The following is a 144179-nucleotide window of genomic DNA, read 5'->3' as shown; positions in this document are numbered from 1 at the left end:
ATATAAGACGAACATCAACAAAAGCAAAGCGAGGATAATGGAATGAAGTCGAATTTAATCGGGTGATGCCGAGGGAATTAGATCAGGAAATGAGACGCTTAAAGTAGTAAATGTGTGTGCGTGTGTGTGTGTGTGTGTGTGTGGTGTGTGTAGTGTACATACAATATTTCACCACCACTTCTTGGTTATGTATGTGAATGGAACTCATCAAGACATCAATGCATAAAAAGCACATATAACATTACACCAATAGGTAATGTTGTTCCTTTCCTTCAGTTGTAAGGGTGTATGGATTTCGCGCAGCTGTGCGGTACGTTAACATGCGCTCGCCAGCCGACCTGTCTAGAATGCTGGCGATTTGCTCGGTCAGTAGACGCGCGTCCGGCCGCACTGCGACGGAGAGTACGCCACTGGTCGCCGTCCGCAGCGGGCAGTATTAACTAGGGCAGCCTCGGGCGCGAATATGTCTCTTTTCTTAGCTCACCATATAGCCTTTCGATAAAACCTTAATTAGCCGGTGTTAGGATGTCAGACACAGTGATGATCGGTGCGTGTAGTGTGAGTGTTTTATAACCCGCCTTTGTTAATGAAACTGTTTAAATTTACTTCTCGTGTTCGTGTATTGCCGTACCTCAAGGACACACCGCTAACAAGTCCTGACAAAATATTCGTGTAATCATCATCTGGGGCAACAACACACACTAACCGCCTTATACAGTGTATGAAAAATATATAACAATCCACCACCACTTGGTTGTATGTGTGAATGGAAGTTTTAGAGACATCAACTTGTAATAAGCATATATAACATTATACCAATAGATAAGCATTTTTTTACGTGGGAACAATAGTGTATTGTCAGCAAACTGCCAGAGCATGTCGTGTGCCATTTTCTGATATCTGACACTACCACTTGCACCCATTGCTGATGTGATATTTATATGCTGGGCCTATTCAACTGCAACAGTTTGCAAGATAGCTCTCTGCAGTGAGGCATGTGCCAAATCGGTTTGTAGTAATATATACACACATAAAAAAAATTCTGCATCACCCTGGTTCCCAGAACTCCTGAAGATAGACATTGACTGTGGGTATTGTATCACAGACACAGTCCCTTTGACTCTTCAGAGATGTCACTAAGCCCGCCCAAAGATGTAAACAACCCTGCATGAGCAGCGCCTATTAGACGGAGCGGGTCTGACAGCCAATCAGTTTCAGTCATTCCACCACGAAGGAGATACATGGCTCGTGTTGCCTGTAGCTCAACTATGCCTAGGCGGTCAATACCGCGATTCGATTATGTGTCCGCATTTTTTCTTTGTGCCAGGAAGGGCACTTAACAAAGGAAGTGTCCAAGCTCAGAGTGAACCAATGCGAAGTTGTTCAGACATGGAGGAGATACAGAGAGACAGGAATTGTCAATGACATGCCTCGCTCAAGCCGACCACAGGCTACAACTGCAGTGGATGACCACTACCTATGGATAGTGGCTCGGAGGAACACTGACAGCAACACCATCATGTTGAATAATGCTTTTCGTGCAGCTACAGGACGTCGTGTTACGACTCAAACTGTGCGCAATAGGCTGTATGATGCACAACTTCACTCCCGACATGCATGAGGAGGTCCATCTTTGCAACCATGGCACCATGCAGCACGGTACAGATGGGCCCAACAACGTGCCAAATGGACCACTCAGGATTGGAATCACGTTCTCTTCACCGATGAGTGTCCCATATGCCTTCAACCAGACAATTGTCAGAGACGTGTTTAGAGGCAACCCGGTCAAGTTGAATGTCTTAGACACATTGTCCAGCGAGTGCAGCAAAGTGGAGGTTCCCTGCTGTTTTGGAGTGGCATTATGTGAGGCCAATGTATACCGCTGGTGGTCATGGAAGGCCATCTGAATGCCATCTTCCGACTGAAAGTGCAACCGTATTGGCAGCATATTACTGAGGCATTCGTCTTCATGGACGACAATTCACGACTCCATAGTGCACATCTTGTTAATGAGTTCCTTCAGGATAACGACATCGCTCGACTAGAGTAGCCAGCATGTTCTCCAGACGTGAACCCTATTGATCATGCCTGGGATCTACATCGAATCACCATTCAGGAGTGGGTCAATCTGGACCATCAGTGCCTTGATGAATTTGTGGATCGTATGCCTCGACGAATACAGGCATGCATTGATGCAAGAGGATGTGCTACTGGGTATTAGAGGTACCGGTGTGTACAGCAATCGGGACCACCACCACTGAAGGTCTCGCTATATCTTGGTACAACATTCAATGTGTAGTCTTCATGAGCAATAAAAAGGGCGGAAATGATGTTTATGTTGATCTTTATTCTAATTTTCTGTACAGGTTCCGGGACTCTCGGAACTGAGGTGATGCAAGACTTTTTTGATGTGTGTATCATTCGTTGAATTAGGTTTTTTAGATATGAAAAAACATGTGAGGAGGAGCCAAATAAATAAATACTCAGTTTTAATAGACAATATTATTTATTGGTAATCCAACTTATAAGTAGCTGTACATTATCTGAAGCATGCATATAACTACTGCCATTGTCACTTTGCATTTGACTGAGTCTTCGAATTGATGGGCAGTTGTACTCCTCATGATATTGAATTACTATGCTCTTGAATATTTTATGCAACTACAATACTTTTTCACAGCGTTTAACATAAACTATGCTTTCTGCATGACCACAGTTTCTGAGCAGTGCTTCGATATTTTCGTACATAATTCCTTCAGCATCCCAGCACTTCCCATAATAAAATCAAAGTAGCCCTGAAGCAGACATCAAGTTTTAGCACACTGTGAATGTACTTAACGGTCTGGGAAAACTACGATTGTGGAATATCTTAATACTCGTCCAGCACTGCAGAATGCAATGAATGCAGTAACCTTAATCACGAAATGTCTGCACTCACTGTAAAATACTCGTGTATCCACTGTCATGTTTGAACTCAGAGGCATCATTGTGATATACTTCGCACTTGAGACAATTCCTCTACATTCATACTACACATTGTATGTTTCCTATGAAAGGTGTGTAGTTTACAAGACAGTCATGTACAATAATACATACACAGTGGTGCCTGTAGGGAAGTTTTGTGATTATTCAAATTCAATACATACATCAACAGTTACAGTTGTGATTGTCTCATTTTGCTTTGAACAGTCTGTCACCACTGTAGGTGACAATTCCTTAAACTTCTGTGGATTGAGCATGTATCTAAATTCATCAATCTCACTGTAAGAAGAGTGAAACTTAGCATACTTAACATACAGTAGACAAACATTATTACTGGTCCAGCCAAACTGTAAGTTATCGTATGGAAAGGACTTGGGATTTAGGTACACTCTGCATTTTGTTAGTTTATAGTTATCCTATATACTCGGGCCCTTCTTCAAATTTCCCTCCTTGTCTCTTTGCAGCACCAGAATAATAAATCAAGGCAATTCTAGTTGAACTGATGGCTTAATCGTCCATGTTTGTTTGGATGTCTCTGGAAAGTTAATGATAGCTGAACACCTGTATTCAATACATGTGAAAGTTTCAGGTGCTCTTTATCTGATTAAGATATGTGGGGCAGTTTCCACTCCAGTTTATTCGAGATGATATTATTTTCTTCTTCTTGCATTCCTTTAGTGATTATTGAATTATTATCTGTAGCACTCAGAACCAGAATTGGTTCCTTTTTAGCGTTCATAATGATGAACTTACTGTCCTAAAAAAAACCATTAACAATTTGAGTGGAACACCTGAACTAAAGTGTCTACTTATCTATCCATTTATGAACCATACCGCATCTTGTATAGCAGTCATGTCAGAAATTGATGTGGGGATACATGTTTTGATGGTCGATGATACCAACATTTCTTGTGTTATCGATCTCGATGCCATTAAGTTCAGACATTATCTGATGGAACTGATAGGCAAATGCATTATTAGTAAGTTGTGATGTCACTGCTGGAGGGCTTCCATCCTTCTTCTTCACAAATCATCCTTCCAAACATAGGAAGCTCTTGCTTGGAAGTATTAAATGATCTTGATATAGAAGGAGAATTCTTGTATCATTGTTATTATTAAATACAGTCAAAGAGAAAAGTCTGTGGGAGAAACATTCCTGGAGCTGTTATATTGAGTGATGTCATTGAGAGGTTTCTGTGTTACTGATTTAAGGAACGTATAATTCACACCTGTTATAAGATTCTGCTTCTGCTGCAAAGTGGTGTTCTGATGGGTGTCTGCATCGATTTTATACTTTGTACCCTTACTGCTTCCAGTGAAGGCATACTACAATTTCCTCACAGCAAAAATCGACTAAGTCACCATTCTCATCTATAATATGATCTATGTCTGAGGAATCAATGACATTGCTAGGCAACTCAACTATTTTATAACCTATGCTCACTTGCGGAAAGTATCCATATACAGTACGAATTACTCTATCATTAAGATGTGAATTCACTGCGATATTATACTCCACATGAGTTGTACTGAATGGCAGTTTATCCTCTTGTTGATTCAGCTTATAAATTTTATCAGTATTGTTCTCCTAAGCTTGGCTCCTAGAGAAACCTAATAGTGGTTCTACTGAACCTTTGTAGATCAAGTCTACTGCCTCATCCATATTTTTATCTCTATTTTAAATGTATTAACATTTGCACATAACGCAAAGCCTTTCACACACTGTTTTATACACGCATTCAAACCATCAGTATTGTATCAGTCAGGGTATATTTCCACAATTTTACCACTTCCTTGATGCAGTTCATTGTTCGCTTCAGTGATACTAGGTCTGCTGTTGTATGTTTCCAAATAGATCAATGTAGTACTCAACTTCTCCTTGCTTGGGTCTATTGGGGGAAGGTAGTTCGCTCTCAGTACTGACAAAATTTCTTTTAAAAGTGGAGTGAAAGAAATCACACGTAAATCTCAGCTAATGTAGTGATGTATATTCTCCTATTTTTTATGCGATCATCAAGAGAAAGATTAAACTGATTTGTCCATAGAGCTATAAATCGAAGTCTTGGTAGCGACAAAAATTTTAGAACACCTTGTTCTTGTTGGTAAAGTAATGGTGTGTAATAGAGCTCCAAAAAGTCATAAGCTGATATAATATCATCAGAAAAAAATTATCTTCTAACTTGTTTCTCAGACATTCATCTGTGATAACTACATCCATGTATTATGTACTTATGATTTTTATTATAAAAGAGCAGAATGCACAGACCAATACTACTTGAACTCTTAACAAATTAATATGCTACAATGATCATGTTTCGATTAACTAATGATATAACTGTTATTGTTTTATACAGAAATTAATCCCATCATAAGGTGAAAAGCTTTTGCTCTCCAGAAATCTGCAAGAGACTATTTTAGGAAATGTAACTTGTATTCTCTGATATCCTAAAGTATCAAGTGTTATTGCACCTTTATCATTAAATGTGTTTTTAATTCAACTCTGACCTGCTTTTATTTAGTGATGTTGTCTGTGTAATCAGTCTATGCCAATAAATTATAATTATTTACATAAACAAATGTTTGCTCTATTAACACTCTTAGCCAATGGAAGCAAGCTATAAATAAAGTGATTGGAAAATAATTTCTACATTGCTTGTAAGTCATTTTCATTTGCAAGGAGTCTAGTGCGCCCTTATTGCGACAAATTCAGTGCTGAGAGAAAAGCTTTTTCCTTGTAATGAAACGTAAATTCATAACCTGAGACTTAATTACAAAAAATAGAGAGAACAATTATTGATCTTAGGGATACTTCAGTAAGTCGACTGTTCAGTGGCAGATTCAAAATTTTTAAAATATAACAAGTAACTTGTGACACATTAACATTTCTTGTAATTACAAATCTTGTATGTTTTATTTTTCACTTATGAAAAGTTCACTAGAAATACAATGTGAATGACTCTGATTGGAAAGCTTCAGTTGGTATAGTGGGACCCTGCAAAACTCAAGACACCATTGCTTATTTTAGAGTTACCTTTATTGCCACCAAACCACAATTCTGGGTTTTTATGGGGTTGTAACTAGATTTATCTGAGTCGTAAGTAGCAAAATTAATTGTGATTCCTTTACAAACATTGCAAACAAAGTGGATGATCAAGTGTGTTAGGTGGTCAGGATAGTCAAGAGCCACCAAACTGTTTCTTATTATGAATGTAACTGTAATTATTTCTGACCTCCAACTGGTAATTTATTACAATGGAAACATTAGTAATTATTTATTCTACAGTGATGTATCTGATACTGTGAGGATGTTTCATATTTAGTCGGATAATGGTTATTATTGCGGAACAGCAATCCAGTATGGAATATAAATGCTTACTGATGATGAATCTCGACTTGATGTTGCTCCATCAACTGAACAAGCTACGCCAGTTGATCCACAAACAGAACTGTTCCATAGATTAGGAATAATGGCTATGACCATGAATGCTATTCTGGACGGACTGAGTGAAATTTTGTCAGCGCAGAACATTTTGTCGACAGAATTAAGCGAACTTTCGTGGCACAGTCGCAATTTCACCGACACAAAATACGTTGTCGACTGAACTGAGCACAATTTCATCGGCATAAGCGATGTTGTCGTCTTGACTAGTGGATCTCAATGAATAGCAGGAGCATACTGCGAAAGTATTTAAATACGGAACTTCGGAATTAAGATCACCACAGGAAGGCATACCTGAGGCCATAAACAAACTGACTGATTAAGTTTTTTCTATCAGTAAATCGCAAGAAACATTGTCAGACACTGTTCAGCTGTTACCTATAAAGCCAGATAACATTACCGTTGAACGTGATAGTAAACAGCAAGATAAATTTGAGTGGGAAAGCCAACGATTTTCGAATGCGTTTTTAGACTGGTCTATAGCAGGAGGAGATCAAAATAACAAAAGAAGATCGAACCTCAAGTAAACAGTGCTATAACAAAATTCAGCGCAACCTGCAGGAATTAATTCGGATAAAAATAATCGACGGGAAACTGTCGATAATCGAGAATGAATTACAAAGAGACTAAAGTAACTGGGATGGTCTGTTATTGCCCAAGTAAAAGACGTGAAATGTGAACTAATGGAAATGAAAAGCATGGTTCATGATATTCCATCAGTCGTGCATCACATTGATTGTGTGCAACATCCTCCAGCCTAATGAAATAGGTTGTGGCAAGATTAGTTTGAGCTGATAGGCCCAGTGCTTACTGAGTAGTGCTGTGCCTGCTCTAACATCAGCTATTCTTGAGGAAAGTTAACTGACACATAGGTGGTTTTAGGTGTTCTTGCCTGATAAAACACTATTCACTCTGTTAATTTTGTGAAATCCTTTCATGGTGTATTACCTTACACTTGATAGATATGCACAAAATACTATTTATAACAAGTTTTATACAGGGTAAAATCACCCTGGTGTCGAAGTAAACTGCTCAATATTGTCAAATTTATAAACAATTTACGACAGAATTTCTCTCAATGTACTGGTTCGCAGAGATTCAAGAAAGATTGTGTAATACCTTTTTATTTTTTCTCGCAATATGAATGTTTTCTTTTCCTTATTAGTAATAAGAATTTGGTACATCGCCGCAGAACAAAAGAGAAATGTCAGGACAATATTCAACTTCTTAACAATTTTTGTTTCAGTCTCGCTTGAGAATACTTGTGTTTTAGGACACAAGGAGGACGTGTAATTTTTACTCCTGTTTGAACAATGAGTGTTGTAAGTGCTATGTGTTATAAAAATGCAAAAGGAAAAATATACATTGCGAGTTATAAAAGACGCAAGAATATTTTTTATTTCTACGTATGATTTTACCCTGCAATTGTAAGAAGAGGCAGTAATTTCTCCCATCCGGCAGAACGTCGCTCATCATCAAGATTTAATGGATGGACTGTATGATCGGCAACCACAGAAGATTAGAGGTACCATCAGCGTAACGTAATAGTGACTTCTATTAAAAATATGTATGTATAATAATCAGAACAATTTACTTTCTGTTAATCACCAAGTTGCTACAAAATACAGTTTGTGTGTCTGGTACGTTTCATTGTATTTTTCTGACGCGAGGAAGACTGTTCATGGCACCAAATTTAGTTTCAACAGGATTTCATGCTTTAATTCCATACTGAAAGTATTAGTTATCTCTCATTACGTAAATTTCATGCAGATTCCTACACTTTGTGTTAAATGTTGGGCAGCCTGTAATCACGGTTATTCCAAAATCGACCAACAAGAGCTAACACAAACTAGCAACCGATTTTCCAGGACCAAGTCATGGCTAAACATGAACAAACTTTTTCTAGCGAATATAAGAAAACGATTTGTCATTATTGTGTAAAAGAAAACTGATTTTTGTCTATTTTCTTATTGCATGAATACGAGTGCAACAAATGGCATATGATACGAAAACGACGAATGTTCAAATGGTTCAAATGGCTCTAAGCACAATGGGACCTAACATTTGAGGTCATCAGTCCCCTGGACTTAAAACTACTTAAACCTAACCAACCTAAGGACATCACACACATCCATGCCCGAGGCAGGATTCGAACCTGCGACCGTAGCAGCATCGTGGTTACGGACTGAAGCGCCTAGAACCGCTCGGCCACAGCGGCAGGCTGAAAACGAACAGCATAATATAAAAAACGAGGAGTAAAGAATTATAAATACCAATTCATCACCAACGAGAAACGTAAGTGAACTGCTTGACTACGCAGAGGATGTAGGAAATTTGCGCAATACCTTGCATGTTTGTACTTGGTAGTGCCTCGCTTGTCGTATTTAGCTTTCTTTCCTTTTTCCTCGCCATTTATGTAGTAGAATATTTATTACTCGGAAAGACTCAAAAATCATACGAAACTGTGACTCATCTGTATAGTGTAAATTATTACGAAAATTCCAATCATTTGTGTCGTAACACTTTTCGACAAATTGACAGGAATTTATAGAAACCCGATTTCACAGGAAATTGCAGGTTTCAGGTACAAGATTTACCTGCATAAAAATTTTTCTACTGGCTTTTATTAAAATTTTTGTTAATTGCTAGCACGATCAAAATGGCTGACCAAAAATTACCCATTGTTGATCGTAATACAGAAGGTGCATTTGGACGAACAGATAAATGAAAACGAAGCACCAACCATGCGGTTACCAGAAAGCCGACATACTTCAGAGATAGGTATCACATATGTAACAAACGTCGACCATAAATATAATAGACTGGCCCTGACGTCATTTTCGTGGGTCCAACATCTCAGGGCTAAAGTCACGTGAATGTTGGCAAAACATGGTTGTTTCATGTTGCGCTTACGGCTGTACTAAGCGTTTTGTCGGGGGAAATGACATTACATTTCACGTGTAAGTGTTCCTATAATGGTGCAGATGCTTTTATGGAAATCTGCTGAAGTGACATTTATGTTTTTTACACTTGAAATAGAGTATCACGTAAATTAAAGTATTGAAAGTGATGCCTGTAAAGTCAGACTCATATTCCATTTTCGAAAGTATCTGTGATAATTCGGTTACAGAAGTAAGTATAATTGTTTCTCGTTCCTACTCATAGGTTCCCTAAGGATGAAAACCAAAGGCAGCTTTGGATACAGGCCCTGAAATGGAAAAACTTTAAGCCATCTGCACATACGCGCATTTTTGTATATACAAGTGAGATTATAATAACGTAAGAGCACCTATAGTCGACACATGAAGAGAATTTTTTTCTACCTTCTGATACTATTAAATAAATGTAGGCTCCAAAATTATTTTCTGAAACTTCAAAGTCTCACCTTTCATCGAAAATATCATTTTTTTAAACTGATAGTTTAAACTTTTGTAAAAATAATAGGAACTGAACCTTTAGAGTGCATCTAAAATTGATACTCTAAAATGGACCTGCTCCTAAAGTCGACAATTTTGGCACCTATAGTTGACGTAATTCCCATATCCCATTTTCTTTTATAAGTGACTAGAGCTCAAAACGCGGCGAATCCAATGTTAGAAGTTTTGACACAAGCCCACTCTTACCGTTTAAAAGAATTTTAACGACATTTTACTTTAATTGATAGTTTATAGTAATTTCGTCCCGCTGGCCACGAGAGGGGCGTTCGATGTATTTGTTAGATTTTATAAATGGTACTGTGAACAAATCCAGGTCAAATGTAGTTCTGACATAATTTTTCGCAAATAAAAAAGTAATTTTTGTTGGAAGCGTTTGGCAGTCAACTGAGAAATGTGGGTAAAATACGATAAAACATAGGATGGCAGACCGCTGATTTGAAATCCCGCCACGTTTTGCCAACAGTCACGTGGTTTATGTTGGAGCCACACCAGCCCTATAGTTTCTGCACAGCAAGGCCAGTCTACTAGTATCTATGGTCGAAGGTAACAAACGACAGCACAGATACACGGACAAACTACGACGATATTATGATGACTATCGATGAGACTGTTTCACACATCTTCCGAAGCGATATATCGCTGCTAAACGAAATAGAAGAACGTGAAACAGCAGTGTATTTTGACAAAATAGGACGGACACCGATTATCGGTAATCCGAATATTAATATGCAAAGTACAGCTTATAACAACGATAATAGTACCACCAATGCGCTGTTACAGCAGTTATTGACAATTATGAGCACGAATTCCAATACAGTTACACAACAGCTTAGCAAAGAAACTTCCTGGAAGATTAAAACTGTGCGCCGGACCGAGACTCGAACTCGGGACCTTTGCCTTTCGCGGGCAAGTGCTCTACCAACATTTTTTTTTAATCACGTTTTGTTCGTTTTCGTACGTTGTATCCGCTCGGCGCGGATGTCGCAAGACACTCGTTTCACTTCGTCGTTGATCCATTAACTTCGTTTTTTTTATTACAGAGGGTAACTAACACTCTGACCCAACACGTTGAGTTACCATGCCAGCTAGTAAAGAAACTTCACCAACTGAGCTACCCAAGCACGACTCACGCCCCGTCCTCACAGCTTTACTTCAGCCAGTACCTCGTCTCCTACCTTCCAAACTTTACAGAAGCTCTCCTGCGAATTTAGCAGAACTAGCACTCCTGAAAGAAAGGATATTGCGGAGATATGGCTTAGCCATAGCCTGGAGGATGTTTCCAGGTTGAGATTTTCCCTCTGCAGCGGAGTGTACGCTGATGTGAAACTACCTGGCAGATTAAAACTGTGTGCCGGACCAAGACTCGAACTCGGGACCTTTGCCTTTCGCGGACAAGTGCTCTACCAGCTGAGCAACCCAAGCACAACTCACGTGGCGCCCGATCCTCACAGCTTTACTTCTGCCACCTCGTCTCCTACCTTCCAAATTATACAGAAGCTCTCCTGCGAAGGTAGGAGACGAGGTACTGGCAGAAATAAAGCTATGAGGACGGGGCGTGAGTCGTGCTTGGGTAGCTCAGTTGGTAGAGCACTTGCCCGTGAAAGGCAAATGTCCCGAGTTCGAGTCTCGGCCCAGCACACAGTTTTAATCTGCCAGGAAGTTTCCTATCAGCGCACACTCCGCTGCAGAGTGAAGATCTCATTCTGGAAACAGATTAGTAACTTGAACACAAAATGTAGCGATTTGTCATAAGGTTTTTCAGATTTCAAAACAGAACAAAAACAGATGTTTGAAGATTTTCAGAACAGGGTCACACAAGAATTCAATGATCTGACAGAAAATCTACAGACAGAGATGGCTGAAAATTTAAAAGAAATGAAAAAACAATTAACCCTTAACTCGCGAGGTGACTTTTCTGTAACATATACCACGAGGTGGGTCCCTAGGACCCCTATGTTTAAACCGAGATTTAAGGCAAAAACTCATTTGAAATTTCTAACTTATGCTATTTAACTTTTTTTACAATTATTTAAGTGTTGCTTTAATGCATCTAGTTTGTTTTATTGCACTAAATAAAGACTGCAACATTTTATTATTTATCACACAAAAGCACATAATTTTGTATGGTTCTTTTAAATAATACACATAAATAGACTGTTAGAGTACTGAATTTTACATCCTGAAAAATTATACAATCTCTGTAGCAAAGAAATTTCCAAATAAAACTAAATTCCAGGGTTTAAATTTGCGCGTAAAAGTTCCACCCGATAGGTACAAAAAGAAAGTCTGTGAAATTGACATTCATTGCTGGGAATTACATTTTTATCACCAATCAGAACACATTCGATTTTAGCAGACACATTAAGTATTTCATTGAAGAAACAGACATCCCCATCGCAGCTTTCCTGAAGTTCTTCCTCTGAATGATATTCTTGTTCGATAGCAGAACTGTAATCACTGACTAATGTAAAATCGTCGTCTTTTTCGTTTATTTCTTGATCTATATCACTGACACCTTCTTCCAGAGACCGACTAACAATTTCATCAAACTCGGGAAAATTAAAAATGACATATTCGTGCCAACACTTTTTGAGCTATACGGTACCGTACTGAAGGAAACAGGTACGTACTTCACGAGGCGCGGTCTAGGAGACTCCCAACACCTATCAGTAACACGTGTCAACAATAAACACAGAAGGCGATAACGCAACCGACAACAAAACATCTTAGACTTGTCAGTTTAAGGATGGTAGGGAGAGTATAGAAGCATTCCATCACAAGTGGCCTTCGAGAGCGAGTTCGAAAATTTTCGCACGGTCTGAGAGACCACACCTCGTGAATTAAGGGTTAAAACGGCGGTTATTTCTGACGTTAAATGAAGTATTGATGTTTTGAACGAAAAGGTAGGTTCAATTAGTGACAATCAAGAACACGTAGAAAGTGAATTAATGAAAATCACGGACACGAACAATAGTATAAGATCAATTCAAAACCAAATGTGTAATACTATAAAGTAAGTGACCACTGCTGTCAAGAAGTTACACAAGGACTACGAAGGTTTACCATTGACAGTAAAGGAGCTTCTACTCTTAATGAGTAGAAGGCTTGGAATTAGAGTCTGAATGTGCCAAAAGAGAAAGAACTTAGATAGGGAAAACTTAGATGACATAACCGAAAGAGCAGAAGCAGGCACCTTGGATCAAAGTAGTACATTAGCGCAGAAGGTAGTATCTGAATGCAAAGCATATGTACACGCGGTAGACGAGGCCACGAAGAAAAGGGAAGCGAATCATCAAATGAAGTAGGTCCGGTTGCTAATATTCAACTACCTGTGCCCACGACGGATGCGTGTAATAGTTATCCACATCTTGTCATAAGCCCAATAGCGAGTGCAAGTGAAGATCGTAAAATTCGTAGTTTACCTACAGCAGCACTTCTAACACATGCGCAATTGCCACACAAAATGGGTAGAATATGTCACACCGTTCATAAAGGTCATTAACAATCTTACAAATTCTCCACTGGTTTCACACCAAATGAGTTAATGTTTTACACTAGGCAAAAGGACGAATGGGAGTCACCCGTACCAAAAATACCAGCAGTGGAAATGACACTGGAGGGAAAACTTAAACAAACAGTAATCACACTGGAAAACAGGGCTGAATATAGGAAGAAAATCTATGATCAGAAAACGAAGCGTTTTACACAGTTTACTGAAGACCAACGAGTTCTGTTACGTACACATCCTAAGTCAACAAAAATAGGAAAGCTATAGCTACAAGAAGTGGCAATTACTTTATGCAGGACCATATATAATTTCCAAAATCCCATATCCTTGACCTTATCGATTGAGTTACGAGAGGACTGGTCGACACAGAGGTCTCTATCCCCACAAGGATTTATAGGCATTTGTGGAATAAACATTTTTGACACAAGTATTTTTACTGAATTTCTGTTTTCTCTGAATACTAGTGTCAAGGAAACACACACACACACACACACACACACACACACATATATATATATATATAAGAGATTTGATATATAAAGTAGCAGGTAAGTAAAACTGAGAGGGATATTAAACAATACAGCGCATCGCCTGACGCGAAGAGCGACGGAGCAGAGAAGAACTGACGATGCACACTGTAGTGTAATCGTAACGGTGAGGTGAAAGCAACAACTCGCGCACATGCGCATATAAACACGGCCGCAGGAGATTTGTTAGACAGCTGACGTGATAAACGACCGCCAGCTAACGCAATTGAACACAACTCGCCCACACACATATTTATAAGAATTATACACATATAGGAGGAAAGAAGGAATAACGATATTATAACTATAAACATAAGGTGAACTACATCTAATATACATATACAACGTTGAACTGCGGAAACGTACAAGAGACTACGAGTAATATCTGCATAAAATGATAATATTAACCTATTGTATACAGATATGTACTGAGGTTTACAGAAAGAGAACTATAGGACGTGTGACATACATTTAAGGATATGAACGATGACAGCTAAGATGAAAGCAGGATACAGAGATGAGGAGCATAAGTACCTCGCGCTTCACGAGATTTTGTAGATACTTTTCTTTACAGATTAAAGGTAAGTGAAGCTGGTGACGTACAGGGCACAACAGGCGAATAAAACGGCTGCATATTGATGTAAAAGAATGACTGAATCAATGGCCACCGAGCTACTACACATTTAGTTTTAAGTTAGTTTTAAGTTTTGTCTTTTCAGCGACCAGTCCATCGACACAGCGTGAAAGAAGAGATGATAAGCTTCGAGAGTGGCATGGTACCATACAAGTTTAACGGGCCGCACCTTCAACGCATAAAATTTAGTTGTAAGAAATATTATATAAATAAGTGATATGAATGCACGATTTAAAGTATAGCAGTAGTAGTCCGGTGACGTCGTAATGACATAGGTTCGATCCTACCGAACAAGTAAAGGGCCGACCTACACACAGGGTAGAGTCACACCCATTTTTCTCTTTATAATATGTATATGTACGTGATCTTTATAAACAGGATTATTATTTCTACACGTCGAATGACAACATTTATGGCAATTAAACACTGTCATGAGACTTACATTACACATCGTCTGAAGTAAACAATGTCTATTTCATGTAGTAGGAAAATAACAAGAATGAACAATGAACAATGCTGATTGAGAGTCTTCTTGCAACAGGATATATGAGTTATACGCCCTTTCCTTAGTAATCCAATGGGCCTGTAGTCAAATAGATTCCTTCCTTCATTCCTAGAGACGATGCTTAGCGTGGTTAGGCAAGCAACGCGTAGTGTATTTGAAGTAGATGCCGATGCTTTCCCACCTGCTCCATAAATAAATAACAAGCTCCCATGAATAATGTGAAAGGAATTATGTATAATGTTTTTTATGTAAGGATTTGTGATACACAAACATACTGATGTATATAGGATGATCGATGTAACTGAGGTTACGCACATTTAAAATATGAATGTCAATGAATCTGCTCTTTACAAACTAAAGTGATACGACTGTTTATGAAGTAAGTGTGAGAGGCATGTCAGCAATAATATGTAATATGAGAATGTATTAAAATTGTAACTATGTACATAACGGTTTATTTAAAGAGTAACAGCATACGAAAGCAGGCACTTCATGCAAAATAAGTGATCAGTAGTGTTGGACGGCAATTCGGCAAGGAACCTGTATAAAACTGACTTTTTTTTCAAAATTGATGTGTGTTGACGCTTTGTACACGTGTGTAAACCTACAAAAATTTTTACTAAACTACATTCAGCTCTGAATAGATGGAGAAGTGTTTTAAAAGGAACTTACGTTATCGTCTGGTGCTGATCGTCGGATTTCCTCTCCGCTGAATAAGAGCGTTATGACGGGTAAACAATGGGTCCTGAGCCGTAAAATTGGAGGTCTTCTGTCACAGCATCGAAATTACCATAAGCACGCCACACCGTTTCCCAGAACTAAACAAATATTCCTGGAGGAATCCACGGTGCAACATACGACGACTTCTCTGTTTCACTCTGCGTGATGAGAACACGCACGAATTAAAAGTATTCAGCGAGGAGGCAACCGTTAAAGTGCCAGTGCAGGACGCCGAATACTTGCCACGTGCGTGGGCGCAATAATGAAGGAGACTTGACCAAGCGTTGTTGAATACGCACAGTATTGTGCCCATTTTTTATGACTTGTTTTCCTTTTAATTGTTTGTATTAGTATATGTAGATATAATAAGGTAAAGCTGACATCTCCATTTAACATTAGTCCATCTTAAAGACCGAGAAATAAAGGGCTTTGACCCCCCCCCCCCCCACACACACACACATCGGTAACAGTAACAGATTAATCATATGGTACTGCCTAACACTGTACACCTCCATACAATGTCAGTGTACAGTGGGGGTCAACTGAGTAATAACTTTTTATTTTTCTCGCAATATGAATGTTTTCTTTTCCTCATTAGCAAAGATACGATTTTAAAATACTCTTTGTAACAAAAAAGAAACATCAGGACAGTATTCAACTTTTTAACAACTTTTGTTTCAGTCTCGCTTGAGAGGACTTACGTTTTAGATCTCACACAAGAAGGACGTGTAATTTTCCTCCTGTGTCAACAATGAGTGTTGTTAAGTTCTATGTGTGATAAAAATGCAAAAGGATAAGCGTACATTGCTAGTTATAAAAGACGCAAGAATATTTTCTATTTCTACATATGACTTTAGCCTGAAATTGTATATAGAGGCAGTAATTTTTCCCATCCGGTGTGTGTGTGTAATACTCATAACAATTGACTTTCTGTTAAGCACCAAGTTGCTCCAAAATACGGTTGTGTGACTTTGGTACATTGCATTGTATTTTTCTTACGTTGCGAGGAAGAATGTTCATGGTACCAAATTTAGTTTCAACAAGAATGCATGCTTTAATTCCAGTGCTGCAAATATTAATTATCTCTCATTACGTAAATTTCAAGCCGATTCACACACATTGTATTAGATGTTGGGCTGCCTCCAAGCACGGTTATTCCAAAATCAACCAACAGGACTAACACGAAATGTGAGAAAGTACTCAGTTCGGAGGCTTTTAATGCACGGCAAAGAAACCTTCACAAGTACTTTGAGAAGTACATAAATAGAAGAAGATATCTGGATGAGCCCATATCACAAAGAGACGTCTTGCAAATGTTAAAGGCAAAGTTGCCTATAGACATTCACAAAAAAAATCAAGTTCACATACTGCAGACAAACCGGGATGACTTTATGTCACTCCTTCATTCAACTGACCTCACACATGAGGGTACAAAAGCAAGAGCTGTTAGTGTGGTAGGTCCATCACTGCGTGCTTAAAGTAAAAACCATAACACCAATGGAAGGAATGAATCCCATGTAAATTTTGTGTCCACTTAGAGAAGCAAATCATGTGGACACAATGAAAAGAACTCTGTAGCCCGAAATAAAAGGAAGAGGCTAGGTACAAGATTCAATCCCAGAAACCAAAATAATAAACCGGGAAACCACTAAAAAACAACCATGGTAACCAGTGGCACAATGGTATGGGTAACCAGTGGGCAAATAATCATGGTAACCACATGAACATTGGTCCAGAGAACCAGTTGCATGCAAATAGAATCCACTACTAGCAAACCCAGAACCAGGAAAAATGAGACAGAATAATCAGAACTGGCGAGAACAACATCCGTTAATAAACATGGTTGAAGTGGCTGATGAAAGCTACTCAGCTCGGGAAATTAAAAGTGGTCACATCTTGATGGTGATGGCAGCAGAATGGCGATCACTGTAATTCACCAACGCATTTATTAAGATTTGGAACCAAACTTGTGTGCTGAAAACCACAACGCTGTGTCCCAGTCATCTATATATGCAAAGATAACGAATATGTTACACGCGGGTAAGTCAATTATTATCCGCAAAGTAGTTATAAAATTTTATTGTAATCAAATAGGAGACATACAAGAACATCCTTTTTCTACATAGTCTGCTTGCGTTTCAACGCACTTGGTCCATCGTTGTACAAGCTTCCAGATGCCCTCATAAAAGAAGGTTTTCGGTTGAGCTGCGAGCCAGGACTGCACCACTTCTGTCACTGCTTCGTCCGAGGCAAATCGACGGTCCCTTAATGCCTGTTTGAGTGGACCAAACAAGTGATAGTCAGAAAGGGCAAGATCGGGACTATATGGAGGATGATCCAGTATTTCAAATTTGAGTTTCTGGAGCGCTTCAGCAGTGTGGGCAGCAGTATGCGGACGGGCATTGTCGTGCAACAACACAACAACTTTTGACAGCAATCTTCGGCGTTTGCTTCGAATTTCAGGCTTTAGCCTGGCAGTAAGCATCTCACTGTAACGTATACTTTTTATTATTGTGCCCCTTTCCCCATAATGTTCCAGCACTGGACCTTGTTCGTCCCAAAAGAACCGTAAGCATCAGTTTACCTGCGGACGGTTGGGTCTTGAACTTTTCCTTGCACGGCGAATTTGAATGTTTCCATTCCATACTCTGCCGTTTACTCTCCGGCTCGTAATGATGGATCCATGTTTCGTCACCAGTAATGATCCTGTTTAAGAAGTTGTCCCCTTCATTACCATAGCGATCCAAATGTTTTTTTGCAGATGTACAAACGCGTTTGTTTATGCAACTGTGTGAGTTGTTTTGGGACCCATCTTGTACAAACTTTATGAAATCCAAGTCTGTTGTTTATGACTTCGTATGCAGAACCATGACTAATTTGCGGACGATGTGCCACTTTGTCGATAGTTAATCGTCTAAGAGAATCGTTTCACATGAACTCTCAATGGTTTCTTCATTTGTGGCGGTAAACGTTCGTCCGGTTCCTTCATCGTGCGTAACACTTGTGCGACGATTTCGGAGCTTTTCAATCCATTCGTAGACACTCCATTGTGGCAAAACACGGTTTCCGTACTGTACCGAAAGTCTTCTATAAACGTCGGCCCCTGATACACCTTCCGACCGCAAAAAACGGATCACTGAACGTTGCTCTTCTTTGGTGCAAATAGACAGCGGAGCAGCCATGATTAACAGCACGGCAGCGATAACGAAACTAACCTAGCAGCTGGAAAATTGCAAAGATATAACAACAAATAAACTAAGCATGCGTCATCAACGTAAAACGACAGTACTACTAAAACAAACAAAATAATAACTAAATTGCGGATAATAATTGACTTACCCTCGTAGTTAAACTGAAATGCTGACATCGCTGTAAAGAACTGTAGAATACTGAGAGCCATTGGGCATACATCTCGAAATATTAAAATTCTGCCTTCCAGTCGCACTAGGAAATGTAGCGACTAAAGGTGCCTTTTTAGTGTTGCATAATTGGTACTGAGTTCCTTAGGGAGAGAAAGACGAAAAAAGTCCTGTCCGCAGGCTAATGAAACATGAAAATAGAAGAGATGAGCATCACAGTAGACATAATAAAATCAAAGATAAACTACACTGAAGCCCCAAAGAATCTAGTATAGGCATGGGTATTCAAATACAGAGATATGTAAAAACGCAGAATACGGCGCTGAGGTCGGCAACGCCTACATAAGACAAGTGTTTGGCGCAGTTGTTAGATCGGTTACTGCTGCTACAATGGCAGGTTATCAAGATTTAAGTGAGTGTCACGAGCGATGGGACACAGCATCTCCGAGGAAGTGATGAAGTAGGGATTTTTTCGTAAGACCATTTCACGAGTGTACTATGAATATCAGGAATTCGGTAAAGCATCAAAATAATGGCTCTGAGCACTATGCGACTTAACTTCTGAGGTCATCAGTCGCCTAGAACTTAGGACTAATTAAACCTAACTAACCTAAGGACATCACACACATCCATGCCCGAGGCAGGATTCGAACCTGCGACCGTAGCAGTCGCCCGGTTCCAGACTGTAGCGCCTAGAACCGCACGGACACTCCGGCTGGCTGGTAAAACATCAAATTTCCTACATCGCTGCAGCTGGAAAGAGGCCCTGCAAGAACGGGACCAACGTCGACTGAAGAGAATCGTTCAGCGTGACAGAAGTGCAACACTTGTGCAAATTGCTGCAGATTTCAATGCTATCAACAAGTGCCAGCGTGCGAACCATTCAACAGAACATCATCGATATGGACCTTCAGAGCCGAAGGCCCGCTCGTGTATCCTAGGTGGCTGCACAACACAAACCTTTACGCCTCATCTAGGCCCGTCGACGCCGACATTGCACTGTTGATGACTGAAAACATTTTGTCTGGTCGGACGAGTCTCGTTTCAAATCGTATCCAGAGGATGGGTATGAAGATAACCTCATGAAACCATGAACCCTGCATGTCAGCATGGGACTGTTCGAGCTGGTGTAGGCTCTGTAATGGTGTGCGGTGTATGCATTTGGAGTGATATGAGCCCCGCGATACATCTAGACACGTCTCTGACAGGTGACACATACGTCACCTGCATCCATTCGTGTCCATTGTGTTTTCCGAGGACTTGGGCAGTTCCAGCAGGACACTGTGACATTCCGCACGTTCAGAATTGCTACAGCGTGGCTTCAGAAACACTATTCTGAGCTTGAACACTTCCGCTGGCCACCAAAGTCCCCAGATATGAACATTATTGAGCATACCTGGTATGCCTTGCACGTACTGTTTAGGAGAGATCTCCAGCGCCTCGTACTCTTTGCGGATTTATGGACAGCCCTGCAGGATTCGTGATGTCAGTTCCCTCCAGCACTACTTCAGACACTTGTCGAGTCCATGCCACGTCGTGTTGCGGCACTTCTGCGTGCTCGCGGGGGCCCTACCCGACATTAGGTAGGTGTAGCAATTTCTTCGGATCGTCAGTGTATGACAAATGCTGCCAAGGCTACAAAATTAAATTAATTGATAAACGGACTCACAGTTCAGACAAACTGCAACATGATACTAAGGAGATATATTGAGCTGAAGGAATTACTAAACTCAAGATTTCTGAGTTGACGTAGCTAAGTCCAGGTCAAGAAACTACTTTAATAAATATTTTGGTCCATCTGTGATTATCAGTATCATATTGACATCTTTCTGCATGAAACGTTCTGTGCCTCACACTCCTTTCCGATCTGAAGTTGGAAGTGAAATTCGGAAAATGTCATTAACATAAAAGACCACTGAGTATCACCATATTGTAGTCCCATGACAGTGATCACTAAGCCAGGGGTTCTGGACTCAAGAAATGTCAATAAAATTATTGTTCTGGTTTGAACAAGGCTTGCATCCCTCATACTGGCAAACAGCCTTGACAGAGGAGTTGCACAAGTATACTGCATTTGTCTATGCTGACCACAGTTATCAAATTAAGGTTTTACTGTTTGGCTTAATCATTAGTTCTAGTGTATTTGTTGCAGCCTTAGCAATACTTGGGCTTGAGTTGCTTGATAAGATCACCACATTTCTGGATAACCTTTTCTTTGCAACATGAAGATGGGAGGAATATGTCGAGCTTATGGAGAGAGTACTATGGACATCCATGCAGACACTGCATGAATTCCTGCCAACTTGTATGGGAAAAATAAAATTTCTTGGACGTATTGTAACACGTCATAGAATATTACCGGATAAAGAAAAACTCAGTGCCATAGAGAATGTAAGTGCTGTGTGAATGACGAAACAGCTTGAAACTTTGCAGATCAGTCTCATTTTATAGGCTTTTCTACTAGATCAGTCGCTGAGTTGTGAGGTGTTACTCAATCTATTAAGAAAACATATAAACTGGTTTTGGTCTAGTGAATGTCAGATTGAGTTTGAAAAATAATCAAGGACCTTTTAATTTCGAAGTTATTACACGATCCTGACATATCAACAGATTTCTGTTTATCCACTGATGTATGCTGCGCTGATTAGATGCCTGTCTCTTTCAACTCAAAGAGACCGAGGCCAAAACTACCATTTGCACCATCGACTTTGCCAGTTGGGCTTTACTTGACTGCAAAAGGGCAGATACCATAGCAGAGCTAGAAGCACTGGCAGTTGTGAGCGCTTTCAAAAAGTTTCAATTTTACCTCTTTGTTGACCACACAAATGTCTACTGTGACCAACCAGCATTTTCTGACCACTAAGCTGTAAGCTGCTACCATATTCCATCAGGAATATGACTCCGAGTTCATGCATGTCACGGGAGACAGTGATAATTTGGTTGAAGCACTGACCTCTGCAAGTCTTTCAGATTAAGCAGAAATTAAAGAAAATTTGCAGATTTTTCGGTTTTGCTCATGAAACACACTGCTCGTTGGAAGTGTTGCTTAGATTTGAGAAAACACATGGATATATTGCAGGATGCTGAGTCCACATGGACCATTGTCAAACAGCAATTATTGCACAACCCTTCACACAACCAGGCGCAACGTTGCAAAATTCACAACAATGTTTTATTTTACGGATATACGCCTTATCATATCACTAGTGTGCTTCTATTCCAGATAATTATGAGCTGAATTTAATATGGTGTACCCGTCTTCATTGGGGGTCACTTTGGAGTTTCAAAATGTATTCATATCATCAGTCAACATTGCTATTTTGCCACCATAAGACGAAAGTTACTGCACGTAAAAACTTGTACTATTTGTCAGAAGGCTAAATCACTAAACAGATGCTGTCACATCGTATTGCATCCAATTCTGCCTATTGAAACTTTACAGAGTGTGTCAGTTGACGTCACAGGACCATTAGCATGCGCTTATGGGAGGATGAAGTATCTAGCAGCACTATATGATCTGTTTTCTGAATATATTGAATTGTGTATCCTGAAAAGTGCTAACAGTGCTTTGTCATCCAAAGACTGTAGAAGATTACACAGCGAGGTTTGGCAAACCTAAGTCCATATTTTCTGATAATGTAACCATTTCCACAAGTAGGCACAGATGAACCTTCTTACAGAACGAAAGTATTAAACATATTCTTATATCACAGTACCACTGTAAAGTAACACACTTCAGAGAACTTTCAGGAAGTTCAAAAGGTTTATACAAACTTATTGCCCACATAAACAAATCAGCTGGACTACTTTTCTGACACTGTTCAAAGAGGTGGTTAATAAGTTACCCCATACTTGGACAAATTACACTGTCAATGAGTTAACGTTCAGGAGATTAGAAAGGAACGATTGGATGAATTCATTACCTCAGATTTCAGGGCATGATATTGCAAGGGATGAGAAAGTCAGACAGGCACTTATCACATTAATGGAGAGAGCTAACCAGAGGAAGAAGAACTATGACAAAAGGCAGTCTGCTGTATAAAGATTTTGAGTTGGAGAAATGTACTTCTGAGAAGTCGCCTTAAGTCATCTATTCTTTCAATGAGAAAGAAAAAGTAGCAAATTACGTATTAGAGGCCGTTTGGAATAGTCAGAGTTTACATCCAGGAACCTGTTTGTTGGTTTATCCAACAACAAACAAAATCCAAGGGCTGTACCCTCACAAAGACATAACAAAACATTCTCAGTGAAATTGTACGTCCATGTTAAGATAACAGGGATTCCTATGTTCTATTAAGGTATATGTTGTATGAACTAACCATTATTTTTTCTTTGAGTAAAAGCTAGTATGTAAGAATGTATACAGACATTAATTTTAGTAAATGTGTTTAACTGAATGACTTTAGACCATGTATCTGATGCATTGAAACATGTTGACTAAAACTTTGGGTACAACTGATGGTCAAATATATATGTGATGGGTAACAGTGACTATGCACTTTTATTGTGCTGGTAGACATTTCATACGTGTTCTTGTTGACCAAGAATGAAAACAGGAAGAAGGAATACTGAACTGTGAAAAAAGGAAGATGTGCATCATCAATAGAATTTGAACAGCCACAGTGTCAGGGTTATGTGATCATGGTGTTGGCCTGCAAAGGGGGAAATCAGTATTCAGATATCCCTTATGCCCCATTTTTTTCATAAAATTAAGAACTGTCCATCTGGTCATTGATGTGTGTGTTCACAGTAATCAGATTTATGTCTGTGTCGATGATGTAACGTCCGTTTGCAACAGTGGGGTGTAAGAAAGGGACTTCCAGATTGATAGACTAAAAAAGAAGATAAGAATGAAAAAGATATGTCTAAGAGGAAAAGAAAAAAGAAATAGTGTTAAATTTAGTGAAATAGAGATCTTAGTTAAGTGAACTAATACAGAGTATGGGTATGTTGCAAGTGTCACCATAATCTACATAGCTCTCTACCACATGTTATGACTCTAGCATTCCATTTTTGTGACATGGTTCACACCCATTTATTTGTTTTTTTCATCTCTGTGAGAGGTCTATGCAACGACTGCTCTCACTTTTCAGCACATTTACTTGCGATGGTAATTATTCTTACCATATGACTTGTATTCTATAGTCAATGTATAGTATAACAATTGCCAAAACTACAGAAGGCAGAATCTCCCGCTTTACAGTCGAACACCATGACCACACAATCACGATGTGATTCTGGCAGTTTGGAATGCAAGAGTCATAACATGTGGCAGAGAACGATGTAGATTATATTAACACTTGCAATATACCCATACTCTATATTAGTTCACTTAACTAAGTTCTCTATTTCACTAAATTAAACACTATTTCTTTTTTCACAAAGGAGATTCGAACACAGATCTCCTGCTTTTGCAATCCAACATCATGACCACACAATCACGATGCTGTGGTTCTGGCAGTTTTCTTGATGTAGCATATCTTGAACTTCGACCTTTTCCTGATTCTATTTTGCTTAACTTGTCACAGTTGGGTACACCTTCTTCCTGTTCCCATATTTGATATGGGCTTTCGGCGGGCTATCCACTGGGCCATTTTACCGCTAAATCTGAAGAGGGTGTGATGGGGAGCTTCCCTCGTTAATACGTGTTGTAAGCATTATTTTCACTTCTGGGATTGTTATGATATATCCATATTAATCGCGCCTAGACCCTCTGTGTAGGATCATCATTATCATTTCTTTAAACTACCAGCCTTGACCCACCTGCCAAATTACATATCATGGTAATGGTCACCGTGGAATATGCTTTGATGCATTCTGAGAACTGTGCCATACCAAACAGGGAACTGCACTAGTAGAGATTAATAATAGTCCTAATTTCGACCATCTGTCTATATGAAATATTGTACATAATACTTTCGTTTGTGAATAACTACATTTGCCTCATAACATTTTATGTTAACTATCCACCATCTAGGTCCTAAAATTCTCATATTTTTCGCAGTGTGACACTTACAATATATCTACTCCTTATCACACTATATATGTCCACTTAACCAACTGATCTATTTTCACAAAATTAAATACAATTTTTTTTCTTTTCCTGTCAGGCATATCTTTTTCATTGTTATTTTCTCGTCTAGCCTATCAATCTCAATTTAACGTTATGTTTCTGCTAACCTTCTAGATGACACATTAAATTATTACCTCACCTGCTACCTGCATAAAGTCAGTGACAGATTTTGCGAGACCCTTCGCCTGTTCGTTGTGTTCAATTTCAAAGCTTTACTGTCCAGTTCATAGCATAATGAGCTAGTAGACACAACGCTGCCAACATTGTCGATAACGTGTGTACCTTGTGTATCTACCGCAAAACAAAAGCTGGAAGGAAAACAGTTATCTTCGAGTGTCACTGCCAGTAGTAATAATATGCGTACTTTTTACTGAGACAGGTGATAGGTCTCGTAACGGATTTTAAAAACTGCACTGAATTCTTTTTCCCGAAATGTTTTAAGCTATTCATAAATGACACATTCGTTTATCCATTCCTTTTATCATAGCTTCAGTGAACGAAGGCAGCAATAAGAAGTGAGATGTTACCATTTGCAACACATTATTCAGAAACATCTTACAAATTAGAATGGAAGAGTTGCTTACAGAACTTGGTGCTTACATAATACGGATGGCGGCGATATATGTTGCAAAGTCGCAATGACGACATGGTGGGAAGTACAAATTTTGGCAGGAAAATAGGTCAATTTGGCTATCTTCACTAACCTAAGTCATCCAACCACCACCTCTTCCACGGGATTGGCAGGAAAAGGACTCAGCCTGTGCTGGGCTGCTGGATATCATAGACGTAAGTCTTTAATTTGCATGCATTGTTTATATAAACAATTTGAATTGTCATAGGCAATCGCTCCATCCAGTGTGTTCGCCATGAGGTCCGGAGTCTAACTGACCTAGTACACAATATCACCACCAGAGGGTGCTGTCGTCCCTCCCGTCAAGTAACCAAAGAAGGCAGTCTGGGGGAAAGTGGCGGGAAAATGACTCAGTCGGTGTCCAGCTGCTGCAGAGAGGAAGGAGTGTGCTTCATTTATTTCCAGTGGGATGTTGGAACAATTTATTTAGGGATGGATTTCACACAGTTTACTTATTAAGCTGATACAAAACACCATGACGTGCTTGGGGACATAGCCTACAGACTCGCAAACTACTCGTAAATTACCAAAATAATGCAGTACGCTGATGTACATCACGCTAACAACTCGAAAATTGTCAAAATAACGCATGTAAAACGCTCTCCAGTCACGCTTGCTAATTGTAAACTATCGAAATAATGCATTGCAGAGCTGTAAACTGCTCGTAAATTACCGAAATAATGCAGTACACTGATCTATACACACGTTCACTATGAATAAAATTATCAAAATAATGCATGCATAACACAATGCAAACACGCTCACAGCGCTTAGACAGCCGAAAATAATGCATTGCACAAACACTCATTCCATATAAGAAAAGCTTTCAAACTATCATTAAGAAATTCGACTGCAACTTATCAGCAATCTGTTCTCTACAGAGGTCCAACGTGCACACGCCGGGTGGCGTGATCATGCTGGTCTCACATGTGAGATGCGTCTGGCTGTGCACGTGTTTATCTTTGGTGATGCACAGTTTATGTACCTGGGGGTCCAGTGCAAGCCTAATTGCTGAGCGAGAGATGTTCGTCTAGTGACTCACCATCGCAAGCGCAGCTAAATGGTTGTCAGTGTCATACTGACGTCACATCTCTATGTAAATAAGAGCCAAGTCTCTAGTTAACGGTCGCTTTTAATGTCGTAGGAACTTTCGTGATGTCTCAGCTTCTGTGCTTGGAAATACTTGTCCTAATGGACCTGTTTACGAAAATAGTCCAGAATAACACCGAACAGGCTACTTTCTTCCTGGTGGTACTAACGAGGCACTCCATCCTTCACGTGTTACACTTCCTGGAAATCGTAATGTCCTGCTTTCAACATATGTCTCAGAAGTGGTAAATGTTTTCACCACTAAAAGCCATCATCGTGTTTATGAATGCTTGTGTAAACACCGTTGATCTCAAAAGCATTCTTGTTGTTTAGAATGACAGCACTGTCGAAGCACAGATGGGAAAATCAGAACAATTACAAACAGAATTCGAAGCACTATCCTACAGAAGAGAGAAATGGCTGGAATTTTCGGTTTCCTACAGCTGCTGGTCTGGAGATGTCCTAATGCCACAATGACAGATGAGGGACAGCATCCCGCCTTGCCTTTGAACACTTGAACAAAGACGACATTACGTTACTCTCAGAACTTTCTGTAGATACCTTGCTCCCATCTTGTTTGAACCAGTCGGTAGAGGGTCCTATGTCCCTGCACAAAGGATGTCTTGTGAATGAATGGAGCATTCTCATTGGCTCCTACTGAATTTACCTGGGAAATAACTGATGCTGACAGTATGGGAGCACTGTCTGCCACTTTTTTCTGCAGACGGGACTTTCAGTGGCGAAACTATTTTGTACAGATTGCCATATTGCACTGACAGTTAAACCCTGAAAAAGTGGTCTACAGATCATGAAACACGGAAAGACACTTCCTCAATACACTGATCTGCCTCTGACGACGCAAGCTTGAATATTCCAGCGTGAAACTGATTTTCAACCCAGCTGTTTATCACCACATACTGTGTCGATATAGTAAACATTCAATTCGCATCCTGCACCAAACAAAATCATCACTTCAGCATCTTGCATATAGCTATCGACCACCAGACACTCGTGCATATAGCGCGAAGACAGACACCATCAGGACATGGACCATATCTAGCCCTCACAGCACTAGATATTATTAGGGGGACAAGGAGGCATGGCCCCACTCTCTATTGTTGCCAAATTTATTCAAGATGGCGGATCCAAGATGGCGGCGATAGAAGTGGCCCTGTCACAATGATGTCATGGCGGAAGTTCAAACTTTGACGGGAAAATAGAACAATTGGGCTACCTCCCCTAACCTAACTCCCTCCCTTCCCCCACCCCTCCCCCCACCACTCCCCCTCCCCTGCTCCCGTCCCCCCCAGAAAATGGCAGAAGTTCAAATTTTAGTTCGGAACAAAGGTAAATTGGCCTACCTCCATTATCCTAAGAAAATGGCGGGAAAAAAACGTCACTTGGGCTACCTCCACTAATGTAAGTCATCTGACCGCCACCTCTTCCTTGGAATTGGCGGGAAAAGGTCTCAGCCTGTGCTGGGTTGCTGCATAGGATGGACATAAGTTTTTATTTTGCATGCAGTGTTTATTTAAACAATTTGACTTGTCATAGGCAGTAGCTCCATCCAGTATGCTCAGTGTCGCCGTCACTGCCGCCACCACCGCAGAACCCACAACCACCAAGGTGGTATATGCTCCCTGAGGAGTGTGTAGATGATGAAGGCCATGATGATTGTTATAGTCTTGTATGAAATACATTGTACAGCCGACAGACCGCAAACTACTCGCAAATTAGCGACAAAACGCTGTATGCATGTAAAGACATGCAAACAACTCGTAACTGTCAAAATAATGCAAGTAAAACGCTCTGCAGACACGCTCACTAGTTATAAACTGTTGAAATAATGCATTGCACAGCCCACAGACCTGTTCACAAACTAATGCAACAGACACATTCACTACACGTAAAACTGGCAACATAGTCAACCGCAACATATCAGTGAACTGTTCGCTACAGAGGCTCCAGGGTGTTCACGTGTGTTCTCCATTGCTGGAATGATGATGCATTGCCTTTGTATCTGCAGACCAGTGCTAAAAGGTTGTGAGTGTTATACTGACGTCACATGTCTATGTAAATAAGAGCCATGTCTACCTCTCGGAAATCACAAAGTCTTACAGAAATAGTTAACGGTCGTTTTTGTTGTTGTACGAGCTTTCGTGACATCTCAGCTTGTCTGCACGTAAATGAATGGAGCATTCTGATTGGCTCTTATTGAATTTAGCCGCCATTTTACTGGTGCTCCCTGTGTGACAGTAGTGTCCGCCTTTTCTTCTGCAGACGAGACTTTCAGCGGTAAAACTATTTTGTACAGATCGCCATACTGCACTGACAGTTAAACCCCACAAAAGTGGCCTACAGATCGTCAAATAAGGAAAGACACTTCCTCAATTACACTGCTCTGCCACTGATGATGGAAGCTTGAATATTTCAGCGTGAAACCAATCTCCACGTACCACATCGACATAGTAAACAAACAATTCGTATCCTGCGCCATACAAAATCACCACTTCTGCAGCCTGCATATAGCTGTCGACTATCACACACTCGTACATTCAGCGCAAAGACTGTTGTACAAAGGCTGGGTCGGTTCCCCCCAGCACAACGGCGTTACTGTTTCTGGTCCCTACCTCCCTACCTGCTTGCTTGCTACATCCATCTCCAGACCCTGGAATTGGAAGAACATATGACGCGGTTTACCAGAATGTCATACCATTTTCGCGATACTTTTCGATATCAAGCAAACAGCAGTATGCTACCGATCGCTTGCACAGTATAACTCCGAAGATACAGACTGGAAATTATTTCTCTAGAAACCCAAGACTTAAGCGAGGTGCAGCATGCTGTAAACCACTGAGTAACTAGAAACTTATCCTGTCTGCGAAGATCTTTATGTGAAAACTCGGAAAAAATAGAGGAAACTGATATTACCATTCGCGAATACCGATGTCGGTGACATAATAGATTACAAATCACCCTTATAATTTACGAAGTCAACTAAAGTGTTTCCCATGTCTAGAGAACCAGCAAACGTGTCTTCCACACGTCTTCCACAATCGATGTCTCTCAAACAAATAAAGATGGGAAATGCGCACAAGCAGTGAAATGGATAATTTACATGGGAGGGAATAAAATCGCCGAATTTAGAAAATGATTCGGCTAAGGAACACGGTATGAAGCCGGTGTTTGTAACTGCCTCATTCCGATGCTAGATATTTCTCCAGTATTTGTAATGTATTCTGTCTCAATGCCATGTCAGAGGTTCTGCGATATATCCACTGGGTTATAGATGATGGTTGATTGAGAAGGAACACAGACAGTAGATGGTGTGCTGATTGAGGTCATAAGAAATGTACACTAGCTTTTCCGATCTCTAGTGCTATGCTTTCCAATAGAAATAATGTCTGTGATTTGGAACCAAGTCTTTCCATTCAACCATATACCTGTGTTGGATCCTATGGAGAAGTCTTTTAATGATTACAGTCACTAGTGCATCATATTTCGGACACTCTCATATCTCGAAACGAGTCAGCTTATTCGAACCTACCTGCTACAGTAAAATTTTAGATAGTTCCTATGCATCTTGCAACTGCCACCCTGCAGCTTTGCACACGTGATCGTTCAAATTTAATACGGAACTGAGCAGAAGTAGGAGAGTGCTAAATCTGCCACATTCTACAGCCCATGTACAAACAGGCTAAGCTGAGTTTGTGCAACAGGACCATGTTTTGACCACTCAATGGAAATGGGAACATGTTGTCGTAGCTCCATCAACATTGTACGATATGTAAGGCCAGCGCCAAAGGAAACCTGCTCCTGCAACATGAGGTAGTATACAGACAGTACGAACAGCTATGGTGGTGTTTCTTATTGGCAAAATTAGGAAGATACTGCAGTCTGAAGCAGATCTGCATCCTTCACGGTCCATCCACATCTATCACCCAACATTGTATCATCGTTATTCCGTACCATCCAACAGAGAAAAATTACGAACTATAAAAGCTCTGCTATCTTTATCCAGTGGAGAGCTCGACAATATTTTTACCGCATCTCTCTCTTCCCATATATCGAAAACAAATCCTATTAAATATACAGGTATTGAGTCATTGGAGCAGGCAGCCAGTGAGCGACGTTGCTTGCACAGACCAGTGTAAAGTGCCAACACCTGTACTGTAGGAGAACGATAGTATCCCACAGACTATACTATAAGTCGTTGTTTGGAACATTGTTCTTTTTTCTACTGAACACCTGTTGTACAATACCATACATTTTGTTCTTTCCACCACGATTTCGAGGTCTGTATTGGGTTCTAAACTGACATTAACATGTTCTGGTCCATTGCCTCTCACGTATCTCGTGTTGCTGGTGCTACCATAACACACTCACACATCGGATGATATTAAATAAAATACAGTCACAAGATAAGGAAACTGGAAAAGTTTTGCGGCGTTGTGGAGCGTTCCCAAACTGCTCTCCGAAGGTGATTGATGACCTCTACATTTAAACTCATCTGTCACACTGACGGGATAGCTGATGACTCCGTGTTCCGTTTCGATTCCTCATATTGCAGTCATGTACGTGATCACAGTTTTGGTGCTAGCCGCCCCCAGAAGGTGTTGCCCCTCCACCAAGACTCTTTCTCCATCTCAAACAAGCGATGTCATTCAATCATTATTTGGTAATCGACAGCATGCTAGTGGACAGGTGGGATGGAAAGGACACCGTCGATGTACTGTAATAATAAGCATCACAGTTGATAGTGTGAATAATTTTAGCAATTTTACAGTAATTTCAACATTGACAAATGATGCGACAGAATGCTTCCCAATTACAATATCATCACTAAACCGCCCCTCCTCTACTTTGCGAGTACCATTGCAAATGTAGGTAGCTCGCTGTGCGGTATATCCATTCATTGTTAATCCTCGAACATATTATACATCATCAAAGTATACCAGGCAGCAATCTACATATTTCCAACTCCTCAAGCATAGTGCATAATTTATGATCTGTCTGTATGTGGATGGGAGTCACAGGGCATTCTCACAGTCTTAGAATAAAGTTAGAGACTGAAAGATCCCCTCGCTCTGTCTTTGACCAACCCAGCCTGCAGCTCCATTACCAATTTAATCTGCAGCCTATAAAATAAATAAAATAAATAAAATATTATTTAAATATTAATTTTTCTATCTGTATGATGGTGATTGTGATTGTAATTGTAATAAATATTTGCTTATCTGGAACGTGGACGTTTAATTATTCGGTATCAGACGCTTGACAATGGCTTTCTCGTAAAGGCAATGTTACTCGTAGTTGACCGTGAAATAAAACTGAAATAATCGGACTTCGTAAATAAATCGTTTCCAAAGACTGCTGCGGTAGGTGCGGACTCATAATCTAAATCTCAATATTTCAATAATTTGCCAGCCATGCCAATACGTCGTACAGAGGTGATTGTCTACTAAACATAAAAAAGTTACACAGTTAGTTAAATCAGATATATTCAATGAATAAGCCTACAGTTCATAATCCTACTTACTTTTATAAATATAAATTCTTTACAGAATCGAGTGCCTAGTCTGGTTGCAACTCGCAGTATTCTTCTATAACATGAAATATGGCGGTGTGCCAGACAATAGAATAAAATACGTGCCTCTCGCCCACTTCTACCAGAGCTCTCTCTTTTCTAATCAAACATAAGAGTAACGTAATTGTGCTTTTGTTTTATCAGCGACACAGCGCTGCAGTTGTGTGCCATAGGCTTTATTTATTTGTCACTGATTATTTATTTAATTAATATTTCGCGTTTCCGAGGAAACCCACGCTCGGCATGCAAATGTGCCTTTATAAGCCGACCAGGAGTAGATTGCTACATTCCATATCTCGTAAATAAATGGAGCTTGCCAACTACGCTCCCATCCAAGTGCACAAGATTTCTCAAGATGCACCTATGTCGAGGAGGTTAGCACATCTTATCGGTGAATAGTAGTAGATTTGAAAGTGTTGTGATGTAATAGCAGATGGTTAAGAAGAACAACAAACGGTTGGTTTTTATGCATGATCCAGACGGATGGAACTCGAATTATTTTATGTAAATCAACTACACTATCGATTCTAAAGTATTGTGCTAGTGTCTGGGATCAGTACCAGGTGGGTACTGGCAATAGAGAACATAAACACACGCACTCCTAAGGCTACACGTGTTTGCACTTAAAACAGGCTACAATGTTAGATCACTTCAGTTTCCAATCTATTAGTCGTGTGGAATGCAACGCTGTTAATATTGCAATATAAGAAATATATTTCCAGCGCATGACAAACATCCTTCTTGCAGGTTTCTCTACGATAAACTATTCCCTTAATACATCGGTTCTGCGTGATACATGCACAATATAATTTTCCATAGATGTATAGCGTCCACTGTTCATATCAGATCATGATTCAGAAATTATACTATGCAAGTATCAGTCCTGTATAAAATAATCGTTAGAAATGAAGAAGAAAACAGATAAAGGCACAGTAGCGGCGCTTGACATGTGAAATTACACGTTCTGCCGCCACTACCTCTGTAAACAGGACATCTGTCAAGCAAATGTATACACGGATATTGCAGTGCCTCAGAAACACCTATCACTAACTTAGAGTCGTCTTAGTCATGAAACTGAAGTCTCGATTTTATACCCAGATACGACAGGGGAATGGAGTATGTCGCATAAATCTTCGTTCGTTTAGAGGAATGTGTCGGAACAGGGTGGTTACTTTTCATCACACATGAGATGGAAGTCCTCTGATGACTGAGAGATTTGCTGTTAACAATCGCAAGTATACAGAGTTGTAAATCACGTACAGAACACAGGTTGTATAAAAGTCGAACGCAGGCTGTCACACAACTGATGCATCCTGACAAAACATCGGAAAAAATGGTCAAATGACCTGCAGCAACATTCCCTCCTCCTCTAGAATGCATCATCAGTCTATCACTAAATTGTACCAACACTTAGTGTAAATGCACTATTTTTCTGGTTGGGTGGCATAGTACAGCACTGTACTCGAATGCATCCAGTCACCTCCACCCACATACGTAACAGTTGCAGTGCACTTGCTCTGTTTTCTGTATGTTTGTGTATGTGTCGACCCAACTTTAAACATAGAACACATCTTCGGATGTAATGTGGTTGGCCCACCTGCGTGCCCTATCCCAGATGCGACGTGTGGTCGATCTGCCTCTGAACACTGCTCTGGATATATAATGCTCAACAGATCCACACTCGAATGCTAACTTGGATGTGGCATATTGTGGATCTGCATTCCAATATCGCTCTGGACACTGTGCATCTCGAATCCACCTTCAGATTCATTTCCTGGATGTGGCATATTGTGGATCCACATCCCAACATCGTTCCGCATTTCACATGTCGAATGCACACTCGAACGCTAACTCGGGTCTGTTGTGGTCCCAGGAGTCATCCGTGACACATGCACAGACACAGACATACAGGAAACAGAGCATGTGCACACAACTGTAAAGTATGTGTGTGGAGGTGATTGGATGCAATCGAGTAGAGTGCTGTACTATACCGCCCGACCAGAAAAATAGTGAATTTACACTAGGTGTTGGTATATGTACTACATTTACAAGCAATTTTAGAACGTTGAATGATACGTGATGTCATTATCACTTGGATAGAAGTGACATAAAATCGTTAAATTTACGAAAAATGACGGAAAATACGCATAAATTGAGCGAAAATACACCGAATTGTGGGGAAATTAAGGATGTTATTGCATGTCTTCTGGTTGGTGCAGAAAAATTCTTGTACTTGGGAACGAATATGTGACAGCAAGAGGAAAACGAGAAAACAGTGACATGGAAGCATCAGGAACCAGGGAAACAGTCACTTTTTTTCCATCGAGGCAGCATTCTACTGCATGTCTATTGAAGTAATAGTGATACACCTGTGTTGACTGCCGTCTTTGATGCTTTCCTGGAAAAACAGGGAACCACATGCCTTGTACCTGCTAGATGTTCTCTCAACCAAATAAAGATGGGAAATGTGCAGAAGCAGTCAACCGGATAATTTACATGGGAGGGAATAATGGTCCAGCACAAACACAAGTCCATATTGAATCTTCTCAAGTTTTCACGTGATCACGAAGGCAGACGGCAACGGTAGCAGCATCGAGCGATACGCTCAGTTGTGCGAACGACTATCTCCCGCTTCAAGATGGCTATTAGAGGTGACGAGCTGTTTCTGTAAAATGGCGCCCGTCAGTCGTAGAATACCGTACCTCAACAATAAGGCAGCAAAAATAGCCTTAGTTACGAAAGCAAGGCGATAAAGGGGTGCTGTGAATGAAGTTTACAAAGGGAGGTATCTTCATGAAGAATTTCATAATTATTTGGATCATCAGCTACGAAGGTCACCAGACAAATTATTCGAATACACGTGGATGACCAGAGATACGTTCGATTATCTCATCAATAAATTAAAGACGAGTGTTTCTTATGTAACCAAGAATCTTGAATAGCCGATAAGAGCGAAATAATGGCGGACTAATAGCAAGCAATTTGCGACATTTTACAGGAGGTATCTGTGGTGCAGTGGTAATGTATGAGATAAGTAATCTTGTTAGCTGAGGTTTCTGGGTTCGGTCCCCACTGCTTTCTTATATATATATATATCATCTGTTCTGTGAACTAAGTTTTTTCTACGCTCTTTATACTGCAGCTCAAGGCATTTTTAAGGTCTTACCAAAGTACTTGATCGTTAAGTGTATACACACCAATCTCAGTAACGAAATTCCCAATGAAGTATACATAATTGTGATTCGGTTATTGTAAATAGTCATTCTGTGTTTACAATATTCACATACAATATTTATTTTTCTGGACATATGATGCTATTATGCTTCTATGGAGAAGGTGTTGACATCTGCTAAACCGATACTAAGCTTCTGAAGATGACTAATTTGTGAAATGATTTGCCTAAACGTAAGAAATAAAACAGATTACAGAAATATCTGATGCGAGTCCAGTGTGCTAACCAATGTGCCACCTCGCTCGGTCACTGATAGAATCGACTGGTTGCCAAAAGATTTTATAATAACACACTAATGCTTAGCTTACTCCATTTTTGTGATGGAAAAACACTCATCTTAGAGACTGCTCCATATCACAAGCATGAAAATAAACTCTCCTCATCTACGTCAATAAAATGGGAAATGCAACTATGGCTTTAAAAAATGGTATAAATTATAAATCTGATATCTACATCCACATCTGTACTCTGCAAACCACCGTGAGGTGAGTGACCGAGGATACGTCCCATTATACCAGTTATTAGAGTTTTTCCCTCTTCCATTCACGTATGGAGCGCCGGAAGAACGATTGTTTGAATGCTTCTGTGCTTGCACCAATTATTCAAATTTTGTCCTCACGATCCCTATGTAAGTGATACGTAAGGGGGGGGGGGGGGGGTAATATATTCCTAGAGTCATCATTTAAAGCCGGTTCTTGAAGCACTGTTAATAGACTTTTTCAGGATAGTTTACATTTATCTTCAGGAGTCTTCCAGTTCAGTTTCTCCTGTATATCTGTGACACTCTCCCTTGGATTAAACAAACCTGTGAACATTAGTGGTGCCCCTCTCTGCACCTGTTAAATATCACCTGTTAGTACTATTGCTACAGGTCCCACAAACTTGAGCAATATTCTAGAACCAGATGCACGAGAGATTTGTAAGCAATTTCCTTAGTAGATTGATTGCACTTCCCCAGGATTCTGCCATCTGCTTTACGCACGGCAGAACCTATGTGATCATTCCGTTTCATATCCCTAGAGAGTGTTACACCAAGGTATTTGTATGAGTAGGCCGATTCCAACAGTGACTCGTTGATAGTATAGTCACAGGATACTAGGTTTTTCGTTTTGTGAAATGCAAAATTTTACATTTATGAACATTTAGAGCAAGTTGCCAATCTCTGCACCACGTTGAGATCTTATCAAGATCTGAATGAATATTTATGCAGCTTCTCTCAGATAGCACTTCTTTATAGTTAAATGCGTAATCTGCAAAAAGCCTGATTTTATTATTAATATTGTCTGCAAAGTCATTATTAATACACAACATGAATAGCAAGGGTCCCAACACACTTCTCTGGGTCATACCCGAAGTTAATTCTACATCTGACGATCACTCTCCATCCAAGATAACACTCTGTGTCGTCCCCACCAAAAGGTCCTCAATCCAGCCTCAAATTTCTTTTGATACCTCACATCATCGTACTGTTGACAATAGGCAAGCATAGGTGCAGTACCGAGTCAAATGCTTTTCGGAAATCAAGAACCGCTGCATCTACCTGATTGCCTTGATACAAAGCTTTCAGCATGTCATGCGAAAAACGTGCGAGATGGGTTTCACATGATCGATGTTTTCGAAATCCATGATGGTCAGCATTGATGGGAACGTTCTGTTCAAGATACCTCATAATGTTTACGCTCAGAATATGTTCTAAGATTCTACAGCAAATTGATGTGAATGATACTGGATAGTAGTTTTGTGGATCACTTTTACTACCCTTCTTGTAGACGGGTGTCACGTGTGCCTTTTTCCAAGAACTAGGCGTGGTTTTTTGTTTGAGGGATATGCAACAGATTATAGTTATAAGAGCGACTAACTCAGCCACAAATTCAGTACAGAATCTGACAGGGAGGTTCAATTTTAACGATTTCTGCTGTTTCTCAACACCACTGACATTAATACTTCTTTCATTTGTTTTTACGGTGCTACGAGAATTAAATTTGGGGCAATTCTCCTGGGTTTTGCTTTGCAAAGGAACATTTGAAAACAGAGTTAAGCATTTCAGCCTTTTCTTTGCTACCCTCGATTCCAGTTCCTGTCTCATTTGTTAGTGACTGGAGATGATGATGTTTGGTTTGTGGGGCGCTCAACTGCGTGGTTATCAGCGCCCGTTGTTAGTGACTGGCCTCTAATTTTGGTGCTACTAACAGTCTTTACATACGACCAGAATTTCTTTTGGTTCTGTGAAAGATCACTTGCCAATATTCTGCTACAGTAATCATTGAACGCATCACGCATTGCTCTTTTGACAATTAGACGCGTTTCATTCAGCATCTGTCTTCCTATAACCCCATGCTTTCTTTTACTCCTACACTACTGGCCATTAAAATTGCTACACCAAGAAGATGACGTGCTACAGACGTGAAATTTAACTGACAGGAAGAAGATGTTGTGATATGCAAATGGATAGCTTTTCAGAGCATTCACACAAGGTTGGCGCCAGTGGCGACACCTAAAACGTGCTGACATGAGGAAAGTTTCCAACCGATTTCTCATACACAAACAGCAGTTGACCGGTGTTGCCTGGTGAAACGTTGTTGTGATGGTTCGTGTAAGGAGGAGAAATACGTACCATCACGTTTCCGACTTTGATAAAGGTCGGATTGTAGCCTATCGCTATTGCGGTTTATAGTATCGCGACATTGCTGCTCGCGTTGGTCGAGATCCAATGACTGTTAGCAGAATATGGAATCGGTGCGTTCAGGAGGGTAATACGGAATGCTGTGCTGGATCCCAACGGCCACGTATCACTAGCAGTCGAGATGACAGGCATCTTATCTGCATGACTGTAACGGATCGTGCAGCCACGTCTCGATCCCTGAGTCAATAGATGGGGACGTTTGCAAGACAACAACCATCTGCCCAAACAGTTCGACGACATTTGCAGCAGCATGGACTATCAGCTCGTAGACCATGGCTGCAGTTACCCTTGATGCTGCATCACAGACAGGAGTCTTCTTCAGTTGAAACTTCCGGGCTGAGAGGCTGTGGTCGATGTGTAAAATTTCTGCCTGACGTATCGTCTCCATCTGCGGGAGACATCTTCTGAGGTCGCCCGGCTACTGCCACTGAGGCTCCAGGTACTCTAGCATTTATAGAGCACATAGAGGGCACCACCATTCTGATGCCGACGCTATGCCTATCTTTGGAAGGCGTCATCATTCTCGATTAAGAGTAATCGATTGTCATTCTGCTGGAGCAACGTCGACATCCATATTTTGTCCAACTTTAAAAATTCTTCTTTTCTATTAAAATTGTTATGGTTTTTATGAATTTCAATTGCTTCTCTATACATGCGCGCATGATAATGGGATGTTCGTGCTAGAACGCTTGTCTCATGAAATTTAATTTCGTGCTTCCCATCTCGAAAAACATGCTCAGCTACGGCCGATTTTTCGATGTGTCCTAAGCGACAGTTTCTTTTATGTTCGGCTAAGCGGTTGTTTACGCTTCTTTTCGTTGTTCCAATATATACTTGTCCACAACTGCATGGAATTTTGTATACCCCAGGTGATGCTAGGGGATGTCGGGCGTCTTTTGCAGTTCTTAAATATTCCTTAATCTTCTTGGTGGGTCTGAAGATTGTTTGGATCCCATACTTGGCCAGCACTTTCCCGATACAGTCAGTGACCTTATTAATGAACGGTAGGAAAACTTTTCCAGTAGGTGACCGTTGTTGCTCTGGACTTCTGGCTTCTTTTCTTCTTTGATGGAGGGCTCGATCAATTTCCTTGCTGGTATATCCGTTTTTCATGAAGGCTGACCCTAGGTGATTCAGTTCATCTTGTAAGAAAGCCGGCTCGCAGATTTTGTTGGCTCTGTCCACCAAGGTTTTCATGATACCTCTTTTTTTCCTAGGATGATGGTTACATTCCTTGTGGAGGTATCGATCCGTGTGAGTGTTCTTTCTATATACCTTGTGGGCCAGCGTCCCATCCACCCGTTTAATTACCGGCACACCCAGGAAATTGAATCGACCGTTGCTCTCTTTCTCCATTGTAAACTGTATCTTCGGGTTAATGCTGTTCAGGTGCACCAAGAAGACATCCAACTCTTCTTCACCACGAGTCTACACTAAAAATGTATCATCAGCATAGCGGTACCATTTAGCAGGCTTTTTACTGGCAGTCTGCAGCGCTCGCTGTTCGAATATCTCCATAAATAAATTGGCAACAGCTGGGCTGAGAGGTCTTCCCATCGCCACCCCGTCGATCTGTTCGTAACACTCGCTGTTATACTGGAAATAAGTTGTCGTCAGACAGTGTTTAAATAAAGCCACTATGTCAGTCGTAAAAATATCTGGTATATATGAAATAGCTTCGGTTACAGGCAACATGGTAAACAATGACACTACATCGAAGCTCGGAAGAATATTCCACTACGTACAAAAAGCTTCAGAAGGATCCTACAACCAAAATTTTTAGAAATACCAATCACCTGGTGAAACAATCTTCTCTTTCTTCGGATGATAAAAAACAATTCTGCAAAACGGAAGCTTCTCCACCCAGACTTTATGGACTCCCAAAGGTACACAAACCACAGGTCCCGTTGAGACCGATTGTGAGTGCCAAAGGATCTCCAACACAAGAGGTGGCCAGATATCTCGCCTGCTTGCTGCAACCATATATAGGCAGAACCGACAGTTACATTAAAAACTCGGCGCATTTTATTGAAAAACTGAGGGAGATTAACGTCAGCCCAAGTGATATTCTTGTGAGCTTCGATGAGGTGTCATTGTTTACCATGATGCCTGTAAACGAAGCTATTTCATATATAGCAGATATTTTTACGACTGACATAGTGGCTTTATTTAAACACTGTCTGACGACAACTTATTTCCAGTATAGCAACGAGTGTTACGAATAGATCGACGGGGTGGCGATGGGAAGACCGCTCAACCCAGCTGTTGCCAATTTATTTATGGAGATATTCTAACAGCGATCGCTGCAGACTGCCAGTAAAGAGCCTGCTAAATGGTACCGCTATGTTGATGACACATTTGTAGTGTGGATTCATGATGAAGAAGAGTTGGATGTCTCCTTGATGCATCTGAACAGCATTAACCCGAAGATACAGTTTACAATGGAGAAAGAGAGCAACGGTCGACTCAATTTCCTGGATGTGTCGGTAATTAAACTGGTGGATGGGACGCTGGGCCACAAGGTATATAGAAAGAACACTCACACGGATCGATACCTCCACAAGGAATCTAACCATCATCCTAGGCAAAAAAGAGGTGTCATGAAAACCTTGGTGGACAGAGCCAACAAAATCTGCGAGCCGGCTTACTTACAAGATGAACTGAATCACCTAGGGTCAGCCTTCATGAAAAACGGATATACCAGCAAGGAAATTGATCGAGCCCTCCATCAAAGAAGAAAAGAAGCCAGAAGTCCAGAGCAACAACGGTCACCTACTGGAAAAGTTTTCCTACCGTTCATTAATAAGGTCATGGACCGTATTGGGAAAGTGCTGGCCAAGTATGGGATCCAAACAATCTTCAGACCCACCAAGAAGATTAAGGAATGTTTAAGAACTGAAAAAGACGCCTGACATCCCCTAGCAACACCTGGGGTATATAAAATTCCATGCAGTTGTGGACAAGTATATATTGGAACAACGAAAAGAAGTGTAAACAGCCGCTTAGCCGAACATAAAAGAAACTGTCGCTTAGGACACATCGAAAAATCGGCCGTAGCTGAGCATGTTTTTCGAGATGGGAATCACGAAATTAAATTTCATGAGACAAGCGTTCTAGCACCAACATCCCATTATCATGCGCGCATGCATAGAGAAGCAATTGAAATTCACAAAAACCATAACAATTTTAATAGAAAAGAAGAAGTTTCAATGTGGGACATAATATGGATGTCGACGTTGCTCCAGCAGAATGACAATCGATTACTCTTAATCGAGAATGATGACGCCTTCCAAAGATAGGCATAGCGTCGGCATCACGTGACGAATGGTGGTGCCCTCTATGTGCTCTATAAATGCGATAGTACCTGGAGCCTCAGTGGCAGTAGCCGGACGACCTCAGAAGATGTCTCCCGCAGATGGAGACGAAACGTGAGGTGGAAATTTTATACACTGACCACGACCTCTCAGCCCGGAAGTTTCAACTGAAGACAACGCCGGCCGTGAAAGCCTACATTGTATGAACAGACAGGAGTGCCTGCGATGGTGTACTCAATGACGAACTTGTGTGCACGAATGGCAAAACGTCGTTTTTTCGGATGAATCCAGGTTCTGTTTACAGCATCATGATGATCGCATCCGTGTTAGGCGACATCGCGGTGAACGCACAATGGAAGCGTGTATTCGTCATCGCCATACTGGCGTATCACCTGGTGTGATGGTATGGTGCCATTGGTTACACGTCTCGGTCACCTCTTGTTTGCATTGATGGCACTTTGAACAGTGGACGTTACATTTTAGATGTGTTACGACCCGTGGCTCTACCCTTCATTCGATCCCTGCGAAACCCTACATTTCAGCAGGATAATGCACGACCGCATGTTGCAGTTCCTGGACGGGCCTTTCTGGATACAGAAAATGTTCGCTGCTACCCTGACCAGCACATTCTCCAGATCTCTCACCAACTTAAAACGTCTGGTCAATGGTAGCCGAGCAACTGGCTCGTCACAATACGCCAGTCACTACTCTTGATGGACTGTGGTATCGTGTTGAAGCTGCGTCGGCAGCTGTACCTGTACACGCCATCCAAGCTCTGTTTGACTCAATGCCCAGGCGTATTAAGGCCGTTATTACGGCCAGAGGTAGTTGTTCTGGGTACTGATTTCCCAGGATCTATGCACCCAAATTGTGCGAAAATGTAATCACATGTCAGTTCTAGTATAATATATTTGTCCAATGAATAGCCGTTTATCATCTGCATTTCTTCTTGGTGTAGCAATTTTAATGGCCAGTAGTGTATATGTAGTAATCTCTGTTTCTTCAGAAGTTTCTTTACAGTGACTGTATGCCGTGGAGGTTCCCTTCCATTATGAACTGTTCTATTTGGTACATATCTATCCAGCACATGGTCGACTATTCTTTTGAAATTGAGCCAGAGTGCCTCCACATGTTCCTGCTCTGGACTGAAAGTTTCACATTCCACATTTAGATGTGATACAACTGATGTTTTTTTCTAGTTTACCGAACATTCTTTGTTGGCAGACTGCCTACCTCTGAACACCAGTGCTGTCTGTTGCCCATTTAGTGTTCCCCGGCAGTTATAGCAGTGGTGGGACTGCGCTCCGTCGCCCTTGGCGATAGCGCCCGCTAACGTTCGTCGCTTTGGATGGAATGAAATGATTTACTGTTGTTGAGTAATGCTCACAAAAAAAAGACTACGATTTGCATTTCACACCTGATGGCAAAGGTGGCAGACGACACGTTTTAATATGATGACTGTCCTGCTTCACTATTATGCAAGACATGAGTGACGCGCGTGGTTCTAGGCGCTTCAGTCCGGAACCACGCGGCTGTTATGGTTCCAGGTTCGAATCCTGCCTCTGGCGTGGATGTGTGTGATCTCCTTAGGTTAGTTAGGTTTACTTAGTTCTAGGGGACTGATGACCTCAGAAGTCCCATAGTGCTTAGCGCCATAAGTAACGCGCGAAACTGATTTTATAGTTTGCGATTCAAATAAATATCTCAGTACGTTGTTTAGTGTTACTATTAATGCTTTACATCTCGCTTCGTTTTCTCTTAGAGGCGATTCTTCATGCAATTATTTATTCAGTAATTCGTGTGTTTCCTTCAAGCCACTGTTAGTAATCGAGGTGCAATGCGTTTTACTGTCGTCGTTCGATTCTTTAGCGTAAAATGTATGCGATAAACAGCGTCAGTACCTTGCAGTGTACGACCTATTGCAACGTAGGCACATTCTGGACCACATATGGCCTCATGGAGAACTGAACGCTAATTGAAAGGGATCTTTAAGGTATTCAATTAGATTTAAACCAACAAAATTGCCCATATGCGAAGCTACCCTGAGTGGAAGGAAACTGCAAACACGTGTGTCAGCTAACGTCTAGCTATTACAGTGATTTAGCACAGAGGACGTATGTTAATCATTATGTTCACTTCTTAACTATTCCCCTGGCGTATGGGTGCTACGTGACGAACAGAACTCAAATTCGTATCATTGACGGGCGATACTGATCTCTTCAGAGATGTTTCTGCAATCATGCGTCTTGATATTCGCAAAAAAGATATATATATAGCCATTAAAAGAGTTTAGTGAGTTGAGAGTGTGAGAAGACTTAATGCGTAAAGATTTTCTCCAGATTTCGCTAACGACTTTATTGTAGCAGTTTTCGTTCCCATTAAGTGAATCCGAAGAAAAGAACTTTCAGTGCCCTGGTATCCACCGCGATTAGAACCAACAATCCACACTGCCATCGAGTGGTAACATTCTTGCAGAACCACATTTTTTGTTTTATTTTGTTCGTTTCTGTGTTCGTTGTTTGTTCTGGGCGGACATCAGATGACTCCCCTTTTAGTTGATCGTTAAATACTTCACTCAGCTCCTTGTATTACAGAAGGCGGCCAGCCCTCACACACAGAGCTACCTTGCCAGGATGAGTGCAATACCGAAGCGCTGGAACACACTTGCCTTTTAACTGGCAACTGCATCATGCAGACAAGCTCCCCCCCCCCCCCCCCCCCCCCACCCCCCCCCCCCCCCCCCCCCCCCACACACACACAGTGAGATGATCTATGGCCGATTTCCCTCTACTATATAACGACCTTGATTGTTCTAGAAATGCAGCGGCTGCAGCAAACTGGGATACATCGCCATCACTTGCCACGGTAATGATGCATGGTACCCACACTAACAAACCCAACTTTGCACGAACTATCGCAGCTAGTAAGCCACTACTGCTCTTACTACCCAACCAACTGTCACAGAGGTTTTTTTCCCACGGCACAAGCCTTGGCAGTTCTTTCCCTCTTGCTCTTCAAATTGCTACCCTCATTCGCGTTTCGTCCACTATCTATCACCTGATGGACCGTGTTAATGCGTAGTCTTACCCAGACGCAGGATAACATCACAGCCCAGCACCCTCTGATCCACCTATTAGATAACTAACATGCTGACGGAGGTGACAGTAGAACTTTTGGTCTGGTCACCACGTTGGTGCGGGCGTGGAGGAGCCCCATCCCTGTTTACCAGCAGGTCTCTCATATCACGCGATACACCGTTGAACGTAAGTGTAGTTATTTCCTATGTAAAGTACGTAATACGTACAGTCCAGAAACGAAACTCCCCGTCTCACAAAGTCAACTCCCCATCGCACCCCCTCAGATATAGTGGTAAGACGCCCCAGTGGATTGCCGGTCAAAAACTGAACACATATCAAGCAGGAAAACAGGAAGTTGTACTGAACTATGAAAAAAAGGCAAAATAGAAACAGTGGACGGTCCAAGCTCAACAAGTGTAACAAAGACTCGTGGCGCTGTGGTTAAGTGGTCGCGGTGTTCCACTGCGAAGTGGCCACCATTTATTCTCATTTTTTTCACAACTTTATGAACTGTCAGTCCGGTTATTGAAACGTTTGTTCCCTTTTTGTTATCTCGGCAGTTGCCGTACTATACATTGGTTATAGAATATAAGTCGCGTTGTAAGAATACATTACCGTCGCAAGTAAATGTGATGAATAGTGAGAGCAGGCTAGATACCACATAGACGTCTCACAAAAATGAAAACAACAAACAAACGGAAGTGAACTATGTTACCGTAAAGGAATTCAAGAATCAAAACTTTCAAAACGGAACGCAACTTCAAAAACGTTAAAAACATTCGTCTTGACAGAGCACAGAGAAACTGTGATTGTGAAACTGTCGCGTTCATTTGTAGCAGCTTATGTGACAAACTATTATGTTTCCATCATTTCCTTGGGAGTGATAACATTCACATTCACGCAAACACCTAAATCGGGCAAGGAGACATATCTCAACACTTACCAGGCGTACAAGTTAGGTCCTGCCACTAATGCAGTGTATGACACACCAGACTTGTTTACCGGCGGAGGATTCCGTTGACTTGTCTCCTTGTCATTAAAGGTTTGCGGTTCCCATTCGAAAGCCACTTCCTTTCGGCTGCTAATAGAGTACCTGTGCAGGATCAACTATCATTATAGATCCCTTCGTTACATCTCACTGTTGCAAACGGACGTTACACCAAGTCACAGACACAAATTTGAATACAGCGAACAGCGAAAAAATCTAAAATTAAAAAAAGAAAAGGGCGCTTTGAATACGGCTCGCTCGCTTGACAGTCCAACACCATGATCTTTCTGTGATTGTGTTTTATTATCTCATTTTGTTCGTTAATGTTGGGTGCGGTCGTCTTGTAACACCCGTTCAAGTTCATCGTTGAACGATTCACTCGGTTTCCTTTCATTACTGAGGGCAATTAACCCTCCGTCCGCATACGCTGAGCTTCCGGGCCGGAGGCCTCTGAACCACTATGCCGTCGCTTCACTTTCGCACTCAGTGTTGCTCTTATTAAGTTTGGACCGTTCACTGTTTCTATGTTGCTTGTTTCTTCACAGTTCAGTACACGTTCTTCCTGTTTGCACGCTTGATCTGGGTTCAGTTTTTACACGGGCTGTTCACGGAGCCCTCTGCCACTAAATCTGAGGTGTATGCGATGGGTGTTTCCCTTGTCAGTGACACATCTCACATGTGTATTATACAGCATATGCCATAGGTGTGGAAAGTGAACGTCAAGTGAACTTAGCGGTTAGAGGCGCCATATCACGGATTGCGCGGCCCCTCCCTCCGGAGGTTCGATTCCTCCCTCGGGCATGTGCGTGTGTGTGTGTGTGTGTGTGTGTGTGTGTGTGTGTGTGTGTGTGTGTGTGTGTGTGTGTTCTTAGCATAAGTTAGTTTAAGTAGTGTGTAAGTCTAGGGACTGATGACCCCAGCAGTTTGGTTCCTTAGGAATTCACACACATTTGAACATTTTTGAATTTAGAGGGTCTGTTTGGAACCATACTCGGAGGTATATGCACTCTCACAGGATTGCCAAATATTTACCAAGCTGTTGCCAATTCTTAGAAGTGCTAGACACAGCAAAATAGCCAAGTACTCGTGTGTCCGTCTTATATCGGCTCTCAGAGGGGACAGGCACGCGTTTGTATTTATGCAGTTTTATCTCCTAATACTTTCAAACGTCGCCTTTTAGGCTGTCTGTATTTAAGTCAATCAATTGAATTTAATCCATAATTCCCCATTTTATAATCTTTCCGTCGTGGAAGGGAACTGTTAACCTCGGTGTTACGTAGTTCCAATGTAGCGATTCAAAAGATGGTTCAAATGGCTCTGAGCACTATGCGACTTAACTTCTGAGGTCATCAGTCCCCTAGTACTTAGAACTCCTTAAACCTACCTAACCTAAGGACATCACACACATCCATGCCCGAGGCAGGATTCGAACCTGCGACCGTAGCGGACGCTCGGCTCCAGACTGTAGCGCCTAGAACCGCACGGTCACTACGGCCGGCCAATGTAGCGATATCAAAGTTAGTGATACTAGTTTCACTCAAGCACGATCTGGCAAACGAAGTGTTGAGGTATATAATGTTCTAACACGATTACTATTGCCCCAGAAATACAGAGGTTCAAATGGCTCTGAGCGCTATGGGACTTAACATCTTAGGTCATCAGTCCCCTAGAATTTAGAACTACTTAAACCTAACTAACCTAAGGACATCACACACATCCATGCCCGAGGCAGGATTCGAACCTGCGACCGTAGCAGTCCCGCGGTTCCGGACTGCAGCGCCTAGAACCGCACGGCCACCGCGGCCGGCCAAATACAGAGGAATAAAACACTTACACTGATAGTTTGCAACAAAGATTATTTCAGTAGCATAAAAGATATCTGGATATCAATTTTCCTCACATGTCACGACACAGTTAGATACTAAATTTGCCAGGAAGTTTCTTTATTAGCGCACACTCCCGCTGCAAAGTGAAAATTTCATTCTGGTAACATCCCCCAGGCTGTGGCTAAGCCATGTCTCCGCATAATGGCTCTGAGAAGTATGGGACTTAACTTCTGATTCCCCTAGAACTTAGAACTCCTTACACCTGACTAACGGAAGGACATCACACACATCCATGCCCGAGGCAGGATTCGAATCTGCGACCGTTGCGGTCGCGCGGTTCCAAACTGTAGCGCCTAGAACCACTCGGCTACTCCGGCCGGCAGTCTCCGCAATATTCTTCTTCCAGAAGTGCTAATATTGCAGGAGAGCTTCTGTGAAGTTTGGAAGGTAGTAGACCAGGTATTGGCGGGAGTAAAACTGTGAGGAGGCGCCGTTGAGTCGTGCTTGGGTAGCTCAGTCGAGCCCGCACGGTAGTCAGTGTGTTTGTTAGGTCAGAGGGTTAGCTGCCCTCTAGAACAAAAAGAAACTGAGTTAATGGATCAACGATGAACTTGAATAAGTGTCAGGACATCCGCCCCGAAGAAATACAACGATCAATTACTAACAAAATGGGATTTAAAAAAAAGAAGTCGATAGAGCACTTGCCCGCGAAAAGCAAAGGTCCCGAGTTTGAGTCTCGGTCCAGCACACGGTTTTAATCTGCCAGGAAGTTTCACATACTAAAATACTTTGCACCTCGTTATCTGCTATCAGTATGCGCTCTGGTGTATGTTGGTGAGGATGGATGCAAGAAGAAATGCACTCAAGTAATTATTGACGACATGCAGTAATCAATTCATTTGAGGATTTAGAAGGGAAGAAGCTGAAAAATATGTTCATTAACACGGAAACTAAACTGCAAATGTGGGCAATTTGCAATTCAGTGTCTTCATATGTTTTTCACCTTGAGATATATACATATAATGTATACTAAATAGTCTGTTCATTGCTTTCTTAATGTTTCCCATCTTGTTTGGTCTGTAAATGTTGAAAGGAATCCAAATCCATGTCACTGATGGTTCTTTCGAACTGTTGCAGCGACGTTGTCTTCCGAGTCGTTGCTTCGTGTTCGGGAAGTAGCACACCATACCTGCTCCCACGGTATTGGGTCAAGATGGCTAGAAGGCTTACTAACAGCATTCGAAATCGAATGACACAAGTGAAACAAGCACATGATTACCTGGAATTTAAATAATACTTTACATAGATGTGTAAACAAGAGCAAGAAGAAATTTTAATTTATGCACAGCCATAACTCATTCGAATAACAACACAACAGAATTATCAAACACAGTTTTCCTTTCAGATTTATTACACTATAACCAGCAGCTGAGCCAAGGGTAATCCATGGCCATGCTCACGAATTGCTATGTATCTGTAGCAGTCTCAGAGTCCCTACTACTTATTCGATTGTTGAGTAATACACGGCGACAGGAACTTACGTGCCATCACGGTGTGAAATCGACAAAAAATGCTACAGAGTTCTGCCTGCAACATCAGTTGTCGTTCATTCTCAACAGGTTTTCCCTATTTCACTGAACACAACACGACGAGCTAAATGTGTATACTATGGGTGGCGAAACATCCTAGATTCCATTCTTCCAGAATCACTGGCCACGTGCATCGGCACAAAATAGGTATACGAAATTCCTGCAAATGAAGGACTAATAATAGCAATGAGAACAATACGAACCCAATAATGAATGAGGTTTATTGCATTTGAGAAGAAGGTTTATGATGAAAAATAAAAATACGCAGATCGTTCAGTTGGCGCAAATCAAAGGGGCCCTTCTCACTTTATTACGTTCTTTATATTTGCAAACAAAAAAGAAAACTAACGCCTTACATATCGGTACCTGAACTAGACACTACCCTTGCGTTATATCACATGGTGAGCTTGGTTATATGGAGCTGACATGACGCTGATGCTTTCCGCTTCTTTCGCTGCTCTGTTGATAGTTAATACAGACAAGTCGTAACGCAAAATAAAGATTCAGTTGCAATCTAAGCGTGCAATGACCTTTTTAGAGACATTTAAAGCAGTTCTCATTTGTTCTCCAGCCGCAGCAGCCCATTTTTGAAGATTGAGAAATTGACACTGAATAATACGAGGGTTGGAACTTAAATAGCGGCAACTATTTATTCACAACCGATACAAAAGAGTTACATGTTTGCACCTGTTACTGTCCTTCAAAGTAGTCACCAGCGTTGTGTGGAACCCGATGCTAGCGATGTGGAAGGCGCAGTATACCGATAGCAGAGCCTGTTCTGTATATTGTGCGAATGGAACGATCTACAATTACGGTGATTCTCGTATACGACTGTGATGGTGTTATCCTAACGCATTACGTTCCTCCACGGCAGACCGTCAATGCACATTATTACTGTTCGTTTTTTGAGCATCGCCTACGAAAGAAGCAGCGACACTTTCTGTGCAACCGCATACCGCTCAATATGTGGCTGCTCTGTTCGGTCGATGGGACTGGGAAGTACTGTACCATCCACCATACCCCCCGGACTTAAGTCCTTGAGACTTTGATTTTATCCCGAAGGCGAAGAAACCACTTCGTGGCATTCGCTTCAGAACTATTCCCGAGTTTCGACAGGCGGTAGACCGCTCAATTCGCACATCAACAGAACAGGCTCTGCTAACGTTATACTACAGTACTGTAACAGAGTATGTTCTGCCACACAGTCCACAGACTTGTAAATTACTCCTAAATAACGCTCTGCAAACACGCAAACAACTCCTAAATTACCTAAATAATTTCAGTACAGACACGCAAGCTCCTCCTAAATAATGCAATACACTGGTGTGCAGACACGAAATCAACTCGTAAACTGTCCAGATAATGCATAGCACAGCCTACAGACCTACTTACAAAATAATGCAACAGACACACAAACAACGTGCACAGCACGGGCACCGCCCGCCACCCACTGTCCACTGGGTCGCACAGAAGACTACCACACACACTTCCAGAAGCTGGGATGAACCGGCACTCCCCACAAAGTGACGCACAGGTGCCCATTCGGGTCCCGCAAGCATGAGGCGGCGACATCCCTATCATACTTGGTACCTGAGAAATTCCTCTCGGAATACGTGTTCACCTAGGCACTGTTGCTGATGCGACCGGACGGGACCGAAGACCTATTTGCAGAGAGTGTCGACGCCGCGAGCCATCGCCGGATGCAAGCCAGCGTGAGCCATCATTCTCACTCCACTGCCGATGGCATGTGAAAGTTCTTCGAGTGTTATGCGGATGCCACATGTCTATCTAAATAAGTGCCAAGTTATCCTCGGAACCACGCATGCATGTGTTTACTGTTGCTGGCGCGATGACGCATAGCTGGGGTGCTGGTCCAGTGGGAGCACCGTTCCCCATTGTTTTCTGCAGACGGGACTTTCAGCGGTAAAATTATTTTGCACAGATCGCTAAATTGCACTGACAGTTAAACCCACAAAAGTTGTCTGCAGATCAACAAATACGTGCAAGACTCACAAGAATATTGGAAGCCAGGAACACATTTACTAGTGTAACTACAATTAAATATTCGATTGCTGCTACAGTCTGACACTGATCGATGTACAACTAATGTATCTTCTTTACGGCTGTGGTTCTGGAACGAATCTCAGTATCTATAGCGCACATAATTTTCCACGTAAAAAATCTCTATCATACCCTCGTGGTTATCGAAGTGCTGTACCTATACATCCCTCACGATAGGACACACACTCATCTCTTCTGGTCGTGCCACAACATAAGCCACTGTAACTTTACACTGTAATATATACACATTTTACACAAACAGTGTAGTTATCTTTTATATCTGTACAGCTCCTGTAAAAGTTATGGTATGCCTACACTCACACCGGCTATATGTCTCGATTCTACTCAGTCCTAGGAAATTATCTGACAAAGTCTTACAATCAGCGCTTCTCGAAGGTGCTGCATCCCGTCAAGATTCTCTCAAACAAGTGTTACGAAGGACGTGCATATACACAGACATACAGAAAACAGAGCAAACGCTCTGCAAATGTGGAATATGTGGGGTGAAGGCGACTGGATACAATCGAGTACAGTGCTATACTATGCCTTCCGATCAGTGCATTTGCGCTAGGTGTTGGCAGCTGTACTACATTTACAAGATATTTTAGAACACTGAACGAGAGGTTATGGCCCGCATCTCGTGGTTGTGCGGTAGCGTTCTCGCTTCCCACGCCCGGGTTCGATTCCCGGCGGGGTCAGGGATTTTCTCTGCCTCGTGATGGCTGGGTGTTGTGTGCTGTCCTTAGGTTAGTTAGGTTTAAGTAGTTCTAAGTTCTAGGGGACTTATGACCACAGCAGTTGAGTCCCATAGTGCTCAGAGCCATTTGAACCTTTTTTTTTTTTTTTTTTTTTGAGAGGTTATGTTATGATAGCATGCGTAGAACTGACATTAAAAAAATCGATAGAATTGCGGAAAATACGTATATATTGATGGAATATACACCTAAATGTGAGGAAAGAAAACCGTAGGCTGTTTAGGTTTTCTTATTGGCAACGTTACGTAGCGCTCTGTATGAAAATCACTGGCTGTGCTGTGTGCAGTCTGTGGCTAGTTTTCATTGTTGTCTGCCATTGTAGTGTTGGGCAGCTGGATGTGAACAGCGCGTAGCGTTGCGCAGTTGGAGGTGAGCCGCCAGCAGTGGTGGATGTGGCTAAATGAGATGGCGGATTTTTGAGTACAGAATGGATGTCATGAACTGCTATATATATTATGACTATTAAGGTAAATACATTGTTTGTTCTCTATTAACATCTTTCATTTGCTAACTATGCCTATCAGTAGTTAGTCCCTTCAGTAGTTTGAATCTTTTATTTAGCTGGCAGTAGTGGCGCTCGCTGTATTGCGGTAGTTCGAGTAACCAAGATTTTTGGTGAGGTAAGTGATTTGTGAAAGGTACAGGTTAATGTTAGTCAGGGCCATTCCTTTGTAGGGATTTCTGAAAGTCAGATTGCGTTGCGCTAAAAAAAATGTGTGTCAGTTTAAGCTCAGTCCTATATAATTTTTCAAAGGGGACGTTTCATATGTCGACCCTTAGCCGAGGATACCTCACTGGAATCTTCTGATTTTTTCTTGTAGTTTGTGTAATTAGTGTAGATTTTGTTTATTGCTAGCGCGTAATTGTAGAGAGAATTTCCTTTGTAGTTGCAGTTTTTCATTGTTGTACAGTAAACACTTGTGGCATGCCTGTAGATTTGCACCAAGTATTTCGCAGCTGCGCTTGCAATTAACTAGATATTATTTTCAGTTCTATGTTAATGTGTTCTCTTATTTTTGCTCTTCAAATTGTGCTTTTCTGTGTTATCGTGTGAAATATTGTGACAATGATGGCGTGTGAAAAACGTAATACTAGGCTCCAAAGTAAACTGAGAAATGACAGTGAAGACGAAAGTCAGATTGCGTTGCGCTAAAAATATTGTGTGTCAGTTTAAGCTCAGTCCTATATAATTTTTCAAAGGGGACGTTTCATAGTTGCGTGTCTTCTGTTTGGTGCAGAACAATTTGTACATTGGAACAAGAAGGTGACAGCAAGAGGTATCCGAGGAAACATCGACATGGACGCGAAGGGAGCCTTGGAAACAGTTACTTTTTTCCATCAAGTCAGCATTCTACTGCATGTCTATTGAGGCGATGACATCCCTCAGCGAGTTGAGTCTGTGTTTGACGCTTTTCACGAAGACAGAGAGCCATCTGTCTCTAAACTCACTAGCATCTGCATTGAAGGACGACATAGAGTGGATGGATTGGTCGGTTGAGATGGAGTTGTAACGAGATGCGATTTAATGGTAGACTGATGATACATTGTAGAGAGACAGAGAGAGAGGGGGGAGTTACTACAGGTCATTTGACCATTTTTTCTGATGTTCCGTCAGGATGCATCAGATGTGTGACATAGCCGGTGTTCGACTGGTATATAACCGCTTGTTCCATGCGGGTCCTAGAGCAGTGTCTACTTGCGATCGTTAACAGTAAACCTTTCGGTCATCAGAGGACTTCCATCTCACATGTGATGAAACGTGACAGATTCCTATAAAAGAATGAAGATTTATGCAATGTAATCCATTCTCCTGCTGCATCTTAAGTGTAAAATCGATATTTCAGTTTCATAACTAAGTTTACAATAGGCGTTTGTGAGATACTGCAGTCCCCTGTGTATACATCTGCTTGACAGATGTGTTGTTTACAAAGTTAGTGGCGACATTACTTGTAATTTCACATGGTGGACGCCGCTGTTATGCGTTTGTATGTTTCCTTGTAAGAGGTATTCTCCGTTACTAACGATCATTTTATACAGGATTGAGGTGGGAAAGTATAATTTCTGAACCGTGATCGGATGTGGACAGTGGGCGCTATACATCTCTGGAAAGCTATATTGTGCGTGTATCACACAGAGCCACTGTTTTAAGGAAGTAGTTTTCTCGTTTTACGGTTCGATACCATAGTTTATCGTAGAGAAACCTGCAAGAAGGATATGTGTCATGCGTTGGAAATATATTTCTTACATTGAAATATTAACAGCGCTGCATTCCACATGACTGATAGGTTGAAACTCAAGTGATCTAACATTATAGCCTGGTTTAAGGGCGGGACATTGTGGCCTTAGGAGTGTGTGTGTTTATGTTCTCTCGTACCAATACCTTCCAGGTACTGATCCTAGACTTTAGAACAATACTTTTAGGGTTGATAGCGTAGTTGATTTACGTCATATGCTTTGAGCTCAGTCCGTGTGGAGCTCCATCATACTTAAAAATCACCCGTTTCTTGTTCTTCTTAACTGTCTGCTATTACAACACTTTCAAATCTGTTACTGATAAGGGGTGCTAACCTCCTCGACATGGGTGCATCTGGAGAAATCTTGTGTACTTGGATGGGCGAGGACTTGGCTAGCTCCATTCATTCATGAGACATGGAATGTAGCGGTCTACTTCTGGTCGGTTGCAGATTAAATGCCGGCCGGAGTGGCCAGGCGGTTCTAGGCGCTACAGTCTAGAACCGCGCGACCGCTACGGTCGCAAGTTCGAATCCTGTCTCGGGCATGGATGTATGTGATGTCCTTAAGTTAGTTAGGTTTAAGTATTTCTAAGTTCTAGGGGACTGTTGACCTCAGAAGTTAAGTCCCATAGTGCTCAAAGCCATTTTTGCAGATTAAATCGGTAACGGTGCTGCAGGGCGGTTGGTCAATGACAGTGTGAGGGGTCTTTCAGTCTCTAATTTTACCCTAAGACTGTGAGAATACTCTGTGATCTCCCCCCCTTTCCCCCCTCAGCATAGAGGTAGATCGTAAATTAAGCACTGTGCTCAAGGTGTTAGAAATATGTAGAGTGCTGTCTGGTTGATGATGTATGTGTTTGACAGTTAACAATGAATGGATGTACTTCACAGTCATCTATCTACATTCACAATGATACTCGCAAAGTTAGCTATGAAACTGAAATTGGAAAACATGCTGTCGCAGCATTGCTCGGTGTTGAAATTATATAAAATTGCTAAAATTGTTCGCACTATCAACTGTGATGCTTATTATTAGAGTACATTCATGGTGTCTTTTCCATCCCATCTGTCGACTGGTACACTGTTGGTTAACACATAATGATTGACTGACATCGCTTGTTTGAGTTGGAGAAAGAGTTTTGGTGGAGGGACAACACCTTCTGGGGATGGATAGCACCGAAACAGCGATGGTGTACATGACTGCAATGTGAGGAATCAGTCGAAACAGAACGCAGAACCATCAGCTGTTCTGTCACTGTGACAGATGAGTTTAAGTGTAGAGGTCGTCAATCACTTTCGGACAGCAGTTTTGAAACTCTCCACAATGCCGCCTAACTCTTCCAGTTTCCTTACGTTGTAACTGTCTTTTATTTAAAATCACCCAGTGTGTGTGTGGCGTGTTATGGTAGCTGCAGTAACAAGATGATTTACACCGTGCGACGTCTAGTTTTCTGCGAGAGGCAATAGATCAGAACGTGTTAATGTCAGTTTAGGACCTGACACAGACCTCGAAGATGTGGTGGAAAGACAAAATATATGGCAGTGTACAGAGTGTGTTACAGCAGGGAAAAAAAACAATGTTTCAAACAATGACACAGGGTCATTGTTAAGTACAATCATAAAACATATATGTGACTAGTTTCCTAGGACGATTCTACCTGTGCATGCTTAGCATGCAGCGCCGGTGACGAGAATAATTCACGTTTCCCATTAACGGTAGAAGCTGTTCAAATGGAGAAGCCTGTTGGAGTGTAGGAATATAGCTGACTTAACTGTATTGTCCTCTAGACAGTTGAATAGCGAACTAATACTTAGTATGTGTTGGGCAGCTTTTGTGATCAAGTGGAAATTTGACAAGATTCAATAAGGGCATGTGATTGCACTGGGCCATTATTCCCTCCCACGTAAATTGTTCAGTTGACTGCTTCTTCACATTTGACTTCTTTATTTAGTTGAGAGAAGATCGATTGTGGTGTGTGCATCTAACAGGTGGAAGATATGTTTGCCGGTTCTCTAGACATGAGAAACACCTTAGTTGACTTTGTAAATTATAGGGATGATTTGGAGTGTATTATGTCACCGACATCGGTATTCGTGAGTGGAAGTATCATTTTCCTCTATTTGTTTCGAGTTCTCACATAAAGGTCTTCGCAGACAGGATACGTTTCTAGTTACTTAGTGGTCTAGAGCATGCTCCACCTCGCCAAAGTTTGGGGTTTGTAGAGAAATAATTTCGAGTCTATATCTTTGGAATTATGTAGCGTGAGTGATTGGTAGGATACTGCTGTGTGCTTGATAGCGAGAAGTATCGTGAAGATGGTATAATACTGTGGCAAACCATGCGAAAATAAATGTATTCTTGAACTCCCAGATTCTGGAGATGGGTGTAGAAAAGTAAGCAGGCAAGCAGGTGTGGATCAGAAACAGTAATGCATTTGTGCCGAGGGGAAACGAGACTGAACTTGTAGAACAGTTCTGAGAGTGACTTCGGTCCGCTGAGGGCACCCTGGTCACTTGTCGTGAGTGGATGACCACCGACCTCGCACGGAAATATCTAGTGCTGCGAGGGGTATATACGATGCTGTCTGTCTTCGTGGTATATGTATGAATGATGTAAGAGGGCTGATTTTGTATGTTGCAGGATAAGAATTGTATGTTTACTACATTGACATGATGCACGAGGTATATTGCTGCGTTGGAGATCGGTTTCACGCTCTAATATTCAAGCTCCTGTCCTCAGCGGGAGAGCAGTGTAATTGAGTAAGAGTCTTTCTGTATTTAACAATATGTAGGGCACTTTGCAAGGTTTAGTTGTTGGTGCAATGTGGAGATCAGTGTAAAATAGTTTTTTCTGCTGAAAGTCTCATCTGCAGAAAGAAAAAAAAAAGGGCGGATGGTGCTTCAACACCGGCGGCATCAGTAATTCGGTGGGTAAATTCGATAAGAGCCAGTCATAATCACCCATTCATTCACAAGACATCCTTTGTGCTGGGATATAGGAGTCTCCACATAACAGTGAGAACGTTTGTGTGTGTTGAGCAGGAAGGGTAACACATGATGGATGGGGTGCCACATTAGGACCACGAGGAAAAATGAATTCGCATTTTCCTTGTTGTTGTATCGATAGTGATGATGATTGCAGTACACCAATCCGAGTCAGTGATGTCTTTCCAAGTATCACATCTGTGGGAGTGGTATTCATTATCACACATAGTGCCAGATCCCTGTCCTTCATAACACTTGTTTCAGAGAATCTTGGTGGGATGCAGCACCTTTGAGAAGTGCTGATTGTAAGACTTTGTCAGATAATTTCCTAGGACTGAGGAGAATCGAGATATATAGCCGGTGTGAGTGTAGACATATCATAATCTTTTTGAGCAGTGTACACATATAAAAGATAACTGCACTGTTTGTGTAAAATATGTAAAGTTACTGTGGCTTATGTTGTGGCATGACGAGAGAGGATGAGTGCGTGTCCTATCTTGAGAAACGTATAGATTCAGCACATCGATAACCACAAGTATATGAGAGAGATTTTTTACATGGAAAATTATGTGCGCTATAGATACTGAGATTCGTTCCAGAACCACAGCTGTCAAGGGGAGACATTAGCTGTACATCGATCAGTGTCAGACTGTAGCAGCAATCGAATATTTAATTGTAGTTACACTGGTAAATATGTTCCTGGCTTTCAATTTCTTGTGAGTCTTGTTTGTAATTGTTGATCTGCAGACAACTTCTGCAGATTTAACTGTCAGTGCAATTTAGCGATCTGTGCAACATAATTTTACCACTGTTAAGTCCCATATGCAGAAAACAATGGCGAACGGTGCTCCCACAGGACCAGCACTCCAGCTATGCGTCATCACACCAGAAACGGTAAACACATGCGTGCGTGGTACAGAGGATGACTTGGCGCTTAGACATGTGACATCCGTATAACGCTCAAGGAACTTTCACATGCCGACGGCAGTGGAGTAAGGGTGATGGCTTGTGCTGGCTTGCGTCTGGCGAAGGCTAGCTGCGTCAATGCACTCTGCAAATAGGTCTTCACTCCTGTCCGGTCGCGTCAGCAATGGTGCCTAAGTGAACATGTATTTCGAGAGGAATTTCTCAGGAACCAAGTATGAAAGGGATGTCACCGCTTCATGCTTGCAGGACCCAAACGGGCACCTGAGCATCACTTTGCGGGGGGGGGGGGGGGGGGGGGGGGCTGCCCATGCATCCCAACTTCTGGGAGCTTGTGTTGTAGCCTCCTGTGTGACCCAGTGGACAGGAGGCAGTGGGCAGTGCCTGTGCTGTGCACGTTGTTTGCACGTCTGTTGCATTATTTTGCAAGTAGGTCTGTAGGCTATGCTATGCATTATTTGGACAGTTAACGAGTTGATTTCATGTCTGTACATCAGTGTACTACATTATTTAGGAGGAGTTTGCATGTCTATACTGAAATTATTTCAGTAATTTAGGAGTTGTTTGCGTGTTCAAATGGTTCAAATGGCTCTGAGCACTATGGGACTCAACATCTTAGGTCATAAGTCCCCTAGGACTTAGAACTACTTAAACCTAACTAACCTAAGGACATCACACACACCCATGCCCGAGGCAGGATTCGAACCTGCGACCGTAGCAGTCCCGTGGTTCCGGACTGCAGCGCCAGAACCGCTAGACCAATGCGGCCGGCTGTTTGCGTGTCCTCAGAGTGTTATTTAGGAGTAGTTTACAGGTCCGTGGGCTGTGTTGCATGATCCCAAGCATATCAGAGCTTGTGTTTTGTATCAGTGTGATAAATATACTATCTTTAAAAATCCATCCCTAAATAAATTGTTCCAAAATAAATAAAGTACACTCTTTCCTCTCTCCAGCAGCCCAGCGCAGGCTGAGTCATTTTGCCTTCCAGACAGCCATCTTGGGTTATGTAATTGAATGGATCATAGCGCCCATTGGTGACAGTACTGTGTACTAGGTCCAGACCTCGTGGTGACCACACTGTTTACCGCCATTTTCCCCCATCGTCTTAGGTTATGTCGCGGAATGGACAACAGCACTCTCTGGTGGCAGTACTGTGTATTAGGTCCAGACTTCATGGTGAACACAGTTTCCCGCCAAAATCCGCCATCTTGGATAATGGTACTTGCGTCATCAGCTGCCGTCATGGCTGCCATCTTGGATTACACCACGGAATGAACGACAGCGCCCTCTGGTGGTGGTACTGTATTCTAGGTCAGTTGGGCTCTGGACCTCGTGGCAAACGCACTGGATGGTGGTAGTGCCTCAAATTGTTTAAATAAAGACTGGTGCATGATTTCGACAGTTGACAATTAGCAAGCATGTTTGCAGAGCTTTTAGATGGGCATATTATTTTGGCAATTTACCAGTTGTTTGGCTCTATGGACATAAATGGATTGCATTATTTACGAGTGGTTTGCAGGTCTGTAGGCTGTGTGACGTGACCCCAAGCAAGTCAGAGTGTATGTTCTGTACCACTGTGATAAATATACTATCTTTCAAAATCCATCCCTAAATAAATTATTCCAAAATAAATAAAGTACACTCCCTCTCTCCAGCAGCCCAGCGCAGGGTGAGTCCTCTTCCCGCCAGTACCTAGGAGGAGGTGGCGGTCAGATGAGTTAGGTTAGTGGAGGTAGCCCAAGTGACCTTTTCTCCCGCCATTTTCTTAGGTTAGTAGAGGTTTGTTGCATTGTCCTGGTGGAATTTGAACTTCCCATCATTTTCTGGGAGAGGGGAGGGGCGGGGTGTTAGGTTAGTGGAGGTAGCCCAATTGACCTATTTTCCCACAAAATCCGCCATCTTGGATGACCTCACACCTGGCATCTTGGATGATGTCATGAACTGTTGCCAAGTGTACATGCCACCATCTTGGATGACGTCATCGCCGCCATCTTGGATACATCTGGCAACAATGGAGACTGTGGCAGAACATACTCTGTTCCACCTTTCACATTGCTGGCAACGGGTTCTACACAAAGCTGGTGACTGCTATGAAGGACAGTAACTAGTGCAAACATGTAACTCGTTTGTATCGGTAGTGAATAAATAGTTGCCACTATTTAAATTCCAACCCTTGTATGTGACACTTTTTTTAAACTATCAATGCAGTTTGCTGTTCTCTCATGATGATTGTATCGGCAGTAATGACTAAACAGGATACTTCATCAATATGTAAAGAATATTACGAGAATTTAGCAGAAGCTCGAAAGTGAGTGATCGATCGTAGAATGGCAAAAATTGTCAGCAGTAATGCCACGTCGCTGCTGCACTAGCTATGTGAGAACTTGATGGACAGCTGGCGACGTCCTAACTACTATCTGCAGCCTGCTTAAGGCAGCCCTCGCGAGAGCTGCTGTACCAAAAGCTAGTCTAAGGCTCGCTGCTGCAGATGGTGTGAACAGCTGTGTTCCCGACTGACAGTGGAGTTCAAACAGGACAGTCATGTCTCCAAGAAGAAAGACAAAGAAAGCTAAAGACATATGGATGTCCTGATGTATGTGCACACTAAGCTGGTCTAAGGGAAAGCAGCAAACCGACAGCAGATTACACTAACTGAGTGCAGAACTACCTTGTTCAGAACGTCGAGGAAACGTAAGATACCTCTTAGAGTTGTCCTCAGATGATCATTATTACGTCCGGATATGTAGCACACGTAATTATGATTTCAGGAATACCACTAAAATGTGGAGATATTGCGGATAAAAGACTAATGTAGTGGTATGATGGAGTAATAAATCTAGCTGCGGATTCACAATTAAAAATGAGTGTATCACTCTTGATGCAGAAAAAGAAGCTAATGTTGGTAAATATGCAACTGAGCACTCTCATACGTTTTTCACCACCAGATCTACTGTAGATAATACTTACCAACAAGATTGTTCAGAGCTTGCTTAATTTTTCACATTTCGTTTGCTACTGAGATGAACGAAGTATATATCCTGAAGATATGACGTCATCAACACTGAGATGTGTTAAGGGGGGTAGTACGTAAAAAATTTTAAAAAATAGATTTTTCAAAAATATGCATATTTTTAGTGCACATCTTCCTGAATAATTTGATGTATAAAACATATATCTTTGAGGAGTTATAAGGTACGTAACTTGGTCTTAAGTGTATGAAGGTGCAGCACCACGCCCCTCTGCACAGCATTCTTCTGTCATACCTAAGTGTATTTCGCTCTGTAGAATTCGAATGTAATATTTGTGCCAAAGATAGTCATACGTGAAACAAAGGACTATCGATATCGATACTTTCTATGCTGCTATCGACATGCATTGTTTTGATCGCTGGTTTTGTTTGTTCTATTATTTTGAAAGGCGTGCAGTGTGGTACTGTGATCTTCCACACAATTTTCATTTTGCTGTGTTGTTTTGTGTTCGTTTGTGGCATATTATCGCACAGGATGCCTAAATTCATTGCTTCAATTGTAAACAACGTCACCACGGCAACAGATACACAGTGAAGGGTGTTACAACAAATGTTACACCAGTGGCTCAAGACAGCAACCTCTCAGAGCCAGTAAATAATTCACCAGCGAGTGCTTCTAGAAGGAAACTTTTTTTTGTGCTAATGTAAATGGAGGCTTGAATCCGAAGGTTCATGTAATATTATCGCTGATATTAACATACTGTCACAGTTAATATTGGACAATGTTATGTGCAAGCATTGCTTTGGTGTTTAGTGTGTTTCTTTGGTGGAAGATAAGAGTACCAGGAAAGGCCTTGCTATGAACTTATCTGTGATATGCAGCAAATGCAACGTTGGTGCGGCTTTCATGACATCTAAAACCGCAAACAAAGGTTATGATGTGAATTTGAGGGTAGCATATGGCATGCGCTGTATTGGTAGGGGACAGAAGGCAGCGAAAACATTTTGTGCAGTGATGAATCTTCCTCCTCCTCCAGCAAAGTTTGAGAGATATTATGGCTTACTGATTGAGGTTGTAAAAGAAGTTGCAGAATCTTCAATGAAAAGTGCTGCAGAAGAATCTATTGTTGAAAATCATGGTGACAGGGACATAGTGGCTGCTTTTGATGGTACCTGGCAAAAAAGAGGGCACACTTCATTGAATGGTGTTGTAACAGCAACATCTGTTGACACTGGTAAGGTACTAGATGTTGAAGTGCTGAGTAAATTTTGTCATAGTTGTGTGAAAGGGATTGCAGATCATGTATGTAATATGAACAGTAGAGGCTCAAGTGGAGGTATGGAAATGCAGGGAGTTGTAAGCTTGTTTACCATATATGTTGCCTCCCATGGCCTGAGTTATGTGAAGTACCTTGGTGATGGTGACAGTAAAGCTTTCCTTGAGGTTCAAAAGTGTGCACCTTATGGAGCTGAGACTATTGTGCAGAAGTTAGAATGTGTGGGACATGTACAGAAAAGACTTGGCACTATACTTAGAATGCTGAGACAAGATTTGTCAGGAAAAAAATTATCTGATGGGAAGGGAATAAAAGGGAGAGAGTGACTGATGGATGCAGAAATTGACAAACAACTGACATATTATAGTTTGGCAATAAGAAAGAATATAGGAGACTTGAAAAATATGAAGTTAGCAGTTTGGGCCTTATATTTCCACAAAATGTCCACAGACAATAACCCTATCCACAACTGATTCCCAAAAGGAAGTGAATCATGATGTGGCTATCAAAGGTCAATTGCTGGTGGTGCAGAATATCATCATAGGAATTCTCTACCAACTGCTGTAATGGAAGCCATCAAACCTATACTCAGGGACCTTGCAAATGAAAACTTACTGAAGAAATGCCTTCATGGTGGTACCCAAAAACCAAATGAAAGTTTTAACCAATGTGTATGAGAAAGATTGCCAAAAACTGTTTTTGTGGGAAGAAATGCACTTGCTATTGGTGATTATGATGCAGTTTCATGTTTTAATGATGGTGTGCAAAGCAGGAAATATGTATTAGAGAAAGTAGGAACTAAGCCCGGAGTGAACTGTATCAAAGCTTTGTATGCGTTAGTGTAGTGAAAGCAGATAAAAATCATTTTTGGAGGTCATAAAATCAAGAAGAGTGCATCATAGGAATGTGAAGAAGAAGGAAATTGATATTGAAAACGAAAAAGAACCTGCTTATGGTGCTGGACAGTTCTAAAACTATACCAAATACAAGCAGAAATTTTAACGTCCATTTTCTTGAAAACACAATTTTCTGTACTTAGATACATGTAGCATCCAAAATAAATATCCTATTACTATCAAACTTGGTATGCTTATTAAACACAAACTCCTTCATGCAAAACTCTAGAATTTTCCAAATCTATTAAAAATTGTGGTAAACATTGGGATAATTAACTATAAAATTTGAGTTTGTTCTAAACATGAAGTTTAAAATGCAATAACTCAGTCATTTTTTCATAAATTAAATAAATTCTAGAGTTTCAGACTACTTTAAGTATGATTTGTATGCTGTGGAAAATTCATTGAAGAATCTCTCTTACTTATGAAGAAAAGTGTACCTAAAGCAATTAATGCAGCCAATGGTAACGGAAAAAATTGTCTAATTTCACATATAAAACAAATTGCTTTTGTTATGTTTTTCAATGTCCACTGCTATCAGTGTGAATCCTGATTACTTCTTGGTCATGCTGACAATTTTTTATGAATTTATTTGTAAAAGTATAGACAGTGGAAATTAAAATGTGCTGAGGTTCCTCTACTGCTATAAGTCGGCCTGTTTGACGTCCTACCCCCCTTAAAAACTGCTGCGACATGCATGATATTCTGTTTTATTACTTCTTTTCTGCTTAAGTTATTGGATAATCCTTTTCGCAAACCTATTAAAAATTTATCTAAAGTCGCAAGTGTGTTCCAGTGCAACATTATGTCAAAATACCAAATCATTCGGTCAAGAACTTACCAATATTTGCTGCTCTGAAAGTGTGCGGCTCTGCTTTCTTTCTCACAGGCCTGCTAAAACAATGGTTGGCATCTCCACAAAATTCGTAACGTACCTCTAATTCTGACCATTTGCGGGAAATGCTTAACCTGACTAGTCCTAGTTTCACATTGGCTGTCACAGAAAACCTAGGCATGAAGAACTCACTGAAAGTTATTAGTCATTATTACAGAATACATTTGAGTCCACTGAGAACCTGTATTCATTATTTAGATTCTGACACTTATGGTATTCCTCTCAACATCATCAGTGACAAGAAAAATAAAGAAACTATTAATAGGTTCCTGATCTGTAAATTGTGCATTAAAATTCCGTCCTGCTACATAAATTGCATAGATAATTATATTGTTCACATATAAAAGGGTATCAGTTTTACTCCCAGGGACGATAAAATTTTTTGGAAAGACTCAGAATGGGAAAACGTTGCATATCGTCTATGGCTTCTCATCATCAACAATAGTTCTTACCAACTGTGTTTTCAGTTTTTTATTTGATCTTAATCACCATTTACAGACCAGCCTGCTTTTTTCACAATGTCTTTTTCGACTTTCTTCTTCAGCTGTATTATTACTAGAGATTTTTGAACATATAAACTCTTAAATAGTGTACTCCCTAAGTTAAAAACTTCCATTTAAACCTGAAATCTCGCAACTTAATACTGTCCTCTTTCATTGAAATAAAATTTTTGATTATAATGTCAAAGCACGCTGCAAACGCTTTACGTGAAAAAAGCTGAAAACCATATCAGTGTATAGCCGCCTTCTGTTTACACAATGGCTCAAAGTCTGTTAGCCATTGAGCCCACAACTCTCGCCATATAGCTTGGACATTCAAGTAACTCGTCCAAAGCACCATGAGTTGCATCAGAAAGATGGCGACGATTAGACAGTGAATGACGCTTTTCCTTTTTATAATTCTAAGTGTTTCTCCCCAATTATTCTCAACTAGATTCATGTCAGCTCATTTAGGTGGCCCTTACAAAACAGTAATAGTTGTGTGGTTGTCAAACCACCTCTTAACCAAACGTGACATATGAACAAGGGATTGATCATGTTGGAACATGATCTGATCATTGTGAAATCTGTCGGTCACAGAAGCCAAATTGACATTCTCCAGAACGGAAATATAGTTATGTGCATGCAGTTACCTTCCAGTTGCAACAGGAGCCCACATTCTTTAGTCAATATCCATGCCTATATCGTTACTGTTTCTCTACCACTTCTTCAGCGATTCTAAATGTATCTTGAATCATACAGGGTGTGTAAATAAAGTTTCAAGACTGGTCTTAGAACACAAAATTCATTGAATACTTTCATACATCGCACTAAAATTCTTCAAAATAGGTGTCTTGAGAATCCACACATCGCTGCCAGCGAGACTCCCTGGCACTCCTTAACCGGAATGCTGTTCAAAACCCTCGTCGAAGTCTTTTGGGCCACTGATGCTGTCAAACTGCTTCTCTTTCAAGTCTCTCCTCATCCAGGGAAACAAAAAGAAGTCACTGGGGCGAGGTCAGGGCGATAGGGTGACTGCGGCAGCATGGCCACTTTGAACCGGGTCAAAACTTGAGTGATGGCGAAACAGATGTGAATGGTTGCATTGTCATGGTGGAGCACTCAGTCGTCTTTCTTCTCTGACTGAACTCGATCCCACAAACGGCGGACCACTCCAGTATAATACTGACAATTGACAGTCTGTCTGGCAGAAACAAACTCTCTGTGGATAATTCCTTTTGCGTCAGAGAAAGCCATGAGTATTCTTTTCACATGTGACTTGCTCATGTGGGCTCTCTTTGGCTTTGGTGATGCAGAGGTGTGCCACTCCAAGCTTTGCCTCTTCGACTCTGGATCGTATTCAAAGACTCAGGTCTCGTCACCAGTGACCACTCTGTCCAAAAAAATCGGTTTCAGTTTGTAAACGTTCAAGCATTTCCTGCGAAACAGCCACGCGCCGCTCCTTCTGTTCATCCAAGAGCACTTTAGGGACAAGTTTAGTGCACACTTTTCTCATCATTAGATCTTCTGCCACTAGCTAAAACACAGAATGGAGAGTCAAACCCACTTCATCTGCTATCATTCTGATGCTTAGACGTCCGTCGCTGTTTAAAATTTAACGCACTTTGGCCAGATTTCTGCTCACTGAGGTCTTCCGAAGTATTCATCGCCCTCCAGGTATTCGAGGCCATCTTGGAACCTTTCATGCCACATGAAAACCATGGTACTTGGCATGGCGTATTCTTTAGAGGCCTCTTCCGAACGTTCCATACCGGTCTTGTTCAGTTTTACACAAAATTTGATCGAACACCACTGCTCCACGAGGCGCTGCTATTTGGACTCACTGAATACTCAGCGACGTTTCGAAACAGTCACTCACTGCATTCATGATGCTTTCACTCCAGCGTTTCACCTTCGAATACCGATACTTGGCTCACTTATCCAACACCCCCACCACCAGGTGCAGGCAGTGAGACCAGTCTGTGTGCACACCGCTACTCAAGAAAAAACCAGTCTTGAAACTTTATTCACACACCCTGTACCTAACACCTTTTGGCTGGTAAATAAGTACTCTTCCTGTCAATGCCATACAGAAAACTTGTTCGTCTGTAAAAACCATCCGCCTCCAAAACTGAACAGTTCTACCGACATTTGCAGCGGAAAAATTAAGGTGGGCTTCTCTGTGGGAAATAGGGTCTCGTTCTCAGCAGTGTTTCTTGCTCGCAGTACACCTGCTCTTAGCCAACGAATGATGGTTTTGCTCCTAATAGGGAGGCTCAAAGCTTTCTGAATTTGCCGTGCATTGACGAATGGATGGTTTTCACTGGAACGGCATATCTGCCGATCCCTAGCAGCTGTTGCTTTGCAGCAAGCGCCAGTATGAGGCCGTTTGATCAGGCTACCATCTTCTTCCTTTCGTCTGATCCACATTGCACAGGTCGACTTGCGAAGACCCACTGTCCTTGCTATACAGGCACTTGAAAATCCTTGTGTATGTAGTGCTGTTATAGCATTCTTGTCTGCTTCAGTCAAATGAGACATTTAGTGTTGACTGAATCCTCTGTTGCGTAAACATATGCTGCGAATACATTGCTAGCAGGAAAGACCTATTACTATCCATGCAACGTCTGCCCCGATAGCTGAGTGGTCAGCGTGATGGATTGCTGTCCTACGGGCCCGGGTTTGATTCCCGGCTGGGTCAGTGATTTTTCTCCGCTCAGGGACTGGGTGTTGTGTTGTCTTTATCATCAGGTCGCCCAATGTGGCGTCGAATGTAATAAGGCGGCCGGGCCTGCCGTGCAAAGTGCCTCCCGGCCTATGATGCCAAACGCTCATTCCCATTTCCATCCTGGCAACTGCTAAACCAAGTTTGTACAACCGGCACTGACTCATGTAGTAGCAGTTTATTTTGTGCTTTTGCTTATCTTTGATCATTATTTTATTGTGTTACCTTGTTTTCGTGGCGGCTTGCAAATATTCTGTGATGATTTGGATATTTTTTTACGTTGAATGTTGTTCCACGTGGGATTCTATATCGAATACAGAAAAATGGTTTAGTTTTACAACTACTGAAAGGCTGACACTTTCACTGCATGTAAATAATAACATAAATTAATGAATCAATTTTCAATAAATAACCTTCTGTTACACGAGGAACTGAAGTCAGTTTTTTTATATTACTTGCTATCTAGGAAAAAAAAAGAGATATTAGATAAGGTAAACAAGCTATATGTTCCCTTTTGTGTGATGTTTTTGTGTGTATACATTTTCGCTAGACAATAAACTTTGTTTTGAAAGGTTGTTTCACTATTCAGCATTTACTGTGCAAACTTGATCAAAACATTGTAAAGTTTACTTTGCCTTTTATATATTGTTTATTACGGCTAGTTCGATAATTTTTGTTTTATATTCTGACTTTTTGTATCAAGGATGATGTCTTATAACCTGAATTTCTCCGTTCGCTATTGGTCTAACAGAACTGACGTCACGTTGTGTTCCATGTAGATTGAACGCCCCACCATTTGACGATGATGTCTGTCGTTTCGTTCCGTTGACGTCTAGAAAAATCTCCCCTCTTCATTTCTGCGACATCCGATTCCCTTTCTGCGGGAATCGACGTCGCTATCAAGCGAGAGGCTGTGAGACGTCGTTGAAGGGCAACCACTGCACGTTTGTCCAGAGATTACTGGCTTCAACTACAGAAATATCTGTATTGTATTCCAAGACATACTTTATGCATGTCTGTGATCGTATTGGACTGTGATTATACTCAATTCAGTGGTCTTGTGTTATAGCTCTTTGACTGTACTTGTTTGTGTACAAAGGTAATATCTGTGAATGCGTGTAGTGGATCAGAAGGGGAAGGGTGTCCAAACAAACAGCTAACTAGAGAGCTCGAAAGAGAAATGTCACAGCCTGGTTGTGAAGCGGTTCAGGCAACAAATGATGATGCTAGCGAATGTAAACGTTGTGCTGTAAAACTGGGATATTGGGATGATCCATATATTTCATTGTTTGTGCGCGGTACAGAGAGAAAAGCTCCTGAAATCAATCGTGGCTACTTTGCGCGCACCAAAGGTGTGGGGATATTTATCGACAAATTTTTAAAGGTACTGATTTAAAAAACAGATGAAAAGAGTGTGTTATCATTGTGACGTAATTTTTGCTCCTACTTTTCATTTGTAACTTTGCTAAATTTGCCCATTAGAAAGCTATTATCGATGAAGCGGCTTGTGTACAACTACTATATTATTAGCGTCCGAAATAATTGTTAATAACGACAGGGAGTGAACATTTTCAGTAATGCTGATGGCAAGTTTTCGGTGAAGACGTCTGTAATGCTTGATTAAATTTCAATTATCGTTACGGTAAATTCAAACATTTCGTCAAATCCTACCGGTTTTCGGAACGTACTCGCCCTGTTGTTATTGTGTAGATACTAGTGGTAATATTAATAGCCCATGCTACTCGTGTACTTATTTTCACTACAGTATGCTCCATACTGGCAATCACGAATAATAAATGTATTTTCAGTGGTCGTTACCTCGTTTTATTATTGTAAATGTTGTATACATTGTTTTGTAAAGCACGACAAAGAGAGAAATGGTTAGATTTAGTTTCGAATTTGAACTCACATTTATATAGTTGTGGCTGGCAGTGAATCCACTGTAGACTTTGATTGTTGCATTAAGCATTTGGATTTACGATAAATTATCGATGGCATTAATGTATTTGTTTGCTTTTTATGTAGCATATAATTCATTTTTTAATTGAAATATCGCCATTGCAAGTATCCAAAGCTCTTAGTGTAGATGGTAGTTAACATTTTGACCCCTTGCATTGTTATGTTCACTTATTGTTAAACCATTTGATGGCAAATGACATCTTAAGATTGCAACATGTAAGTGCGTGTGCAAGTGGCATGTGTGGTACCTATGAGCCCTCTGCACTCACACAGTGGACATATACCGTTGACCCACTGGTCATCCAAATATGTCTCAATTTTACTCATGAGTTTGGTAAATAGAGTGATGACATTACAAAATCTGATTATAGTGAACGACAGACATTACGAAACACATCACTGATTATGATCATATCTGCTGCTATAATAAAAGTGTGTACACACACACACACACACACACACACACACACACACACACACACACACACACACACACACAGAGAGAGAGAGAGAGAGAGAGAGAGAGAGAGAGAGAGAGAGAGAGAGAGAGAGAGAGAGAGAGAGATTATGGTGTGCTGTAGCCTTATTCCAGCTGTACAAACAAGGCACCTTATAATGATGTGTGGCAGAGGGCATTTTGTGTACCACTGCCCCCCCCCCCCCCCCCCTGCTGTACCAGTCGTGTATGTTTCATGGGAAGAACAATAGTTGATAAGCCTCCATGTGGGCTCAAATCAGTCTGATTTTATCTTCATAATGTTTTCGCGAGATATACGGAGGAGCAAGCAATAGGCTACATTGATCGACTCTTTTAAGAACATACACACGTGGGATTTTAATAGTGAAACAAACTATGATGGAGAACGCCTCTGTAGCAGCATCTGCCACTGTAGTTGGCTGAGCACCTCTGTGACACTTTCACACCTACCAAAAGAATCTATAATGTTTCAGTAAGTGTGATTTGTTCCAAGGAAAGTGAATAGGTAAATGCTAAAGTACATATCCACAGACATATGACGTAGTCCATATCAATTCAGGCAGTCTAGGAAAAAATCTTGCCTACATAGTCTTGGATGTTTTAGCATATGTTAAAATGGAGGACTAAGTAAGGAACAAGTATTCTTTTGTTTTCTCCAAAAAAATTGCTGCGAGGTACAGCCCTCCAAAGATAACACTGCGCATACCATTTTGAAGATGCAAATTTTGGAAGAAATTTTATAATGCTGTATCTCTGGAACAGTCCTAGAATTTTTTTTTTTTTTTTGTTTGAAAGATAATTTCTTTATGATCACAAAAAATCCTCCATTTGGAATTGTGTGTCATAGTTCTTTTATTACAGTGTTCTGAACTTTTTTATAATTTATCGAAAAAAAATTTTTTTTTAATGCCAATTCATAAAATTTCTGTTTTTTCTGTTGATTAGTATCATATAGTTCTACATTCCCTGGAAAGGAGAGCTTCTACTTTTAGGTTGAACAGGTTTTATGAACAACTGAAGTTTTTGCCATACATTAAACCTTTTTTATGACCACATTATCACATAACATGATCATAAAAATCAAAACCTAGCCTTATTTAACATAATGTTAGTTGTGAAAAATGAGTAAGAGGCTCATCTTTCAAGCATTTTAAATCCAAAATGTATGTTAATGATCGAAAGACTTACAGGTATCAGTTTATACAACTTGTGTGCACTGTGTTTTGTACTGAAATTAGCCAGTCAATGAACTAAAAATGTGTTCCACTGCTTCAGCATCTTCCTTTGATATAGAGTGATGCCTTCCTGTTGAACCAATAAAAACTGGAGCACTTACAGTCTTCAAAACATTGTGAACAGGAAGTGAGCACTGATGGCATTGTTGCTGTCCTTCAGCTGGAAACCTATATCCAGCAGCTGGACCATGTGGTAGCATAAAGTTCACTACAATTCCATTTAACTCATAATTGGAGTCTGTAATTTCTACAGTCCACCAGTCATGGTCATACACACATGCCACAAACATCCCCCGTCCCAGATTGTGGACCTGAATGTTATTCTATTTTTTCTGAGGTGTTGGCCGAACGAACGAAATGTCTTCTTTCTTCCTCTTTAAAGTGCGTGCAATATGGGTTCGCCCATCACTTTGAGTCCAAAAATGTGTCTTCTGAATTCCTTTCACAGGAGTAGTTTGTTTGCATCATTCTTCTTTTTTCTGCTCACGGAATTCTTCAATTTCCTCTTTGGACAAAAGAGTGAGGGTTGTGGATGTGTAAGATTTAATGACTTACGTAAAATCCTCAGCATTCTGAGTCGCAGCTGTATTTGGTCTGAAAAGATTGTTTTGTAGCATGATTCTTGAGCGGGCCGCCTACACCATCACAAGGCCCCTTCCCATGACCAGTAGCACTGTATACCCAGTCAGTTGGCACAAGCAACTTACTCAATTCAAACAACTGGTAACGATTTTTAAAATGACTAGGAGCACCATCGTAAATAATGATAATCTTCTCTGCCCCTGTTTGCAGTTGAAGAATTTTGTGCATCGCTAGCAAAGCACATGCTGAGTCATGTCCTGTGTCATCACTTATAACTGCAACACTTGTGGTCTTGTTTCGAAAATATGCCGCTCCTGTACAAATTTAAACCTGGTCATTTCTCTAATGACACCCTTGTACTTCTTGTGGGAGAATTACAGTCCAGTTCTCAGCAAAATCGCAGTGAAGCACTAAACATAGTTCTTGAGACTGTACACACCCTTTCACTTCTGCATTGTGTTGTTGCAATTTCTTTAGATGCTGGTGTGTTACTGCTTTCACTGACCATTTACCAAGTTCATCAATGAAACTGTCAAAGGCAACAGTTTTCTCAATTAGTTTATTTTCCTCCCATGTCGTATATGTAATTTCTCCAGAGTTATGGTTCAAATGGCTCTGAGCACTATGGGACTTAACTGCTGAAGTCATCAGTCCCCTAGAACTTAGAACTACACACATCCATGCCTGAGGCAGGATTCGAACCTGCGACCGTAGCGGTCGTGCAGTTCCAGACTGAAGTGCCTAGAACCGCTCGGTCACCCCGGCCGGCTCTGCAGAGTTATCTGCTACATCTTCCAGGCCTAGTGTCTATAAAACCAGTCCTCTTTCTCCAGGGCAGTCACCACATTCTTGAAACAAACAAGTCTCTTGTTGTACGTCGCAGACTACTATTGACTTCATACGCCAAACCAAGGTGTCGTATGTCACATGCTTCAGTAAGTTCTTCAAAGTTACCACACAAAGTTCAAAATTCGTGCAGTACACACACGGAAGACTCTTTTTACAGACCTCATATTTCTTGATTTGTCTACCATGTACTTTGATACTGATGGATGCACCTTTTTGCTGTAGGATGCACAATATTCAACAACTGAATTGATATTTGTGATAAATTCTTGGCAAGAGTGCTTTGGTTCATTTTCTTCTGAAGGTGGAAATTCTATTTTGAAGAGTGTGGTCAGTTTTGTGTAGTGTATTCATCCATAGCTTTGGTAATTTCTCTGCTCTTTCTTGATGCATAGAGCTCATGACTCGACTTAACTGACCACGGTTTCTTAACAGGACTAACACCTACCTCTGTAGTTGACCGATTCGGGCTATTTAATTCTTCCTCTACTGATGCAAAATCTGCATCATATGCACCATGGGAGGCTTCACCTTGTTCAGGTACTATCATTGTTGTTATTCTGTCAAAGCATTTAGAACACACAAAGTCATCCCTGGAAACATCTTCACTTTGAAACTAGGTCTTCAAATGAGAACACTTATTCCCAACCTGAACAAAGTCTCTCTCTCTCCCTCCCTCCCTCCCTCCTTTTTTTTCCACCCCTTTTATGGATATGCAAATGGGCAGTACATTTCACTCTCCCGTGACCCCAGTCAGAACACATTTCAGAGTCCTTTTCACAAAACACACTGCAACTGTGTCAACTGGCAAATTCCTCACGTAAACATATTAGCACTGAACAACTACAATACAGAAACCTGCAAATGAACAACCATGACAAAGAAACTGACAAAAAACTACAGCGAAGTGTAATAAATATCTGCAACAATGAAAGTGCAAAGAAATATCAGCAACAAAGAAAGTGATAAGAAATAACTGTAACAAAGACCATAGAAATAAACATTATAAAAAAAAAAAAATTAGCAAGAAACAACTTCAGTGAAGACATACATTACCCTTGAAAGAAAAAAAAAAAGATTTTTTTAAAAATAAAACCTGTGCAAAAGTGGAAGCTCTCCTTTACAGAGAATGTGGTACTACATGGTAATAATCAACAGAAAAAAAATCTAACTTTTCTGGATTGTCATTATTGAAAATAATTTTTTTTCTGTACGTTACAAAAAAAATTCAAATGGCAACAGTAATAGAACTTTTACAAATATGTCCAGACAAAGGGTACCATTGTAATCATAAAGCAATTATCTTTAAAATAAAAAAAACCTCTAACAAAATATCTAGAACTGTTACAAAGACACAGCATTTTAAAAAATTTTCCAAAGTTTGCATCTTTAGAATGATGTTTGCAGTGTCTTCTTTGGCAGCCTGTATCTCGGGCAGGAATTTTTTTGGAGAAAACAAAAAATGTGTTTCTTACTTACTCCTGAATTTTAACATATGCTAAATTCAACAACATCCAAGACTATGAAGGTAACCTCCCTGTCTGAAGTGATACGGATTATGCCATACGTATTTGGACATTAATTATTACATAATTCTTAATCACTGCTGTGCTGTAGAAACTTTTCTCTCTAGTGTAGACTTCTTAATAATGTTAACATATGAGCAATAGGCCTACTGGTGTAAGTGAAGTGATTGAAACCACTGATTTCATTACCTAGATCTTTCTCGTGTATTGTGAATATGGAGTTAATATTATTCATTAAGTTTTGCTTGGTCATTGATTGATGTAATACTGTTGTGAAAACACTGGTATGGTCTTCAAATCTCTTCGTATTCTTCACATCATTATTCGTGAAATTATTGTCACTTGTACAGTTTTCTATTAACATAAGCTTTCTTTGATTTGTAGCACTGGTCTGACATCAGTGATGGCTGTGCAAGTGACAGAAACAATATGTGATAGTGACATCATTAATATGATCGTGTGGATCAGCAATCATATTATAACCATAAGAAAAAATTGGGTTTTAATTGAATTAAATACCAAATTAGTTTCTTCTGATAAATTCACAGTGCAGTAAAACAGTTTGAAGGACAGAAACTTGAACCAAGGTCCTTGTCTTTTTCCATGAAATGCTCGCATGTAGTTTCAAGCTTAGCCTGTCACCCACATTGAGTGTCAGGTTTCATTTGATTGATTGATTCATTACACACATTGTTTTGTAAATCCCATCATGGAGAGCCCTGAGTGATGTGGAATGAGTCAATTCATACATTAACAGGCAGAATTAGTCATTGTTCAGTACGTCTGTGAAGTATACTAACAACAAATTATGACCAGTGCTAATCTACTGATACCGTCAGCAATTATTTTTAGTTCTCTCCACATATGTGTATTACGAGAAAAACAACCACCTTGTGGAGGAGGGAGTGCCCCTACTTTTATATTACTCAGATGCTTCTTTTCCCTAGTACTTCAAAGCATTTGTCCAACTTACAGTCAACTGTCTATATATTGGTGAAGTCACATTATCTTTTGTAGAAAACATTAGAGTTATGTGGAACTTGCACCCCTGAGACTGAATATTCTAATAAATTGTTGTTGTAGTGGATATTAAAGTGTAAGTATATATTTATTTTTACAATATCAAGTCGGTACTCAACTTTCTGCTTAGTGTCTACTAGTAACTGGAAGTTTTTTGCATCACAGTTATAAAACTGCATTTGGGATGCTAGATAGAGAGGCATAGTCTATATGTAAGTAGCAGAGTTAATCCAAAATTCACTCTTTAGTACTATTATTATTATTTCTTTACTTTCTCAGACGTTAAGTCTGGTTAAAAATGGAAAGTGACGCGGACCTTGATCAAGCGTCACTTCCTTTTAACTGTACGGTATATGTTATATTGCATTTAGGAACTTTTGGGTAATTGAACATGTATCAATAATTACGGATTTCTGTAATTATATATATAAGTTTGGATGTAGCTGTATTGCATTGATGTACTGGTGGATATTGTGTGGTATGACTCCTGTAGTTGATAGTATAATTGGTATAATGTCAACTTTATCCTGATGCCACATGTCCTTGACTTCCTCAGCCAGTTGGATGTATTTTTCAATTTTTTTCTCCTGTTTTCTTTTGTGTATTTGTTGTATTGGGTATGGATATTTCGATTAGTTGTGTTACTTTCTTCTTTTTATTGGTGAATATGATGTCAGGTTTGTTATGTGGTGTTGTTTTATCTGTTTAATGGTTCTGTTCCAGTATAATTTGTATTCATCATTCTCCAGTACATTTTGTGGTGCATACTTGTAAATGGGAACGTGTTGTTTTATAAGTTTATGTTGTAACGCAAGCTGTTGATGTATTATTTTTGCTACATTGTCATGTCTTCTGGGGTATTCTGTATTTGCTAGTATTGTACATCCACTTGTGATGTGATCTACTGTTTCTATTTGTTGTTTGCAAAGTCTGCATTTATCTGTTGTGGTGTTGGGATCTTTAATAATATGCTTGCTGTAATATCTGGTGTTTATTGTTTGATCCTGTATTGCAATCATGAATCCTTCCGTCTCACTGTATATATTGCCTTTTCTTAGCCATGTGTTGGATGCGTCTTGATCAATGTGTGGCTGTGTTAGATGAGACGGGTGCTTGCCATGTAGTGTTTTCTTTTTCCAATTTACTTTCTTTGTATCTGTTGATGTTATGTGATCTAAAGGGTTGTAGAAGTGGTTATGAAATTGCAGTGGTGTAGCCGATGTATTTATACGAGTGATTGCTTTGTGTATTTTGCTAGTTTCTGCTCGTTCTAGAAAGAATTTTCTTAAATTGTCTACCTGTCCATAATGTAGGTTTTTTATGTCGATGAATCCCCTTCCTCCTTCCTTTCTGCTTAATGTGAATCTTTCTGTTGCTGAATGTATGTGATGTATTCTATATTTGTGGCATTGTGAACGTGTAAGTGTATTGAGTGCTTCTAGGTCTGTGTTACTCCATTTCACTACTCCAAATGAGTAGGTCAATATTGGTATAGCATAAGTATTTATAGCTTTTGTCTTGTTTCTTGCTGTCAATTCTGTTTTCAGTATTTTTGTTAGTCTTTGTCTATATTTTTCTTTTAGTTCTTCTTTAATATTTGTATTATCTATTCCTATTTTTTGTCTGTATCCTAGATATTTATAGGCATCTGTTTTTTCCATTGCTTCTATGGAGTCACTGTGGTTATTCACAGTGACTCCATAGAAGTCATATTATTATTATTATTATTATTATTATTATTATTATTAGGCCTATTATTATTATTAATGACAAATATTGTTTGAGAGTACATGTATTGGCACGTGCATGTCATAATCACCAGGTCACTGAAGAGGCTTCTGAAAGATGTTCTCTTATAGACTTTATGTGATATTCTTACTGTGTGTTTCTGTAGATGATATCAGCTGAATCACCACAGAAGATTATCTCATAGGGCAGTATTGAGTGAAAATATGCTATCAATCATAACTGCATATCAGCATAATGAGTGGGATCTCATAGGGCTAACAGGACAGAATAAAGCCTTTTCATTAGTTGGTCCACCTCGAGGTTATTTTTAAATTCTTCTGAATGCATAAAGAACTACACACTTGGAGCCTCATCCAGTGTATGTCATTGATCCCTTTGTCTGGCATCTGTAACTCATTTTTATTAGTTTGAAATTGCATAAGATGAGGTTTTCGTAGGATAAAGGTTTGGCTGTTGTCTGTGAGCCAATTGTAAATGTATTTGACTATTATGTGGTTCAGTAGACAATACAGTACATAAATGTTAAAAGATAGAGTGATACTATTGGTGTATATGTATCACATGTACTCAGGATACACAGGACTGCAGTTGACTGTAAAGTTGTAGTCTGCATGGGACTATGATGCTCACTGTTCAACTGTGTACTTTACTACTGTACAACATCCCTCCCCCCCACTCCCCAAACCACCATAAAAGTTTCTTGACCTAACCATGAATTCATAGAAATTCAGGATGGTGATTCTTCTGTAATAGCTACCTGGAATTCTCAGGAAATTACATTTTACCTGAAAAAATGCGGGAACTTCAGGAATTTCATAAAATATTGGGGATTTCTGTGTTTTTAACATAGCATTGGAATTTAATTTTATTGAGTTTTATAAATCACGAATTTTAAAATGCATAATATTTCAAAGTGTGTTAATTGTGTGAATATTATATGTGTAAACATGAACACTCATCATTTAATTCCTGTTTGTTCATTGTGTTGTTTAACACTATATTAACTTCTTGAGCTCCTTTGTATTGTGCAGATGGCAACATTGTATGATTCTGTGGTCCAGCTCTTAATTTTCTCCCCTTCCAACCCTGTCTGTGGGAGTTATTCTGCAGCCTCACAACTGTGTACATGACACTACGAGATCAGAAGTATCTGGACACCTAGCTGAAAAGACTTAAAAGTTCGTGGCGCCCTCCATCGGTAATTCTGGAAACCAGTTTGGTGTTGGCCCCCCCCTTAGCCTTGATGACAGCTTTCACTCTTGCAGGCATATTTTCAGTCATGTACTGGAAGGTTTCTTGGGGAATGGAATGCTGCACTGAGGAGAAGTATTGAGTAGGTCGGTGAGGCCTGGCAAGAAGTCAGCATTCCAAAACATCCCAGAGGTGTTCTGTAGGATTCATGTCAGGACTCTGTGCAGGCCAGTCCATTACAGGGACGTTACTGTCGTGTAACAACTCTGCCACAGGCCGTGCATTATGAACAGGTGCTTTTGAAAGATGCCATTGCCATCCCCTAATTGTTCTTCAACAGTGGGAAGCAAAAAGGTGCTTAAAACATTAATGTAGGCCTATGTTGTGATAGTGCCATGCGAAACAACAAGGGGTGCAAGGCACCCCCCTCCCCATGAAAAACACGACCACTCCAAAACACTACCGCCTCTGAATTTTACTATTGGCGCTACACACACTGGCAGATGATGTTCACCGGGCATTCACCACACCAGAATGAGGAGAGCTTCTGTAAAGTTTGGAATGTAGGAGGCGAGATACTGGCAGAAGTAAAGCTGTGAGGACGGGGCGTGAGTCGTGCTTGGGTAGCTCAGTTGGAAGAGCACTTGCCCGCGAAAGGCAAAGGTCCCGAGTTGGAGTCTCGGTCCAGCACACAGTTTTAATCTGCCAGGAAGTTTCATTCACCATACCCACAACCTGCCATCAGATTGACACATTCTGTACCATGATTCATCACTTTACACTCCTTACACCAAATGAGGCGTTGTCTAGCATTTACTGCCATGATGTGTGGCTTATGAGCAGCTGCTCGACCATGAAATCCAAGTTTTCTCGCCTCCCGCCTAGCTGTCATATTAGTTGCAGTGGATTCTTATGCAGTTTGGAATTCCTGCGTGATCATCTGGATAGATGTCTGCCTATTACACATTACGACCCTCTTCAACTGTTGGCAGTCTCTGTCAGTCAACAGACGAGGTTGGCCTGTATGCTTTTGTGCTGTACGTGTCCCATCACATTTCCACTTCACTATCACATTGGAAACAGTGGACCTATGGATGTTCAGGAGTGTGGAAATCTCGCGTACAGATGTATGACACAAGTGACTCCCAATCAGCTGACTACATTCAAAGTCCGTGGGTTCCGTGGAGTGACCTATTCTGCTGTGTCATGATGTCTAATGACTACTGAGGTCACTGATATGGAGTACCTGGCAGTAGGTGGCAGCACAATGCACCTAATATGAAAAACATATGTTTTTGTGGGTGTCCAGATACTTCTGATCACATAGTGTAAGTACAGACTAAAACTTGCATTCATTATCATCTGTGAGTGACAGTCTGTCATTATAGTACACATATTATTTTATATGACTACATGCTGACCATTTCTCCATTTATTGGTACTTAATTGTTAATAATTTTAGTAATCGGACACTAAAATGATGTATGGGATTTGTCTCATGGGAGAGTGCCTCAGAAATGCTAAAAAACCTGAAATGGTAGACAATTGAAGCTACACTCCTGGAAATTGAAATAAGAACACCGTGAATTCATTGTCCCAGGAAGGGGAAACTTTATTGACACATTCCTGGGGTCAGATACATCACATGATCACACTGACAGAACCACAGGCACATAGACACAGGCAACAGAGCATGCACAATGTCGGCACTAGTACAGTGTATATCCACCTTTCGCAGCAATGCAGGCTGCTATTCTCCCATGGAGACGATCGTAGAGATGCTGGATGTAGTCCTGTGGAACGGCTTGCCATGCCATTTCCACCTGGCGCCTCAGTTGGACCAGCGTTCGTGCTGGACGTGCAGACCGCGTGAGACGACGCTTCATCCAGTCCAAAACATGCTCAATGGGGGACAGATCCGGAGATCTTGCTGGCCAGGGTAGTTGACTTACACCTTCTAGAGCACGTTGGGTGGCACGGGATACATGCGGACGTGCATTGTCCTGTTGGAACAGCTAGTTCCCTTGCCGGTCTAGGAATGGTAGAACGATGGGTTCGATGACGGTTTGGATGTACCGTGCACTATTCAGTGTCCCCTCGACGATCACCAGTGGTGTACGGCCAGTGTAGGAGATCGCTCCCCACACCATGATGCCGGGTGTTGGCCCTGTGTGCCTCGGTCGTATGCAGTCCTGATTGTGGCGCTCACCTGCACGGCGCCAAACACGCATACGACCATCATTGGCACCAAGGCAGAAGCGACTCTCATCGCTGAAGACGACACGTCTCCATTCGTCCCTCCATTCACGCCTGTCGCGACACCACTGGAGGCGGGCTGCACGATGTTGGGGCGTGAGCGGAAGACGGCCTAACGGTGTGCGGGACCGTAGCCCAGCTTCATGGAGACGGTTGCGAATGGTCCTCGCCGATACCCCAGGAGCAACAGTGTCCCTAATTTGCTGGGAAGTGGCGGTGCGGTCCCCTACGGCACTGCGTAGGATCCTACGGTCTTGGCGTGCATCCGTGCGTCGCTGCGGTCCGGTCCCAGGTCGACGGGCACGTGCACCTTCCGCCGACCACTGGCGACAACATCGATGTCCTGTGGAGACCTCACGCCCCACGTGTTGAGCAATTCGGCGGTACGTCCACCCGGCCTCCCGCATGCCCACTATACGCCCTTGCTCAAAGTCCGTCAATTGCACCTTGTCATCTCTCAGGATGTTCACGTCCACGCTGTCGCGGCATGCTACCAGTGTTAAAGACTGCGATGGAGCTCCGTATGCCACGGCAAACTGGCTGACACTGACGGCGGCGGTGCACAAATGCTGCGCAGCTAGCGCCATTCGACGGCCAACACCGCGGTTCCTGGTGTGTCCGCTGTGCCGTGCGTGTGATCATTGCTTGTACAGCCCTCTCGCAGTGTCCGGAGCAAGTATGGTGGGTCTGACACACCGGTGTCAATGTGTTCTTTTTTCCATTTCCAGGAGTGTATATGCCAAATGTCACATGAAAGCCAAGAACCAGTATTATATGGAAAGTTCAGAAATATGCTGTTGCCTCCTACATATTGCTCCCCTACAAACTGCAAAGATGACATTAGACTGATTACAGTGTCGGCAAATACATTTATACAGTCATTCTTCCAGCACTCATGCAAATGGAATGGGAAGGAACCCTTTGTATCACACAAAGAGAAGTACCCTCTGCCATGCACATCATAATATGTTTCTCAGTGTTGAAGTAGGTACATTTTCAGAAGTTATCAAAAGATAGTTGGTGTATCCTAAGTTCCTTTATGTTTCAGTCATTTTATTTTTGTGTTTGTTATTAAAGAGTTATTTGCATGTAATGTCATCTTATTTACAAAAATAACGAATTGTTCCTTGCGCACTAATGTGAGTGAGCTTCCTCTCTTCCAGTACATATTATCTATATATAAAGACTTCTCTACGATTAGGAGTTGTCAGATGAAACTGCTGAAATTTTTTTATTGTTTTGGATGATTTAAAAATAGCTACCCAATACAAAACCTTCAGAGCAACCTAGGAACTCCTAACCTGTGACCTACATGTCTTAAGCCAGTACTTCTGGAAGTGGAGGTTACAGCCTAGGTCAAATAAAACAAATGTTGCTTGTTTCCAGTAGATTGGCTTGCAGAGAACTTTTGCATTTGCATTGCAAATATTAGTTATTGCTATATGATGTGATTGCAGGGAAAAGTATGTAGCCATTTCCGATCAGTTATAAGGTATAGTGTTGTTATTTGTGGAAGCTCAAGCAACATATTTTGTTTACTGAAACTGCAGAAAAGAATCATTAGAACTGTGTGCTTTGCATCCAAGAGAATGTCACCCATTACTTAACAATCTGCAGGTACTAATTGTTCTTTCCCTATATATCTTTTATGCAGTAGTTTAATTATTCAAAGAAACCAATTTTGACAATGAATGCAAGCCAAGAAACAAAGATACTAGTATTCTCCCCATTAATTGTGTAAAGTTACATGCCCAGACTCCCCATTTACAAAAATGAAAGACAAGAGCATTCCGAGTATGAAACTAGATTCACTGAAAAAAAGGCTAGTGAACACTATTTGAGGTACTATTCAATTGAAGAGCTCGTGAAAGATGAACTAGTTATTTGCATAGGTTGTAGTTGTTCACTAGTCTTGTTGTGTCAAGTTAGCTGTTCTTTTCCACAGAAAAAATGTTAAAGTATTAATATTGCTCTTACATTAACCACAGTTTATCAGTGATATTGTGTTACCCATTTTTTATATACTCCTGCATTCTAATCAGATGTTAGTGTCTGTATGTTGTGAGACAAATAAACTGCAACATAGGCTTATTAACACTTTGTGATGTTTTGATTTTCTTTCCACATTAGATGTGTTTTGTTAATTTTAGATCTCCAAAATGCTTTATCATATTACATCGCCAACTGAAAGTGTATCAATCTTTTAATGTGTGCTGTTGATGTGTGTAGCTATTTTAAAATATTATGGTTGGAGACACTTTATTTTCTGTGCTATGGAATCAAATGTATTGTGTCCCAACAAATCAAAACTGTTAACATGTTTCATTGAATTCTACAGGTATAATATGTCTTTTATTATATTGTTTCTTCTGTCTTTCAGAAATGTGGAGGCAAATGTCAGTTGATAAATTTGGGATCGGGTTTTGACACGTTGTACTGGCGCTTGAAAGATTCTGGACAGACAGTTTCAAATTTCATTGAATTGGATTTTCCCACAGTGACAGCAAGAAAGTGTTACCTAATTAAACGCAATAAAACTCTCCTAGAGAAAATTCATACTGAAGGTTCGCATATCTTCATACAGTACAGCTTCAGTAGACATATTTCCCCCTGACAATATCAAATAATTGCTCTTTGATGTAAAATAGTGTTCTGAGTGCATAAGTAAGTGTGTTCAAATCATAGTTCCTTGAAATTTCATTTTGTGTGTTTCTGACTTTTTTGTTCCAGATGGAGAAGTGAAACTCAGTGCCACAGATTTACATGCAGGAAATTATCACATAGTTGGGGTTGATTTAACTAATCTTTCTGAAGTCCAGTCAAAGTTAAATGAAGCAGAAGTCAATTACAGTTTGCCAACATTGTTTTTAGCAGAATGTGTTTTGGTTTATGTAGAAGTTCCAAGAGTTGAAGAACTTCTTAGCTGGATAGCAAAGGACTTTAGTTCTGCTCTGTTTGTAAATTATGAGCAGGTTTGTATTCGCTGGTGTTTAAGGGACGTAGTTTAGTGGTATTGAGCAGTCCTTAGCTGTATGTCAAATCTTGAGTCATGTTAGTAGTCCTTAATTTGGAAATACGACATATAATTTGCTATGTTTGTTCATTTGTGTGTATGTGTGGGGGGGGGGGGGGGCATATGTGAACAAAATACTTTGTTTGATATTCCACAAGGTTAATTGAGGACCAAGCAATAGTGGCGGCACCTGTTTAAGAAAGAGGAGCACAGAGACCAGGGATACGGTACTCTGGTGTTGATCCTATTGGAGGGACCATGTGTAGTGGCACAGTAACTAAGATATGACCGCATTCAGGAGAAGCAGTATTTAACTCCCCATCTGCCCAGCCAGTTGGTTAAGGAGATGAATGACAGTATGGTCCTTTTTAAAAAGATGCACTCAATTACCTTCTCCATCATTTTGCTATTAAAGCTTGTGCTCAATCTTTAGTGACCATATTGTGTAATGTAACATGCCTGCCATTGCACAGGAGGTGGACTGCATGAAAGCTTTGCAGTCACCGTTACTATTTATATTGACTGCTTATCTTGAAAACAGCTCATGAAATAACTGTATTTCTATATACTGAAGCAGCAAACTTTTTCAAAGATGCGAGATAAGCAGTGTGTGAGATGACTGCAGAGTTAATACAGTAAAACAAATAGTACCTTTTTTTCTTTTTGGTGGCTTGTCACATTTCACTGGCAGGACCTATGTAGTTATCTGCAATGCCCATGTCATGTTATATCTCAACTGCACCGAGTCAGGTGGCCCGTAGGTGCGTTGGTAAGGCACTGGAATTCAGGTTGATCTGGTTTCAGTTCCCTGCCCTTCATTCCAAAGTTGGGCTTTAAGTTTATGAAGTTTTTGGATTTGTTCTTTAATTATTGCTGCTAGAGGTTCAGTTGATTAATGTTCTTTATGTTCTTATTCTTTTTTTATGATTTTGCTTTTAGTGTTGTTCTTTGGGTAGGTTCAGTTTATCATGTTTTATTTTAAAAGGGGGGGGGGGTGCAAGATTATTTTCTAACTGGCTTTTAGTTTTAAATTAGGTTTATTGACCTCAGTGTTTTCAGTCTGGTAAGATTGTATTGAAAAGGATTTTGACAGTGTCCTTCCACATTCCTGTCCAATTTGAACTTGTGTTCTGTCTCCTGTGACATCATTCTTGACAAGAAAGTGGATCATAAATTTCCTTCTTTCGTCATTTATTTCTGTGCTTCTGTTATAACTGGTGAGTTATTCCAAAGCAAATCAACTCTTTGCACACATGATGTCCTATCTGACACTTTACTTTCATGTAAGAGAACTTAGTGTCACTTTGTTATAGTCTGAATACAATTGGGTATTCGCTGTATTACATCACAAGGCTGTACATAATAATTTATATTTCCTAATCCAAATGCCATCCAAACTTGATCTTTTTACTATGTTCCGTATTGTAACATGGGGAGCCATTTTTTTTCTTCCTCCACCAAGTTTGAAGGTGACTTGTGTTGATACGTTCAAGGTCAAAGGCTATCACATACCTTAATTGTGTACATTGTTTCAAAGTGACTATGTTGCATATTATTTGAAAGCTTGTTCCCAGACCTTTCTTTCTGTTTCTATTAGAACAGAAGTTAACAGTCACTTCTGTTTTCTGTATTTTCCACACATTTTTTGAATCTTACATTTTCGTGCTTGTGATGTGGAGCATTATGTAAGGTGAGTGTTTTTCCACCACAAAAATGAAGTAAGCTAAGCCTCAGTATGTTATTACAAAGTCTTTTTCTGAGTGTCAACCAGATGATGTACCAGCTGTACTTTGTATCAGTGACAGAGCGAAGTGGCACAGTGGTTAGCACGCTGGACTAGCATCAGGGAGGACAATGGTTCAAATCTGTGTCTGACCACCCAGATTTAGGTTTTCCATAATTTTCCTAAATCACTCCAGTCAAACACCAGGATGGTTCCTGTTGTTATCAGAAATAACACCAATCAAGCTTTATTCTGCTTCCACAGTAATAGATCACGTTATGGACTACAACACTCCTTTTCCCTTGGGGAAAAGTGTTCACTGTGGAGATCAGTAGTGGTGACTGCTGGTGGACGTGTTGTGCTGCCACAGGAGAATATGGTCTGAATTGGCACAGGCAGGTGTGGTGCCCATTCACCAGTGAGAGGCTGTAAGGGAGCACTGATGATGATGGAGCTGGAACCATGTCCAATCTGGGCAGGCATTCGGTGATGGAGGCAGCAGTTGCAACAGGGGCTGCATAGATGGAGGCGACTTAGTGCCGACTACTCCGTCCAGCAGTGGTAGCACCCAGAATGAAGAAGGCATGGCGCGGGGGCCAGAGAAGGCGTGGATCATGCAGATGGTGGAGGTGGCCGCAGGAGTGGAGCGCTCTCTGGTGCGATCTTAGTCATGCATGGCTGGATCTGGTCATATTGTCATGACGCCAAGCCGTCAGAGGTGTCCACAGCACAGAGTTGGTGGCCTTGGCAGTGATGACTGACCCCTGGTATCCACTTAGAGCACCTGCCAAATCTGCAGGTCTGGGTGGCGGATCCTGGAAAGAATTGCAAGGCAAGCCCCAGTAGATGTCCTGGCATTGGCTGGAGCAGATGAAGCTGCATACAGGGTGAGAGGTCGTGAAACAGTTGTGTGTTCACTACACTTGCTGCCTGGAGAGAATCTATGTGAACTCAAAAAACTATTGAAGGCTTCCTCTGGAGAAAATTGTGATATATTTTTTCATTTGGATTTCGAATGTACAGACCAGCCGCTGTGCCATTACATTGCACTGGGGATGAAAGGAAGGGGACGTAACATGACAGATGCCACGCTTTGTAAAAAAAAAAGTCTTGAGTCACAAACTATGGGCCATTGTCCGTCACAGGCATGTATGAGAATCCTATGGAAAAAATCTTCGTGAGGCCTTTCACAGTAGCTGCAATGGACGTGAATGGGCAACAGACCACATCAGGAATTTTTGAGAAAGCATCAACTACTACAAGCCAAAAGGAGTTACGGAACGGACCCACAAAATCTGCATGAAGATGCTTCCAGCAGCACTGAGGGGTGGGCCATGGGGAAAGAGAGGCCCATGGTGCTGCTTAATGGATGGCTTACTGTGTGGGAAGACTATCACAATGCATGTGATCTCATTTCACTACCTGGTCAAAACATGGCAACAGGCCATCAATTTTGTATGAGAAACGCCGTAATGGTCCAGGCACAAGAGGCATATGACATACTGCCACAGTGCAGACAGGATCACAAACCTGGGCACTGACTCTTCGGTAGCCAACAGTAACGCACCAACAGGAATTGAGAGATAGTGGTGGAGAGCATAATAATTATGCAAAGGATCCGATGCTAGGCCTGTTGATTAATCTGACCAGCCATGGTGGGCAGATTGCACAATCTGACATAAGATATGATTGCCTGTGATAGCCACTGGAATCTGAGAACTGGTAAAGAGAAAATCATCCATGGTGTTTTGGGTGTCTACGTCTAAATGGAAACATAACATCTCATCCTCATAAATGCTGGCTTTGGGCCAGTCGGCAATTGAGAAAGACCATCCACATTAGCATGTTGTGTTGCGATTTGAAATGTAATCTCATAGTTGTATCATGAGAAAAACAGAGTGCGGCATTGCAGATGATGGGCTGGTTTGTCCGGTAAACATGCTGAAGGATTGAAATGAGAAACCAGAAGTTTATTTAATACATGAATGTTTTTGGAGTGTATGTAAGCAAGGGCTTCTTTTTCTATCTGCAAGTAGCGCCGTTGCATTGATGCATAGTTTTGGAAGCCTACACAATAGGGTAAAAGCACACAAGTAGGTGGGTAACCAGTGAAAAGCAACATCTTTATGTAAGAGACCTTGAAATGGCTGGTCCAAGGTGGCTGCACAAGGAAGAAATTTATGGTAGTACACAATCTTTCAGAGAAAGGCTTGCAACTCTTTGGCATTGGTAGGACGAGGCAAAGCTGTAATGGTATAGACATGCTAGTACCAAACTGTGACACCAGGATGTGACACTTCAAGGCTGAGACAAATGGTAGGTGGCTGAAAAAATTACGATTTGTCCAAGTTAGATTTCAAGCTGGCGGCCTATATCACCGTGAACAAGGCATTAAGATTCCGCAAAACAAATGTTCATCTTTTGAGAAACCTGAGACCACAATACCATCCAGGTAGTTAATGTGTTCCAGCACAGAGGCTGTGAGTTGCTCCAAACATTGCTGGAAAATGGTATGGATGCTAGCCATGCAGAATGGCAGGTGCTTGTATTGATACAACCCAAAGGGGGTATTCACTATGAAGACAAATTTGGAATTGTCATCCAGAGGCAGTTGTAAGTAGCTTTCTGACAATTCTGTTTTGGAAAAACATTGGCCCCTGGAAAGCCATGATAAGAGTTAATATGGACATGGTACTGGATACGTTTCAATAATAGACTGTGACTTTACACTCACTTTAAAATCACTACAGATCTGAAGGTTGCTGTTAGGTTTTTTGGCAATTACCAATGGAACAGACCATTCACTAGAGGAGATGTGCCTGATAACACCCAAAGATGTCAGTTGATCTGGTTCCAATTTTACTTTCTCCTGTAAAGCCACTTCCTCAGCTCGTGGTCTAGAGGCTAGCATTGCTGCCTGTGGATCACAGGGTCCTGGGTTCAGATTACCGGCCGGGTTGGGGATTTTCTCTGCCCACGGACTGGGTGTTTGTGTTGTCCTCATCATTTCATCATCATCATTATTTGTGACAATGGCTAGATTGGACTGTGTAAAAATTGGGACTTTGTACGGGTGCTGATGGCTGTGCAATTGAGCGCCCCACAAACCAATCCATCATCATCATCATCTCGTAAAGCTACTGGGACTGGAAGGGCGTGAAAAAAAACTGGGGGTGTGCCATTGGTTTCATTGTGATGTGAGCCTCGAATTTGGTAGCACACCCTGAACCTCCTGAAAGCAGGGAGGAATATTCTGAGCAGAGCATGCACAATTTTTGGTGCAGAAATGGATCCAGTACCACCTGCACTTCTTCCGAAATAGAGAAGCCAAAAATTTTGAGGGCGTTAAGCTCAAATAAGATTTCAGTATGGCATCATACACTGCTAGAAAGGTCAAAGGCCAAACAACTGCTGTTTTCACTACAGAAGTAGAAAACTGTCCCAGTATGGATATTTGTTGATTGTTATAACTCACTAACCAATGAGAGACGGGGGATGTCTCTGGTGATCCAAGATTCACATAGGTTTGAGAATTTAACAGAGTCACTACTGCACCCATGTCCGGTTGCATTTTTAAAATATTGCCCATCACAAGTGCTTCAATGCATAATTTGTTTGGGGCTACCATCACTTGAGAAACAACGTTCACATCCATGCTTCTATTGGATTTCCTACTGCCCTAGATACTTCAGAAGACTGGACAATATTCAGAACACTTCTGAGAGAGGGATTTTCACATTGTAAAGCACATTCATGTACTTCCCTGTCAGATATCAGGCATATTATATCTTCACGAATAATCAAATCAGCATATGAATCCTGTTGGCTCTGGTAACAAATTGGCAACAATGGCTAAGCTCTTGAAGTTCCACTGCCCAAGCTCTGTATGACTGTTATGTTTGCTTTTGACTGTGGTAGAACTCAATGTGAGCAATAATAACGTGAGTATGTTTGCAGTGATAGAGACCAGCTGACACATTTCATCAAGAGAGAGACTGGCTGATCCCTGAAGAGGAGCTAGTTGAGATAAAAAATGTAAACATAAGGAGAAAACCATGGCAAAAATAAAGTCTTACACAAGTTGGGCTCGACTATTTCAAAAGCTTGAAAATGTTGCAAAAGGCGTTTTCCATATGCATCCCAATCATCTGCAGAATCACCGTATGGAGGAAGCAGTGGGGGTTTACATCAGTGGTGATGGAACCTTGCGTGTCAGTGATGCTGCCAAATTGTTTAGTGCCGCAGTGAGAGCCTGCTGCTGGTCGGTGTGAGCTTGGAGTTGTTCAACAAGAGATTGAAGAATTTCTTCCACTCACGTGTTGGCTGTATATCAAAGCAAAGAAATGAAACACATAGAGTAGAATACAACACTTGTCACAAAGTATGGTATAACATTGTACAGATATAATATCAGAAGTATCACCAGCCAAGTTTTATTCTGTTTCCACAGGAAGAGATCCACAGTGACATTGAATGAAGTATATAACAGTGCAAGATCTCATAACTATAGATCACATCATTATATAATCTCATAGGTGAGCATACAATAAGACAGTATACATAAGTGACGCTGTTGTTCACATGGCACAGCGCTTGCTGTTCCGTCCATCCAGGTTGCAAGGCAACCTCTCTAGGCTGGCTGCACAGGCACTTGTAATTTGCATTGCTTGATTAAGCATCTTAACAGTCCCTTTGAAAGGACATGGCCAATTTCCTTCCCCATCCTCCAAACATACTGAGCTTGAACTTCATATTTAATGATCTCAATGTTGACAGAATCATAGATGTCATCCTTTTCCATGACAATGCCAAGCCTCACATAGTGAATTTGACAAGGGTCGAATTGGAGGACATGCACTAGGAAACCCTCCCTACAGTCCAGATTTGGTCCCCCTCCCCCTCCTGACTATTTTTTGTTTGCATTCATGGAAGAATCACACGAAGAGGAACATTCGAAAAGAATGAAGACATCGAGGGGCATGTGCACAATTGGTTGGTGTACACCCTCAAACATTTTATGAACAAGGAAAGTTCAAGCTTCCAAATAGCTGGCAGAAGTGTGTAGAGCATGCAGGTAGTTATGTACAGAAAAACTGAAGGTTTCAGTTGTGTAAGTGATAAATCAAGAAATATTTAATTGGAATTACCTTTTATATTTGAATCATCCTTGTATTAAACGTGTTTTACTTAGTTTCCCATTTATGTAGACTACATGAGTATGCCATTTCATGTTGTAACCATGTACCAAGAAATTTTATACATTCTGGTTTTTGAATTGTTTGCCCATTAATTTCAATATGAAGATTAGCCGGTGTCGTATTCTGGGTGGTGAATATGCCCATTGCATCTGACCCCCCCCCCCCCCCCCCGCCCCCAAGGTTTATAATCAAATTGTTTGCATCAAAGTAGTTTACTGTACTCCTTGTGACAGCCTTTTTTCCCAAAGGTTTCATTGATACTTCCTGTATTTGAGATGGAGTTGTTATCTGGAAATTGGTGTAGTTTGCTGTTACTGTTTATATCCAAATGTTGTTGTTGTGGTCTTCAGTCCTGAGACTGGTTTGATGCAACTCTCCATGCTACTCTACCCTGTGCAAGCTTCTTCATCTCCTAGTACCTACTGCAGCCTACATCCTCCTGAATCTGCTTTGTATTCATCTCTTGGTCTCCCTCTACGATTTTTACCCTCCACACTGCCTTCCAATACTAAATTGGTGATCCCTTGTTGCCTCAGAACATGTCCTACCAACCGATTCCTTCTTCTAGTCAGGCTGTGCCACAAACTCCTCTTCTCGCCAATTCTACTCAATACCTCCTCATTAGTTATTTGATCTACCCAACTAATCTTCAGCATTCTTCTGTAGCACCACATTTCGAAAGCTTCTATATGCAAATAATTTACATATAAAAACAAGAATAGACAGATTTGATTGAAAGTTTGCAAAGTAATATTTCAGAGCTAGATCAGAAATGTAAGGACTATGGTATGAAGATTAGCATCTCCAAAACGAAAGTAATGTCGGTGGGAAAGAAATATAAACGGATTGAGTGCCAAATAGGAGGATCAAAGTTAGAACAGGTGGACGGTTTCAAGTACTTAGGATGCATATTCTCACAGGATGGCAACATAGTGAAAGAACTGGAAGCGAGGTGTAGCAAAGCTAATGCAGTGAGCGCTCAGCTACGATCTACTCTCTTCTGCAAGAAGGAAGTCAGTACCAAGACTAAGTTATCTGTGCACCGTTCAATCTTTCGACCAACTCTGTTGTATGGGAGCGAAAGCTGGGTGGATTCAGGTTACCTTATCAACAAGGTTGAGGTTACGGATATGAAAGTAGCTAGGATGATTGCAGGTACTAGTAGATGGGAACAATGGCAGGAGGGTGTCCACAATGAGGAAATCAAAGAAAAACTGGGAATGAACTCTATAGATGTAGCAGTCAGGGCGAACAGGCTTAGATGGTGGGGTCATGTTACACGCATGGGAGAAGCAAGGTTACCCAAGAGACTCATGGATTCAGCAGTAGAGGGTAGGAGGAGTCGGGGCAGACCGAGGAGAAGGTACCTGGATTCGGTTAAGAATGATTTTGAAGTAATAGGTTTAACATCAGAAGAGGCACCAATGTTAGCACTGAATAGGGGATCGTGGAGAAACTGTATAAGGGGGGCTATGCTCCAGACTGAACGCTGAAAGGCGTAATCAGTCTTAAATGATGATGATGATGATGATGATGATGAAGAAGAACAAGAATAGACCCATTTTGGGACCTTGAAGATGTCCATATTCGACTTGTAATAAACCAACTGGTAGGCATTACATAAGTAGTAGTTTCACATTCTGGGCCTAGATGAGCCTGTCAGGCCTGACTGATCACCTTGTCATCTCTCAGGATGTGGTATGGAGGGCATGTGGTCAGCACACCGCTCTCCCAGGCATTGATGTTGGAAGCGCCACTGCGCATTCAAGTAGCTCCTCAGTTGGCTTCATGATCATGAATGCACCCCGTTTCAGCCATCCCACCAAGGAAAATTTCCTGGCAGTACCAGAAATCGGTCCCCCACATGGCAGTTAGATGTGCTGACCTCTTAGATATAAGAGTCAGACTACTGATCGGTATGGATTGTGTCATTTACTTCATGTGTTATCTTTGTGAACTGTTTTCTGAAGGTATGAGTAAAACCATTTACAAGCTGCTCCCCTAATACCCCAATTCTCAATTGTGTTAAGTAATTTATTGAGACTGATGGTGTCCATGCCTCTGATAAGTCTAGCAGCATGCTCAAGGTAAGTTGCTGTGAATCTGGTGTCTTTAAGTATTTCATGTAGCAAATAAAAGATTGCTGTTTCTGTTGACTGATTTCTTCTGAAGGCATACTATGATGCTGTTAGTACTGAAATTTATTTAAGAAATTAGTCTTTCATAGCAATGTTTTTGCAGAATATTTGAAAATAAAGACAATAGAAACATAGGTTTAAAATTTAATACCTCTTAATGGCTTCCTTTTTTGTGATGTGGTTTCACTGTAGAAATTTTTTTACATGTTGGGATGCTGCCAGTTGATACGGACAGATTTAAAAGATAAGGCAGTGGTTCGGAGATTGTCTGAACATTTTTAACAACAAAATTTGGTATATTATTTATTTGTGATGAGTGTTTTGATTTTAGTAGTTTGGTTTATTGCTGTACCTCTTCTCTATTTGTTGGAATGAGAAATATTGTGTTATGTGGCTGCCTAATTTTTGAGGTAGGGTGTGTGTAATGTTTATTAGTGATACTTTTTTAATAAGATTTTCTGCTGAATTTACAAAATGTTTGTTGTTCACAATAGGTACATCCTGTGGTTTGATGATGGTTTGCAAATTTTCGTATAGTTGTATGTAATCAGTTTTAATTTTGTTAGTCCTCCTTTCTTTCTTTACGGTATTCCAAGCAGCTTTCATTTTATTCGGTGTGTCTCTTATTTATCTGTCATTTCCCAGCATTGTGGTACTTTTCGTTACCTTGCTGAGTATTGTTTTATAGTTTTTTTTACAGTTCTTATCAAGTACAGGTGTTGTTTACACATTTTAGTAATTCTGTACAGGAATCGTTTCTGTGCAAATTCTGTACAGGAATTGTTTCTGTGCACAATTATCTTATATCATACCTGAAGTTATCCAGTTGTTTGAGTGGTTTTGCTTTGTAATTATAAGTGGAAAAACTACATCAAAATAACATTTAATTGTATTTGAAAGGTACTGAATTTCTCAGATATCTTTCCAGCACCGTATCTTTTTTAAATAATTTCTAAATATTTCGATTTTTTGGGCACTGTAAGTTTTGTCTTGATATGTGCTTGTTAGTTTGTGACTTTCAATATGGAAACTTAGGGTTCGAACATAGGGGTTTCAGAGCCTAGTCTTCACTATTTCTGCTTTGTAATGTTGTTGTTAAGTGTTAATTACTATTTGATCTGTTGTGGATTTTATATAGGAAGTTTCTTATTTTGGGGGATGTATTGTGAGTTCTGAGTTGTAACAACTAAAATATTCATTAATCCTGTGTGGTGTGTGTGTGTGGGGGGGGGGGGGGGGGGATGAAAAAGGAGAAATTTTGTGTGTGTGTGTGTGGGGGGGGGGGGGGGTGACAGAGGGTGTTACACAAAGAGGGTGAGGGGATGAGAATAGGCAGGAGATGATAGGTCGGGAGGGGTGGAAACTGTTGGGTGGAGAGTGTGGGGAGAGTAGGTTACCATGGATCGAGCAGAGGTATTTTTTGGGAGTGGAAAATGTGTTGCAAGGTTAACTCATATCTGCACAGTTCAGAAAAGCAGGTGGTGGAGAGGAGGATCCAGATGGCTCAGGTACTGAAGCAGCCCTTGAAATCAAACATGTTATATTCAGCTGTGTGTTGTTCCAAAGGGTGGTCTACTTTGCTCTTCGCCACTGTTTTGGTAGTGGCCATTTGTCCATCTGGTAGAAAGCTGGTTGGTAGTCATACCAATATAAAAAGCAGTGATTGCAGCAGAGCTGATAAATAACATGGCTGTTTTCACAGGTGGCCTGGTCTCTAATGGAATAGGATAAACCAGTAGTGACAAGACTGGAATGGGAAGTACTGGGTGGGTCGACTGAGCAGGATCCACCACAGGGATATGATCCTTGTGGCAAGGGGCTGAGATTGAGAGTGGCATAGGAGTGGACTGGGATGTTGAGGAGTTTGGGTGGGTGACGAAGCTCTACTTTAGGAGGGGTGGGAAAGATCTTGGGTAGGATGTCCCTCTTTTCAGGGGATGATGATAGGTAATCAAAACCCCGATGAAGTATACAGTTCAGTTATTCCATTCCGGGGTGGTATTGGGCGATGAAAAGGGCACTTCTTTTTGGCCGGTTCTTGTGGTGGGAGGATAGAGGGTTTGTGGGGAAATGGTACAGATCTGTTTGCTGACTAGGTCTGTGGGATTGAAGGATAGTGCCTGTCTGTGAAGGCCATAGTGAGACCCTCTGCATACTGGGCAATGGAATTCTTGTCACTGCACATGAAGATATTAGTGAACCTGAACCAGACTAGAGGTTTGGCATTTTGAGAGGCTACAAAGATATTGTATAGGTGGCCCACAAACAGGTTGGTATAGGATGGTGCCATGTACAGGGTGTATACGACCCGGGACAACCGGGAAATCCGGGAAAAACCCGGGAATTTTTTCATCCGGGAGAAAACCGGGAAAAACCCGGGAATTTTTCGGAATTCCGGGAATTTTTCATTGTTTTAGCTTTCGGTTAAATTTTTGTAATTTTGACTGAAGAATTGATTTTCTAGCAAAGATCGTTATTGTATCCTGCTACTGGAGAATGATACTGCAGCAATAAAATATAAACGAGAGGTAAAAAAATTTTAGTGGCAAAGGAAATGTGCAATTTACAACGAAACCCCGTGCACGCACAAGCGTCTGCAAATAGCAAAAATATGAAAAAGGCCGTAGGGCGCAGACTGTAATTCTTCGTAACAATGAACTGCTTCCTATGAGCATGACGTCACAACTGTTCACATTAGGTTCGTTTGACCAATTGCCAGCGGTGTGTTGCGCATGCGCATTTGACTCGCGTATAAGCAGTACCTTCTCCCGCTCCCCGCTACGGCGCTACTTGTAGTTCGGCTGTTTGAGTTGTAGTGGGGAGGGGGTTAACCTGCACGTGACCCATGTTTACGTTAAGTGATTTCGCTGCTTCTCTTCGTTTACAGCTCCCACGTCACATGAAAACAAAACGGATTTCTGTGGCCGTGAGCTATCAAGTGAATTAAAATACAGTCACATGATTACGGAGGGCAAAAATATATTATTATTTTATTTCCAAGTTAGTAGCAGTCAAGCATTAATCGCCTTGCAGAACATTATTTTTGCAAGTTTGCTAAAGAAATTTGGCTTGCTTAATCTTTCCGCTGAGGCGATCATTTTATTTGAAACGAAGTGTTTCATTCTACAGTATTGGCTAGTTCCAACTGTTCGCTGAATTTCAAATGCACGTTATCATCTTTTGCCATGTATGGCATTATGCCATAATAAAGAACCAAAAATGAGTTCGCATAGTACTGGTACTCCAAGAAAATTTACATCCCAAAAACCACAATGAAAAGCTTAATATCAGATGGGACCTGCTTCATCGTGAATCTGGAAAAAGCCAATTTGCACTTCAAGCTGGATTATGCATTTTAGTATGGTTTACAAAATTCCGATGCTCTTTGGAGTATCGTCTGATGCCCTGTTTCTTTGATGGTGTAATCTAAGCTCTCTTAGTGCTTTATACGCACGAACATGCGGACTTCCTACACCACTGCAGTTGCACACGCACAATAATGTCTGTTTTCTGGCACTCTCTGGCAACTGGTAAAACGAACCTATTTCTAACAGTCTCCGGGTAATATTGCGAACGGTGGTTAGAAAAGCGTTACTTTCTAAGTAAATTTATTTTTACCCAAGATGAATTATGTTACGTGTGAGAAAGAGGGATGGATATCTAAATCACAGAGCGTTCCAAACTGAACAGTTTGAGGACCAGCCACCTACAAAAATTTCGAGCCGCGAGACATTTATGTCATACTTTTAAATTTACTGGCATATTTGTGTGATGTATCTTAAAGTATAACACACGCAAAAAAATATCAGTGTTACATGTGAAAGCTTAGCTTCTGTTGTAGCGTGTTAATCTTAGAGACCAATATTGTATGTGAAAGCTTAGCTTTTCTTGTAGATATACGGTACTGTATACATTAATGTAAACCGTTACCTTTTCCTCTTGTGTGTTCGCGCTATGTAACAAGTGATGGTGCTATTGGCTGACTAAAACACGTGTCCTATGCTCTGAATAGCTGCTGTCGTCGTCTGGCGAGATCTCGTGGCTTGAGATATGACTCGCTTACAAAAGGACATATCAACCTCGGTTTCAACGCTCCGGAAACTAACGCGCTGTGTTTGGTGCAATTCGAATTTATACTTTCGTAATACGAAAATATGCAGCGTATATGTTGCTGCAAAACAAAGGTCTTTCCAAAACTTCTCTGCCCCGTCTTTTCTTTTTTTTTTCCGGGAAGTTCTACGCGATTGTATAAAACATTAACCATTCCAAGGATTGATAAGTTTTACAGTTCCGAGGGAAAATCTACGGAAAACGTACTGTCATTTAGCACGGAAAAGGTGTATTTTCGCCCGGGAAAAAGCATATCTTTTTAAACGGGATATCCGGGAGAAATCCGGGAATAATCCGGGAATTTTTTTTCCTTGTCCCCGTATACACCCTGCATGTAGATACCCATGGCTGTGCCCTGAGTTGGTTTGTATACCTTCTTTTCTGAAGAGAAGTAGTTGTGAGGTAGGATGAAATTAGTAAGGTATTTGAGGAAAGAGATAGAGGGTTTGTAGTCTGAATGACATTGGGAAAGGTAGTGTTCAGTAACAGGAAGACCATGATTATGAGGGTTGTTTGTGTTTACAGAAGTGATGTCAACAGTGACAACTAATGATCCTAGAGGTAAAGGGATGATGGAAGTGGTTGGTATCTTTGACATTAGAGGACAGATTACCAGTTGGTTGATAGTGTTGGTCATTGAGGGCCAAAATTCTTTCAGTGGGGGCACAATAACCAGCTACAATGGGACATCCAGAATGGTTGGATAATAGGTTGGAGGTAAGGAATTCCTGAAGGTGACTAGCAAATGGTTAGGTGGAATGTGGGAAGGATCACGGTTGGATGGAGGTATGAACTGGGAGAGGTAGGGTTGAATGTTGGGATTAGGTTGGCTTTTGTTGGTGGGACTGGTGGCAAATTAGTGTTTCCACTGCAGGGATAGGAGGAGGATAGTAGGTCTTTGACAACTGCAACATGGTTAAATTTGGGTGTATGGCTAAAAGTGAGGCCTTTGGATAGAACTGAAACTTCTGAGGGCTGAGGATTTTGGGGGAGAGGTTAACAACTGTGTTATGGGAATGTTTTGGCTCTGGATTTGGTGGATATTGGTAGGGAGTTTCGGAGGATGTGGCATGTTGAAAAGATCAGCAGGGCAAGGAATTCTGTGGTGGATTGGATCGGGGTTGGATAGTGATGCCCCGATGGGGTGCAGGATGTCAGCAGGTTGGATAACCTGCTGAATCGCTCCAGGTTATGGAGAGCAAGGGATTCAATGTCAGAGATGTGAGGTGTGTAGCAGGAATTGAACAGTAGCAGTATCTTGCAGAGGGAACAGAGCTGGTTTGGGTTGCTTGTGCTGTGGAGATGAGTTTTTGCAGTACCAGGTTTGCGAGGGCCAGAGACTGACGGAATCTGAAAAGGTGAAGATCATTGTTAAAAGAGGGGCAGGATCCAGAAAAAGAAATGTTTTTGGTTAGGCTGTTTGGGGGTGGAGGAATTCTGTGGTTTAGGTAGCATTTAAGAAACCGTATTTGAGACTTGGATTTAGCCAGGGAAAGGGATATTTTTCTGAACTAGAGCAAAAAGCTGGAGCAGGGGTCCATTGTGGTAGAGATGGGGTTGGGGAAATGGGAATGACACAGAAATGGGCAATCGAAAATCTTGTGAGGGGAGCTAGATAACAGAATAGAGATGTAATGAGTAGGTAAAGACATGCAAAAACACACACAGATACGAAAGAATACATAAAATGTGCAAAAAGGCGTGAAACATACATAAAAGTATGTTAAGAACATTCAGACATGAGAGAAAAGGAAAAGGGAAAGAATGGGAGTACGCACGTGTTGGGATAAGGGAAGAGAGGGGAAGGAGGATCAGTTAGGATGAGCATCACAAGTTCATGTGGCACAGGTAAGTGTGGAAAATATGCAAGAATGAGAGAGGAAGTGGGATCAATAGGAATGATTATCATTATCGAAGGGGAGAATTTGAGGCATAAAATGTTTCAACAACAATCCACGCAGTCACACAGCTGTGTGTTGTGCATGGATGAGATTGCTGATACAGTGTAGCTCAGAAACGTGTGCCTTTTTGGAAGGCAGTGAATAAACACAGGAACGAATAAAAGGAATGGACAATGAGAAGAGTGATGGTATAGAGAATAGTAACAAAGGAACACATCACAGGGTTGTGGGATGCAAGAAAAAAAAAAGCATTGAAAACTCCTGGTTGGAATACCAACAGTATAAGGAAAAGATAGATGCTACTCACTGTACATGGCCTCACCATCCTTCCTCAGGTCCCTTCCTTTGAACCCACCACCCAAGACTTCCTATTCCAGTCCTGTCACAGGCTTGTCCCAGCCCATCAGAGGCCAGGCCACTTGGAAAGCAGTCATGTCATATACCAGCTATGGTGCAATCACTGCACAACTTTTTATATTGGTATGAATACCAACCAGCTTTCCATCAGATGGATGAATGGCCAATGACAAACTGTGCCCAAGAGCAAAGTAAACTGCCTTATGGCACAATATGCAGCTGAAAATAACATCCGTGATATCAATAGCTGCTTCACCATCAGACCCATCAGGATCCTTCCCATCAGCACAACACATTCTCTGCTCCCAAAATTATCTCAGTCTCAACCTATGGTAACCTACTTTCCCCACACCCTCTCCACCCATCAGTTTCCAACCCCCACCCTCCCCCCACCTGTGCCCTGCTATTCCTCTTCCTTCCCTGCCCCCTCTGGATTGATGCGGTTTACGTTCCATGTGACAGTTGCATTCCTGTCTGAGGTGCGGCATGGTAGCACGTCATGGCATGGAGGCAATGAGGCCTTGGTAGGTCACTGGAGCGAGTTGGCACCACATCTGCACACACAAATCACCCGATACCCGTAAATTTTGGGGAAGCTGGCGATGAGCTCTGACACCACTTTCAATCACAGCCCAGATGTATTCAGATCTTGCGTGTTGGGTGCCAGCACATCAATGGGAACTCGCCACTCCCGGTTTGTGACATGGTGCATTGTCTTGTTGAAAAATGCTACTGCCATCGAGAAACATGCTTGTCATGAATGAGTGTATGTGGTATGCAACCAGTCTACAATACTCCTTGCACGAGCTTCACTGGACTCCTGTATTCCCATGTGAATGTTCCCCAGAGCATAATGGAGCTGCTGCCAGCTTGTCTCTGTGCTACAGTACAGGTGTCGAGGAGCTGTTGCCCTGGAAGAGGACGCATTTGTGCCCTCCCATCAGCATGAAGAAAAAGGTATCAGGATTGATCAGGCCATGCAACCACTGCGCCAACATCCATTGCCGATGGTCACATACCCATTTCAGTCATAGTTGCTGATGTCATGGTGTTAACATTGCCACATGTATGGACCATCGGCTGCAGTGCACTGTGTGTTCACACACACTTGTACTCTCGCCGGCATTAAAGTCTGATGTTGGTTACACCACAGTTTGCTGTCTGTACTGTTTTACCAGTCTACCCAACCTGTGACATCAGGCATTTGTAATGAAGGGTGGCTGCCCAAATCCACATCTGGACGTGGTCCCATCTTGGTTCTGCCAAGTGTTGAAGACGCTCGCCACAGCACTCCTCAGATGCCTGACAAGTCGTGGAATTTCCGAAATGCTCATGCCGAGTCCCCGGACCATCACAATCTACCATCGATCACACTCACATAGATCACGTTCCTCCCCATTGTTCATACAGACAGCATGCTCACTGATACTGTGTTCACTGTGCATGTGTCTGACTAGCAGGCATTCCTCACCAGGTTATGCTGCTACTGCCTGGACAGATGTGGTAGTAGGCCAGTGATCATAATATTCTGGGTGATAAGTGGATATGTAAGGGGACAGCGAAATGAAAAATAGACATGTTAAAATGCAAGTAATCTGTTTATTATTTTAAAAATAATCACCATTCTGGTACCATGCGCCGCGGAATTTGAATCCGCGCCAGACGTCATGGACATCGAAGACCCATAGAGGTCTCTGCACCATCGCGCCGTAAGCTGTGGCGGCACGCGCCTCCTGGCCCGCTTTTAGTGTGAGGGCGCCACAGTTGAACACTTGGTCCCAGCGGCGCCTCTGATAGCGTTCTTAAGCGTCGGCCTCTTGCTCAGCCAGTCAGTCAAATCTCGCTTACGTCGGTTTACACCTCGCTTTGCGCTAGACTGCTTACTTCCTGGCTTGTGTACGAGTGGACGTGTTTGTTTCCTTGTGACTGTTGTTCGGTCTTGTTGTATTCATTCTGTCCTTTGTTGGTCGTGTCCGTCCTCTTCCATTGTGTTGTTGTTTGCAGGCCTCTCCGCGGGTCCCCACCGCACTTTCCGTCATTGCTACCCCACGACCGCCCTGGTTGCAGTTACAACAACCATTACTGTTGATACATTTAGCCCATTGTGAGACAAGATGATCAACACTTTCATGGTAAAATTTTTGGAGTCGCATATGGAACCCTGATTGTACCCAGGCATGCATCTCTTCATCCGAAGCAAATCGATGACCGCAAATGTCTTTCTTTGGGGCTCCAAAAATATTAAAATCACATGGGGAGAAATTGGGACTATGGAGGATATGTGAGGGCTTCCCAAAGAAACATACTCGAAACAACATTGTCAACATGGGCCAGGCCTACTTGTTGCAACGTTTGTTTTGCCTTCACTGCAGAAGTTTCTTTGGGAAGCCCTTACACGTTCTCCATACATTACACGTTCTCCATACAGTCCCTGTCTCTCCCCATGCAATATTAATATTTTTGGATTATTGGCCCAATTTATGCTTCTTACATTAGTTCATTTGTATATGGCTGTTGATGTCACATATTTGTTTTAGGTGGTGTCTTCTTGTCTTTCTTTGACAACTCAGGCAGTTACAGGTTGACACACATCTGTGGGTGGACAGTGCACCACAGTGCAGCTTGGTCTTTTAATGCACACAGATCATTGTCAGAATTACAGAAGTGACAAATAATCTTGCGAAATGTGCTTCATAGGACAGATTTATTTACCTTCTCCTTGTTACTTCGTAATTTAGGTTGTGAGACCTGCATCCACTTTCTCTGTTTTTCCTCCATTCTCTCTCCTCCCTGACGAAGGAACAAATTTCTGAAAAGGGTGTGTGTGTGTGTGTGTGTGTGTGTGTGTGTGTGTGTGTGTGTGTGTGTGTGTCTGAGAGAGAGAGAGAGAGAGAGAGAGAGAGAGAGACTGAGACTGACTGTAATTAGGCAAGTACTGGTCAGCTCATTTGTCTGATTTTACTTTATTCACATTTCTGTGTGGAATTTTCCTTTTAATCAGTTATGCAAATTCAATAGAATACTTAAAAATACAGCATTGTAGATATCTTTCTCCTCCTCCTCCTCCTCCTCCTCCTACTCCTCTCCAGAGTAGACACTCAAAATCCAGCAGTCAATCTGTCATCTCACCCTTGTTCCTATACTTAGCTCAAATTTTCCACTACACTGCCTTCTCTTTTTGGTGTCAGTCCATCCACAGATATACTTCTTTAAGTATTTTTATATTTTTTCATGTATATCATTCAATTTACTATAATTTTTTACACCTTTTCTTGTGTATTTTGCTCTTGACGTAACTTCCTCCAAATTTTATCTGTTGGGGCTTTAATTGCCCTTACAACCTATCCCTCTGACATTCAACCTTTGTTAATCACCACAGTTTGGCGCACATGAGTGTTTGACACAATAGCATTTGGTTTATTGTTTATTCTCATGCTGAAGTCAAAGGACTTTTGAGATATGTCACTAAATTTTAGTTACTTCTGTGTCTTCAGCATTTGTAATAAATTTGATATTATGTTGTCCACTATTACATCTGAATGACTAAGAATTGTTTAGGAAAATGTTTTACAAAATCTCAATGTGTATTTTTTTTTTTGCATTTGTTGAATTTAGTTGGTGAGTTAAAAAAAGTAGTTTTTACTACTGTGCAAACCAAACTAGTAGTACAAAATATCAGTTTATTGTATCAACAGTAGTCCAAATGGCACTTCCATTTTTTTCTGTTGCCCATATACATTATTTTAGTATAATTGTAATTCTACAGGTGAATATGTCTGACAAATTTGGGGAGGTGATGCTTTCAAATTTACGATCAAGAGGCTGTCTCCTTGCAGGTGTTGCAATGTGCCAAAGTCTCGAAACTCAAAAGAAAAGGTATGACTATGATTATGATGCTCAATTGATAATAGGCTATTTGTTCCAGAAATATTGTTATGATATTGCTTTTCTCTTTGGTGAGATATATTCTGTTTTCTTTATATACAAATAAACACTTGTTATAGATGAGGGCCTATTGCATATGGCATACAAGAAATAAAAGCTGTCAGACTTAAACTTGGGACATTCTTGTGTCATGACATGTGAAATGCTAATTTCAGAACCAGAAATGTAAGTTATAATTGGATTGAATCTACATTTTAATAATGGTTGGTCTACCATGTGGCTTTAAGTTGTTACCCACAGGCATTTAGGCAACTAACTTCCTGGCTTCTTGTCTTCTCATCCACAGCAGGATACTTAAGAGGGCAAAATATGTAACAAAGTTTGTACAGTTCATTCAGATGGCATGTGCAACATATGTCCCCTTAGAGTCAGGTGATGTTACAGCACACTGCCCACAGATAGAAGTGTCAAATCTATAATAAAGAAAGGATCAGCAAGTGTAAATACTGCAAAGTCATATTATATCATGAAGTAGAAAAATGAACTGCAACATGTATGCATAAGAATAGATATGATTGCATTTTAGGTCCATACTGGAGGGCACAATACTCTTTCCTTTTCAACATTCCCTTACATAACCGTATTCCCCAAACTTCAATTTTTATTTTTCATGCTTTTCTACAGCCGGAGTCGGAGCTGCTTGGGTATCTGAGGGACGACAGATTTTTGTGGCAACTTTTGTAATATATGAATGTTGCAGTACACCAGAAATTTACTAATAGGAAAATTTCTTTGAGATGTAAATAGTGTTCCAGAATGAGATTTTCACTCTGCAGCGGAGTGTGCGCCGATATGAAACTTCCTGGCAGATTAAAATTGTGTGCCCAACCGAGACTCGAACTCGGGACCTTTGCCTTTCGCGGGCAAGTGCTCTACCATCTGAGATACCGAAGCACAACTCACGCCCGGTCCTCACAGCTTTACTTCTGCCAGTATCTCGTCTCCTACCTTCCAAACTTTACAGAAGCTCTCCTCGCAGTAAAGCTGTGAGGACCGGGCGTGAGTTGTGCTTCGGTATCTCAGATGGTAGAGCACTTGCCCGCGAAAGGCAAAGGTCCCGAGTTCGAGTCTCGGTTGGGCACACAGTTTTAATCTGCCAGGAAGTTTCATAAATAGTGTTATACGGAAAATATTTCATAATTTTATTACACGTGTTGTTACTAATTTTTATTTTCAGTTACAGAACATGGAACGCATTGTTTCGCTAGACCAAGAGTTTTGGTCTGTTGTTGAATTTTTTATTTTGAAAGCAAAAAACTTGTCATCACCATTATTTCCATTTAAAAATATATATTTTTACCTCTATAAATTACCAGTACTACAAACCAACCTATGTAATGACCAGTGAGTTAATGCTCCACCTGTGCTTCTCACACACGTGCACACACCCACACACACATATCCCCTTTTTCTGTAACTACCAATGAGAAGCTTTTACTTTGATTTGTGAATGTGTAGTAGAGAGGCACCTGCAGGCCGCACGCTGCCTGTCATTGATCTGGTGATGGACCACCCCACACCATTCATTTTGCAAATTTTTGTTTTTTAAATTTTTTTCTCATCTTTCAGCCCCCCCCTCCCCCCCCCCCCCCTCCGGAAAAAGGAGGGTGTGGCCACTTGCAGAACCTAATTCTTTTGAATCTCTGGCATTAGGACGGGATGATCCAAGTTCAGATTAATAACTTGTGTGGCATGTTATTTTTTGAACTTGAACAACAAAGCAGTCATGGCAACAACAGTTGCACTTGGGCCATTGTTCAGTTGCCAATGGCTTTTGTATTTCACAGTACATACCTTGCATCAGCGAGCAACATCAACCTAATTAGTGCTTTGAATTTTTTGTGATGAAAGCAAACCACAATTTTATGTATTTCTGTGAATGTGTAAGCATTTACTTCATAATCATCCATCAAAAATATTATAACAAAATTTTATATGTAATCATCCTTATGTACAAAAATTCAGAATATCTGGACTGGACCGAAATATGTTTCTGTGTAGTTAATAAATAATACCATTAGTCATAACCCCATCCTCTTTTTTATGGCCCTTACATAAACAATTACAAAACAAAGCCTATCACTGCACTTAATTCATACAGTTGTCTCCGGCAAGTAAAATGCACAAAAATAATGTTGATTTTCTTTTCCACTGAAAATGTGAATATAAAAATAGGAAGATTAACAAACTTTGCTACTTTTTTGCGTATTGCAAATGTTTTTTTGTGATGTGTACACATTTCTGCTATCTGAGGACTAGGGCAAGAATGCAACATTTGGTGAAGCATGCAGGAAAGATGGAAGAGATGCCTTCCATACTCATATCTACAATTGCCACTTTTGTTGCTCAGACTTGTCAATCATATTCAAAGTGTATGTTGTTGTTAGTGGTGCAAATGAAAATGTTTTAATTCATATCCTTTTTGTTTCAGTTTACCCTAGAAAAACGTAGCTTCATGTCGATAGTTGAAAATTGTCATCTCCCAGCCTCTTGATCACATCTGACACTTAATGAACCAGTTTCATGAATACTTAAAGGCTCTCTATGTTCATCTCAGAATTTACCTCTGAATCTTAAATCTCGTATGTTTCACTTGCAGTTATGAGAAATCCTAGATGACCTGTGAAAATGTGAGCAACCAGCTCAGGAACCTAGAACCATTAATGGTTCAGTGAATCATCTTGGTTGGCTCGAGAATTGCCCTTTATTGGTTGAATAAGGAAGGATAAAAATACAGGGGCTAGAGGTAGCAAAATTTAAACCACAGTATGCAGCTATGTTAAGAACACCATCCTTAGTAGGAACTTCCCCATTTTCCCCTTAGAAACAATGTGAAGAATAAAGTAATGCTGAGAGAAAAAAAAAATCAATGTTTAAACAACTACATCAGTCTCAAACTACTACTACTACTACTACTACTACTACTACTAGTAGTAGTAGTAGTAGTAGTAGTAGTAGTATCATCATCATCATCGTCGTCATCTATAAGATATTGAGATTTTAAAATTAACCTAACTAATAATGGTTAGTGTAATCCAGTGATACTTCACTGAATACAGATACTTATGGAGTAATTGAGGCTTCTAATACAGTTAATGCTTGTTTACTACTGACACAGTTTTTTTGTGGAAAACATCAGCATTATATTTCTGATGTGGTTCAGAGTAGTGATAGTAATTTCCAAACACTCCATGCAAGCTTTAAAGGCTCCTGTAAACAATCAAATAGTTTCTCAAATTTCACTAGTTTGTTAAATTACTTGGCAGTGTGAAGCTTTGTTTGTAGAACACAGACTGTGTTTGATAGGTATTTTGATTGATGGTGTATTTATCGAGATGGTGGATGATGTTTGTGCTGATGTTGCACCATACATCTTTAATGAGAAACACTTTTTATTACAGTTTATCTCACTTAGTGGGTTTCCACGGTTGTGGAAATTACAGATAAGGATAAAACAAAAGAATAGTGGCAATCACCAAAATAGTAGAGGTGTTGGGTCTTTCCCAGTTGTAAATTAGGCAGGAAGATGTTAAGAAGAAAATGAATATTCTACACAGAACATACAAGTGGGCGTGCCATAAGATAATATCGAAGCTCTCTGGTTTTTCCATGGAGGATGTGTTTGTTCCCATGTTATTGTATTTTAATGAATTTTTGGTAGAGGACCTAGTTGTAGAGAATAGATTTTCACACAACTGTGTCTTCTGTTTCAACGTAAGTGTAAAGTAATTCTAACAAGTAAAATAAGTTTGCCTGTCCATTTGGAGATAGTTAATGTTATCACCAGATTTCAAGTGTAATGTTTCCTTTAGCATACATTTATGTATGTATTTATCTCACAATTTGAGCCATTCCCTGGACCAGAAGCTCATTTCCTTTCTCTTATTTATACACAGTGCTGAAGTCAATGCAAGAAATGGTTTGTTTGTATTGGTAGCTGTTCCTAATAGCATCAAAATACTTCACAATGCACAGTGTGAAAGGTGCTTCAAAAGTGTGTTTAAATTTGACAGTCTTTGTTGGTACATATGCGCACTTGTTTGACAAACCTATGAATAGGAAACATTGAATCTTACAAACAAGTTTGACAGTTACCAGTGGTCTTAAGGTTGCTGTAGCTTTCAAACACTGCTACCCGGTAGAGGACTGCCGTCTTTGCAGAAGTAAAGAGGAAGGAAAAACTTGACTTCTGTAGTAGTAACACACATTTATACTGTTGATAAACCATGTGAAGAAACTCAAGTTTTTAACATGTGGAACATACTTTTACTAAATACTCTTAATGTATTGATCACATTTTTGCATGATATAACAAAATAGAATAGTAATTACTAGGCGAGGCACACAGCAACTGTGGATACCTTAAGTCAGTTGAGCTGAACAAACCATTGAACTATAATCCGCTCACTAAAAATTGTAATTTTACAAATTTCTGAATGGAAATTCCTAATGTACCTCTGATCTGTTATCTACAGGAAAGGTTTTCAAGTTTGTTAGCTGATGTTTCTTATTCAGTTAGCTTCTAAATGCTAGTCTACATCGACATAGATTGGTAACAGACAGGGAGTTGAATCAGGGTCCCAGGATCTAGTCCTCGTCTTCGGTACAGTTTTGATCTGTCACAAAAATTTCAAATCAATACACACACTACTACAGAGTGAAAATTCATCATGGATATATATTGTTTTAAAATCACAAAAATTTGTCCTACAAATAACAATTGATTCACAAGAGTTATATTTACACATCCGTAAAGGAATACTTTTAACTCTGCAGAGGAGTTTGTGGTATTTTGAAACTTCCTGGCAGATCAGATTAAAATTGTGTCGTGGGCTAAGGCTGAAACTCAGAACTTTACCTTTCTTCCAGGAATGGTAGTTGTGCCAGACATGCATGAGATCTTCAATGAGGTTTGGAAATTAGGAGAGAGGTGCTGGCAGATATAAATTTGTGAGGAAAGGTTGTGAGTTTTGCCTTATATGTCTGTTGGTAAGTGCATTACCTGCAAAAGACAAGATTTCAGATTCAAGTCGTGGTCCAGTGTATGGGTTTAATCTATTAGGAAGTTCCACATTTCAAGTGGAGTTTTTATTGGAGATGTGAAAGTCTCCTATAGCTTGGCAAGCTGCAAATACAATGTATCAGGACATTGTACTGTCAGAGTAAAGAACTTATATCCACTTTCATTCCATAAATGTGCCTCTCTGTTAGGGAGATTCTGTTGATGTCCCAGAAGTTGTTCCTGTTAAATTCCACAGTTTGCACCATTTGGAGTTGCTGTTTTGGGAACAGTCTGTACTCGCATCTAGACCTCATATCTCCGTCATTTAATGCAAGAAGCTTCAAAAGACATGCAGTAGCTCATCTCAGTCATACACAAACACCTAATAATGGTTGACAAGAGATAAAGAAATGAAATCAAATTTCATTTTGTTGATTGGGTTAACAGTGTAAAATTAAGCAGTCATTGGCCCAAGAATTGTTTTCAACATCTCAGTAATTTAGGTAGTATATCCTATTGAATTGTTATACCCATCCCCTCCTCCAAGCAGACCTATTCTGCGGGTCCACGTAATGAGACTATGTAGTAGTACATGGAATTTGAATCATTGCGCAACTGGAATTTTAGCCATAAACATCATACAGATTGGCAACCACCAATAAGAAAGATAATTTTATACATTTGAAAAGAGAAGTGCAGAGACCGTGCTGAATGCAGAAATCTGTCCTTGCAAAGCAGTGTAATGGTGTAATAAGGAGATGTGTTACACTTGTTTTAGCTCACCTCGACATAAGCTTCTATTGAGGAAGAAAAACTGTACGCACTATAATAAACTACTGGTCAGTTTTCAACACTTGATTAGATTTATGCAAGGAAAAGTTTTCCTTCCAAGCCAAGATGGTTATTGAATATCAAGCAATGAAAAGCCCAGAATGGAATAAAAAAAAATTTATGAAAAGGATAAATTGCTGTTCACCATGTAGAGAAGGCATGAGTCACAGACAGGCGCAATGAAGAGACAGCTAAACATTCCAGCTTTTGAACAGAAAAATTCTCCTTTGGCAGTAGAAAAAAAACACACACACACACACACACACACACACACACACACAGAGAGAGAGAGAGAGAGAGAGAGAGAGAGAGAGAGAGAGAGAGAGAGTGTTAACGAACATTGCACTCTCATTTAAATATATGGCCAAAAGAGTCAGCCTACAGAAATTGTGAAACGAACCCTGTCGTCCAGGACTGCGTGCCACAAAGGGCACAGATTTGCCATTAGATGGGGAAACTCACAGGCATCTATTGTCTATTGAAGCCTAAGAGCTGTAGTGTGCAAGTGAGACAGACGAGAACCTACGTCATAGGGAAACCCAGTAGAAGCCGTTAGTGGCCAGGGAGACATAGCAGTGTAAAATATGGCGGACCTAAGATCGGGCATAAAGGGAAACATTTATGAAAAATATTTAATTCTGTAGTAAAGCAGGGAATCAAGCCACAGTAATTTTAATCTGCCATCCTCCATTAATTTTCATGGTGATCCACATAAAACTTGAATACTGATCATATCTAGAACAGTTTAGGATTTACTGTTGAAGTGAAATTAACAAGTTTTGTAACAAAGACCTGAATGCTAGAATCTGAACGCTTTGGTTGATCTTAATGATCGACATTTCAAATAGAAGTGCATCATTAAAATGACAAACGTTGTGAAGATCAACTCTGTAACTTTATTTGTTTAAAAGATATAGTAAATTTAAATTATCAGTATGTACTGTTAAGCATTAGATCATCATTTCCTCCACACATAACACATTGAACAATGACAGTATGACACCTTATTGAATCATTAGGTAATAGAATATTTGTTGAAGTTTAGTGCATAATAGTTACTTTTGTTCTTTATTTATTTATCAGAAAGCACATTGGTGCAAGGCTACTGGCCGTAGCATTCAAAGCTAAGAAGGAAATTGTATTGGTTTTATGTAAAAGAATTTAATGTTAATTATGTAATGGATATTATTGTTACTTTATTTAGAATGTGAAAGTAGTCAAGCTTTGATTATTTAAATATGTTATAATGTAGAATAAGCTGTAGCCAATCAGATGGACAACTTCAGGAAAGGGAACTGCCCTAGTCAGTTGAGCGAGGATACTTAGCACGCAGGAAACACGGCCGGGGATGGGCAGAGAGAGTAGTGGTGCAGACGCAAATGCAGTCAGTTTGGCTGGAGACACCAAAGTCACAGTTCGGATGCAGACGCGAAAGCGCATGGTCGGTCTTTAGGCAGGTAGGAAGTGAAACGACTTAGAAAATTTCACATCGTGTGGAATCGTGGGACTTAGTCTGTGAGCGGTGAGCAGCTGCGCGCCTGGTGTGAACTCTTAACTTTTCGTGTTGATAACTTGTATTTCACAATGAGATTGTGAATGGTCGAACTGTTTCAAATGGATATGCGCTCGAGTGTAAGGGTAATTCTAAATACGACCACTTTCACTATTAGTTTGCTTTCTGAATAAACATTATTCTAACCAATTCACAACTGTGTGGCCTACATCATTTATTGGTCGTTAATTTAGCTCCCGATATTATTATTACTATTGTAATATGTTAGATCAACATTGTATGGTTCATACAACCTCGCAAACTTGCCTTCAGCCAGACAATTTAACAGAAGGGTCACAAATGTCTGATTTAGGGCATGTAATGTGACACATGCGGTTCAAACCCCTAGACGAGTTTGAGCCAAGACATTTCGATGAAGACGAACCGCATGTGAGCACAAACATCTTTGGCACAACATTCGCACACGCACGCGCACACACACACACACACACACACACACACACACACACACACACACACACACACACACACACACACACACACGGCCACTGTCTCCAGCCGCTGGACCCTGATAGTTGAGTTGGGCCAAGGATAGTGGCAATGTGTGTGAGAGCTTTAATAGTGAATGTGTGTTTTTTCTTTTCAGGAAGGAGAACTTTTCTGTCTGAAAGCTGAAATGTTTAACAATCTCTTCATTGTGCCTGTCTGTGACTCAGTGCCTCTTCTAAGTGCTGAGCACCAATCTCTTCTTTTCATGATATTGTTATAGATTATGAAGGATATGCCATTTACATGGCTGGTTTTAGGTTGCACATGCATTGTAGCACTTAACTATGCAGTCCTGTATTAGCAATAGGTGCTCTTATTTTATAACTGTATTATTTTGTTTCTCTATATCGTGCATATGTGTTCTGATAAGTAAGATCCAGTTGACAAGTAGTTCTGGAAGTGCTGTCATTTTTCAGAGGAGCAAAGAGCAAGGACCAAAAGTTTCAGCTTTCCCTTGCAAAGTTATTATTAAAAACCTTGTAACTTCTACTATATGCTCAAGCCCTTTTACCAGATTATAATTTTTATTATTTTCCCCCTCCCATCTGCTTGACAGAATTAATGTGCCCACCCATTTTGCTCGGTGCTAACAGTGCAATTGTACTTATCTTGCATATCAAAATGTCTTCACATCATGGTAGACTAGTATTACCATTCATCCAGTCATTGAAGCCTGCTTTGATCAAGATGGGTATGTATTGGAGACTCATAACTTTACCAAAAAAACAACATAAACTAGCTATACTTTGTGAATGTTAGAGGCAACTCCTTTCGTGATAACATTGTTAAGTTTCTTCTTTTTCTGTTTCTGGCTATAACTCATTTTATTTTCTCTTTTGTAGAATCTTTTGGACCCAGTGAATTCACAATTCGGTCGTGACAGCCAGGACATCCTTTTGCAGTCGAATACTGTGTTACATTTTCATCTGATTTTGAAAGCCATTCTCCAGTGTGAACTGTTGCTGTTCTTCTTGTACAAATTAAATTCCTCTTCTTGTCGCTAGAGCCCTACAGCTGTTAATGCATCACTCTTGCCGAACTCTTCGATCTCACCATTCTTCCTCGTCCTCTTCTATGCCTCTTCTCTCCATTGCTTTTTGGATACCCTTTAACCAACTTTTTCGTGATCTTTTTCTTCTAAAATGTTGCCATGAAAGTACTTTCGTACCGTCTGTCTTGTTGCATAATTTTTATATGCTCTAACCATTCTAGCTGTCTTTCTTCTAGCCTACCCTTCCCATATTTCTATGGTAAGAAAAGTTCTGGTAGAATGTAAATAATTTAAGAGTAAAGGAGAGCACTCACCAAACAGCAGAACCATTGAGTCGTCAATAGGCACACACAAAAGAGGAAAAGAAGTTACTGGCTTTCAGAATAAGTGGTTTGATGAGCTAGGGATGGGTGACAGTTGCTTGGGCTAGGCGTGTGATATGTTACAGAAGGCTTCCACCAATTGTGTGACTCCTCTCCTATACATACTAGATGTCCAGCATAACCTACAATTCCTACTGACTATGAGAAAAAGATGAAATAACCAATGATGAGACAAAATTCTATGTATAGAAGCATGAACTTTCAGAAGGATAGTTTGAAAATCTGAGAAGGGAAATGCAAAGGCTCAGTCTATATACAGTGGGGGGTCAATGAATTGAAATGGAAATAAGATAAGGATTTATAGTCAGGTGTATATAGGTTTATGTCAACAGCAGCAGAAAATGGTATAATGGCAGTAGCTTTCATTATAAATAGGAAAGTATGGCAGAGAGAGAAAGACAATTTGAACAGTTCAGTGAGAACGTTGTTCTCATCAGATTTGAAATCAGGACTGGATTTTAAGGCTTACCCAGAAGCAGATCCAGACTCAGATCACAATTTAGTGATGATGAAGAGTAGACTGAAGTTAAAGAGAACCGTATGGAAGAATCAGTGTGGAAGGAAACTGGATACTAAATTACTAAGGAATAATGAGATGCATTTTAAGTATGCTAAAGATATGGAATCTGTGACAAGGAATACCACAGTAAGCTGTTCAGCTGAAGAGTGGACATCTTAAAAAGAGCAGTCACGTATGTTGGAAAGATCAGTGAAAGAAGGGAGCACAAAAATATTCAAGGAAAGATAGGAATACAGCAATATAAATCACTAGGGAATGAAATAAATAGGGAGTGTAGGGAAGTCAAGCCAAAATGGCTGCAGAAAATTCTGAAGACACTGAAGAAATGATCGTCGGAAGAACAGATTCTCGTCAGGAGGACAGATTCAGCATATAGAAATGTCAAAACAACCTTTGAAGAAATTAAAAAGCAAGGGTGGCAACATTAAGAGTGCAATGGGAATTCCACAGTTAGATGCAGAGGAGAGAGAGCGGATAGGTGGAAACAGCACATTGAAGGCCTCTGTGAGGTTTGTCTGATGACGTGATGGAAGAAGAAATTCGAGTTGATATGGAAGAGATAGGGGCTCCAGTATTATAATCAGAAATTAAAAGAACTTTGCAGGACTTGAGATTAAGTAAGGCAGAAGGGATTTCTAAAATTATTGAGGGAAGCGGATTATTCAAGTTGATGTGTAAAATATATGAGACTGGTGACATAACATCAGATTTTCAGAAAAACATCATCCTTTCAATTTTGGATATAGCAAGAGCAGATAAGTACAGTAAATGTGGCATAATCGCCTTAACAGCTCATGGACCCAAGTTGCTGAGAAGAATGCAAAAGAAAATTAAGGAGCTATTAGGTGACGATCGGTTTGGCTTTAGAAAAGATAAAGGCACAGAGAGGCAGCCCCGATGTTGCCCTTAATAATAAAAGCAAGATTGAAAAAAAAAATCAAGACATGTTCATAGGATTTGTGAACCTGTAAAAAACATTTGATAATGTAAAATGGTGCAAGATGTTCAGAATTCTGAGAAAAATAGGAGTAAGTTATAGGGAGAAAAGAGTAATATATGATATGCACAAGAACCAAGAGGGAAGTATAAGAGGGGAGGACCACAAATGAGGTGCTTGGATTAAAAAACCAGTAAGACAGGGATGCAGTAGTTTCTTCACTTTTTGTAGTCCTGTTGTCCTCAGTTGCGTAAATATTATGCGATGTTGATAATTTTTACTTTTGGACCATATAATCACAAGGGAATAAGACATGATTTTTGTGCCATACCTGTTTTGCCTTTATTTGCAAGGCTTCTGGCCAGGAATATATGCATATTTTTGCTTATACTATTTGGTTTACATTTTGGAAGTTATATGTTGTGTTCTTGCCCCTTTTGCTTTTCTGTGATATAGTAATGATTTAAAGTTCTACTTACAGATTCTGTGGCTGGTGATGTATGTGTTCTTTTCCTTTGTTAAACCTGTTTTTCATCTGCTTACCACCATTTGAAATTTTGTTTTCACAGCACTTGGAATTGAACATTCATTGTGATGTTATGTTTTGGATGGTGTTGATAACTGTCAAATACCAACCATTCAATGTGTTTTTGTGATATTGGTGTGTGTGTGTGTGTGTGTGTGTGTGTGTGTGTGTGTGTGTGTGAGAGAGAGAGAGAGAGAGAGAGAGAGAGAACTGGTATTTATTTTGGCATTACTTAGGTGTTGGAAATTTGTTAATTTGTGATAAGGTCTTATGGGACCGAACTGTTGAGGTCATTGGTCCCTATTAGGTGTTGATATGCAGTTTCTCTTCTTTTTATCATTTCTTTTATTAAGTTTAGTAGAGAGTTTGTATTGATCACATTTATTCTCAGCAGTGGCCCCCCGGATGTGGTAATTTTCCTACATTGATGCAGTTTTTCACAACGTCACTGATTTCACTCTTACTGAACAAAACAACTTCCAGTTTGAGGATGAATGATATCTGCAAAGCAATGAACTACCTATGGGATCACCAATATCAGAAACCTTATCCAACATGTTTATCAGTAATTTAGAAAACCAAACATTTGAAAACATCTACATCTACATCCATACTCCGCAAGCCACCTGACGGTGTGTGGCGGAGGGTACCTTGAGTACCTCTATCGGTTCTCCCTTCTATTCCAGTCTCGTATTGTTCGTGGAAAGGAGGATTGTCGGTATGCCTCTGTGTGGGCTCTAATCTCTCTGATTTTATCCTCATGGTCTCTTCGCGAGATATACGTAGGAGGGAGCAATATACTCCTTGACTCTTCGGTGAAGGTATGTTCTCGAAACTTTGACAAAAGCCCATACCGAGCTACTGAGCGTCTCTCCTGCAGAGTCTTCCACTGGAGTTTATCTATCATCTCCGTAACGCTTTCGCGATTACTGAATGATCCTGTAACGAAGCGCGCTGCTCTCCGTTGGGTCTTCTCTATATCTTCTATCAACCCTATCTGGTACGGATCCCACACTGCTGAGCAGTATTCAAGCAGTGGGCGAACAAGCGTACTGTAACCTACTTCCTTTGTTTTCGGATTGCATTTCCTTAGGATTCTTCCAATGAATCTGTCTGGCATCTGCTTTACCGACGCTCAACATTATATGATCATTCCATTTTAAATCACTCCTAATGCGTACTCCCAGATAATTTATGGTATTAACTGCTTCCAGTTGCTGACCTGCTATTTGGTAGCTAAATGATAAAGGATCTATCTTTCTGTGTATTCGCAGCACATTACACTTGTCTACATTGAGATTCAATTGCCATTCCCTGCACCATGCGTCAATTCGTTGCAGATCCTCCTGCATTTCAGTACAATTTTCCATTGTTACAACCTCTCGATACACCACAGCATCATCTGCAAAAAGCCTCAGTGAACTTCCGATGTCATCCACCAGGTCATTTATGTATATTGTGAATAGCAACGGTCCTATGACACTCCCCTGCGGCACACCTGAAATCACTCTTACTTCGGAGGACTTCTCTCCATTGAGAATGACATGCTGCGTCCTGTTATCTAGGAACTCCTCAATCCAATTACACAATTGGTCTGATAGTCCATATGCTCTTACTTTGTTCATTAAACGACTGTGGGGAACTGTATCGAACGCCTTGCGGAAGTCAAGAAACACGGCATCTACCTGTGAACCCGTGTCCATGGCCCTCTGAGTCTCGTGGACAAATAGCTCGAGCTGGGTTTCACATGACCGTCTTTTTCGAAACCCATGCTGATTCCTACAAAGTAGATTTCTAGTCTCCAGAAAAGTCATTATACTCGAACACAATACGTGTTCCAAAATTCTACAACTGATTGACGTTAGAGATATAGGTCTATAGTTCTGCACATCTGTTCGACGTCCCTTCTTGAAAACGGGGATGACCTATGCCCTTTTCCAATCCTTTGGAACGCTATGCTCTTCTAGAGACCTATACACCGCTGCAAGAAGGGGGGCAAGTTCCTTCGCGTACTCTGTGTAAAATTGAACTGGTATCCCATCAGGTCCAGAGGCCTTTCCTCTTTTGAGCGATTTTAATTGTTTCTCTATCCCTCTGTCATCTATTTCGATATCTACCATTTTGTCATCTGTGCGACAATCTAGAGAAGGAACTACAGTGCAATCTTCCTCTGTGAAACAACTTTGGAAAAAGACATTTAGTATTTCGGCCTTTAGTTTGTCATCCTCTGTTTCAGTACCATTTTGGTCACAGAGTGTCTGGATATTTTGTTTTGATCCACCTGCCGCTTTGACATAAGACCAAAATTTCTTAGGATTTTCTGCCAAGTCAGTACATAGAACTTTACTTTCGAATTCATTGAACGCCTCTCGCATAGCCCTCCTCACACTACATTTCGCTTCGCGTAATTTTTGTTTGTCTGCAAGGCTTTGGCTATGTTTACGTTTGCTGTGAAGTTCCCTTTGCTTCCGCAGCAGTTTACTAACTCGGTTGTTGTACCACGGTGGCTCTTTTCCATCTCTTACGATCTTGCGTGGCACATACTCATCTAACGCATAATGTACGACGGTTTTGAACTTTGTCCACTGATCCTCAACACTATCTGTACTTGAGACAAAACTTTTGTGTTGAGCCAACAGGTGCTCTGAAATCTGCTTTTTGTCACTTTTTCTAAACAGAAAAGATAGAAACTGATGAAAGATTTAAAATCATACGTTGGTACAGATATGAGGATGACATTATTTGTCTTGTAGACGAGCTGAATGATAAAGTAGATGTACTCCACCTTGAAACCAACAAAGCACATCAGAATGCAAAAGTTCACACTTGATAAAGGAAAAGAAGATAAAATAAATTTTATTATCATACCACTAATAAAAGTATATGGCAAACATTCCTTTAACAGTTTCGGAAAACCAATGGCCACAGCAGAGTAACACAGTCCTCATCTATCATCCCTACATCCAGTAACTAGAAGCACCAAGACTTGTTATATGGAATAAACAGGATTCCACTCAGCAAGACAAATAATGAAAAGAAAGTAAGTACGGTCATATGGACAGCTGGGAATGATGGGTATGACACACATGAGGTACAGACTCAATCAAAAACTCAAAATACAAATATGAGACAAACACAACATATCCATCAAAATATCCACGGGTGTGCTGCCGGTCTATAGTGTCCAACAGGCACAATATTTTGGCGATCATACATGTCGCCATCATCAGGTGAACTGACGGACTGAGCTCCTGTGAACGTGCCGGCACGGAGATCCGTACGCTATGGCTGCTCAGAGGGAACTGGGTTCGGTCGCGGCAGCGGTCGATATAAATACCCTCCGCCCGCGGCTCGCTCCCTCCGCCGTCCGCGCCCTCGCCACGGTCGCGCGGTGGAACTGATTACGACGGCATCTGAGATGACGTCGGTGTGATGGCTCTGTCCGCCATGGTCGTCACAACTATATGTTTGCTCGATTTACTCTTGATTAACCCAAGCCGCCGCGACCGAACCCAGTTCCCTCTGAGCAGCCATAGCGTACGGATCTCCGTGCTGTCACATTCACAGGAGCTCAGTCTGTCAGTTCACCTGATGATGGTGACGTGTATGATCGCCGAAATATTGTGCCCGTTGGACACTATAGACCGGCAGCACACCCGTGGATATTTTGATTATCAAATACGCCGGGAGAAACTCAGGAATCACACAACATATCCAAATTGCAGGGAAACACAACCCCCAAACCTACAAATACACACAATACACGTACTTGTTGATATACCACACATACCACTTGTGCGTATACCACTTGTGCACGTAAATTAAAGCACAGAGTGATAAACATCCTTAAAAAAATGAGCCTTCATATGGCATATAAAACTGTGCAAATCTTCCATGAGCGTGGTTGCACTCTAGCTCACCAAAGATTTTATTCTGAAAGCTAATAAATTTTCTTTCTCTTATTTCCTCATTTCTTGAATGGTGAAGTTGGGAAATTCTACATGCACTTCTCCATTTCTAAACCTCTCATTCTGTTTTTACTTCTTTCTGTGATTTACCAATACTTACTCCTGTAACTCATTATTTGTTCATTAGTGGATTTTTATAATCACATTTTAACTTTTAAAATCATTTTTGCAGACCAAGATACAGGATTTAATTTATGGATAACTGCTGTTCCATCCCTGATCCTTTGTTGGGTATCTCTGGCACATCTTTGTCATGTGATAAAATATTACCTAAAGTCTTGAAACACTTTCATTTGTTGTCCACCGGTGTCCAAGTTAATTTCCTCCTCTCTGCAACATAGATGTTCTCTCTTCCCAAAATTAATTTCCAAGCCCCCATTTTTTATATTCTTCTGATGGCTTCCTAAGCATGTAAGATATACCCTTTTCATCATTTGTTGCAATGACTTGATTGTCAGCGTAGAAAAGTGTGTACATACACTGGTTCTCCACTTCAAACCTCATGCCCGTGCACTGTCTGCACCAGGAATCCAACGGTTTTTGCACATACATCTTAAAGAATGTGGGAGACAGACAGCATGTGTGTTTCAGTCATTCAGTTATTCTTAAGGCCTCTCAGCAAATTTCCTTCACCTCTTTAGTGATGCAGTCTGCCAACTTCTAGATGTATTTCTTACATATATTTTCGGCAATTCTCCAGACCACAGCACCTTGAATAATATCTAAGTTGCACTGTGTGATATATTTTCTCAAGATCTATGAAGAACACATGATTGGTTAGATTCATCTCCAATCTCTTCACCAAGATCTGTGTTAGAATAAAGATGTCATCTTTACATTACCGGCCTCTTTGAAAACAACTTTGTTATTCCACTCCAGTTATAATATCCTCCATTCTTGATTTTAATATCTTCTTGTACAGCCTGTTAATTGAACTTATGGCTTGTATGCCATGACAATTGCTACACTCTTTTTTTGCTTCCCTTTTTATATATGGGGCTTACAAATGCTAAGTTCCACTCTGCTGAAAGTCCCTACCCATACCATATACGTTTATTGAATGACTTGCTTAGATGTTCATACAGAAAGAATACTTGGGCCACTGCTTAAAAACTCTGTTGGTACACTTCCAGGCCCTGGGGATTTCCCCATCTTCATTTGTGTAGCCACATTCTGTACCTACTCCATGGTTATTTTTTTCTCTTTCTTAACCATTCTGGTTTTCACTCATCTCCTACAATTTTTTCCTTGTTCTCCTTTCTTCTGTAAGCAGACTTTTAAAATGCTTCTGACATTCTATCAGACTGATAATCAGCTGGTTTGCTCCTTCTTTTACCTCTTTCCTCAACCCTGTAACCATTTTCCACATTGCTTGTACTTTTGGGTTTCCTGAGCATCAGTCAACTTCTCGCATTTATCCTCAAAGATTTAATTTTTCCTTTTAAAGATTTCCTTGTCTACTTCTCTGTTCGTTCTGACATCCAAGTCTCTATCCTGTTTGTCCATTGTTCTCAGCCAGTTATTATACATCATCTTTTTTAGATTTACCTATTGTTCAACTCTTTGAGTCCACCCTTGTGGGGGCCACTTTCCTTCTTCTTATTGTTGCCTCAGTGATTCGAATGCTGCTTCATATGTGCACTTTTCAAGTCCTTGGTACATACGCTCCTCCATTCCTTCTTTTAGATGCCTCAGATTGTTTACTAACCATAATTTAAAAAGAAATTGTGCAGACTCTTGTTTTAAACTGTCTAAGCTGTATTTCATAGTATCCAATGTCCTCGTGGGAACATTTGCCTCTTTAATTTGTCTATGTGTTGCAACCATTTCTGGACCTCACAAGACCATATTTGTTATTTTGTTGGAATTTTTATTTTGAATAATATAGTCTGTCATTGATCTGATATTTCTGGGAGGACTCTATCATCTTCACTTGTGGATCTGATTGTAAGGAAAGAAACCATTTAAAATCTTTAGGATAATGTTCACTAATATCATGTAAGATTTCTCTGTTGCCATTTACTGTGTTATTTCCATTACTGCACTGTCAGAAGCCACCACCCACTTTTTCATTAAAATCTCCCATAGATTTTTTTTCTTTGCAATTGCTTATGCTCTTTAGCACTCTTGTTAATTTTTTGTAAAACTCATCTTTGACTTTACTGCGAGCATCATTTGTAGGTGCATAGGCTCTGGCAATGATTATTTTGCAGCCGTATTTTGATATTTCCACAGTCATAACTAAAGAAAGAATTTTAATGTGCAGAGGCTTTCCAAATTTAACATACGCATTTGGGGGTCACGAAATGAAGCAAAATAAGCTCTGTTTGTTGTAACTTTTTGCGAGATATCTACATTTTGCACCTTTTCCCCTTCTGTTCCATGCTTAACCATCCTTCTCCTCGTTTTTTTCTGCATTTTTAATAGAGTAGGTAGATTTTTTCACTTCTTGAACAGGATTTTAAGATTTTATGTAATCAGAAATCAACAGTGGTCAGTAAATATTAAAATATAATTTATGGAAAGCACCAGTAATTATTCATACTTCCAGCAGCAGTGGCCAATCTCAGCAACAATAGTCAACCTCAGTAATGATGGCCAACTTGCAGCTGTGAAATCGAATAAAATTTGAACAATGATTCTGCAACAGTTGATATCTAAATTCAATTAGTGCTGGCATGAACTTAACGGTTCCTATCTGTCGACTGTGTACTGCCCTGTTGGCTGTGTGTTTTTACTAGAACATATTTTTCACTGCAGAATCATGCTGAAGGTTAAGAATTAGTAGTAAAGTGCACTTTCATAAGAATTCAAGGCTCAGTTCATCGAAACATGGCATCATTCTGCAAAGTAAATATTACAGTTGATGACAGCCATTAAAGAAACAGAATAAACCAGCACATCCAGAACAACAAACATTTAAATATTGCACCTCACAAGTTGAAACCTAAGCAAACTGCTCTGATACATGCCTTCACTTCAGGATCTGATAAGCAGCAGTCATTTAATGAGTTTAGTGTGGGTCTTGTCATGGCGTTAATCCAGCCAGGAATTCCAATCCACAGGGTAAACAATCCTGCATTCAAATCATTTCTTGAGGCGTACGCAAAAAAAGGTAGATACCGGATGAGAGCACTCTGAGAGAAAGTTGCATACAGCTAATTTATGAGAAAGTTTTTGAGGAAATAAGAGGTGGTCGGCAAACGTAAAGTGGGATTCATTTTAGAGGAAACTACTAATGAGCTGCAAAGGTATATTTTGAATTTGTTGGTTTTACTATTATCTGGTGAATTAGTAAAACCTATGCTTTGTAAAATGTACCAACTCAAGAAGACAAATGCCTGTACCATAAAGCAATAATTTAGTGACTCACATATGAGACTTAGGCTTCATGCTTTCAGCTTTCCAACAATTGAAAGGCATGTTCCTCAACCTCTACCAAATGACACGGATTGAACACGGTATATGTCATGTCTGCAAAGTATCAGGGAGAACTAGTGCGGGGTAAATGACTTCACTGCTGTTCTGAATGAGATTCTGGTAAAGGCTCCCGGTCATCAAAATATGGAGAAATGACTGGCTCCACCTGCGACAGTTTCCTTCCATCAGAAGGTAGGATACTTGGATAAGATGCAAAGTTTTCTTGTGTGAAAGTTTGATAAAATCAAAAACTTCGTATCTGCCCTGTCCTCAGTGTACACAGCAACCATCAAGCAGACCCAACAACTAGTCAACAACTAAGACATAGAGCTAGAACTTTTTCCAGAGTGTGGCTACAAGTATTTGCATGATGTGATTCAGAGTTTGGAAGAAGGTATGGAGGAGGAGGAGGAGGAGGAGGAGCAGTAGAAGTTGATGAGTGTTAGGGACATCATTGATGGAGTTGCTAAAGACTAATTGAAATTAAATTTGGAGAACAATCCAGATGTGGAGACTTTTTGCAAACTTCACTGGACTTCCTTTACAGGTGCTGAGAAGGTATGCTCCACAGGTTTCTGTAGATGTTGAGCAGAGTTTCTCTGTATACAAGTAGCTATTGAGTTCAAAACACCAGTGACTTAGTGTCAAAAACGTTGAAATGATGTATGTAATCCAATATATAGAACCCTGTAAATGAAACAAAGAAAGTTAATGTAGCTGGTTTAAACCCAAATAAATTAATTTCATCAGCACCTTTTTTTGTACCGTTTTGTTTGTATTTTAAGAACCTTTTACCCCTTTTATGACCATAATTTGCACCTTAAAATACACTACTGGCCATTAAAATTGCTACACCAAGAAGAAACGCATATGATAAACGGGTATTCATTGGACAAACATATTATACTAGAACTGACATGTGATTACATTTTCACGCAATTTGGGTGCATAGATCCTGAGAAATCAGACCCAGAACAACCACCTCTGGCCGTAATAACGGCCTTGATACACCTGGGCATTGAGTCAAACAGAGCTTGGATGACGTATACAGGTACAGCTGCCCATGCAGCTTCAACACTGTACCACAGTTCAGCAAGAGTAGTGACTGGCATATTGTGATGAGCCCATTGCTCGGCCACCATTGACCAGACATTTTCAGTTGGTGATAGATCTGGATAATGTGCTGGTCAGGGCAACAGTCAAACATTTTCTGTATCCAGAAAGGCCCATACAGGACTGGCAACATGCGGTAGTGCATTATCCTCCTGAAATGTAGGGTTTCGCAGGGATCAAATGAAGGATAGAGCCACGGGTCGTAACACATCTGAAATGTAACGTCCACTGTTCAAAGTGCCGTCAATGCGAACAAGAGGTGACCGAGACGTGTAACCAATGGCACACCATACCATCATGCTGGGTGATACGCCAGTATGGCGATGATGAATACATGCTTCGAATGTGCGTTCACCGCGATGTCACCAAACATGGATGCGACCATCATGATGCTGTGAACAGAAAAAAATGACGTTTTGCCATTCGTGCACCCAGGTTCGTCGTCGAGTACACCATCGCAGGCGCTCCATCTGTGATGCAGCGTCAAGGGTAACCGCAGCCATGGTCTCCGAGCTGATAGTCCATGCTGCTGCAAACGTCGTCGAACTGTTCGTGCAGATGGTTGTTGTCTTGCAAACGTCCCCATCTGTTGACTCAGGGATCGAGACATGGCTGCACGATCCGTTACAGCCGTGCGGATAGGATGCCTGTCATCTCGACTGCTAGTGATACGTGGCCGTTGGGATCCAGCACAGCGTTCCATATTACCCTCCTGAATCCACCGATTCCATATTCTGCTAACAGTCATTGGATCTCGACCACCGCGAGCAGCAATGTCGTGATACGATAAACCGCAATCTTGATAGGCTACAATCAGACCTTTATCAAAGTCGGAAACGTGATGGTACACATTTCTCCTTCTTACACAAGGCGTCACAACAACCTTTCATCAGGCAACGCTGGTCAACTGCTGTTTGTGTATGAGAAATCGCTTGGAAACTTTCCTCGTGTCAGCATGTTTTAGGTGTCGCCACTGGCGCCAACGTTGTGTGAATGCTCTGAAAAGCTAGTCATTTGCATATCACAGTATCTTCTTCCTGTCAGTTAAATTTCACGCCTGTAGCATGTCATCTTCGTGGTGTAGCAATTTTAATGGCCAGTAGTGTACTTTCACTAGCCATGATCCTCTCATCAATTTCCTCCCAGCGTTTGATATCTCTTCTGTGCTTCTTAGGCACGGATATTAAAATCCCTGTCTCGGCCGTTTCCTCCTTTTTAGTGCCTCTGTAAAAATGAATTAAGCCTGTTATATTTTCATTTCCCTTCCTCTTGTCCTTCGTTTCACAGAGAACACACACATCTATCTAGTGCCTGGAATACTCCTCTTTTCTTTGTGCCCAAACCCTGCAAATCCCACATTGTTATAAACTTTGTTCTTTTCTGTAATCATTTTCTTCTGGATGATGATACAGTTCTGTTATTTTTTCTGGGGATTTTGACTGAGATCTTGAGCCGAAAAAATATGTGTCACAAATGCTGTGGAGCTGGCCCAATAATTCGACCCCCATCATGGAGCACCAGACAATGTTTCAGGTTGCCATCCCCTAGACAGACTGCCTTCATAGGGCTACAGGCTCTGCCCACTTGACAAAAGAAGGAAAGGATATATGAGGACCAGATGAAGGAAAGATGACACATTCTCTGGTTCCTCCACAGATGCCTGGCTGGTGTGGAAGACCCTGTCAATAGCTACACTGCTACTGGTATAGTCTTCTACTTCACTGGAACATGGAAACAGTCTTACCCAAATGGATAGTGCTACAGTTAGTTGATGTCTCATAAGAGGCCTGATTAATTTTATTTTTTCTGAATTGCCAGTCTCTGGATGATTAGTTCTGTCACATATGTCAGTTTTTGATATATTGGAAATGCCATTTTCTACCAGTGAAACTTAGACAGCAACTCTAGGCGAATGAGAAGATCTACCTAGAGATTTGAATGTATTATTAGTTCATATGTGGAGAAAAAATAGTCAGATTTCAAAATTTGGATGTAATTACTTCTTCTGTCTATAACTGTTTACCTTTTTCTTTGTTTTGGTACACTTGAAGGACAATGTCCCGTATCTCACTCTGTTAGCCATTGTAACCTGCAGTGGAAAAAGACTTTCTAAGTATATAACTGATTAATGCAATCAGTACAGCAGCAGGAGAACCTGCATGTTCAAGCCATGAGTGAATGAAATCTTAAAAGATGGTACTCTTGAATTAGAAGCAGTTGAAGTATTGTGTGAACTCTGCCTGCCGCTTAGCAAATTTCAATTCCATAACACAGTGAGAAGTGTAGGATAGAAATGACTTGCAGAGGAATATAAAAATAAAATGGCAATATCTGAGAGGGCAGCCATGCAAGACAGTTTCATATCTTATTCACAAAACGCACTCATGAACACAAAAAGGTAATTTTTTTTTTACTTCAGTATGAAACCACATATGTTACATTGTTCATAATACCAGACAAAAGAGAGGCCTTAGTGATCTCTGGCTGTAGATTATACACAGCAGTTACGATCTAGGCCTCCTACAGATGTTTCATTCGTTTTGAAAGCACTATGTTACCCAAAGTATTCCATTTACAAATAGGATTGATGCATGAATAGAACAGTAAACTCACCAAGTTTGCATTTTGCACCCTACAGACGTTCTAAGAGTGTCCCTCTGGTCATATGATGTGTGTCAAGTGTTGGTCAAGTTCATTCTGTAACAACAACTTGTCATCACAGCAGCATTGATGTGTTCTCTGAGCTTTTCCAGTGTTCTTGGCTCAGAGGAAATAGTCTCAAGACAATAGGTCATTCTGTAACAACAACTTGTCATCACAGCAGCATTGATGTGTTCTCTGAGCTTTTCCAGTGTTCTTGGCTCAGAGGAAATAGTCTCAAGACAATAGGTCAGACGACTTTGTGGGGGGGGGGCAAGTAATTTCACAAGGATTTTCAGTGCTCCACTCTCTCACATTGTGGCGGTTAATGTTTCCAGATAAATTGAAGTTTGCACATTTTCCAGCACACAGAAACTTCTCTTTCTTTATTGCTATTTTGTCAATGCACTGAACTTGTAATGCCAGCTGGTGGGCGTAATGGAAACACGGTGAGTTTACAGATTAGTCATGGAAGATAGATAAGTCATATTTGTACATATAATACTTTGAAAAATATAGAACTCTGAAAACGAATAAATCATCTGTAGTATCCCTTATAGCACAGCCAACCTCTTTAAAAGTCCTGTTAACAATGTCAAGGTGAGTTCTGCAACACTACTAAGATGGAAACAAGAAGTATGTGCTCACATTAATTGTATTGTTATCAGGGAGGCGAAGTGGGGCAGGAATGGGTACACCCTCGTACCCATGTGAAGTTCCTGAAGCAAATTTTGCATCATTCAGGTGCTGCCACTGTCAGTTGTAGTCAGAACCATGAAAACAACGCTGTTAATTGTTATTGTATTGACTGCTAACCTCTATTATATTATCTGAGCAACACATTTAGTATGAAAGGCCTTGGCCAAAATCAGTCAACTCCTGCCATTTCAGAAACTAATGCCAGTTAGAAACATGGATTCAGAAAGACAGAAAACTCTGTTGGTTACAACAGGCAACACTTTCAAACTGAAATCATTTTTTACTGAGATCACACTTTACAACATTTCGTTCATTATAACATCATCAGTATGTTAGTAGGTCTTTAAGTTTCTATGCAATATCTAGGTATTGTCCACAAAGAGATTAAACAAATATCTATTAATAAACAAATTGCCACATTCCTATAAATACGGGCATCATGTCGATTGGTATCGTGTATGAAGGGTATGGATCTGGTACACTTTCCTAACTATATTGGGTGTTGAATGAAAGATCATTATTATTATTTTTATTATTATTAATAATAATAATTATTATTATTTTGCAAAAATCACCTGTAACAAGTACGAGTTCCTTCGTCTAACTTCAGAAAGATGAAACCACTTTAAACCCACCGTGGATTAAAATAGTTTTATCATACAGAAATGACGTGTGACACAGAATTTTAATCCTACCAATGCAAAAAGCAGGAGATCCACTTTCCAATACCATGCCTGGAACTCCTTTTTTAGTGTTTCATTGTAATCATATTACACATGATCAGCCCTTTATTTATGAGGTGTAGCATGTTTTCACAAATGCTGAACACAGATGATGTTCGTTTTTCTTGTAGAAGGACTAGCATTATGTGACACAGTAAAATATTGTGATACATTGATTGGAGAAGTATGGTCCATGTTGTGCTTAGTGGTGGGACTTGGAAATGTAATATTGCACACATAGCAAGAGAGAATGAGCACACTGGTGTACCTGGTTGGGTTAAACCAGGGGTAGTCAACCTTTTTTTACCTACCACTCACTTTTGTATCTGTCAGTAGCAAAATTTTCTAACAACTCACCGGTTCAACTGTAGTGGTGATTTATAAAGCAAGGAAGTAACTTCACATCATAAAATTTATAATGCAGAGTTACAGCAAGTTAAAGCAAATAATAACAATTATATACCAGACACTTTTTGTCAAATTTTATGAAAACCTAATGAAAAATCTTCTAAACCCCTTACTGCCTAACGACCAACATGATAGCTGGAATGCCCGCAAGTGGGTGGTAGGGCCCTGGTTGCCTACCATTCAAACTTTACAGAAATTCATGACAGTGTGTAAACAAATGTACGGTAAAGATGCACTATGGGTAAACTTAAATTAGCAAAATAATATAAAAAAGGATAGAAAAAAATGGCACTAAGTAACAATTCATCCTGTCACCCAAAAAACCAGGCAGCATGATTGACATTGTGGAGCCCTTAGGTTGTTTAATGTCTACTGAGAAAACACAATTGTGATATATGAATTGTTTATTGAAATTTGTAATACAAGCAAGAGCAGCGACTTATAGAGAACTGATGTGTGGCACACGGAAACACACAGTGGAGAACAGTTAAGCTCGTGCTCTTTGTTTTTTAAAAGTACATACAACCACCCAAATGTATATGCTTGCAGTGTCAGCAAGACTGATTATTGATAGCAATTGCCTGGGTAGATGGAGATGGGGATGGGGTAGGGAATGGCATTTTGAGGCAAGGAGAGCGTAGCAAGGTAGTGTGGGTCAGGTCTTTAGCCAGATGACAGCAGCTGCACAGCAAGATGAAAGGTGTTCAGAGGATAGAGCGTATAAGGGATAGAGAGAGGTAGGAGAGGAGAAATGGAGTGAGGGAGAGAGTGTGGGAGAAGGCTGAAAAGAGGGTGAGAGAAGAGGGGTGGGGCAGGGAGGGGACAGACAATGCAGTACATAATCTGCTGGATGGGGAAGGAGTGGTGTGGACAAAAGAGAGAGGGAAACAGGTAACGTGAGGCAGTGGGAAAAAAAGTTTGTGAAAGTTTCAGTGAGGGGAATTGCGAGAACACAGGATATGCTGGAGAGAGAGTTCCCGTGTGCACAATTCAGAGTAGGTTGTGCTGGAAGGGAGTAGCCAAATGGCCCACATAGTGAAGCAGCTGTTGAAGTTGTCAGTGTAGTGCTGGCAACATGTTTGCATCTGGATGGCCAAGCTTGTAGTTTGCCACAGTTTGGCAATGGCCGTTCATGTGAGTGGACAACTGGTTACTTGTCATGCTCACATAGAATGCTTGACAGTAATTGCAGTATAGCTGATACATAATGTGGGTGCTTTGACAAGTGGCCCTGCCTTTATTGGTAAGAGATACCTGTGACTGGACCGCAGTAGGTGGTGATGGGCAGATGTATAGGGCACCTTGGTCAATCACAAGGGAATGACACATATGCTGCAGGATTGGAGTACTGATGGACAAGGATATTCTGTAGGTTGGGTGGGTAGCGTAACACTACTTCGGGTGACGGTGTATAGGATTTTGAGCAGGATATCCTTCATCTCAGATCGCAATGACAGGTAGTAAGAACCGTGGTGAAGGATGTGGCTGAGCCTTTCAAGGCAGGGTGGTACTGGGTGATTAGAATGGCTGGTTAACAGGTTCTGTAGTGCTTTGAGAATTTCGGAGTAACCACTCAGCCATCCACTGTTTAGAACACCCGATATTTTAAACGTGAGTGGGGGGGAACAAATGTGCCCTATACGGGTTGAGAAGAACAAGGAAACTTTATGTAGTATTCTGTGCTTTTTAGTGTGTCTGTTGATTGTAAAAAGACTAATGAACAATTGAATATAGATTTCTATGTCCATTCATGTATTGGACTCATTTAAGATGAGAGACTTTTGAATTACTTCAAGTCTTGGCTATGAATGAAGAAACACACATGTATGCTATTTGAATATTTGTAAATGAGTCTAATGTTTAAGGAATAAATTAGCTTGCAGAAGTTAATGTCTGTGAAAGTTGAAAATATATAGTGATTGAACTGAAAAGTATTTTACAAGTACCAAAATTATTTCAAGGATAGAGAAGTATTTTAATAAATTCCTTTAACTAGCTATAGTCTTCGGAGAAAAAGCTTTTGGGAGATTCACGTAGCTGAGTAAACAGAGAAGAGGATTGGCTACACACAATGTGCAAGTTAACTGAATTGAGAGACGTGTGTGCTTTGCAACCCGATACCACACTGTCTCTTGTTGTCTGAAAATCGTTAGAGTTTGCTGGTGTCAGAGGAGGCGATGGCACAGGAGATCAGTTTGTGGATGAGCTGGGTAGGATATTTTCTGTCAGTAAATGCTTTAGTAAGATATATTAGCATATTTCAACAACTCCTGCTTTCCACTGTATATGTGATATCCCTGGGTGGCGAGACTTCTTTTACATGGAACGGGTGACAACTGTCAAAGTGGAGGTATTGTTGGTGGTTGGTGCACTTGATATGAATTGACTCATTTATGGAACCATCTGAGAGGTGCAGATCAACTTCTTGGACAGTGACTTATTGAGTTGAAAAGGACCAGGTGAAGCAGATTTTGGGAGTAGGCATTAAGGTTATAGAGGAAGAAGCAAAAGTTTCCTCTGCCATGAGCCCAGATAATGAAATTATTGTCAGTGAATCTGAACCAGACGAAAGGTTTTAGGTGTGTACTGGATAGGAAGGGTTCCTCCAAATGGCCCATAAATAATTTTGCATAGGATGGTGCCATATGATTACCCATGACAGTATCACGGGTTTGTTTATAGATTTGGCCTTTGAAAGTGGATTAGTTGTGTGTCAGGATGTGGTTGGTTTGGAGGATTAGACAAGAGTTAGTGGGTTTGGTATCAGGAGGGTGTTGAGAAAGGCAGTGTGGGATTTTGGTGTGTAAGGTCATTGCATCCACAGTGTCCACCAGGATTCTGGTGGTAAAATGGAACAGTAACTGTGAAGGTGGTGAAGGGAGTGGGCAGTGTTTTTGGTGTAGGATGGGAGGTTAAGGGCAATGGTTTGGAGGGTTTGGTTAACAAAGACAGAGACTTGTTCAGTGGGAGTGTTGTACCCAGCCTCAGTGGGACAGCTAGTGGGAAGATCTGTGGGGTTGGGTCTGTGAAGTATGTAAAAGGTAGTAATGTGAGGGAGGGGGAGGGGGGGGGGTGCTGGTGTGGGGAGGGAGATGGATTCAGTTGTCAGGTTTTGGGATGAAAGGCCTTGAGGAAGTGCGGGACTTCTGGGGTTAGATCATGTCTGTAATGTTTGTATGCAAATATGTCTGAAAGTTGTCGGAGACCCTCAGTCTCACAGTCACTACAATTCATAACCACTGTGGTGGAGCCTATTGAAATGATAGATCTTCTTATAGAAACAGTTAATAACTTAAAAGTTGTTTTGGAGTTTGAAAATAAGAGTTTTTTTCTTTATAGTAGGAAAGTTCTGGCAGAAACTTTCGGAGTAAAAAAGACCACTCACTGAATAACAGAGGCATTGAGCTGTTAACAGGCATGCACAATAAAGAAAGAAAATTACTAGCTTTTTGAATAAATCCATTCTTGTACACACACACACACACACACACACACACACACACACACACACACACACACACCTACCTCTAAATAGTGCTGGTTGGATGCACACAGTCAGGATTGCAGTTTGGCAGGTGGATTAGGGTGGGATGAGGGTTGTATCAGGTGGTGTGGGTAGAAGGAGAGAGAAGCTGGATGAAGAAGGTTGGGTAGCTAGCGGCTTGGAATGAGGCAAATGGTTTGCTGGCTAGAAATGTGAGAGAGAGGGCTGGCAGCTGCATGGGCTAGGGATGTGATGCATGGGCATCAGCAAAAAGTTAACATGTGACACATTGTTTGGAGCCAGTGTAGTGTGTCCATAACAAAGGCAAGGGAGAAAATGAGGGAAACGATGTGGACGGATAATACAATAGAGACAAATTAGATGTAGATTATGAAACAGTAACAAAGGATGGATGGCACCATGTTTAGGATAGAAGGGGACCATTAGGTAGTATAAATATAGTAGGAAAGTTCTGGTGGAGTATAGATACTTTAAGAGTAAAGGACAACAGTTACCAAAAAGGAGAAGTGATGTAGGTCATTTCCAACAATGATAGCAATACCTGTGTAAAGAGACACATGCTTGCTAATATCTCCTGTGGTATGAATGTGTTTATTTCAGGAATGGCTTTCTCTGTACTATTCAGTTCCATGATTGAGTAACTCGTCTAGCGACTCCCTTCCTCCCTAAACCTCGTGCCACCCTTCCTTTGGTTCCGTCTCATAATTTACATTTACTGTTTTTCTCCTGTATTGTCCATCTGCATCTCTTCCTATGTTTTCCCTATCTCGCCTTTGTTACTCACACACTTCACCAGCTGTGACCAGTATGATCTTGCATGACTTTTGTTCTGATACCTGTGTGTCACTTGCATAGCTTGTGCACTTGCCACCTTCCCTTTCACAGTCCTAGCTAGCAAACTGGCTGCCTCCCTCTGAGCTGCTCGCTACCAAGCCCCAACGCCTCTTCGTGCCTCTCTCTCTTTCTCCCTCCCTCCCTCCCCCCTCCTCACCCCCCTCACCCTCACCCCCCTCACATTCTCTACTCTTCCCACCTGACAGAACTGGTCCTCCTGCCAAACTGCAGTCCTGGTATTGTGTGTTCAGGTGGCATTATGAAGGGGCACAAGGGAGTTTGTATTTGTACTGTAGTTCGGGAAAGGATTTATTCTAAAATTCTTTCTTTGTGTGTGTGCCTGTCGACAGCTCAATGCTTTTCCTTTTCGGTGAATGGTCTTCTTTACTCCTAAATTTTTTTTCTTTGAGTGGTAGAGAAAGCAAGCAATTACCTGAAGTTTAACTAAAATGAGAAGGTGAGACTGTGAGGTTTTATTGCATATAAAGATATGTGAGGAAGCACCAAGTGTGTTATCAATTGAAACAGTTTTATCATCTCATTTCTTCATTTCCTTAAAAGGCTGTCAGCTTTGCAACGCCTTGTGGTGCAGTATCACCATTTTTCCTCATTGTCCTTATAGAAGAAATGCTATGTAATTAAAAAACATTGAATGACTCGCAGAATTAAAGCTATTTCCAACAACTTAACGTGAATACCTCTCACAACTTATTTTATCATTATTATTCTTGTTGCTAATATCACAGCTATCACCACTGTCACAATTCTTTCTCTGTGCTGCAGGTTCTTGAACACGTCTTGGGATGGGGCTCGAGCTTGGGACATGGTGCAGATATATTCAGCTCTTCCTGCTTCAGAACGACAACGTATAGAGCGCATAGAATTTTTGGATGAACAAGAACTGCTGACACAGTTATTCCAACATTACTGTATTGTAATAGCCTGGAAGGGTGAGATATTCAATGACATTGACATAACATAAATCCATTTAGGCTACATATTTTTTATGAAATACTGCAGTATTAATTAGACATTAATTAATTTTATATAAACGTAGCTTCATGCTTGTCTGAACCAGAAGTCCTACTACTGCCATCAATATAATAAGCTGTAGATTGAATCTCTGATAAGAGGTAATTTTGTGAAAGAAAACCCTACTCAGAGACAAGGCTCAGCTGAATGAAGCTGGTATTATCCCATAGTGGCAATGTGTGTAGTATTAATTCTGGTGTTTGGCTACCTTATCAGCTGCAATACCAGAAATCAGTATAGAAGGATGCATAAGAGAAGCAAAACTGCATGGAAAATGCTGGTGAGCTCACAGTGTGAGATTTGAGGTGCAGGGCACAGATCATAAGGCTTTGAATGGCTTTGATTTTAATACAAATTTACATTTTCATGAAGCATATGGATAAATTTCCATAAATCTCCAGAGTTTCAGGTGAAATTGGTGGTGTTATCCACTTAATTCCATTCTCCATTTTATTTTTCCTAAAAAGAGCCACAGTCTGAACAATAAAGTTACTTGTAAACAGTTTTCCTTTTATATTAATGTGCACGTCAGTTTTAACCATTAGGCAAGTGGAACCATTCCACTGAAACTTTTAATATTTAAAGTATATGTGTTTCCTTAATGTGTGTATGATGTGATTTGCAAACAAGAACATGATGTATAAAGTATTTATTTTTGCATAACATATGTTGTATAACTTTTTCTGTAGCATATTTTATGTTAACATATTCTAGACATTTTGAGCTTCACTGTTTCTTCTTGGCACTGCATAATACATAAAGATAATACATAAAGTAAATAATGCATGCATGCCAGTCACTGCAAGAACAGTATTTCTAATCTACATTTAAACTGCTATTTTACAAAGTCGTAGAAAGATCAAACTGGGCTAATGATGCAATGATCAAGTGTTACAAATCAGTGGTGCTATCAGTTACAAGTCTTCTAATGTGTTCTAGCTGCTGTACTGAGTGATTAATCATTACTTTCTCTCTGTCAGGTTCTTAGCAGTTAACATGTAATATGTTGACCTTGTAGCATCATTTCACAAGAGGCATGTATGAAACATTTCCTATGTATTTGCAAAGTCATCTTTATTTTTTCCAGAGGACCTTTATGATACGAAAGATGCTCAAATTTCCCCTGTCAATAAGAACATCCCATAAACAAACAGTGTGGCTGGTTCACCCCAAGTATTTATTATGTCAGAAGTGAGATATTTGGAATTAATTTACATGTCTTCAGATGCGTAATGTTATTAGAACCATATTGTCCAAGTTCTGTTGAAGTCAATAAGAATGTTTTGTGCACCAATCTTTGTCAAACATATACATTGAATTATCTTTATATATTGAAATATTCTGCATCTTGTTTAAAATAATCTGAAACATCACTAAGAAATATATAAATGGTGTGCAACACATCAATGAATTGGTTGATTGTTAAATTGATCAAAAAACTTCAAAAATGAGCTTCATTTAGGAATAATAAATTAAAAAGATATGTCTTTCCTTGTCTGTAAATTATTTGGTTTGCTTCAAAATATTTTGTTTGGTGCTGTTTGTTATATATTTGAGAATTTATTTTGAGAAAAATGCCACCAATCTTTTATTCTCTTTATTAACATCACAAATCATTATTTTCCATTCTGTGTCCCAGACATTCTCATAAAAGATTTTGTTGAATTGTTGTACATTCTTTTTAAAGCCTTCTATTTCTCTCACTTTTTTTACTGTTTATGAATAATTGTGGAGTTTGTAAAGTGATAAATTGGCCCTTGAAATTTCTAGTATTTTCCTTTTTTATATTAGTCAATTTTGTCTTTGGAGTAACTGTTAGTGAGCTTATTATTCTTAGTGCTGTGAGGAAAGACAATTGCTCATGGTGTAGGACAAATGTGAGAACAGAGAATGCGCACGTAAACATGGAGTGGAATTATATAGCTCATTTTACAAAAATGGATTTGTGATCACACTTGAACTCAGTCAGCCACAAAACTTGATGTAATTATTTGCAAGTTCAAATATTTATTAGTTTACTCACATAATTGTGACCCAAGATCCTGTGATTCTGTATGATGTTTCTGTTCAGTCATTTATTTTCTCCATGCAACTTGATGATCTTAAATTTTTGGCATCTTAGGTATGTGAGGTGTTCAGGATTGTGTATAAAGTTCCCCATCTTTATTTATTGCAAACATTGTCATTAAAAAAAATCAATCATGGAAGTGGATAGTACAGAGAAAGCAATTACCCAAATATATTCATGTAATGGAAGTGATTAATAGACTTGTGCCTTGAAAGAGACATACAGGATATTGCTACACTTGTTACACAGCTACTCCTACATTGTTGGGAATGCTACATCACTCAGGGTTTTTTTACATAAATATGAATAACTTACCCATGATTCACTTTTCTCAGTTTTACACTTGTAGTAGGTTACCTGTGACACAGTTAATATGTTAAGATGGCCTCACAGTTTGAAGTTAGCAGAGTCATTTATGAAATTCCTCTTTTTTTTTTAAGTTTAGCAGCTACAATGGATGTAAGGGCTGTAGGTTGTTGCTTCATCTTGTTGGCTACCGGTAGTGTCCTAAAATTGGTAGGGGGAGCAACTCTGTAATTTCATTTCTTTATTTTTAAATCTAGATTAGTAACCTACTCAACATGAGGTCTTTTCTGAATGGATATACAGATTCGTCAGACATAAGTGAAATCATGTGGTGTGGTGTTTTCAGTACTTCACAGTGCTGCCAACTCCTAATTATAAGATGCCACTTTTTAATACTGTTTACTTTGTGTGTTCTTAAAAAAACAGAAAGAATGAAACGCTGCACCGATTGGCTAAGAAGGCCAGTTTTGGCTAAAGAAAATACATTAAGCCTGAGTAATATTGTCCTACTGTGTAAATACAGTGCATGTGTTAGTTAGGGGTCAACCTTGTCAACACCAACAATTCATTTAGTAGTATTACTCTGAATGTTTCAAAATCTCTTTGTTATATCAGCCAGTCTTCTTTTGCAATCTGCTCAGTTCCTAGCTAATTCTAATGTCTCTAGCTAATGGTTAAGGCACTTGACAGTGGCATTAGAAACTTTGACTGTGTTACAGTTGTTTTTTATAACTGTATAGGGCCACAAATTATGTGCTGCAGCAGTGAAATACTGACTTCATAATCATGGAGATTATATTCCTGGTCTCATAATTATGAGGATGCTGGTTCAAATGTAGATTATCTTTTGTTACTCGGAAATTAAGATCATTATTTTTTCATATCAGTGTGAAGTATCTCATTTCCATTAGCATTGTTAGGCTGTTTATAACTACATTAGTATATATGTATGTCCCAAACTTTGTTGAATGACAGTATTTGCCATATTCTTTTGAAGGAACAGTTAGGAACAGTTAATAATAATTATTGCATTCACCTATACACAATCATTTGCATGCAGAGAAACACATTAACCATAGTTTCTCAGCTAAAGAGTGCACCTCATTATTTCATTATACCTCCATAATGGCTTACCTGTAGAACATACAGCTATTATTACAGGTACAGGCCAGCACTTAACCTTTAAGTTGATGAAGATCTGATCAGGAGATTTAAAAAAAAAAAAAAAAAAGAGAGAGAAAAAACTAAAAGGTCAAATGATTGTCACTATGTTGTTGAGCCTGTAATTTCCTTCAGAACTTTTTTTTAAATACAGCATTCATTCCATACACAATGATGAAACTTTCACAGGGAAGATTAGTTTAGCTGTATAAGCAAGTATACAACTAACTTGTTACCTCTGGATTAGAATTACATTCTGTAGAGTCGATTGACATTATTGTTCCAGTCTAATCCAAGTTTACAACTGCAGCTTAGAATACAGTATATATTTCTGTATGCAAAATTGATCATGTGTTACTATTTAGTTCATTGATTATGTTTTTCAAGTTTATACATTTAATTTGGCCTAAATTTGTCTGGTGTGTAGATACTGAAACATGTTAATTTTGTACTGAGTAACTCAGTGATGTCTAAGAAAGGGATTAAATTATGAGATGTGCAGTAAATTACACAGAAATTATTTTATACATTAAATGGAACTATATTCATAAGTGACATGTAATCTCACTTGATATCATAGGGACATAAGAAAATAATTTTGAATTGAAATAGTTCACAATGCAATTTTTACTTGTATTTTAGTTCTTCTAATTCACCATTCCAGAGCAGATTGTTTTATATTTAGTTTTATTTGTATGATGCATGGTATCAGTATACAATACTTGCATCCAGCATAGTTTAATAACACTATCACCTTGAAATAAATGAGCCATCCGTTAATTACCTTTGGGACAACTTCACTACTATGATTCTCCTTTGTTGTACATATGTACTGTTTCAAATTCTAGTCTTTGCAAAGGCATAAATGATTATGTAGACTAATATTTAGTGATAACCAAAGATTTAGTATTAAAGTCTCAGATAAAGTTTAAGAACCTTCTTGATATTATGCTTTCTGCAATATTCACTATTTCAATAATTCATACTTTTTCACATCATCCATTTCAAAGCTTGCTGTAGTTATGTGAAGTATGGTTCATGATCCATGACAAGATATATAACCCTCAATTTACAGACTAATCTCCATTGTATTCAGGCAGTACAAGACAATAGCAGACTTTATGCACTTGCATATATTACTATTATTATTGTCATTACTATTGCAATTAGTGTTTTGTCTTGCATAAATTTGCAGTGTATAAAGGCTACATCAGAATCGAGATAAACAGTTTTACTCACTTCAATAGTTATATTTATTTTTCATATAAACAATATTTGATTCTGGTAGGTTTATTTTACAGATCTTCCACCATGTATGCTTCATGAAAGTGAGTAGGAATTCTGAGATTGGAATGCTGCTGTTATTTCTTTTTAATTGCGTGTTTTCATGAAAGTAGAAGGAAAGTGTACCTCACATCCATCACAAATTTTGTAAGGGGGAGTACTATTGTGTTTTGTATTAGTGAAGAAACAAAACAATCAAAATTGTATTGCTTGAAATATGTTATTTTTTCTTTCTGGAATGAGACAGTAAGTCTGCCAGTCCCACATTTATTCTTATTACAATTTATGAATAACATTGAATGCTGGTTCCAGGTTTCTGTTAGGATTGTAGAAATATTTCTAAATATCTTTATCTCTCCTTAACATTGATTAATACTGCAGTATACATAATAAAATAAATTTTATAAGTCCATAGATAAAATGTTTAAATATTTAAATCTGATTATTTAGATATTTTATTTTTCATTTGGTTACCGTTTCATGTTCTTCGCATATTTATCAGTGTATGTCATTGATTCATGTAGTAGAGATTTGTCATTTATATTGTTAATGCAGTAAATAACTTTTTCATGATGTATCACATGCAGTTCAATGAAGATTAACATCCTGCTTGTGATATTAAATGGCTGTGCATCATTCATGCTAGCATGTGTTAATAATGTAAGACTGTTGTTATTGTATAAAGTCTCACAATGTTCAGGTACCCTATGAAATAGAAAATATGTGGCGAGTTGATGTTAAATACCATGCCTGTTGAACTTATTGGTGAGGACAAAAGAAAAAAATATTAGATTTAACACTGGGATGTACCATATAAGTGACTTTTGCATTATGATCAGCCTTTTAGAAAACTTTTCTGGGGTAATGGGTGAATGTTTCACTTGATAGTTCATTCAGTATGATTGTGTAATTATATCACTATGTATGTGTCCAGTGGAAATTGTAGGTATAACTTCAAAAATGCTATTATATTGATACCTATGGTAACCAGTCTTCTTATATTTTCAGATGTGTGTTAATGATTTGTAAGCATTAGATATTAAAATATCATCCTGTCTGCTTACATTTCTTCAGTTTTTTTTTTTCCCCCAATTGAGTTCCTGTTTTTATTTTCAATTTATTGATTTTCTGTTACATTTAATTCAAACTCCCTGTGAATTTGTAATAAAAGGTTTTATTTTATTAATTTAATTGCTGGGTGGAATGTTGTATAAATCACTAACTATGAAAGAAAAATTTATCATGTGAATTATGAGAGTTTTGAGTAGTTGTAATTTTCTGTTATAAAGACTTCCTTATATACTAATCAGAGTACAAGACACATTTCATTCTTGTCTTGCTTATGCCTTTGTCAGTGAATTTATTTGTCATGCTGACATTTCATAATTGGTGAGAGATACTATTTGCATTGGCATTTCTGTTCTGTGATATCAACATATGAAGTCAACATGTGGATGTAAAGTGTATAATCCAAGGTTTTCATGTCGTACCAATGTTAAAGAACATTTCAATATCTGCAATAAAATTAATCTGGGTTGAGTCCTCAGACTTTACCATTACAACCTGTTATATGAATATTTTGATAAATAGCCTCATTCCATTTCACATAGAATTACAAATTCTCAAAATTCTTGTTTGACATTAAAACGTGATGAACCAGTGATAAAATATTTCTCAAGTTAAAAGCCTTCACACGTGAAAGAAATAGATTGCGATCTAAAAATTTGTCGAAGTTGACTTGAGTCCAAGAATTGTTTTCAAGTTCTCCAACATATTATAATGAGCATAGTAGCAATTTATGCCCTTTTTGTGTATGGTATGTTTTCTAAACAGTTTTCTCTTAAACAATGGAGTACTGTAACTAACTGATCATAATACATTAACAGTAAACCCAGAATTTCTAAAGTACTTGCTTATGAATGCCCCCCCCCCCCCCCTTACCCCAAGACTAGCTACTGTTATTAACATTGATAAACCTTCTTGCTTCTCCCGTTCATTCAATCATTTTCATTCATTCATCCCTCATGTTTCAAAGGTTCAGGTCTCATTAAGTCCTTCATAGATGGACACCAACCCCCAAATCTAGTCAGCCTACAAATTTCCTGCACCATATCACACACCCCTAATCCTCTCATCACCTTCAAGAACCAGCTGCAGAGGAGCTCCCCCTTCATCACTCAGTATGATCCTGGCGTAGAACAACTGAACCATACACTTCACCTGGGCTTTGACTACATATCGTCATGTACTCTTGATGAATACATGACACATAGCTTTGCGTCTCACCAGGGCCCGTCAACACTGACATTGGATTGTTGATGACGAAACATGTTACCTGATCAGACAAGTCTTGTTTCAAATTGTATTGAGCGGATGGATGTGTACAGGTATGGAGACAACCTCAGGAATCCATGGACACTGCATGTGAGCGGGAGACTGTTCAAGCTGGTGGAGGCTCTGTAATGGTGTGGGAAATGTGCAGTTACAGTGATATGGGACCCCTGATGTGTCTGGATACGATCCTTAACAGGTGACACATACTAACGTATCCTGTCTGATCACTTGCATCCATTCATGTCCATTGTGCATTCCGATGGACTTGTGCAATTCCAACAGAACAGTGTGACCCCTCACACATCCAGAATTGCTACAGAGTGGCTCCAGGAACACTCTTCTGAGTTATACACTTCAGCTGGCCAACAGACTCCCCAGACCTGAACATTACTTCCTTGCAACGTGCTGTTCGGAAGAGATCTGAACCCCCTCGTTCTCTCACAAATTCATGGACAGCTCTGCAGGATTCATGGTGTCAGTTCTCTCCAGCACTACTTCAGACATTAGTCGAGTCCATGCCACGTCATGTTGCAGCACTTCTGCATGTTTTTGGGGGCCCTATATGATATTAGGCAGGTGTTCGGGTGTATATGTGAGTGACTACATATCAGCTGTCCATCCGAATTAATGACCACTGCCAAACTGGGGTTAAGAGCAACGTTGACCGCCTAGTGGTGGAGCACTCTGCTGAGTACATTATGCTTGATTTCAATGGCTGCTTTGCAACCCATGCTATGTGGATCCTTCTGCCTCCCCTCACCCCATCCTATCCCATCCCCCCCAATACCTATATTTCTACACTACAGAGTATGGAGGGGGTGGCGGCAGGGGAGGGAGATATATATGTACACAGCAGCCTGAAAAAGGATTCATCTCAAAGGTAGCAAAGTTTTTCAGTCTTTATTTGGTGAGTTGTTACCTTTACTCCTAAATTATTTACATTCTACCAGAACTTTAGTGTACCATATTTTTTCTGTGTAACAGTGTCGTATGTTTATTTCATTAAATGAAACCTCACAGAAGTGTTAAAATTCTTCAGTACTGGTGGGTGGGGCCTTCGTTTACAATAAAATGTTACTAAAGGTACCAGAAAACCGTCTGAAAAGGGTTATAACTATCTTATCTTTTTACAGTTCTGTACCTTAATCTGTAAAAATGGGAAAAAATGGAATTCTTATAGAACCACTTTGTTGTCAGTCTGCCTGACTGTCAAGAACCCTTTTTCTCAAGAATGCATGGATGTTCCAAGTTGAAATTTGTTACACACTATGGCCTGCAGTCCCTTGGTGGTGTAAAAAATTGAAGTCTCTGAGTCAGTGAAATCAAAAGATAAGACCATTTAAGTCACATATTTTAACACTTGTAAACTCAATCATCAAAACTTTTAGGCTACTGCCCGTTGACTTAGAATCTTAAAAATGTGGCAATCAGCAAGGTTTTGCAGTAGAAGTAAAGGACGACAATCAAAAATAGTTAATTTATAATTATCACATGTAAAAAAAATTTCTTTTGTCATTTGTTATTGACTTCAAAACTTAAACGTTCCCAGAACCTGGTATCTTGTCAGTATCAGGCAGAAATTGTCGAGATTCTTAATTACGTTTATAGACAGTTCATCATCCCGGGAATTAAGTTTATAAGAAACCCTCTGAGCATGGTCCTACTTACTTCCGTCTAATTTTTTACTACCTAAAAACAGAAATTGTAAGATTAAGTCAAAGGTATCTACTGAAACTTGGGTTTTAGGATCAAAATGTGTTGTGAGATACATTGATATAGAAAGGATTAAAGGTAATGACTCACTGTATAGTTAAAGTTTTCAGTGATTAATAGGTACATAAACAAGACTGAAAATGTAGCTAAACTTTTGAACAATATCCTTCTTCGTAGTTAACTTTAATGCATGTCGTGTCAGAAGGCACTGCAGTTTTGAACAGCTCTTTGCGTTCCCCTCTACCAAACTCTAGCTGCCAATTAGATTCAGTCTTCCTCCAGATGGTGATAAATGTTCTCCTCCAGACTTGATTGGCAATGCAATTTTATTCATTGTTGTGTGAAGCAGTACTTTCTACAGTTTGACAACACATAGGGTGTTCTACCACCACCCATAGAAACCTTACCTCCTCCATACTTTCCTAATGCTCTTCCTCTCTGGACAGAGGGGCACCTTCTGTGATGTACAGTATAGTACAGAATATGCGCAAGTCATAAACCTGTGGAAAAAGATCTGTCTAATGCACCCACATCTTAGCCTATCAGGGACAGGGACAGGGCCACCTTTGAAAGGCCTCTGCCAGACTGTGGCCAAGAGTAGAGTTGACCAGCTTCTGTGAACAGCTTGGATGTTAATTATCCTTACAACACATCCTCCTGCCCTTACTCTCCAGTAGCCCATCTTGCTCCCTCCCATTTCATTCCTCTTTGTCACTGTGTGTCACATGCAGCTCCCTCTACCTGTATCAGAATAAGTTCACTGGTGCCATGTCCCCATCTTGTGTGCTTGCTGCCTCTCCCACCCAGCCTTCAGCCACTTGTCCCTTCAACTGCTCCACTCATTACAACCCCTCACCTCATTTTAACAGCAGCGCTGTAGACATCTCGAGATCACACCCCTGCCTTTAGTCCTCAGGTGCTAAGTGCTGTGATTAGTCCACTGCATAACTTTGTTGCCACATACACACTGTTATAGTGCAGTATGTTGGCACCACCTCAATTTTCAGTGTTTCCATGTGATATCGTGTGTTCACAGTGTGGTTCAGTCTTACATGGAATGGTGTATTGATGTATGGTAGTAAGAGAAAGGCCTCTGTGTAGTGACACTGAGGTGTGAATGAAGAGTGAAAAAAGACATTTGAAAACAATCTAAAATTGTCGTACCAAATGTACTGAAGTCTTTAAATGATCTGGCCAACAGTAGAGAAGCCACAAATAACATAAATTTTGCACATGTTCGTAAAATGATGGCAAAGCTTTGTGATATTTTCGAAATGACTGTTTTGCCACGTAACAGCACAGTAACATCGGCAGAATCTCTAGATGTGAACATTTCTGTTCTGCAAGAGAGGTATATAAATGAAAAAGGAAATCAACACAATTTGAAGAAGTTACTGCATAGAACTATGCTTTGACATTATGGCAGAGGAGAGTATCCAATGGCTAGAAAAATACAGGATGGTCTCCATGTAAAAATTATTTGTTCTGGCTCAGAGACCTCTGTTCCCTGCACGCTTGGTTTTTGATTGAGAGTGTAATGATGTACAAAATTTTTTAGTGGAATGTAGACACATTGCAGCAGCCAATGCACTTATTGCGTGCTGAGACAATAAGCTTGTAGTATACTTTGATAAAACTTGGGTTGCACGACCCCCACCCCACACACACACACACACACACACACACACACACAAAATACATTTTGCTCAACTTCAATGGAAATATTGATTTGAAAGCACCTACAGTTACTTTAGTACATATTGGCAATTTGGGTGATGGGTGCAGTGATGAATGAACAGTAAGAGCGGAAAATGAATTTCTGGGAGGCATGGAATATTCTCAGTCATATTAAGGAGAGCTCAGAATTGAAACACAGTAATGTCAGATGCTACCATATTTAATTTTATAGTTTTCTTAACAACTTCTCACTGGAAGTTTCTACGAGATCATCAGTGATGGCATTTTCAATTACACAGTGAAGTGTTTCGAGAATTTCTGTGTAAATTCTAGAACCACTTGGCCTTCGACCATCTTGAACACACGACATTTTAAATATAAGTGTGAGAAGGCCTATCTACTGCATGTCACCTGTCTGTGTGGAGGTTCGAAGTGTGTAGTAAGAAGACAGACACTACACTGCAGTCGAACGGCACCATCAAGTGTTTGCCAGTTGTGCCATGGAGGTTTAATGAAAGAATACGGCAGACTTAAGGAACTTCTGTGTTATTCTGTACGGTTTTATAACTGAATATTGTTAGTGACAAAAGAGCAATTGAATAGAAAAAGATTTTTAGTAACTTTTAACTTTAACTTGCTAGAGGCAAGAAATGTGTATGATTCCTGTATAAGAGAGTCGTGGTTATCAAGCCAACTCTGTTGTAAAGGTAGCTTAATTGTTTCTAATGTGAGACAACACAGGTGACTTACAAGAAGTCAATTGCTTGTGTGAATTTTGTTCTGCGTGGAAGATATATAATTCCTTTAACTAGCATCATTTTTCGGAGACTGACGTAGCCGGCTATCCAGAAAAGAAGATCGGTTGTGCATACCAAGTAAGTCTATGCATGTAAAAGAAGTGAGAAGGTTGCAATCCAACTTCACACATTTGTGTCGTCAAAAAATGTTAGAACATGTGGAATGCTTTTAAACTTCTTACGGTATTTTATGTTTTCACATTAAAATACGATGTGTGATCAGAAAGTAACAAATTTTTAATTTGGTATTCTTTATACATCTGATTTTTTTAAAAAATTGTTATTACAAGTGTTCATAATGTAGGTATGCATTTTCAGCTGTTTCGAACGTTTAGCTCATTGTTGACAGTTGAAGGGGTTATACATCTTTTAGAGTGCCTGGCCTTTCGAAAAAAATAGATTTAAAAAATGTGCATTAAAGTTTGATTGAAAAATCAATAAAGTGCGGCACTGCTTTTGTGGCTTTTGGCGAATCTGCTATGAGTAAGACAAGAGAGTGGTATAAACATTTCAAAGCGTGTTGAGAAAATATTAACCACCTTGCATGCACTAGCACATCAGTTACTGATGATAATGTGGAAAAAGTAAAGTGAATGGCTCTGGAGAATTACCAAATCACA

The 144179-nt window shown here is 40.4% G+C and overlaps 1 protein-coding gene across 1 annotated transcript; it reads left to right on the top strand.

The window, feature by feature from the left end:
- Positions 1-68451: 68451 nt before the first annotated feature.
- LOC126176759 (leucine carboxyl methyltransferase 1) lies at positions 68452-138600 on the top strand. The gene is made up of 5 exons (XM_049923931.1): positions 68452-68783; positions 82622-82805; positions 82972-83213; positions 102448-102557; positions 131971-138600. The coding sequence occupies exons 1-5, from the start codon at positions 68580-68582 to the stop codon at positions 132167-132169; spliced, it is 939 nt and encodes a 312-aa protein (XP_049779888.1). The 5' UTR covers positions 68452-68579; the 3' UTR covers positions 132170-138600.
- Positions 138601-144179: the final 5579 nt, after the last annotated feature.

This window comes from Schistocerca cancellata, chromosome 1, assembly GCF_023864275.1.
Source record: "Schistocerca cancellata isolate TAMUIC-IGC-003103 chromosome 1, iqSchCanc2.1, whole genome shotgun sequence".
In the NCBI taxonomy this organism is placed as follows: Eukaryota; Metazoa; Arthropoda; class Insecta; order Orthoptera; family Acrididae; genus Schistocerca; species Schistocerca cancellata.
The sequence above is the reverse complement of the archived record's forward strand: the minus strand, read 5'-3'. Positions and strand labels throughout refer to the sequence as shown.

What these genes read in the sequence shown, in the direction of transcription:
- LOC126176759 (XM_049923931.1), top strand. Translation starts at nt 68,580, where the DNA reads ATGTCACAGCCTGGTTGTGAAGCGGTTCAGGCAACAAATGATGATGCT. An exon ending in TTATCGACAAATTTTTAAAG is followed by an intron (nt 68,784 to 82,621) that starts GTACTGATTTAA and finishes TCTGTCTTTCAG; the next exon opens with AAATGTGGAGGCAAATGTCA. An exon ending in TGTTTGTAAATTATGAGCAG is followed by an intron (nt 83,214 to 102,447) that starts GTTTGTATTCGC and finishes GTAATTCTACAG; the next exon opens with GTGAATATGTCTGACAAATT.